Source organism: Haematobia irritans, chromosome 3, assembly GCF_050003625.1.
Source record: "Haematobia irritans isolate KBUSLIRL chromosome 3, ASM5000362v1, whole genome shotgun sequence".
Lineage (NCBI taxonomy): Eukaryota > Metazoa > Arthropoda > Insecta > Diptera > Muscidae > Haematobia > Haematobia irritans.
Genome location: NC_134399.1, coordinates 68,783,862 through 68,900,530, shown reverse-complemented (window position 1 = coordinate 68,900,530; position 116,669 = coordinate 68,783,862). Strand labels below are relative to the sequence as shown.

General features: G+C 34.4%; 1 protein-coding gene across 1 annotated transcript; it reads left to right on the top strand.

Annotated features, from left to right (window-relative positions):
* Nucleotides 1–20,719: 20,719 nt before the first annotated feature.
* LOC142230969 (uncharacterized) lies at nt 20,720–83,992 on the top strand. Its single transcript, XM_075301586.1, has 4 exons — nt 20,720–21,038; nt 63,745–68,078; nt 69,447–70,076; nt 83,772–83,992. Exons 2-4 carry the CDS (start codon nt 63,749–63,751, stop codon nt 83,990–83,992), a joined length of 5,181 nt encoding a protein of 1,726 aa, XP_075157701.1. The 5' UTR covers nt 20,720–21,038; nt 63,745–63,748.
* Nucleotides 83,993–116,669: the final 32,677 nt, after the last annotated feature.

The window sequence follows — 116,669 nt, the reverse complement described above, 5'->3', positions numbered from 1 at the left end:
GTTTTAATAAATAAAAAATAAAATAAAAAAGTTTAACATTATTTTTTGATTTGTACACAACATACCATAGGAACAGAATGAGAATAAAACGTTTCTGCATTACAATTTTTTTTGCGGAAGGCCTTTATCGTTTAAATTAGTACGTTCAATAGGTCTTTGCATATAAATAAAAAAATTAAGATTTTTTTAAATCTGTTTCTTTTGGTTCTAATGAGTTTCGAAATACTGGTGTGGCATCGCAACTAATGCGAAATCGATGTTCGGATGCTTAAAAGAATCATCACTTTTGGACTTAAAAAAAACGAACCATTTTAATGCTTTTTGATGACACTGTTTTATCAGTAGCCTAACTGGTAAAATAAATACAGTAGCCAATATATATACATATCTGCATTTTTGAATATATTAACGATTTGACATTTATTGTTTATATATAAATGAAATCACCATTATTAAACTCATATTTTTATTCATGAATTCAAATTTTATAAGACCAATGATTTATTTAATGGCCAATACCAATATTTAAGTTGTGTTTTGTATACGAAAATATTTAAAAGAATGATAACTTTAGCCAATATATTGTGGTTCACGTAGAAAAACAAGCGAGTAAAGTAGAAAGTAGGTACGGGGCCGACTATATCATAGGTGGCAGCCCGATGTTTTACGCTCACTTAGACTATTCAGTCCATTGTGATCATACTCTAAACAACTTATTAAAATAAGTTTGGGGAATAAAACGCATTTAAGAAACTACATATTCACCGTCCAAAAATAACATTTTGTTCTTGAAACATGTTTGGGGTGATCATATTTTTTCTCTGCGTGTAAGGAGTACTTGTTTATTGGAGCTTTATCTAAATCTGAACAGAAATGCTTGATACTTCTCAAATCCACAAGCTGTTGAAAAGTATTAGCCTACACTAAATTTAAATAAAATCGGTTAACACATGAGGGTATAGGTGGGTATTAAGTTCGAGTCATTTTTTCACGATTACTTTTCTGGATTTCTGGTCTGACACATAGATGGCGCCGCTAGTATTAAATGCATATTATTTTTATATAGTACCAACCTTCAAATGATTCGTGTCAAAATTTGACGTCTGTAAGTCTATTAGTTTATGAGATAGAGCGTCTTTTGTGAAGCAACTTTTGTTATTGTGAAAAATGGAAAAAAAGGATTTTCGTGTTTTGATAAAATACTGTTTTCTGAATATGAAAAATACGGTGGAAGCAAAAACTTGGCTTGATAATGAGTTTCCGGACTCTGCCCCAGGGAAATCAACAATAATTGATTGGTATGCAAAATTCAAACGTGGTGAAATGAGCACGGACGAAAACATCAAAAAAGTCCACAAAATGATTTTGAATGACCGTAAAATGAAGTTGATCGAGATAGCAGAGGCCTTAAAGATATCAAAGGAACGTGTTGGTCATATCATTTATCAATATTTGGATATGCGGAAGCTCTGTGCAAAATGGGTGCCGCGCGAGCACACATTTGACCAAAAACAACAACGTGTTGATGATTCTGAGCGGTGTCTGCAGCAGTAAACTCGTAATACACCCGAGTTTTTCCGTCGATATGTGACAATGGATGAAACATGGCTCCATCACTACACTCCTGAGTCCAATCGACAGACTCAAAAGTCCGCTGGCAAAGTAATGGCCTCTGTTTTTTGGGATGCGCATGGAATAATTTTTATCGATTATCTTGAGAAGGGAAAAACCATCAACAGGGACTATTATATGGCGTTATTGGAGCGTTTGAAGGTCGAAATCGCGGCAAAACGGCCCCATATGAAGAAGAAAAATGTGTTGTTCCACCAAGACAACGCACCGTGCCACAAGTCATTGAGAACGATGGCAAAAATTCATGAATTGGGCTTCGAATTGCTTCCCCACCCACCGTATTCTCCAGATCTAGCCCCCAGCGACTTTTTCTTGTTCTCAGACCTCAAAAGGATGCTCGCAGGGAAAAAAATCGCCGAGACTGAGGCCTATTTTGAGGCAAAACCGAAGGAGTACTACCAAAATGGTATCAAAAATTGGAAGGTCGTTATAATCGTTATATCGCTCTTGAAGGGAACTATGTTGAATAATAAAAACGAATTTTGACAGAAAATGTGTTTTTCTTTGTTAGACCGGGGACTTATCAGCCAACCTGTTAGACAACTTAAAAAAAGAAAATATTAAGAATAATGGGATTCGCAAAGTAAAATGTGACCATATTGTGAAACTTAGAGCAATCGGAAGCGAATATGGAGATGAATTTGAGCCCATAAAATATTGCAAAAAAAGCGAATTTATCTACAAAGCCTCCTTTGAGATTGACTCCCTTATTGTGTGATAGTAATAATGGCATAAAGGATGGGGACAAAGTGAGGGATAATTCTCCTAAAATAACAAAATTAATAAGAGTGAAATGTCACAACATACGACCTTCACAAGTAAATCAATCGACATTACAAAAAAATTAAGAAATATTTAAATATAATTCGAAAATCAGAATATATTAGAAGGAGGCGGTAGTAAGGATGTAGAGAAAAGATTAACAAAAAAGAAAGATGCCAATGAATAGGATTAAACTTGTGGTGGTCTTGACGAGGATGAAGTTTGTGGTTCTTCTGGCGGTAAAACATTTTGTATTATAAAGCGTAATGACAATAAGACGACTTCAACGTTAGATGCAAACAATGTTTCTTCCAAACTTAAAAACTATAAGCTATTAAAATCTAGAGTTAATATGTTAATAGATACCTATAATGAAATGAAGGACACCGTTCGTGATGACTATTGGTCAAACGACAGTGGGAATAGTTCCTCACTACCACCAATTGCAAAGCAGAGACTTGCCGCCGAGATTTTGACGGCAGTAAACGGCTTAAAATAAGCCGCCGAACGAATTTACAAAGTCGCCGAAAATTGTCAAAAACTTGTTTTTTGAGGTTTTAAAAAGTGTAAAAACCAAAAAATGTATGTCCAATTTTACGTATATTTTATTCATTTACTGCCCCTATTTGTAGGGCAAATATATTGTTACGGAGCGCATGCACTTACGCACTACTTTAGGTTCGAAGTAGGTATCGTAAAGTAAAAAGTGAATAATTAGTAACCAATATTTGAGTATGTGTGTGTGCCTGTTGTTAAATTTTACAGTTATTCCAAATCCTACACCATCATTTTGAATATTGTGAAATAAAAATGACAGACAAATGTAAAATAACACAATTTTTCAAACGTGCAAGAATAGAAGATTCTTATGAATCTGAAGTTGATGAAAACAACGAGCAACAAAGGGATATCGCAGATTATCAAATGTTATTAAAAACAAAACGCGATTTTTTGCAGCAAAGCGAAAATTGAACTTACCAATAAACATGCGACTGGTTCGCTTGGTCAATTGATATATTCTAAAGGTAAAATTACATACCATGCGTTCAATGCGTTAAATGCGTCCGATGATTGAAGAGTTGACATTTCTCTTTGAAATCAAAAGCTCGAATAGTCTGCCGCAAACAGAAAAAATCAACCCTTCCATCATCGCACGGATTGACGCTTGGTGTGTAATTCAACCTTAAAAGAAATATTTTGCCCAAGTTGAATATGTGTAAACATTGTTATGAAAATGATCCACCAACACTGAAAGTGTAAGTTTTTAAATTTTATTTAGTTATTCAATTAAACTTATTTTATTTTCTTTAGGTTTGCGACAAAAACATCGCAAATTTGGCAAATCATCCGCGATTCACACATAACATTGAAGTTGCTTCAAAATACGTTCATATTTCCAACAAAAAAAAAACAAAGAAAGTTTTGTGTGGAGATGATAATATTCTCAACAAATCTGAAACCCAAAAATATGCAAACGCAAGATTATTGGTACAAATGCGCTGTCGCGATCTTCGACCATTTAACATAGTTGAACAACCTGGATTCGTCGAATATATTCAACACATCAAACCGGGCATGAACATGCCTCGAGCGTCAACTCTATCGTGTTCAGCTTTAAATGATGTTTATTCCACGTACGAATCTGCGTTGAAACATCACTTAAGTACGAGCCCAACTAACATAGCTATCGTACATGATATGTGGACGGCCTCTTATAAGAGGTTGAGCTATATTAGTATTAGAACCCACTATGTTGAAAATTTTGAGCCCTTCTGCATATCTTTAAAAACAGAACAATTTTCACATCCCCCTAATCAATTTACAATAGCGACGAGTTTAGTGTTTAATTTTTGAAGAAGTTTTTTAGACTTTATTAATCGAACAATTGAAAAATAAATTTAAAAAATAGAAATTGGTAAGAGGTAAAGTGACTAATCTTCAACAATTACAAAAAATGGGAAAAAATCAGTATATATAGTTATAGTCATCACATTCACATCATAGAAAAGAACACTGTACAATTAAAGTAAACATGTTGATTTCTTAAAAATATTTTAAGCCGAAAAATTAAAATTCATTTGTTTTTGCACATCACCTGATTGTTTTCTAGTGATATCGGCCTTTTATTACCGAGTATTGTAATTGGTACAAAAAGTAATCGTCGTCGTCGCCGTCGCCACTTCACAGGAATACCAATTGAATGACGAGACGACTTAAAAGCGACAGACGACAAAAAGCGACGGCGAGAGCGACGGCGACTTCAGGAATAAGGTTGATTATTAATATTGGTGGAAGCTGATAAGGAGGAAATTGTTCTTAATACAATGGAAAAGGAGTTAATAGATGCATTTTTAAATTTTCTGGAGACATTTGAAAACGCCATCAAATTTCTACAAGGACGTAAATCTCCGACATCTATCTTAGTATTAGTATACTATGAAAAAATTATGGATGATTTGAAAAAGAAAACGCAGGCCGTTTCTTTTGACGAAGTCATAAAAATTTATTCATTCACAATTGCTCAATTTCCTGTTTGATTTAAAATCTTCAAGCTACACGTAATAGCATCACTACTCGATCCCACACAGAAAAATTGGACGGTGTTAGAAAAATGGATACAAAGAATTCCTGATTTTAAAGTTGATTTGGACTACGAATTGAATGAAAATTCAAGAATTTACAATACAAACAAACACAATCTTTTATATAAAGAAATTCAAATTCATTTTGCGACAGATTGTGATGTCCCATCTACTTCTAAGGGAAATAAAACTATGGTAATATAATTTTTCATAATATTTGTTCTACACCGAAAAAACATTTACAGCCAATTTCTCATATCCGAAACGAATGCTTTCGTTCGTCTGTGGTGCCCAAAACAGCTGAATTTATAAAGGAAAATCAGCTGGTTTTGGCATTTCAGTCGAATGAAAGCGTTCGTTTCGTATATGAGAAATTGGCTGTTAATTTTTATTTGTTTTAGTGTTCTGAAAATACTGCAAGGGACGAAGTTCTTTCATGTATAGCCTCAACTTCAAAAGCGACAGAATCTAATAGTCTAGATCTAGAAATCATTACATATTTCGATGCGGAAGTCGATGAAACTGATATATTTATTTGGTGGAAGAAAAATCAACAGGTATATTGAAAATTCCGTAGGTATCCGTTTTTCGAAGTTTTATTAATTTTAATTTTCTTTAATTTAGAATTTCCCGAAATTGGCAATGTTAGCTCAAAAGGTTTTGAGCACTCCAGCTACTAGCGCTTCATTCGAAGAAGTTTTTTCTAGTGCAGGGGCACTAATAACAGCTTAAAAATCTCGGTTAAATCCAAACACTGTAAAGAAAGTGTTATTTATACATGACAACCATGATATATTTAAACATATAACAAAATAACCAGAAAAACTGTTTGTTTTATTGAAGCCGCCGATAACGCCTAAATCTATCGGCTGTGAGCCGGCTTCGGGCCGCCGCCGCATTTTTTTCGTCAGCAGCCGCCGACCAAAAGTACTAGGCGCAAAACTCTGTTGCAAAGTTACAAGATTCAAAGGGTACCAGATTACCGGAACCCCCTGACTCATCAAGGACTCATGCGAAGACATTGTCCAAAATGCGGAAACAGGATGTGTAAAAATTAGTTAATGAGCAATAGTTTTACGGGGGGAGAGATTGTTATTTAATATTGTTAATTATTAATTTGTTTAGCAGGATGCCTTTGAAATATTTATTAATTTGAACTGAACAATTTTGATTGAAGTTTATAATTTTTCTCTTTATTAATGTTGAAAATTTGTATAAATCGGATACGAAAATTGTAAGTTATTATTAATAAAGTAGCATTGGACATGCGGTGTTTATATTAAACATAGAGTCGCTGCCACATCTAGCCCAGACCTAAGGACGTGTAAGTTATGGTTTTGGACGTCACGTTGACCTCTAGGGAACTGAATGATAAGATATCTGAGTGGCAAGTTTTGAGGGAACATAGCTTCTCAGATCATCGCTACATCAGTTTCAGATTGGCTGTTCGTACTTCAAAGACCATATTTCCGCCAAATGTTAGGAAAGCTGATTGGAATAGGTATATGGAATCGTTCAATTTGATGATACCGGAAATGCCAGAGGCAAATATGAGCACTGTGCAAGACATCGAACACGCAGTGGAGCGGATTACTAAGGCCTTCAACATGTCACTGAAAGCTGCTTCCCCTAGAGGAAAGCCAAGGGGAAAAAATCGGCCGCCATGGTGGATTACGGAGTTAAGTAATATGAGGAAATCCTGCAGGCAGCTCTTTAACAAAGCAAAGTCCACAAGAGCTCCGGAGGATTGGGGCACTTACAAGATAAATCTGAGAGCATATAAACGAGAACTGAGAAGGTCTCAACAAAACTCTTGGGATGATTACTGTAGCAGTATTGAGAATACGTCAGAGGCTTCCAGACTCCGGAAGGTACTAGCATCCACTAACACCGCTCTAGGTTTCATTAAAACATCGGAGGGAAATTGGACAACGTCCAGTGAGGAGACGTTGGAGGTACTTTTGGACACACACTTCCCTGGAAATTAGACGGTTGAACCATGTTCTGGCGGTGTAACAGAGGCTCAGCGGTCATTTCCTATAGAGGAAATTGTGTCGGAATCTAGAATAAAATGGGCTTTAAATAGCTTTGGACCATTCAAATCCCCCGGACCTGATGGAATTACTCCGGCGGAATTACAAGCAGTGGCTGAAAGAATTATCCCCTGGTTGACGGTGATATATAAACTTTGTGTAAACTTAGCATATATTCCTGAAAAGTGGAGGGAAACAAAAGTCGTCTTCATACCTAAAGCAGGAAAAGACTCTCACTCGAGTGCGAAGGATTTCCGACCAATCAGCTTATCCTCATTCCTACTTAAGACTCTGGAGATGACGATAGACATGTATCTTAGAACTAGTGTGGATTCAAGTTTGCTCTCGAAACGACAGCATGCATACTCGAAGGGCAGGTCTACTGAGACCGCATTGCATGAACTAGTCGGCTTTATTGAAAGCTCACTATCTGTCAAAGAATACACAATCGTGGCGTTTCTAGACATCGAAGGGGCGTTCAATAATGTCCATCCGAGCTCGATATTAAATGGACTGACAACTCTGAATGTTGATCCATGTATACTTAGGCTGTTAGACGAACTTCTAATAAAGAGACGTATTTCAGCCACACTAGGGCAAGCAAACATACAAAGGTATGTGAACAGAGGCACTCCCCAAGGAGGAGTTCTATCACCTCTTCTTTGGAATGTTGCTATAAACAACCTTCTGGTTTCCCTAGAAAAAGAAACGATAGGTGGCATACGCAGATGATGCGGCGCTAGCAGTCAGGGGAAAATTCCCATCTACAATCAGAGATATTATACAGAGAGCTCTCCGGATGACTGAGAAATGGGCGAAAGATAATGGTCTTGGTGTAAATCCAGCAAAGACAGAACTAGTCATGTACTGCAAAGATCGCAAAACTCCCACGGTTAGGCCCATTTCCTTAGGGGGTACTGAAATTCCCTTTGGTGAGTGTGCAAAATACCTTGGCGTTATTTTGGACAGGAAGCTGAATTTTAGGCCTAATATTGAAGAGAGGGCGAGAAAAGCCACGGTAGCTTTGTACTCGTGCAAAAAGGCAATAGGGAAAAAGTGGGGACTAAAACCAACAATTGTGCATTGGCTATAGACGGCAGTAGTTTGACCTCTAATGCTATATGGTGTTGTAGTCTGGTGGCCGGCACTTCAGAAACCGACTTGTTTAGATAAAGTTCAGCGTATGGCGAGCTTATGTATCTCAGGCGCATTTAGTAAGACAGGAACAGACTCCCTTAATGTCATGCTACATCTATTGCCTTTAGACATTTTGGCCAAACAGTCAGCTGCAACAACGGCTGTGCGGTTGCGCGAGCTATCACTGTGGTCGGAAAAAATGTACGGTCATAGTTCGGTCCTCAAAGTAATGCCAGATGTGCCTAACGTACGTAGTGGATTACACCCTGGCAAAACCACTTTTCGACAAAAAGTTTGAAACTCTAATTCCCAACAGTGAGGCGTGGTGTACCCAGACCCCGGGGAATAAAAGATATATAGATTTCTATACTGATGGCTCCAAATTTAATGGACAAGTGGGAGAATATTCTAAAGATCTGGAAATTCGAATAGCGAAAAGATTACCTAATCACTGTAGTGTTTTTCAGGCTGAAATATTGGAAATAAGAGAGGTGGTGAATTGGCTGAGAAGTAATGTTCCAACAAATATTGGCATTAATATATACTCAGACAGTAAACCTGCAATAAAATCCTTGGACTCTGTGTTCCTTAACTCGAACGCAGAGTCCATCGACTGCCGCAAATCTCTCAACGAGATGGCTGAGCAGTACAATATTCACCTAATATGGGTGCCTGGCCATAGGAACATACCGGGGAACTGCGAAGCAGATGTATTAGCAAGCCTAGGAACTACCTTACACAACACCATTTGTTTCACAATCTCTTCTTTTTAAGAGCATCCCGGTGTCCTTCTTCAATTATTTACACTTCCGATAAATGCACAGACAAGTAAAAAAAAAACAAATAAAAAATAAAATTGTTCACCACTGCGATGATTTGATCCTGTCCCTGTTGACTTTTTTACTTCCATGGAAGCTCAAAAGTGCAAATTACTAGAATTTTTTGTTCAGTTTAAATGGAAATATATATTTCTAAAAAATATATGCGGAAAATAACAAAATAACGATGTACAACATAAATTCAATCTTTTGAAAAAATATTTATTAAAAAATATTTACCGCTGTTGAGATTTGAACCTGTTTTCTCTATTTTTCTTTCATACTAATAAAGAACATCTCGAGAAGTATTTAGTATGTTATGCTTTGATGTCATATTGCGATCATATCATAAACATTTGAATAGACATTTCGACGTTTTCAATGGCGTTGATGCTGAGTGCACCCAGAAAAAAGTGCCTTCGAAACTAAAGGAAAAAATTTTCATCAATATAGTTTATCCATTTTATTTCCATCAAGGTAAATTTTTGTGAAAAATAATAAAATTTACTCGTTTCAGTAAAAAAATCCTAAACTGTAAGCAGTTAGGAATAGTTCATTAACTAGAATAAGGCATGGAATTTTACTCATACTATTTTCTTCGCTGGGTATAAGAATTTACTACTGAAAAAGAAAATTTTATTCACCGATAACAAAGCATTCGTAAAAATAAACAAAAACCGAACTAAAACCAAGTTTCCTCAAAATTAGTAAAATTTCTTATAAAATGATAATTGCGACTTCCTTTATAATAGAAAGTTGTTCATACATACGAACAACACTTGGCATAGAAAAATATTTTAGTTCATTCGTACTAAGAAGTATGCAATCCTTTCAAAACTTAAGGAAACACACTTGTTAGAATATAGGAAATTTTCCTAAATTTCTATTGTCTACCTGTAATCGATACCTGTCATCGTAATCGATGTGTTTGCGCGTGGGTGTAATCGATATGTTTGCGCGTCGGTTGTTTTTTCTAGTTGGAATCGCGTTGTTTTGGTATACGGAGAGATTGTTAAAAAATAATATGGTAAAATAATATAATAAATAACAAATAAAATATATAAAATATTTGTTATTTTAAATTAGTGAGGAAAATGTTCGTTTTTTGAAAATAAATCTATCAATGTTCATTTCATTTGTCTTCATTTTGGAATCTTCAATTATCAGGTAATATTCAGTGACGCTAACCTTTTGGAACAAAAATGTTTTATGATTTTTTATATTTGTAGGTATTGAAATTGTAAAAGGAGGACAAAATCGTTAGGCAGCAACTTATTAAAAGTGAAAAGTACAAGAAGAAGAAAAAGTGATTTTTACAGTTGATAATATCACACGGAAATTGGAAATAGTGGAATAATAAACTAATATTTCAAAGAGATTCGATGCTGTTGATTCTTAATAAATATATTCAATATATTAAAAAAAAACATGTCTTTTATTGAAGATAAAGTTGCTTATAGAAATAAATAAAATTGTATTTAAAAACGAAGGTAAGCAGTTCTAATTATGAAGTAAAAGTTTTACCACAAATGTGTAAGATTTGTCCAAATGAATGAAAAAATTTCAATAAAATCATTCCATACATGAATTCAAATTAGTTAAATTTTTTCATTCTGTAGTATAGTGGTACATAAATATAGGAAAATGTTAACTAATATATGGAATACATTATTCCTAATTTCTACGAAAATCACATCGTTCAAACAAATAAAAATGGCTTTGGCGCTATACGAAGTTCAACTTTCTTCACAATGAGTTCATTTTAACTTAAAGAAGGGGTCACTTTTTTCTGGGTGTGTGCTAAGGCGTTCTGTTATGATGCCAACATACCCTGGTTGATATTTGATATTTAGAATATAAAAGTGTAATAAAAAATATTGATAAAAAATAATAAGTGAAACTGGTAAAAACCCTGTTTTTAAGTTTCGTTTTTTAATTTCTTCATTCAAATTAACTTCCAAGGCACAACTTCTAAAACAATGCTCCGAAGAATTGTATAAAAATATCCTACATGTTTTTGTAGTGTAAAATATACGAAATTCTTCTTTCTTATATAAGCTAAAGTGAACTATAAGAAACGTAAATATCATTGAGTCCAAAATAATTACCATATTAAACATGGTGTAGTTCATTCTTGCTGTTTTTAAGTTTCGTTTTTTAATTTCTTCATTCAAATTAACTTCCAAGGCACAACTTCTAAAACAATGCTCCGAAGAATTGTATAAAAATATCCTACATGTTTTTGTAGTGTAAAATATACGAAATTCTTCTTTCTTATATAAGCTAAAGTGAACTATAAGAAACGTAAATATCATTGAGTCCAAAATAATTACCATATTAAACATGGTGTAGTTCATTCTTGCTGTTTTTGAAAAACTTCATCTTTAGTTCACATTGAGCTTATTTCCACGGTCATTTAAAATACCCACGTGCAGTTCATAAAACTACGAGATATGCTAGAAAAGTGAAAATATCTTTGGGGTGGGTAAAATTAAAAACAAACTAAACCAAATTATTTTTTTTGAAATAAACTAAAGTTAATTTAAGCATCATTGTAACGACAGCTTTGATTTTTGTCCACCGAATGTAGAGATCCTATGTAATTTGATACGATCAATGCCCCTAGAAAAACGACCACGAAATTTTTTAAGTCGATTTAACTTAATTTTAGTTCATGAAAATCAGTTGGTTTCAGTTCAATTTTGCCAAATGTGAGAATTTTTTTCTTATTTTAATTATTTTTTGCTTACTTTAATGACGTAGACTAAAAATGAGGAAAAAAGGTTTAGTTTAGGTTAGTTTAGTTCATATTTTCCTAAAATGGTAGAAGTTTGCCGAATATGAGTTCATCAGATTCTGAAATGAGTACATTTTACTTAATCTGTGCCTGTGTACAACTTCATATAGTGCTAAAGAAATTTTAACAATTTTTAATTGCAAATTTTCCTCCAAAATATAAAATTTTATTAAACAAAAAAAAAAAAAAATATATTATTATAAATTTGGCAAAAATTATTAATTTATTTGTATCATGTTGCAATTTTCTAATATAAAGTCGATGGACCTAACTGTAGTTCGATGTAGACTAGAATTGACAAAGCAGCGCTTTAGTTTTGCGGGACCTACAGAGTATAACCTTTTGCCACCTCATTTAACCCTAGGATAGGCGATAAGCTTTCCATCACTAAGCGCTCAAAGTCAAATTTGGTCTGGCTAGACCAAGTAGTCTATCCTAGGGTTAAAAAGTGTTCAATGTTTATCAACTTTTAAGATTAATCTAAAGACATTTTTGTTGAACGACGTGGAAACTTAGATATGAATTTAATTAGTTGCCAAATAGCCTCTATAAAGTAATTTCGGCGCTGAGGCAATTTAATATTTTATGTAGACTTATATGAATTTCTTAATAAAGAAAATATTTATAAAAAACTACATTTTCTTTCATGGCGGGTTCACTTTTTTCTGGGTGTTCGGAAATGCCATTTTACATGAGACAGATCCTTCCATACTTCCATTTAGCAAAATGTTTTGTGGGACAATTAATTTTTCTCATGTGAAAATTGAACTAAATTGTATTCGATTTTTGAGATTGTGACAATGCGTTGTTAGACTAATAAGGAAAATTTAATGATTTGTATGCTAATGAAACGTTCTTGTAGAAGAAAAATGAACTAAAAGTACTGAAAAATACCGTTGGCGCCAAATTATCTTCTTAATGTACAAAGATTTACGCAGATGGAAAGGACTATTTCATTGGGCTTTCGATATTTTTTATAAACTACCACAAAATAATTATATATTTGCAACAAAAATAAGTCAAATTTAGCATCAGTTAACGAAGGCAAATATCTGAATCGCTCGTCTTCACATTTTGCATATTACAAGTTCCGATTGGAATTCTTACTATTGTTGGGAATTCTATGATGATTTTCTTCGGCATAGTTTACGTTGATTTTATTTGTATAGCCGTTGGATTTTATATCCACTTTAATTGATATTTTTGAGTTATATTTGCAATAGAGAAGATTTCATTGAATTGTGTAAAATTTCGAGAAAAAAAAAGTATCTAAGGACCGAAATTGCACGAAACAAACCAACTATAGCCTTTAAGATTCAACTGGGTCAAATTTACATTCGCTATATATTTTTTAATTTCCGCATTACCATAGTTATTTTATTAATACTTTTGTTAATAATTAATTAATAGTTAATGCTGACAGAGTATTTGAAAAATATTCAATAAATCCCCATGTCTAAAGTACCGTCCCCATTCTAAACAAAAAAAAAAAAAAAATACACCAAATACTGACATACGACAACAGAGAATAAAACTAAAAGGGAGAGTGTTGTGCAGAAGAGAACCATAGAATGAACGAATGAGAGCGAGAGAGCCAAATTGCCAAAGACACTCATTGTTACAAAAAACAAAGTAAATAAACACACCAAGAAGAAGAGGAGGCCGATACGACGACACCAACAACAACAGTTCATTATGTTTTTCAGCGAAGTCATTTCAGCTAGCGGCAAACAGTCATCTGCAGCAGCAGCACTAGTACCAGTTTCGACTCCCAATTCATGTAAATTGGAATCCAGTATTGTGCCGAAAATCTTATAGATACCTTGTGTTCCCGGTTGGAATTTCGCATAAAAATTATATTGAGCCAAAGACTAGCAGCACTCACCACACATTCGATTGATGGTGTGTGTAATCGTGTGTGTTTCTCACGGTGTGCGTGTGTGTGGTTTGGTGGACAACAATTCGAAGAACCACCAAACTTAAATGCAAAATAAATATAAATAGAGAAGATAACAAATATGATTAACAACTAATAATGCAAAAGTGGAAAATTGTTAATGAAAAAATCATAATAAAACATGTGCCAGTATAACAAAAGTCAAAAGAAGAAGAAAATATTATAAAGAAAACCTCGAGGCGACGGTAAAAACGCGTTGTATTGCCCCCTTGCGGTTGAAAAAAAAAGAAAATGTAAAAATTGTACGCCATGTAATTATGGATAGGAGAGGGGTGTCAGAAGACAAGGTAGTCTTTGTGAATGTGTGAGAAGAAAAATTTTAACAACAAAAAATGCAAAAAATATTTAAATAAAATTGTGTTAAAAAATAAATACAAATAAAAACTTAAAACTGCTTGTCTGCCAGGGGAGCCCAAAAAAAAACCATAAACGCGCCCAGTTTTTAATGAGGTTTTTTATGATGAAATTTTCTTTGGGTTTTTCTTTTCATTCCATATTCAAGGCAATTTATACGAATTTGTTTAATTCTCGTTATACGCTGTTATAGCCCAATATATATTAATGATTTTTTCGCGTCTTTTATTTATTTTTTGGCATTATTTTTTCCCATTATAAACAATTTTTTCCATTGTCGATATTTTGTGTATGTGTATCTATGAATTTTTTCATGTAGTTTGTTTTTGGCTGTTCGGAATCTGTAAAGTATCTACAAGATATCCCATCAATGAGTAATGTGAGTGAGCATTTCTACATGTGCTCTATGTCTCTCTCGTTCTCAGTGTCTCTCACTCACACAGCATGTGGTAATAATGCAGAATACACTCAATTACTTTGATGGATGCAAAATAACATTGGAAAGCCGGGGTATATGTGTGAGTGCATATGTGAAGGAAGAGCGCGAGAGAGTGTTGCCCCCTTTGTGTGTTATTCAGCTGAGAGCAGTTGTGGCGGCATAGTATTGTGACGACATTGAAATAGATTTTTTTGTTATTTTGTTTATATTAAGAAATACAATTTGCATGAATTACCTTTTGTTTTGATTTTGTGTTTTGCAAAATAAAATGGAAAAACAAGAAATAAATAATAAGCGAATAATGAGAAAATAAACAGACGAGACACATAATCGATTTAAACGGCTGTTTGTCTACATGTGAATTGGAAAAATGAATTACAACAATTATAAATAATAAATTCAACCGGCAAAAAAGGCATAATAAATCCTTTCGTATAGCAATATTTTCAATTATTTCTTCGGTATCAAACAAAGCAACATTACAAGACACAAGCTTACGAAATATGGTAAACTCTTGGAAAGAAAATTAAAAAGAAAATAAATTAAATCCGGGCACCGAGTTTGAAATGGATCGGCTGAAATTGAACAGACAAAAATATAGTTGTGACAATGATAAATTATATTAATGTTAAATATGTTGGTTGCTCACAAGATACAGATGACATTTAGTGAAGGGAGAGTTTTTGTGCACAAGAACAAATCTCATTGAACATTTAGATGCAGCTCCAATAGTTTTAGTTAAAGGCCGGTATTAAGTTGGCATTATTGCTTTAATATAACCATTTTTTGTCGTCAATTTTCTTTAATAATTCATTTGACAGAAAATAAACATTTGCAGCACGAAGACACAACTTTTGTTCTGTTTTTGCAGATTTATTTATGATTTTAGCGGCTAAACTCGAACTTTGTACCCACACGCAGAAAAGCAATATGATCACCCCAAATATGTTTCAAGAGCACTATGTTACTTTTTCACGGGGAACATGTTATCGCAACCATGTTATGTTCTCCAAAATTATGTAACTGATTTCAGCAATCATATTATGTTGGCGAAACATGTTTGGGGAGATCATATTCCTTCTCTGGGTGCACCTTTAAGCCGTTATTTTAAGGATCACTTAACCACTTGTTAAATCACATTAAGGGCCGAATGGAGATTCTTTCGTACGCACAATTCTACGTTGGTTTCAATGAAGATTCAAATTTTGTCGTGAAAATAGAATAATTTATCAAAGAAGGAAAAAGTTTTGGTTAATTTTAGAAAATTTAGATTATCTTTAGAAAATATTAACTACACAAAAAAAAAATTTTCTGATTCAATCACCAAATTAATTGATCCAATTAATTTTTTAATTGAAATGTCTTCAATCACGAAAATGATAGTATCAATCACAGTTTTAATTGGGCATAGAAAAAGTTCTTGATTAAAAACTTAATTGATTTTTTTCAGCAAATTTCAATTAATTTTTTAATTGATTCAATTAAAAATTTAATTGATGTTGATTGCAAAACTCAATTAATTTATTAATTAAACAAGGTAACTATTTTTAATTACTTTCTGAATTGGCTTAGAGTTTTTATTTGGATTAACAAATGATTGTTTGAAACACATTTTTAATTAAAAATTTAAAAAAAAAACAGCACTTTTTATACCCTTCACCACTACTGTGGTACAGGGTATAATAAGTTTGTGCATTTGTATGTAACGCCAAGAAGGAAAAGTCTGAGACCCATCGTTTAGTATACCGATCGTCTTAGAATTAAATTCTGAGTCGATTTAGCGATGTCCGTCTGTCTGTCTGTCTGTCCGTCTGTCTGTCTGTTGATGTATTTTTGTGTGCAAAGTACAGCTCGCAGTTTTTGTCCGATTGTCCTAAAATTTGGTATAGGGTCCTGTTTCGGCTCAAAGACGATCCCTATTGATTTTGGAAAAAATCGGTTCTGATTTAGATATAGCTGCCATATATATTTTTCACCGATCTGGTCATAATTGGCGTGTATATCAACCGAGCTTCCTCAAATTCCGTACATCCGAATATTTTATGAGTCTCGAAAAACTTGCAAAATATCAGCCAAATCGGTTCAGATTTAGATATAGCTCCCATATATAGCTTTCGCCCGATTTACACTCATTTGCCCACAGAGGCCAATTTTTTGCTCCGATTTAGTTGAAATTTTGCACAGGGAGTAGAATTAGCATTGTAGCTATGCGTGTCAAATTTGGTTGAAATCGGTTCAGATTTAGATATAGCTCCCATATATAGCTTTCGCCCGATTTACACTCAAATGACCACAGAGGCCAATTTTTTGCTCCGATTTAGTTGAAATTTTGCACAGGGAGTATAATTAGCATTGTAGCTATGCGTGCCAAATTTGGTTGAAATCGGTTCAGATTTAGATATAGCTCCCATATATAGCTTTCGCCCGATTTACACTTATATGACCACAGAGGCCAATTTTTTGGTCCGATTTAGTTGAAATTTTGCACAGGGAGTAGAATTAGCATTGTAACTATGCGTGCCAAATTTGGTTGAAATCGGTTCAGATTTAGATATATCTCCCATATATAGCTTTCGCCCGATTTACACTCATATGACCGTAGAGGCCAATTTTTAACTCCGATTTAGTTGAAATTTTACACAGGGAGTAGAATTAGCATTACTGCTATGCGTGCCAAATTGTTTTTCTATATGTTTATATGTTTTTCTGATTTCGACAAAAATTGTCAAAATAGCAACATTTTCCTTGTAAAATCGCCACTGCTTAGTCGAATAGTTGAAACAAGTACATACGGCCGCAAGTTCGGCCAGGCCGAATCTTATGTACCCACCACCATGGATTGCGTAGAAACTTCTACGAAAGACTGTGATTTAGTCCATACATGGTATATATTAGACAAAAAAGTTATGTATAGTTAAGTCTACAAATAATTACGAATCGATATGAACTTTTTGTACGTAGAGAGCCAGAATTGAAATATGGGGGTCGCTTATATGGGGGCTATATACAATTATGAACTTGATATGGATCAATTTTTGTGTGATTGGGGATCGATTTATCTGAGGGCCATATATAACTATAGACCGATATGCACCTAGTTAGGCATGGTTGTTAACGACCATATACTAGCACAATGTACCAAATTTCAACTCACTCGGATGAAATTTGCTCCTCCAAGAGGTTCCAAAACCAAATCTCGGGATCGGTTTATATGGGGCTATGTACGATTATGGACTGATATGGACCACTTTTGGCATGGTTGTTAAATATCATATACTACCACCACGTACCAAATTTAAAGCAGATCGGATGAATTTTGCTTCTCCAAAAGGCACCGGAGGTCAAATCTGGGGATCGGTTTATATGGGAGCTATATATAATTATGGACTGATAGGAACCAATTCCTGCATGTTTGTTGGATATCATATACTAACATCACGTACCAAATTTCAACCGAATGGCAAGAATTTTGCTCTTCCAAGCGGCTCTGGAGGTCAAATCTGGGGATCGGTTTATATGGGGCCTATATATAATTATGGACCGATATCGACCAATTTTTGCATAGGAGTTTGAGGCCATATATTAACACCACATACCAAATTTCAACTGAATCAGATGAATTTTGGTCTTCCAAGAGGTTCCGGAGATCAAATCTGGTGATCGGTTTATATGGGGGCTATATATAATTATGAACCGATGTGGACCAATTTTTGCATGGTTGTTATAGACCATATACTAACATCACGTACAAAATTTCAGCCGGATCGGATGAAATTTGCTTCTCTTAGCGGCCTCGCAAGCCAAATCGGGGGATCGGTTTATATGGGGGCTATATATAATTATGGGCCGATGTCGACCAATTTTTGCATGGTTGTTAGAGACCATATACTAACACCATGTAGCAAATTTCAGCCGGATCGGATGAAATTTGCTTCTCTTAGAGGCCTCGCAAGCCAAATCGGGGGATCGGTTTATATGGGGGCTATATATAATTATGGACCGATGTGGACCAATTTTTGCATGGTTGTTAGAGACCATATACTGACACCATGTACCAAATTTCAGCCGGATCGGATGAAATTTGCTTCTCTTAGGGGCCTCGCAAGCCAAATCGGGGGATCGGTTTATATGGGGGCTATATATAATTATGGACCGATGTGAACCAATTTTTGCATGGTTGTTAGAGACCATATACTAACATCATGTACCAAATTTCAGCCGGATCGGATGAAATTTGCTTCTCTTAGAGGCCTCGCAAGCCAAATTTTGGGGTCCGTTTATATGGGGGCTACACGTAAAAGTGGACCGATATGGCCCATTTGCAATACCATCCGACCTACATCAATAACAACTACTTGTGCCAAGTTTCAAGTCGATAGCTTGTTTCGTTCGGAAGTTAGCGTGATTTCAACAGACGGACGGACGGACGGACGGACATGCTCAGATCGACTCAGAGTTTCACCACGACCCAGAATATATATACTTTATGGGGTCTTAGAGCAATATTTCGATGTGTTACAAACGGAATGACAAAGTTAATATACCCCCCATCCTATGGTGGTGGGTATAAAAATGACTCTAATTTTCTTAAACTTCTAATACATATATATCGAGCGATAAATCATAAATAAACTTTTGCGAAGTTTCCTTAAGATTGCTTCAGATTTAAATGTTTCCCATATTTTTTTTACTAACATTGTGTTCCACCCTAGTCCATTAGCCGTCTTAAATTTTGAGTCTATAGATTTTGTAGAAGTCTATCAAATTCTGTCCAAATCGAGTGATATTTAAATGTATGTATTTGGGACAAACCTTTATATATAGCCCCCAACACATTTGACGGATGTGATATGGTATCGAAAATTTAGATCTACAAAGTGGTGCAGGGTATAATATAGTCGGCCCCGCCCGACTTTAGACTTTCCTTACTTGTTTCTAACTGAATTAGTCTTCCGAATTTGATTAAAAAGTTAATTGTATCAATTAATTTTTTAATTAAAAATTTTAAAATGTTCAATCATTGACTTAATTAACTTAATGTTTCTGTCATGATTAAAAAGTTAATTGTATCAATTAATTTATTAATTGAAAAAATTGTCAACTTCAATTAACTTTTTAATTGGAAATATTTTGGTGATATTTTTTCTGTGTAAGCAGTATTGAAAATGTTGACATCGCGCTGATATCTTAAAAATAAGTAAACATTTTTCGACAAATTCCAGAAAATTTATTAGATATAATTATTTTTTTTCACTTGTTTAAGAAAATTTTGTAGTTTGAAGGACCAAAATTTGCAAGAGTCTTTAGTTCTATACGAAGTTCAAGGTGATCGCATTTATAGTAAAATTTACTAATTTAAGGAAATAATGAATATTTGTTGAGAAGCACGAATTTAGTAAATCTTTATGCTTCATTTGAGTATATGTAATTTTTTTCCGTTTTTTAGTTCATTTAACTAACATACTCAAAAAATAATTAGAGTAAAGGACATTTTCTCCAAACATAGGTTAGTTTAGGTTAGGTTAGGTGGCAGCCCGATGTATCAGGCTCACTTAGACTATTCAGTCCATTGTGATACCACATCGATGAACTTCTCTCTTATCACTGAGTGCTGCCCGATTCCATGTTAAGCTCAATGACAAGGGACCCCCTTTTTATAGCCGAGTCCGAACGGCGTTCCACATTGCAGTGAAACCACTTAGAGAAGCTTTGAAAACCCTCAGAAATGTCACCAGCATTACTGAGGTGGGATAATCCACCGCTGAAAATTTTTTTGGTGTTTGGTCGAAGCAGGAATCGAACCCACGACCTTGTGTATGCAAGGCGGGCATGCTAACCATTGCACCACGGTGGCTCCCTTCTCCAAACATAACAATTCCATGAACCAAAATAAAGTTACATTTGCTGTAGTGCAATAGAGGTTTCACTTTTTTTGAGTGTAAGAAGGATTTTAAAATGTTTGAAACTATCAGTTTCGACAGAGAAATGCAATAGGTATTTTTAGTTAACGTTGTCACTAACACCAAAACTTTACAATTACCCAATGTTAAAAAAAAATCCGCTTTTTTAAAATCATAAATTAAATTTGCGTTACTCGTATAATGCCATTTGCCGGGATATGGAATGAAAAATCCAACAAAAAAATTTAACGGAAAATTTATACGGAAAATCGTTTATTAATAAAAAATATTTCTATTATTTAAGCTATAAAAAAGAAAATATGAGCAGCGAAAAAGTGCAAAGAAAAATGTGAAAAATATTTTAATAAAGAATTCAACCATAAAAGTATTAAAAATTATATACATGAGAAAAATGATATGAGAAAGGTTGATTACAATAAAAATAAGTGCAAGAGTAACGAAGCCTTTTCAACAATGAAAGCTTTAAACGTTACCAAGTGAAACCGGGAATACCCACACTGTTGAATGAATAAAAGAAATGATATAGTGAAGTCGTCTATTCAAAATTAATTTATTTGTTCCAGTAATGATAAACGGATTATTTTAGAAAAGGGTTCGCATGTAAAGGTAAGTCATTACTTTTGAGGCTATCTTACATGCCTTCTATACACATATACTAACATTTAATATGCTCTCAGTTTTGTTCGCAGTTTTTTGCACTCTGATCTTGACGTAGTCTTCATTATTGGGGTGATCATTAATTGATTATTATTCGCAGAACTTAAGTGACATAGATTGTCAAAGTATAATCATCTCAAATATGTTTCAAGAGCAAATAGTTTATTTTTGTATGTCAAACATGTAACATGTTTGTCGCAACCATGTTTCTGCAATAATTTTATGTTTCGCGAGACAAAATTTTTGTGGCAAAAATGTTCCATGTTCCCTAGACAAAGATAAGATTTTGCTTTTGAAACATGTTTGACACCTCATCAAATTGTTTTCGTTTGAAATATCTTATATAGTATTTGAGTATGTTGATTCTAGCAAGGTATAATGTAATGCTTCGGCCTTGAGGAATGGGCTCAAATGGATAAATCCTTAGATAAAACAAAACATACTTAAATTCAGACAATTTGGTGAGGCGCCCAAAAAATGCGGTTACTCCATATGCAGCAATCTTTTGAAGAAAACGATTAAGGATTGCAGGACTAGACCCTTCGTCATTAGAGTGGGGGAATAGTGGTAGACTCACAACTGCTAGTATTATCTTTTACAAAGTGGGAGAAAGGCAGATTGTGTTGCAGGCAATGTGATGGCATCTGAAGCCTGAAACCTTGGGAAACATTTAGATGGAAAGAATGAAGTAATACAGATACTAATTGGGAAAGCGAAAATTACTCCTAATTGACGGACGTTTTAAGAAAAAAAAATTAAATATATGTATATTCTTGGGTACGGGAGCCACCGTGGTGCAATGGTTAGCATGCCCGCCTTGCATACACAAGGTCGTGCGTTCGATTCCTGCTACGACCGAACACCAAAAAGTTTTTCAGCGGTGGATTATCCCACCTAAGTAATGCTTGTGACATTTTTGAGGGTTTCAATACTTCTCTAAGTGGTTTCACTGGAATGTGGAACGCCGTTCGGACTCGGCTATAAAAAGGAGGTCCCTTGTCATTGAGTTTAACATGGAATCGGGCAGCACTCAGTGATAAGAGAGAAGTTCACCACTGTGGTATCACAATGGACTGAATAGTCTAAGTGAGCCTGATACATCGGGCTGCCACATAACCTAGCCTAACCTAACCTATCATATTATGTTTGGGACATAAAATGTTTGTAAATATAATATGCTTAGAGGCAAACATATATTAGTTTAGGAATAGCCTATAAACATATATGTGTTTAGAAAGAGAGACCTAGAGAGTATGCTGCAAGTAAAATAACTAAACTAACCAATTGGCGCTTTAAAACTATATCTACACAAAGAAAATGTCATTAAAATTTTTTACTACCAGTGTGTGAGGCTGTATCGAGTGAAAGATTTATACGGGACCTAACAGGTTGGCTGATAAGTCCCCGGTCTAACAAAGAAAAACACATTTTGTTTGTCAAAATTCTTTTTTATTATTCAACATAGTTCCCTTCAAGAGCGATACAACGATTTTAACGACCTTCCAATTTTTTGATACCATTTTGGTAGTACTCCTTCGGTTTTGCCTCAAAATAGGCCTCAGTTTCGATCACTTCTTCTTTTCAGCCAAATTTTTTCTCTGCGAGCGTCCTTTTGAGGTTTGAGAACAAGAAAAAGTCGCTGGGGGCCAGATCTGGAGAATACGGTGGGTGGTGAAGCAATTCGAAGCCAAATTCATGAATTTTTGCCATCGTTCTCAACGACTTGTGGCACGGTGCATTGTCTTGGTGGAACAACACTTTTTTCTTCTTCATATGGGGCCGTTTTGCCGCGATTTCGACCTTCAAACGCTCCAACAACGCCATATAATAGTCACTGTTGATGGTTTTTCCCTTCTCAAGATAATCGATAAAAATTATTCCATGCGTATTCCAAAAAACAGAGGCTATTACTTTGCCAGCGGACTTTTGAGTCTTTTCACGCTTCGGAGACGGTTCACCGGTCGCTGTCCACTCTGCCGACTGTCGATTGGACTCAGGAGTGTAGTGATGGAGCCATGTTTCATCCATTGTCACATATCGACGGAAAAACTCGGGTGTATTACGAGTCAACAGCTGCAAACACCGCTCAGAATCATCAACACGTTGTTGTTTTTGGTCAAATGTGAGCTCGCGCGGCACCCATTTTGCACAGAGCTTCCGCATATCCAAATATTGATGAATGATATGACCAACACGTTCCTTTGATATCTTTAAGGCCTCTGCTATCTCGATCAACTTTATTTTACGGTCATTCAAAATCATTTTTTGGATTTTTTTGATGTTTTCGTCGGTAACCACCTCTTTCGGGCGTCTACTGGGTTCACCGTCCTCCGTGCTCATTTCACCACGCTTGAATTTTGCATACCAATCTATTATTGTTGATTTCCCTGGGGGCAGAGTCCGGAAACTCATTATCAAGCCAAGTTTTTGCTTCCACCGTATTTTTTTCCCTTCAGAAAACAGTATTTTATCAAAACACGAAATTCCTTTTTTTTCCATTTTTTTCACAATAACAAAAGTTGCTTCACAAAAGACGCTCTATCTCACAAACTAATTGACTTACAGACGTCAAATTTGGCACGAATCATTTGAAGGTTGGTACTATATAAAAATAATATGCATTTAATACTAGCGACGCCATCTATGTGTCAGACCGGGGACTTATCAGCCAACCTGTTATATCTAAATCTGAACCGATTTCAATTAAATTTAGCACACTTGACGGCACTATCAATTCCACTTCTTCTGGAAAACTTTAAACAAATCAAAGTAACACTCTGAGTTTTGGGACCATATAAGTGCATATGTGGCTCTGTAGTCATATGACTGTAAATCTTAACCGATTTTAATAAAATTTAGCACACTCAATTGTATTTCTTGTTGACAATTTTAAGCAAATCAGGAGTCTCTCTAGATTCTGGAGTTATATAAGTGTATATCGGGCGAAAGATATATGCGGGCGCCACACTGTTAGAAAAATATGTTTTTCATATGTTCCGATATAAACAAAATGTGTTTCCGGCACAATTTTAAAACACAATATATTTAAGTGCGAACATGTAATGTTCCTAAACTAACACTAAATATTTGGGACATCTATGTTAATATATTAGAATATATTATGTTTGGGGCATGAATGTTTCATAAAAATCATATGTGTGAATATATAAATTTACAAATTTCGACTAAACATACATATGTTGTGATATTTTATTCAAAGCGACAGAGAGAGTATAGAGAAAGAAATAGAGATGGAAACCGAGAGAGTTGACGAAAGATATCAACATAACACAGCGAAAGAATCAAAAGAGCACAATTTCTGTGAAACCGCTTGTATGTTGTTTCGGAAAACTGTTTTATGATAAGGCCAAAAATTTTATATGCTTAAGTCTAAATATTATTTAATTTGAATAAAGAGAATAGATATTTGAAAAACAAACAGCATATGTTTTCGCCTTGAGAGCAGCATTTTATGTATGTGTGGACATATGTTTTGTTTATCATTTTGGCATTATGGGCACAATTTTTTTTTTGGTTCGTTAAAAGAAATCAGGGGTCTTCATAAAAATAACGAAAGGGCACTATACTCTTTTTAGAGTTGGGACAGTAAAATGAAATAAGGAGGAAATAGTGAAAAATTACACAGTAAAATATATAAAAACAAAGTTTAGTTCCTCTTTATTAATAAGTAGTCCACGAGGAGTTGACGGACACCTTCAAATATAAAAGCGGGCATTAAGTTCGAGTTTTACAGCTAAAACAATTTAAAAAGTTTATATTCTTTAAAATGAATTATTAAAGAAAAATAAAAGGCATTTTAGAGCAATGGTGTTAAATGCTAGTAAAAAACTGTTCACGCCTAAATAAATTTATGTTTATATTATAAAATTATTTATGTATGTTTATATTCGACTCCACGCACACAAAGAAAATTTCATTAAAATTGAGCCAACGAAAATTTTTCATTGATACAACGAAACATTTTCATTAAGACAATGAAAATGTTCGTTAATAGTACAAAACGTTTCGTTGACTCACAGAAAATTCGTTATAATAACGAAAAATTTCGTTATATCAATGAATTTTTTTCATTGGCTCAATTTTAATGACATATTTCATTAATATAACGGAACTTTTTCTACTAGTGCGTTCTTCTTTTGTTAGAGTTTTCGAATTCCTTCCAAATTTTAAAGTTTTGTACCAAAAACAGTTTTTTTGTTGTTATTTTTGCAATAAAAAATAATATTTTATCCAAAAATCAGTCAATTTCGTTTATATCAAGCACTGTTACTGAGTATAAATCGAAGTTTCATTATAAACATTTAATATAGTATAAATATACATGTGTAAATAAAAAAAAATTGTTCGGTCGGAGCAGGAATTGAACCCACGACCCTTTGCTTGCAAGGCAGACATGCTAACCACTGCTCCGCGTGGCAATCAAATGTATGTTTCTATTAAATAATGTTATGTTTGCATGGGCTCGTGGGCGCTGCAAACTATGCTATATAAATGTAACTTATAACGATAATTATCTAATGGTCACTATAACAGCTACGTAGCCCAGTGGATAGTGTGTTGGCTTACAAACTGTATGGTCCTCGGTTCGATTCTCCGTGCAGGCGAAAGGTAAAATTTAAAAAATTTATAAAAGTGAATAATTTCTTCAACATTATTTGTATTACAGAAAAAGGTGCCAATAACTAAAAAATTTCGTGGAAGTGAAAATTACGAGTGTGTTAGGGAATGAGCACAATCGTTTTTGGGAAAAATTCTTCCAAGCATATAATATTTTTGGCTCAAAATGCTTCCAAACATATAATATGCTCACATAAAACAAACATATTAATGTTTCGGCAGTATCCAATAATATATGTGCTTCCTGCAAAATATGTTTGGAACATATGTTAAAGAAGCGATTTTTTGTGAGGGTGCATATCTAAATCTATACCGTTTTCTTCCAAAATCAATAGGGATTAATCTGACCCAAATTACATAATTGTGTCTAATTTCGATTGGCCAAAACTGCGACCTGCTCTTTAATTACAAAAGTTTGTTAGCAGACAGAAGGACGGACATCACTAGATCGACATAGTGGCCGGCACTGAGCAAGATTACCAAAGACACCTTTTGTCTATCTCGCCCTATTCTGGGTGTTGCAAACATATGCTCTAACTTATAACACCGTGTCCCACAGAGACGTTCAGAATAGAAATATGGGTTAATTTTAGTAAAATTCAATTTTATTAAAATTTCATAAAAATAAATAAATTTTCTTAATATCCATTTGGCTGAATTTGCTTTTCATTATTAACGGCATAGCTTCTTCATTATTATGAAAAATTATTATCAAAAAATTATATTTTTCTTCGAATACCAAAAACTTTTTACTAAAACGAATGAATTGCACTTAAACTGCTATGAAAATAATATCATCATCATTTCTGATGCCTACGATGCATATGTTTTGTCTTTAGATATTTTTGGAGAGTGAAAATTTAATGGTGAAACTCTTGGAACTAATTTTCTTATTAGATTCTTTACATTTTGTATATTTCACTTAAATTTCAATCTTCGGTGCAACATTGTTTTGTCGGAATGGTTGGCCGAGATGGTGGTAGTTTTGTTTTGTTATTTCATTTCACACATTTCAGATTTCTACCGACAATAACAACAACAATGAACAGACATGTGTTTGCAGATTCAGCACAAATAGCTCTTGTTTTTAAAACTCTCTGCTCTCTCTCTCTCTGTAATTCCCTTTGTGGTGGTTCAATTGAAATTGTACTGTATACTTGATCATTTAGGCAAAGATAGATTGAAAATATTTCGTAAATAAATGTTAACTCCTTGGTCATAGAGAGAAAGAGTGAAATTGTGTTTGAAATGTGAGGCGCGTGCCTGGTGAGAAGCAATTTGTTGTCATCTGTCAAAACCTGCATTGAGAGTAATCACTATAGTTGTCATTCTTCTAGATTCATTCTTTTATAATGCTGTGTGTGTGTATAGGTGTATGACTTAATATTTTTTGACTTTTGATAGTAAAAAATACCAGTGTTTTTGTTATTGCTTCTGTTTTGTTTACTGGCAGATGTAAGGCAAATAACCATAGAGGTAGAAGAAGCAGCATCCCCAAAAGCCCTAACACACATATTCACACATCCTCATGTGCATCCATATGTATTTTCGTATATTTATGGAAATTTGATTATGAAAGCGGAAGTTCTTTAAAATTCATATTCCTCGACTCAATGCACGTTGTCTTGTTTCGTTTTTGTGTTGTTGTTGTTACTGTGAGTTGTTAAATTTCCATTTCCACAAAGAAATATCACTACAAAGTGAATGGCCTCTGAAAAATAGGACATTTCAACTGAACAATTTTGTTTTGATGTTGAGTTTTATGCATTTAACAACAGAATGTTTCATCTGCCGATAATGGGAAGAGCAAGGAACCGTTATCCGCATAAAACAATTACCTGTTTTCCTAACAGGTTAAGGTTTTTTCCACCAAAATACTAAATTAAAAGTACAAATATATTTATGAAGACGATTATATTTTGATCAAGTCTTGCCAAATAATGGATGGAAAAGATGCAAGGAATTAGGTTAGGTTAGGTGGTAGCCCGATGTATCAGGCTCACTTAGACTATTCAGTCTATTGTGATACCACATTGGTGAACTTCTCTCCAAGGAATTGATTGCAAATAATTTTAATTAATTCAAAAAAGTAACCGTGCAATCGAGCTGGTTTTCAGCTTGTAAACTGAACATAGTACTCAGCGTTAATTGAAAAGTCCCCGGTACATTGTACAGATTTCGGAATGTAAAATTATGAATTATTATATTTTAATTAATTGTACCCAGCACCATAGGATGGTGATGGAGGTATAATAACTTTGTCATTCTTTTGTACCACACCGATTTTATAAAGGATATACAGTGGGGAGCAAATCCGAGTGCATGTTTTCATTTTTGCACTCTTTATTAAATAGAAAATGTCTAGTTAGCCTCTCAAAGATTGGGCCGTTGATAACTGGAAATAGGTTATATGGTCAGATGAAACAAAAATAAACCTTTTTCTATCCGATGCAAAAATCCTTACTGGTAACTACCTCAGAATATTACTGGAAATCACCCAGTAAAACACCACGTCAACCAAATCGTTAAACATGGTGGGGAAGACATGGGGGGGGGGATGAAAATCATGGGTATAAGGAATCATGAAAAAAGTAGACAATTTTGATATTTGGCCAATTGTTTTTAAACAAGACGGCAAACCTAAGCATACTTACAAAATAGTAAAGAAGTAGTAGTCGGAACAAAGCTCTCCAATGCTCAAATGGCCACCACAAAGCCCCGATTTCAATCCTGTGGGTCGCAGGTAAGCAAAGATCACGTGCACAAAGTTTCTTTTTTTAAAAAAGATTTATTTAAAAAAAATGATTGCTAACAAAAATGTACAATTGAAGCTTTTTGAACAGGAAAAATATAAGTGAAAAAAAAATTAATGAAAAAGCAAAGGTAAATTGATTTTTTTAAAAACTTCTATATTTTAGAAGTGTGTAGCCAAGGTTGTCACCACACTACCCCCCTTCTAGCGGAAAGCGATTTTTTTATTTCTTATTGGTGTATTTCTCGGCAATATGCTTGAATTTGATGAAAATTCAACTTGATGAACATTTTCATTCTCAATATAAGCTGGTTTGAGGCGATCAATTGATACTGTATCTTCTTTGCCATTTATGAGGATTGTAAAATATTTTTCGTTTCTTTTTATAACTCTAAAAGGCCCATTATATTTGAATGTAAATGGCGTATGAGAAGCATCTTTTCTAATCCAAACAAACTCTGAATGCAGTAAGTCCTTACTTATAAATGGTTTGCATTTACTATGATTAGATCCTTTTTGTGGTTTGAAACTGGAAATAACATTCTTGAGGGACAACAGAAATTCATTATGATCTTTTGGCTTTAAACTATCTTGAAAGAATTCTCCTGGAAGATGTAAATTTTCCCCATATAACAATTCTGCCGATGATGACTTGATATCTTCCTTATAAGAAACTCTAATTCCTAATAAGACAGAAGGCAAAATTCTTGTCCACTGGATATTGTCATGGCATAAAATGGATGATTTCAAAGTTCGATGAAAACGTTCAATCATTCCATTTGCTTGCGGGTGATATGAAGTAGTATGTTGGCATTTGGCACCGATAAATTTACAAAAATCATGAAAATATTTTGATGTAAACTGACGGCCGCGATCACATACAATTTTATTTGGGCAACCATATCTCGCAATCCAGTGATCGTAAACAGCTTTGCATATATTCTCAGCTGAGATATCTTTAAGAGGTATAGCTTCAGGCCATCTAGAAAATCGGTCAATCATTGACAGAATGTATCTGTATCCTTCCGATGGCGGTAGGGGACCAACTATATCAATATGTATTTCCGAGAAACGAACTGAGGTGTAACTAAAATTTGCGGTTGGTGAATGTGTATGGCGCGATATTTTCGACTTTTGGCACGTGAGGCACGTTTTTGACCAAAAATTACAGTTTTTGTTCATGTTTGGCCAAACGAAGCGATCTGCTAAGAGTTTTCTTGTAGCTTTGCATCCAGGATGTGAAAGATTGTGTACTAACTCAAAAGCTGCTTTTCTGTATGCTTTCGGCAGGTATGGCCTTGCTTTACCTTGTGATATATCACAATAAATTTTTGCGTTTGTTCCTGGCAGTAAAATCTTTTGAAGTTGTAGTCCCGTAACAGCAGATAATAGATGGCGGAGTTCTTCATCTGAAGTTTGTGCCTCGGATAATTTGTTATAATCTATGGAATCGATAACGTTTATTCTGGATAGAGCGTCAGCTATACAGTTATTTTGTCCAGAAATGTGAACAATTTTTGTCGTGAATTGTCCGATAAAATCCAAATGGCGATATTGCCTCGGTGATGCTTTTGCAGGGTTTTGGTTGAAGGCATATGTTAAAGGTTTGTGATCAGTGTATATTGTAAATTCTCGTCCTTCGACCATGTGTTTGAAATACTTAACAGCTGCGTAAATTGCAAGTAGTTCTCTATCATAAGCACTATATTTTTGTTCTGCAGGGCTGAGTTTTCTTGAAAAAAATGCAAGAGGTTGCCAACTGTCCGAAACTTTTTGTTCAATGACAGCCCCAATGGCGTAATCTGAAGCGTCCACTTTGAGTGCGAGATATGCATCTTCAACTGGATGGGCTAAAAGAGTAGCATTTGCAATGAGATGTTTACATTTGTCAAAAGCGATTTTGACCTCCTCTGTCCAAATCACTGCTCGTTTGTCCTTCTTTTTTGCGCCTTTCAGGTATGCATTAAGGGGAGCTTGAAAATGGGCTGCTTTCGGAAGGAATCGTCGATAGAAGTTTAGCATGCAAATAAAACGTCGTAGATCCATTACTGTTTTAGGATTTTCGTATTCTAAAATGGCTTGGACTTTGGCATTGGTAGGAGTACTTCCGAATTCGTTTATATGGAATCCTAAGAAGTCTATTTCTGGCGATCCAAATTCACATTTAGCTGGATTTATTACGATTCCGTACTCTTGAAAACGTTTACAAACCATTCTTAAATGCTCTATGTGTTCTTCTTCTGTACGGGAAGCTATTAAGACATCGTCTATGTAAACAAACACAAAGTCTAATCCTCGCAGAATTTCATCCATTAGTCGCTGAAAACTTTGCGCAGCGTTACGAAGTCCGAAAGGCATTCGGAGAAATTCAAAAAGACCGAAAGGGGTGATGATAGCAGTCTTACATACGTCATCTGGATGCACTGAAATTTGATGGTATGCCCGTACTAGGTCAAGTTTTGTATAATATTTACATCCATGTAATGCTGATGCGTAATTTGTAATGAAAGGGACAGGATATCTATCGGGAACTGTGATTTTGTTTAAAAATCTGTAGTCGCCACAAGGTCTAAATTCTCCATTCTTTTTTGTTACCATATGTAATGGATTTGACCACATACTTTTTGATGGTCGTATTATATCGTTTTCCAACATGAACTGAAACTCTGTTTTTGCAATATTCAGTCGTTTCTTATCTAGTGGTCTGGCTTTTGCACAAACTGGAGGTCCTACTGTTTCAATGTGATGAAATACGCCATGTTTTTTTCCAACAACTGCCATGGAAACATTGTGAACCTCTGGAAATTCTTCTAAAATTTTTTGAAATTTGGATTGACTTTTGGAAATAGTTGTAATTCCGAGGGATTTTTCTTTCGTTAATTGCGCCTGGGAACATAGAAGGGTAGTCCCATCGACTAGTCTCTTATTTTTTAAATCTGGTAACAAGTTGAAGTGATTTAAGAAATCTGAACCAATAATGCATTTGGTGACATCTGCTATGATGAACAACCATGAAAATTGTCTTCGTAAACCTAGCGATAATTGGAGTATTACGGTACCATGCGTTTTGATTGGTGTTCCATTGGCAGCAAACAATTCATTGGAGACAGGGAAGTTCGAGTTTGTCATATTGAGATTGCTTGGAATGACAGAAACATCTGCCCCAGTATCAATTAGAAACGTTTTCTTTGTCAGGGGATCATTGATAAAAAGGCGGCCAGATTTGGAAATATTCGAGACATCGGTGGCCGCATACTGCGATGTCGAATCTAGTTTTTTGGATAGGAGCATGGCTCAACACATTTCGTTGCCTTATTCCCAAATCTTTTGTGGTACCAACAGAAATCGCAATTATTTCCTCTAGATTGTGATTTTGAACGATAACGGCGAGGAATTCTGCTTCTGTTGCGGTTCATGTCTCTAAAACTTCTCTCTAAGGCATCTATTCTTGATGTTATTTCTGTCGAGCTACTGGGATCAATATTACCAATAGTAGATGGCAGAGTCATATCAATTATTTTATCGGCTTGTTCTGCCAATTTGTTGACATCTTGTTGCTCACTAATGGCCAGAATAGCACGAACGTTTTCGGGAAGTTGGTCGAGGAAGATGGATCGAATTACCTTTTCTCCGACTTGGCCTTGGCCTAAATTCTGAATAGTGCGTAGAAATTGTGTTGGTTTCTGATCTCCTAGCATTTGACCACTTAAAAGTCGTTTCAATTTTCTTTCGTCCGATTCGGAAAAGATTGATATGATTCTTGATTTTAAAGTCTCATATTTGTTTTCTGTTTGGGAATTTTCTAGCAAATCACTTACCAGGTCGAGCGTTTCCGAATCAATATTTGTTACGAGATACCGAAATTTAGTTTCATCGGATGTGATTCGCTGCAAATTAAAAATAGTTTCCACTTGGAAAAACCAAATTTTTGGATTTTTTTGCCAAAATGGGGGAAATTTAATGTTTGTTGCTGAGGCAGCTTCAATTTGACGTGGGATCATATTATTTGGTGAAATTCCTTGCGCTCCTGCAGTTGAATTATTTTGCTCTGTATTGCCAGAATCTCCATCTCTATGTAAAGGCATCTTTTAACCAACGTTCAGTATCGGGGTCACCAATTTGTGGGTCGCAGGTAAGCAAAGATCACGTGCACAAAGTTTCTTTTTTTAAAAAAGATTTATTTAAAAAAAATGATTGCTAACAAAAATGTACAATTGAAGCTTTTTGAACAGGAAAAATATAAGTGAAAAAAAAATTAATGAAAAAGCAAAGGTAAATTGATTTTTTTAAAAACTTCTATATTTTAGAAGTGTGTAGCCAAGGTTGTCACCACAAATCCCATTGAGAATTTAAGGTCTCTGGCTAAAAGGCGCTAGAGATTAACCCAAAGAGCAACAAAAAATAGCGATGAGCTCTAGAACCAAGTTCAGCACAATTATGTTCCAACAGAAATAATGAAAAACTCAGTAGAAAGTATGTCAAGACGAGTTAAAACCGTAATCAGAGAATGAATGTCAGCCTACGGCTGACACTAAATTTTTGCCTCCGGCGGCGGCGGCGGCGGCGGCTTGACAACTAAGCCGACATAAATTTGTCTATTCGGCGGCGGACAATTATCCATTATAAAACCAATTTTAAGTTATCCGAACGGTAATGAGATTAGTTGTACAACTAATCTTATAATCAATTGATTGATTGTGGTTGGAAGGTTCAAAATGTTTGGCAAAAATACAACGATTATTAATTAATTTTTTATTATTATACCCTAAAAGTGAGTAGTTCTCACTAAAATCCGCTAAAATCAAAATAAATCAGTAAACAAAAAGTATAAAATTATACCTCTCTGAGCAAATTTTAATAAAACTTGATGGGGAATAGCCCAAAGCAACTTTTTATAAAGTTTAAAATCTTTAAAATGGATTATTAAAGAAAAGTAATCGTGAAAAATGGCGATTTTAGCGGCTAAAGGCCAGTATTAAGTTGGCATTATCGCACTAAATTGGCCATTTTTTCACGCTTACTTTTCTTTAATAATTCATTTCACCGATTAATATTTGCATTGGATTATTCCCCATCAAGGTATAATAAAATTTGCAATAAGAAGATATAATTTTTTGGATCTGCCAAAAAATGTGCCTATTAGAAATTTTAGACCCCATGCAATATACACCGAAACACCTCCTGAGTTGATTTAGCCCTTGGTGTCCGTCCGTCCGTCTGTCCATGTATTTGTTGTTCGCAGGATTCCGGTCGCAATTATTAACCGATTTTGATGAAATTTTGTATATGGCGTGTTTTTGGCACCGGAACGAACGCTATTCAATTTGAACAAGTATATACGGCCGTAAGTTCGGCCCAGGCCGAATCTTATGTACCCTCCACCATGTATTGCGTAGAAACTTCTACGAAAGACTGCCATCCACAAATTTCAACACACTCGGATGAAATTTGCTCCTCCAAGAGGCTCCAAAACCAAATCTCGGGATCGGTTTATATGGGGGCTATAAATGATTATGGACTGATATGGACCACTTTTGGCATGGTTGTTAAATATCATATACTACCACCACGTACCAAATTTCAACCAGATCGGATGAATTTATATGGGTTTATATGGGGCCTATATATAATTATGGACCGATATCGACCAATTTTTGCATGGGTGTTTGACGCCATATATTAACATCACGTACCAAATTTCAACTGAATCAGATGAATTTTGATCTTCCAAGAGGCTCTGGAGTCAAATCTGGGGATCGGTTTATATGGGGGCGATATATAATTATGGACCGATATGGACCAATTTTTGCATGGTCATTGGAGACCATATACTAACATCATGTACCAAATTTCAGCCGGATCGGATGAAATTTGTTTCTCTTAGAGGATCTGCAAGCCAAATCGGGGATTCGGTTTATATGGGGGCTATATATAATTATGGACCGATGTGGACCAATTTTTGCATGGTTGTTAGAGACCATATACTTACACCATGTACCAAATTTCAGCCGGATCGGATGAAATTTGCTTCTCTTAGAGGCCTCGCAAGCCAAATTTGGGGGTCCGTTTATATGAGGGCTATACGTAAACGTGGACCGATATGGCCCATTTGCAATACCATCCGACCTACATCAATAACAACTACTTGTGCCAAGTTTCAAGTCGATAGCTTGTTTCGTTCGGAAGTTAGCGTGATTTCAACAGACGGACATGCTCAGATCGACTCAGAATTTCACCACGACCCAGAATATATATACTTTATGGGGTCTTAGAGCAATATTTCGGAATAACAAAGTTAATATACCCCCATCTTATGGTGGAGGGTATAAAAATCGGATCAAATTTAGATATAGCTGTCATATAAAGGGTGATTTGTTAAGAGCTTGATAACTTTTTTTTAAAAAAAAAACGCATAAAATTTGCAAAATCTCATCGGTTCTTTATTTGAAACGTTAGATTGGTCCATGACATTTACTTTTTGAAGATAATTTCATTTAAATGTTGACCGCGGCTGCGTCTTAGGTGGTCCATTCGGAAAGTCCAATTTTGGGCAACTTTTTCGAGCATTTCGGCCGGAATAGCCCGAATTTCTTCGGAAATGTTGTCTTCCAAAGCTGGAATAGTTGCTGGCTTATTTCTGTAGACTTTAGACTTGACGTAGCCCCACAAAAAATAGTCTAAAGGCGTCAAATCGCATGATCTTGGTGGCCAACTTACCGGTCCATTTCTTGAGATGAATTGTTCTCCGAAGTTTTCCCTCAAAATGGCCATAGAATCGCGAGCTGTGTGGCATGTAGCGCCATCTTGTTGAAACCACATGTCAACCAAGTTCAGTTCTTCCATTTTTGGCAACAAAAAGTTTGTTAGCATCGAACGATAGCGATCGCCATTCACCGTAACGTTGCGTCCAACAGCATCTTTGAAAAAATACGGTCCAATGATTCCACCAGCGTACAAACCACACCAAACAGTGCATTTTTCGGGATGCATGGGCAGTTCTTGAACGGCTTCTGGTTGCTCTTCACTCCAAATGCGGCAATTTTGCTTATTTACGTAGCCATTCAACCAGAAATGAGCCTCATCGCTGAACAAAATTTGTCGATAAAAAAGCGGATTTTCTGCCAACTTTTCTAGGGCCCATTCACTGAAAATTCGACGTTGTGGCAGATCGTAAGTCTATTCATGATGAAATGTCAAAGCATACTGAGCATCTTTCTCTTTGACACCATGTCTGAAATCCCACGTGATCTGTCAAATACTAATGCATGAAAATCCTAACCTCAAAAGAATCACCCTTTATATGTATCGCCCGATTTCAGCAAATGGGGTCAGATTGCGCTCATTTACTAACCGATCGGCGTCAAATTTGCCACAAAGTAATCTAATGTACCATCTTTTAAGTGTGCCACATTTCATCGAAATCGGTTCAGATTTAGATATAGCTCCCATATATATGTATCGCCCGATTTTCCAAAATTTGGTGTTAAGTCCCTTATTTATAAACCGATCTTACTCAAAGTTGGCTTACTCTAATCTTCTATAGTACTGATTATATGTGCAAAAAATCATTGAAATCGGTTCAGATTTAAATATAGCTCCCATATATATGTACTGCCCGATTTTCGAAAATTTGGTCTTAATAGCCTTATTTATTAACCGATCTTACTCAAATTTAGCACAAAATAACCTTTTGTGGTATCAACCAAACCTGTAAAATATCATCCAAATCGGTTCAAATTTAGATGAGCTATATATATGTATCGCCCGATTTCGAAGAATTTGCCCCTAGGTTTTTGACCATAGTGGTCTCATTTATTAACCGATCGAATTAAGCGATTTCCTCTTTTTATACCCTAAACCACATAGTGGTCAGTGTATAATTTAATAATGGAATCAGTATTTGTGGCATACTAACTCTATAAGTTCAGAATCAACTATAGCTCCTAATATCAGACATTTCTGTTCAGATTGTGATAAATCTCCCATACACATGTACCTATTTATGTTATTAAATATGGAAATACGGTTTATTTCCAAACCTATACCATGCCCCACAAAAAATTCAGTAGAGGTGGTTTAGGGTATGATATAGTCAGCCTCGTCCGACTTTCTACTTTACTTACTTGTTTAAATTAAAATTTTTGATTAATTGGCGGCTAAATTTGAGTCAAGAAGAGTCAACGCATTCGGCGGCGGCGTCGACTGGCAATAAATAGTCGGCAGCGCGACTCGGCGGCTCCATTCTCTGACCGTAATTCGAAGCAATGGACTATGCCTAAAAACTATAACATTTGATTTTAATGTATTATGCATAATGTGCTTATTTGTATTTTACACAGAAAAAAAAGTGTCTTGTAAATTTAAGGACCATCTTACCTTTCACATAGTTCAACAAATTTACTGTAATATAGTTCATTTTTCGTAACCACGACGAAAATTAACTTAGCTAAAGGAAAACTTATAAAAATTCAGTAAATGTTTTTTAGTTCACTAACTACGAAATGGGAAAGATTTTTCCTTAAATAAATTTCCAACACAGTAGTTAATGCATCGTTGATTCTATTATAAAAATACATGGGCAATATAAAAATCTTACTACGAAATGTGGACAATTTACTAAGAAAAAATTTTGTATGGAAAAAAAATTTTGTAGTAAAAATTAACTTAACGACATTACCGATTCGTACGATGACTACCTACAGATTATATCCCTTTTTATTATATGTTGGAGTGTTTTTACTCACATTGAAAATTTTAGATAAAGTAGAATAAAAAGTAGTTAATATAATCCTTAACGGGTGTATATAATTTTTTATAGATTCCTCATAGATTTGGTATATTTTACCTTAACTTATAGATAGAATTCCAACTAATCAATAAAGTTGCTACTGGAAAATGTGAGTGCATCATGTGAGGGAGTTTTTAGAGACTTTTGTGTATATCTCGTATGATTGTTTGTGTTTGTTATTGCGTCATTTATGCTGTTGTTGGTTGTTTTGATTCTAGAGACAATGGAATGTTCCTTGTGTGTTGTTGGTATCTTTTGTGGAGAGAGTTGTTTTCTTGCAATAGCGAGATCAGAAAGGGATCGTGTGTGTGTGTGTGGAGTTGTTTTTCTTTACGGCAGGTATGTATCCTTTATGACTATTTGTGTCTTTGAGTTTTATTGCTGCATTCAGTTCTGTTGATGAATTTATGAAGTGCACACGTGGTTTTAATTTTGCAAAATTGTACGTGCGGTATTGGTGTTTATTAATGAAAACACATTTATTTCGAAGCATTTTAGAAACTGAGAAGTGAATGATGTGATGTTAGAGAAATCAAAAACGCTTTTTATTGATAAACACAAATAACAGATTAAGGAACTGTATATTTCTGTTAACAGTTTAAAATTAGAGCGGATTTTTAATTGATTTACATAAAAAGTATACAACATGAGTGGTAATAGGATGATCTATATTTATTCTATATCTGGATCATAGGTTGGAGATGCAACCATTTTTTTGAATCTATATTTTTTATGTTACGGCAATTCCTACAGGTGAGTACTAAGTTCGAGTTTAGCCGCTAAAATTAAAAATAAAGCACTAAGAAAAATATAAAATTATACGTCTTCGATACAAATTTAAATATAACTTGATGGAGAATAGCCCAAACCAAGTTTTTTATAAAGATTACTTTTGTATAATGGATTATTAAAGAAAACTTATCATGAAAATTGCGATTTATGCCTCTAAACTCGAACTTAATATCCTCCTTAAATACAAAATGCTATACTGACAAGTGGAAATTATGTCTAATTTTATAATATTTTTTATTTCAAATATATTCTGAGAATAATTTCAAAAACGTCCCATTAGTCCATGGATATGATTCCAATAATGTACATACTGGATGGATTTTTCAATGTGGTAAGTTTTTCTATAAACCGTATTTTGTCCGTTTTTAATAAAACCAAAATTTCAATTTATTAAAAATAATTATTTTCGCTTGCAGGTAGACAGGTCTTGTAATGGTAATTTTTTGAATATTCTTACTGTTTAATGCTAACTAAGCTGATATCCTTATTGGCTCTAGAAAATACTCTTGAAAACCGTAAGTTAAAAATCAATATGAACGATAGAATTTGATAATATTTTTCTTATATTTTATATAACTTTGAATTTCAGATGCTTATAAGACAAATCCGCCCAACAAAAGTTAGCCAAAATCGATGAAATTGGACAACAATTCAATGAATATAGCAACTTTTGCCACATATATCTTTCATATGGATAGAAAACATGGAAATTTAAATTAATTAGTTTAGTCCTAATAACATAGAATATTACTCTTTTGAAGCAGCAATTACTAACTACCGGCAAGTAACTGCATCCAACGTACGAATAAAAATATTTCCTTTATTGTATATCATAAGCCATAGTTTTGTGTAATATAATAATAATTTTTTGAAATAAAATACTGGTGGTTATAGAAAATTTACTTGTTTTATACGAAAAATTTCTTAGTTGTATACAGGCTTGTTGTACCTTTGATTCCTCAATTTCTCTACTTTTTTGAAAATTATACTGACAAACAGTTTATTTCAAACCAATTTCTTAATACAGGTTTCCCAAAAAATTGTTAATTTTTCCGGATAGCAGGAATACATTAAATGAGTTTAAGAATATTCTTCCCACAGCATAGTAATAATGAACTAAAATACGATGCAATACATGAACTAATTTATAAGAAAATCATGAACTTATCTAGATGAAAAAAATCTTTGGCGCCAAATCATGGTCATTCCTACTATGGGTTAGTTCATTTTTCATAAAAAATAGTAAACTTTTTTTTCGGTGTATTAAATGAAGAAGTAGAAGGGAATATAATTTATCAGAATGTTCAGATTTGTTTGTCAGGAAATAACATAAAGTATAAATGAAAGAAGCAAATAAAGTATACTCGTAAGTGGTAAACATGCCATCGGTTTTGATACCCACTCTTGATCAGGGAAAAATTCTAAGACTATATAAGGATGTTCGTCTACCTGGCTGAAATTTTGCATAAACTCTTTTGTCTACAGGCAGGTGAAGTTTGAAAATGGGCTATATCGGCCCATGTTTCATCGATTTGACTTCGTCAGAGCCTATCTATATGACGCCTTTCTTCCGATTATCATGAAATTGGAAACCTAGAAATTTGATTTATATCGGTCCATGATATAGCCTCTCATATATACCTATCTCACGAGATGAATTCTTGAGGACATGGAATCCGCAATTTTCATAAGATTTGCTTGAAATTTTAAATCCGATGGTATTTTGGGGCCATAAACAGCTGTGCCAAATTTGGTATATATCGGTTCATGGTTTGATATTTGATACCGATCTCTCGATTTGACTTTTTGAGCATATAATTGCCGTTACTTTTATCCGATTTTCATAAAATTGGAAACCTAGAAATTTGCTGCATATCAGTCCATGTTTTGATATAATGTTCATATAGACCGAAATTTCGATTTAACTACATTGGGCATGCAATTTTTATCAGATTCGCTTGAAATTTTAAATCCGATGGTATTTTTGGACCAAAAAGAGCTGACCAAATTCGGTATATATCATGTTTTGCTGTAGCCCGCATATAGACCGATCTCCATATTTGTCTTCTCGATCAATGCTTCGGTATAACTCCCTAATAGACCAATCTCCCGACATGACTTCTTGTAGAAATAGAAACAGATTAACACGACCCGTTTCGATCAATAACCTTTCATTGTATAAATCTACAAAATTTGGGTCTCGACTCATATGAAAGGCAATATTTTCATAAGATTTTCTTGAAAGTATAGACAGAAGTTATAGAAATTAAACCAAAATCTCCTTACAAATCTAAAATCTAAAACTGTACCATTAGAACCAATTGTCTTGAAAGAGTGATATGTTTGACTTGAAATTCTAAGTCAAACAGAGTTAGAGTTAAGTGATTCTACTTTAAAATGGGTATAATTACATGAAAGAAAATGTTGTTGTACTAAGGACAACTTGGCATTAATAATTCTGATTTTTTGTTTTCAAAAATTTTAAAATCTTCTTTAAATTCGTTGAATTTTAGCATATTGGTAGAAAGCGAATAGCGTTTGAACTAACGTCATTGCACCACCGTGGTGCAATGGTTAGCATGCCCGCCTTGCATACACAAGGTCGTGGGTTCGATTCTTGCTTCGACCGAACACCAAAAAGTTTTTCAGCAGTGGATTATCCCACCTCAGTAATGCTGGTGACATTTCTGAGGGTTTCAAAGCTTCTCTAAGTGGTTTCACTGCAATGTGGAACGCCGTTCGGACTCGGCTATAAAAAGGAGGTCCTTTGTCATTGAGATTAACATGGAATCGGGCAGCACTCAGTGATAAGAGAGAAGTTCACCAATGGGGTATCACAATGAACTGAATAGTCTAAGTGAGCCTGATACATCGGGCTGCCACCTAACCTAACCTAACCTAAGTAATTCGATTGTGGATGACAGTCTTTCGTAGAAGTTTCTACGCAATCCATGATGGAGGGTACATAAGATTCGGCTTAGCCGAACTTACGGCCGTATATACTTGTTTTTTATTAGTGTAGGGATGACACAGGACTGTGCAGAGCCCAGAGCCCAATATTTCGAACGGAGATTTTTGAGAATGGTCATTCTAGCATGGCGATGTTGAAAAATGTACGAAGCGTAAAAAGAACAAACCATCAAAGCAAAGAGGAAGTTTTCCCTGAGAAGAGCGGCGAATGCAGTGGCAACTTCCGATCATGACCATTGAGTAGCGTTTCTGATGCTAGAAAGTCTTGGGCGAGTAGGTTAGTTTAGGTTCATATGGCAGCCCGATAAATTCGCTTTCGCCTTATATAAAATGCAGAAGGCTCGCACAAGAGGTGTTTAATTGATTCGTTTTCCTCCGCATCATGACAGCTCATGCAGTAGTCATTATACTTCACGCCAACCAGGGCTGTGGAGCCGGAGTCGGAGTCTTGGAGTCGGAGTCTGAAGATTTTGCTAGAGTCGCTGTCGGAGTCGTAAAAATTTTGCTCGACTCCGACTCCGGCTAAACCCAATTTTTAAAACACTTCACATTTTTGTAACTAAGCAAGTTTTTACGCAAATTAGTTTCCATTGCGTTATTCAGTCGATCAATGTACAGCATGATTGTAAATGAAAATTTTCAATTACGGCTATCCAATTTTTAAAACACTTCACATTTTTGTAACTAAGCAAGTTTTTACGCAAATTAGTTTCCATTGCGTTATTCAGTCGATCAATGTACAGCATGATTGTAAATGAAAATTTTCAATTACGGCTATCTTTTTATGTTTCCTAGAATGTTAGACTAGCAGATGGGCTGGATCGACCCATATTAATGTCGATATCAATTTATTTGAAATATTTCGAACAATCGAAATTATTTTTTTTTTATTTTATTTTAAGGCCATATACATATGTGGAATATTGACAGAAAATTTTTTCAAAGTTGTTTTTTATAGAAAGTTTTGTCAAAATGTTATTTCTATAAAAAGTTTTGTCAAAATTTTATTTCTATAGCAAATTTTGTCAAAATGTTATTTCTATAAAAAATTTATTCAAAATTTTATTACTATAGAAATATGTTTTTCTATAGAAAATGTAGTCAAAATTTTATTTCTATAGAAAATTGAGTCAAAATTTTGTTTCTATAGAATATTTTGCAAAATTTTATTTCTAACGTAAAGAAAATGTTGCAAAATTTTGTTTGTTACACAAAAGTTTTTTCAAAATTTTATTTCTATTGATAATTTTATTTCTATAAAAATGTAAGTCAAAATTTTATTTCTAAAGAAAATTTTGCCAAAAATTTTATAGTAATAGATTTTTTTATTAGAAAATTTGGTCAAAATTTTATTTCTATAGAAAATTTTGTCAAATTTTTATTTCTATAGAATTTCTATGTAGTCAAAATTTTGTTTCTGTAGAATATTTTGCAGAATATTATTTACTACACAAAAATTTTTCTAAAATTATTTTTTTATTGATAATTTTTTCAAAATTTTATTTCTCTGAGAAAAAATTTTCAAATTTTATTTCTATAGCAAATTTTCTCAAAATTTTTTTTCTTACTGATGCTCACTGATACTCACTGCTATAAAAAATGTATTCAAAATTTTATTACTATAGAAATATTTTTTTCTATATAAAATTTAGTCAAAATTTTATTTCTATAGAAAATTTAGTTAAAATTTTGTTTCTATAGAATATTTTGCAAAATTTTATTTCTATAGAAAATTTTGTTTGCTACACTATTTTTTTTAATTGTACACAGAAAAAAAAGTGTCTCGTAAATTTAAGAAGATTTTTACAATAATTTATTACAAGAATTTTCCAGAATTTTAGTTCATTTTTCGTATCTTCAACGAAAATTAACTACTCGAAAGGAAATTTTACAAATTCTAAGTAGCAATCGTTTAGTTCATGGCCTACAAAACACGATAGAAATTTCCTTAAAAAATTTCTTAACTGGTAGTTAAAAATTCGTTTGTCATGCAATAAAACTACTTGTGAAATGTAAAGTATTTTCTAAATAATAAGTGCAATTTACTATAAGATTTTTTTGTATGAGAAAATATTTTTTTACGAAAAATGAACTTGAAAGTGGATAGCAATTTCTTACTGACAATTCCTATAGTTAATAATTGTTGGTAAAAAATTACCCAATGAAATATTTTTAGTTCACATGTAATTAAATTTATAGACATTTTCGTCAAAAATGGTAGATAACATTTCATGAAAATTTTGCAAACTTTAAGTTAAACGTTTCATCGTTCATAAACTGGTGTGCCTTTACGAATATTATTCTTAGAGTAAATTGTCAGCAGATGCGATGAACTAATGCATAGTACAGAGATCTTTATCGGAATAGTGGAATGTGATTAATGTAAAGATGATGTTACTTGAGTTTTGTTGTGTATACATGAGCGTGGGGTTGTTTTTATTTTTGTTCATTTAGTGGTTTGTGTGTGTGTGTGTGTTTGTTATTCGTTGATGGTTTTTGGCTGGATGAGGTGTTGTTTTCAATAAAGGCACATGTGTTTTTGTTGTTGTAGGGATGTTTTGGCTTTGCTTGGTTTTGTTTGGCATGCTTCAGTTGTATAGTTGGCGTTGGCGTGGGCTGTTACATCTTTTAAGCAGGTATGCAACAAGGGAGTTTATATTCCCTTGGATTTTTGAGACATATATTGGTGTTTGTTTATTAAACCTTTTAAATGAAAGTTATTAATATTTTATGGGTAGTTTAGAAAAAAGTTATTAAGAATATTTAGTAAAATATGTTGGAATTGAAGGTGTATTGAAATTTTCATTATTCAATGTAAAAAATTAATATTCAATTCCAGATGAATTTGGAAAATTTTTGTTATATCTCAGCGTACAGTTTAGTCATAAATTGGTAAGTATTTTTTAATATGGATTTCTTTTAAAAAGAATATTTTTATGTATATTATTATTTGTTAATTAATTTTTTTGGAAACCAGTTTAATGTTTTTCTTTGTTGTAAAAGCAATATTTAATTTCAGAGCTACTCCAGATGGATTCAAACAAATTTAAAAAATAGAGCATTGGTAAGTTTTCTTTTAAAAATTGGCTTTCTTTCAACTAGAATATTTACGTTTTTATGACCTTTTTATCATCAAAATTACAGGTTTTTAATACCTTATGTTAGTATTTCTTTAATCAAATTTTTTGGAAACCAATGTTATATTTTTAATGTAAAAAACAAATATTTAATTTCAGAATAACCCCTTAAAAATTTGGAAAAATTTTTAGTACTCCTTTGCTTGTAATTTAATATTGAATTGGTAAAGATTCCTTAACTTTCTTTTAACCCTGTACAGTCATCCTTATTTTTTGTACATTAACGTCATCCTTCGTCATTTTGACTACGGCTCATTTCAAGACGCTATAATTTTCATCGTGAGCGAAAAAGTGAACCAAACTTGAATTTATTTTCTTATTCAATTTGGTTTTAAGTAGTATAACACAAAAATTCATAAAACGGTCGAATTAGTATAACTTAAATTTACCATTTTCCAAAAGACTAAAATGCATTTTAAATCGAAAATGAAATTACGTGTCGTCATTTTGACAAATGATGACTGTCTAGGGTTAACTATAATATTTTTATGCATATTATTATTTTTTTCATTAGATTTTTTGGAAACCTATTTAATAATTTTAATTAATGTAAAAAATATATATTTAAATTCAGAGTAACCCAAATAAATTTGGACAACTTTTTATATTTCCCCTCAGCGTACAATTTAATAGAGAATTGGTAAGTTTTATATTAAAACTTTGTCTTTCTTTCAACTAGAATATTTATTTTATTATATCCTTCACATCGATAACAACACAGTTTTATGAGTTTATATAAAATACTTCATTATTTCTCTAATTGTTTCAGGTACAAATTTTATGAGATACGTTTTCCAAAGAAAAGTTGAATTCCTTACACCATTTGATAAAATGCCCCCAAATATGGTAAGTTACAAGCTAATATAAAGAATTAAAAACTTATATTTCATTACATGGTGTTAATTTTTAACAATTTTCATTATTGCTTCCATTTTTTTCCAGCAAGATTTGTGAAAAAATTACCTACGATGAATAAAAAAAGGATAAGTCAAAATGTCCAAACAGCGAGTTCAAATGAACTACTCTCTGTTCCACGTGGTCATAATTTTTATTCACAAAAAACATTGTATTAAGAACTTTCATCATAAGTTTTTATAATAAAGTACTTTTGCTTAAAGAAAGTTTAATTTTAATGTATGAACATTTTCACAATAGTAAAACGATTTGTTGTTCCTTTAATTATTTAATTTCTCTGTACTGTGGAAGGATTGATTTAAAAATAGTTTAGTTGTCGACATTTTAAAGAGACTGTAAACCAATTTTTATTATCGGGTTTCCCACAAAATAAACAAGTAAACCAAAAGAATATTGACTTTTTAACTTGGTAGGGGTATATAAATCTTATGGTGTTGTAAAAATGAACTAAAATACAATGTTATAGATGAACTAAAATTTAAGAGAATTATAAACTAGACAAGTTGAAAAAAATCTTAAGGGCTAAATCATGGTCAATATTACTACAGTTTAGTTCATTTTGCAATGGAAATGGGTTCACTGTTTTTTCAGTGTATTTCTATTGATAATTTTTTCAAACTTTTATTTCTATAGAAAATTTAGTCAAAGTTTTGTATCTGTAGAAAATTTTGCAAAATTTGATTTCTATATAAAAATGAATAGTGAAAAAATGAATGCAAAATGTTATTTACTAGACAAAATTTTTTCCAAAATTGTATGCTCACTGATACTCACTGCTAAGTCGAAAACTTGTAGAAATGACTCAAATTTTCAAATTTTTCAATGAATGAATCATAAATGCATTTTTGCGAATTTGTCTAAACAATTATAAATATTTCCCAAATATTGCCCGTGATTTTGTAGAAGTCTGATTTGAGATATTATGATATGATGATATTATAATCGGCCCGCCCGACTTTAGACTTTCCTTGCATTTCTATTTTTTGTTAAAATTGTGTTACGTCCTATAACATTTAAATTTTAAGTACATAGATTTTGTAGAAGTATATACAATTTTGTCTAAATCGATTCAAATTCATGCATATGGGAATATAAACCTCTATATAGCTCGCAACAAATTTAAAGGATTTGAGATAGTATCAATAATTTTGGTCCACAAATACATATACTGTTGGTATCTTCTCATATTATGATGGGTATTTATATCACTATTTTATTTATTAAACATTGCCCTAAATTTGAAATATAGAGTTCAATTGGCATCTAATGACCTATTTTGCACACATAAATAAATACGATACTTTATATCGATCCACTTACGGTACCCCCACAATAGAACTACAAATTAGTGGTATTAAAACGAGATTTAGTTATATTACCCGGAGTCGACTCCGGAGTCGGAGTCGAGCTGATGAAAAATGCTGGAGTCGGAGTCGAGCAAAATTGGCTCGACTCCACAGCCCTAACGCCAACAGTGTTTGCAAACTCGCCTATCTTAAAGCGATCCGTTACTGCAGCTATCTGGAGAGATATCTGACGTCTTGAGAACATATGAGGCCATATTTGCTAGGTGTCGTTGAACCCTCGCAATTTTCCCATTCGCCATCATAACCAAAGATAATAAAAGAGGAAGATGAGAGATTGGCTACTGAGCACATCAAACCATTTACCACATTAGTTTAATACTCAAACCAAACGCGTATACGACAAGTATTGACATAGCATTAAAATGCAAATAAAAAGAAATTAATAGCATTTTTTGTTGTTGCCTACAATTTTACATTGCTTCATTAAGAAAATAACATTTTTCATTTAAAACATAAAAACGAAAAACAACTAAAAGATTACAAACATGTATTAAACTAATCTGGTAAATGCAACATTTGGTATGAAGCAAGCCAATTTCCTATCTTCCTCAAATCTATAATCTTTGATCATAACAGCCTTCATCCTCTTCGCAGTTCCCTGGTATCTTCCTGTGGCCAGGGAACTACATTAAGTGAAAATTCTACTGCCCAGCCATCTCGTTGAGAGATTTGCGGCAGTCTATGGCCGTTTTCGAGTTATTGCTAATATTTCAGCCTGAAAAATATTACAGCGATTAGACAATCTTTTCGATATTTTAAGTTTCAGGTGTACTTCGAAATTCACTTGTCCATCCAATTTGAAATTTGACTTATAAATCCACAATTTAATCTATATATTTTCAAGCAACTCTACAAGTATACGACGGGGGATTTTCTTAGAAAACTGTTACATTTTATCCATAGTGGTGGGTACTTAAGACTTTCACCCGCAAATTGGGTCATAATACTATTAATTATTAATTTATTTTTAAGAGAAATGGACCTCAATCAAGCAATTAGAGAATGCTTCGCAGTTTCAGTAGTGCTATTATCGCTAATGCGTGTTACTAGGTGGAAAACAAAATTTTAAAACTGAAATAAGTGAATTCACTATATTTAATAACCATCTTAACCACCATAATTTGTCACCACAAAGCATTTTGCGTGACGTTCTTTATTTATTATTCATTATTTTTTATTATTGTAGTTTCTGCATTTGTCAATTGTATTGTGTTTTCTTATTGTTACTACCTTCCTCACACTTCACCCCTAGGCATATTTAGTACACAACATGTTCGAAATTCATCGTTTGTTTATCTTGTCGTAGTTCGTAGAACTCAGCGGAATGCGCATGGCAGCAAGTAAGAACTACTTTGTCATTACATTGGCTGTTAAGGAGAGCTTGACCGAGACAGAGAGAGAGCTATGTAGTTACAAACCTGTGGTAGTATTTTAACATGGTCTGTTAATAGAATCTGTTGTAAAATGTTATAATCAAAAATGAAATGAGAATGTAAACAATATAGGCACATACTATATACTGGTAGAGAAGCTAGTGAGAGACGTGGGAGGGAAAACACGAAATAGTGAGAATCAAAGTGGAACCGAGAGAATTAAGAACTTGGCATGTGACATGCAACAAATTGCAAAATAGCGCCACTTGCCCCAAGGCATTTTGTAGATACATTTCAGATTACATGTAATTACCATGTACCATACATACAAATGTACAAACCTAACATATATATACATGCAAATGTTTATACATACATAGATAAATAGCTGTAGCTATATTGTGTTCTTGGGAAATCTTTGTGTACATGGTCATGTAAAAGTTAATTATTATAATTATGGTTTATTGTTTTGTATTCATAAATAAAGCTGTATCGTTTTGTTTTATTAATATTACGAAAAAAGAAAAGCTATTTTTCATTGGTAGTTAACAAAGAAGGTAGTTTACACCATGTGTTACCAAATTCGCACTGGTACATCTCATCAACAAGAAATGACCGTTATATTATATTTGATTTAATGATAACAACATTTTCTATTGAAATAAAATTTTGGTAAAATTTTCTATAGAAATAAAATTTTCTATACAAATAACATTTTGGCAAAATTTTCCATAGAAATACAATGTAGGCAAAATTTTCTATAAAAATAAAATTTTGGCAAAATTTTCTATAGAAATAAAATGTTGACAAAATCTTCTATAGAAATAAAATTTTGGCAAAATTTTCTATAGAAATAGAATTTTGGCAAAATTTTCCATAGAATTAAAAATTTGGCAAAATTTTCTATAGAAATAAAATTTTGACAAAATTTTCTATGGGCATAACATTTTGGCAAAATTGCCTATGGAAATAAAATTTTAGCATGATTTTCTATAGAAATAAAATTTTGGCAAAATTTTCTATAGAAATAAAATTTTGGCAAACTTTTCTGCAGAAATAAAATTTTGGCAAACTTTTCTGTATAAATAAAATTTTGGCAAATTTTTCCATAGAAATAAAATTTTGACAAAATTTTCTATAGAAATAAAATTTTGGCAAAATTTTCCATAGAAATAAAATGTAGGCAAATTTTTCTATAAAAATAAAATTTTGTCAAAATTTTCTAGAGAAATAAAATGTAGGCAAAATTTTCTATAAAACTAAAATTTTGGCAAAATTTTCTATAGAAATAAAATTTTGGCAAATTTTTCTTTAGAAAAAAAATATTGGCAAATTTTCCTATAGAAATAGAATTTTGGCAAAATTTTCTATAGAAATAAAAATTTGACAAAATTTTCTATAGAAATAAAATTTTGGCAAACTTTTCTGTAGAAATAAAATTTTGGCAAAAAAATATTCGCTTTGTTTTGTTATTGTTGGTTTTGTTCTTTAAGCATTGTTGTTGTTTTTTATTCCAGCTGACTAAACTACAAGTGTAGCGTAACCAACAGAGGAAAAGAATGTTTGTCAAATTTATTTGGGCAAAGCCCTATAGACTGCAAGATGGTTGGTTGATAAACATTATTTTCCTCTGTTGGTTAAGCTATACTTGTAGTTTAGTAAATGTTTGGTTTTAAGCTGAAATAAAAAACAACAACAATGAAAAAAAAAATATTGGAAAAATTTTCTATAAAAATAAAGTTGTGGCAAATTTTTCTATAGAAATAAATATTGGAAAAATTTTCTATGGAAATAGAATTTTGGCAAAATTTTCCATAGAAATAAAAATTTGGCAAGATTTTCTATAGAAATAAAATTTTGACAAAATTTTCTATGGACATAACATTTTGGCAAAATTGTCTATGGAAATAAATTTTAGCATAATTTTCTATAGAAATAAAATTTTGGCAAAATTTTCTATAGAAATAAAATTTTGGCAAACTTTTCCATAGATATAAAATTTTGGCAAAATTTTTCCTAGAAATAAAATTTTGACACAATTTTCTATAGAAAAAAAGGTTTGCAAAATTTTTTATAGAAAATAAATTTTGGCAAAATTTACTATAAAAAAATGGCAAAATTTTCAATAGAAATAACATTTTGACAAAATTTTCCATAGAAATAATATTTTACAAAATTTCTTATAGAAATACAATTTTAGCAAAATTTTCTATAGAAATAAAATGTTGGCAAATGTTCTATAGAAAAAAATGTTGGCAAAATTTTCTATAGAAATAAAATTTTGGCAAATTTTCCTATAAGAATAAAATTTTGAACAAATTTTCTATAGAAATAAAAGTTTGCGAAAATTTTCTATAGAAATAAAAATTTGGCAAAATTTTCTACAGAAATATAATTTTGAAAAAATTTTCTATAGAAATATATTTTGGAAAAATTTTTTATAGAAATAAAATTTTGGCAAATTTTTCTATAGAAATAAAATTTTGGCACATTTTTCTATAGAAAAAAATTATTTGAAAATTTGTCTATACAAATAAAATTTTGACAATATTTTCTATAAAAATAAAATTTTCTATAGAAATAATATTTCGGCCATCAGCAGAAATTTTGATAATATGTTCTGTAGATATCAAATTTTGGCAAAATTATCTATAGACGTAAAATTTTGGAAATATTTTGTATAGTATTTTCCTTAGGCATTAGTGAGACCAGCATACATTCAATATTGGACGAACATTTAATTAACAAAAAACTTTTTCGCGTTGGATCTCACACAATTTTTCAATCGTTCAAAAAAAGTTTGTGTCGATTGGCCTAAAGAAATGCTCCAAAAATACGATCGCCGTGCTTCGAAACACGTCTATCACATCGTGAAACACTGAAAAAAAGCATGCCCAATTCCAAAGATTTTGTCTTTATACTAATGCTTTTGGTATTGATTCCGAACCAGGGAAGGGGAGAATTGAAGTAAGGAAATTCCCTTTAAAATTTGAGCTTTGCGTACTTGATTCTAGGAAACATATTTTAAATTTCTTAGTTTTTCTCGGCGTTTTCCTTCATGTGCTATTAAAGTGCTTTCAAACGTGTTAACAAAAATTTTAATTTCCAAATTTAGACAGAACTTCAAGTAGAAATTATGCTATGCTTCAAGTATGAAACTTCTTTACAATAAAGTGTTAAAACCATATCCTATTTTTGAACGCTATTTTTGCTCGCTACTAAAGATACAAAAAGTCAACAAATTTAAAGACGATTTCCTTAATTTTGAAGAATTTTTCATAAGAGCCAAGTTGACTTTAGTTAAACAGAATTTTCTCTTGTATAAAGATATTCAGATTTAAGTCGAATCTCTTATTATATATAAGAACGAAACGAAAAATTTTATCGTTAATCATATGTTAAGCAAAATTTGCTTTTCTATATTAAGGACATGAAGTCTTTGGCTTCACTACAATATTTTGTTTTTCAATACAGGTTATGAATCGTGGATTTATGTGTATGAGCTGGAATGTAAACAGCAGTCGACGGTTCGATGCTTTCAGAATGGATGTTTCGGCGATACCTCAATCAGATTATTAATATTTGTTTTTGCTCTCTAATCCCAAAATATAAAAGGCAACCCTCGTACCATATTTAGGCATCGCATTGCACTGGATTAATTGAGAGTAGAGTCCACATCCAAGTGAAAAGAGATATCCACTTTGATGGCTTTCGATTTCTAGAATATTATCCCATTTCCATTAAAAAAAATCTTCTATCGCCAACAGTGATTTGACGTCAAACCGTATATCACTCTGCTGATCCACAGACTATAATACCAAAATGCCAAAAAGAATACAGTAACAACCTCAAAAATTCAATTTCATTTTATGTCACAAAGTCCATCATCATAATCAACCACTGGCTGTTGTGATTGTTGTCCTTTGGTGTTGGCAAAGCCGTAAGCAATGCTATGATGATAACGATCATCGTCATTGCCATCGTCATCATGAGTTAAAGCCCTAAAACTGGCGTTCATGAGGGCGTATGAATGACGATTTCCGTGAAAAACACTACCAGCGTGTCGGATTATTTACTTGTTTTTACAGTAAATCTGCGTGTGTTCGTATGTGTGCGTGGGTGAGTATTGTTGGCACACGTTTGTGTGTGTGTGAGTGTGTGTGTATGAGCTTTTGGAGCATCTGGAAAATGGCAAATATGTGTTACCGGAACCTTATTGCACTATGATGAACGAAAAGGGGTGTATACAGCAGGAAGGATATTCATTTTCCTTTTCCATGCCTTCAGCATTGAAATGTTTCCCACGGAATGCCCTTACCTATAGTTCTACGAAAGCTCTGCCGTGACAACTTTACGAAAGTAAACGGTTTCATGACGGAAATGTATTCCAACTAAACCCCGAGCAATTGTTTACAAACGCACGCACCTAGCCAGCCAAACAGCCATAACATCCTTGCATACAGCCAGCGTCATAGATTACGTTCATTTTCTCCTACAGGACATTCGTGAATATGTGCACATGTGTGCAGAGCAATGTCGTGTATGAATTGGTGTGAATATTTACACGAATACTGTTCTTTTTTTTCTAGTGTTTGTATATTTACGCTTTGCCAAAAGGACACAAAGCTCGCATTTGTTCCGACAACACAACTAAATGTAACACTTCTTCCAGTGTTTGCCATTTTTTATTCGCGTTTAATTTGTTTAAATTTGCATTGGTTTTGTGGGCGAGTGTGTGTCTGTGTTGATCAATTGTGTAGAATATTTGAGGAATGCGGAACGTTTTAGGGGTAACCAAAAGTATAGCTAAATAGCATACTTCATGTGATAGAATCAGCCTCAAATATACACGGACGAAAAATACATTTTTTCATGTGTTTGGGTGTAAAAATTATATGTTTGGAACTCAAATTTTTTAACACAAAATTTTTAAGTGCAAGCATATAATGTCCATAAACTAGCATAACATGTTTGGGACATATATGTTAATATGTTAGAACATATTATATTTGGGACATAAAATGTTTATAAATATAATATGCTTTGATGCAAACATATATTAATTTAGAAATAGCCTATAAACATATATGTGCTTAGAAAGAGAGACCTATAGAGTATACTGCAAGTAAAATAATGGAAGTAACCAATTGGCGCCTTAAAAAAATATATCCACACAAAGAAAATTTCATTAAAATTTTTTACTACCAGTGTATGCCCTAAGGTGAAACATAGTATGTTTGAACAATACAAACAATATTTTGTTTGGACCAATCCTGAAAATATATACTCTTGAGGCACAATGTGTTTGGGGTATATGTTACAGAAGCGATTTTTTTGAGGGTGTAATAGGGCGAATTACTACACTGAAAAAAATATTGTTGTGAGGTCAAAGATTTCATGTCTTTAAAATACGAATACAAATTTTGCTTAGCATAGAAGACGCATTTCTCTAAAATACAGTTATTTTCCTTGTCCAAAAGTCGATAAACTTTTCAATGAAGTCGTATTGTCCTTATAAATAAGTGATTTGACTTAAAAATGGGTATCTTAACATGAAAGAAAAAATGTATAGGCTAAGGTCAACTTGACTTTAATAATTCAGAAAAATTCTTTACATTTAATGAAATTGTCTTTAAATTTGTTGTCTTTTTGCATCTTGACTACAAAGCAAAAAATCGTTCAAATATAGGACATGTTTTTCAAAACTTTATTTTAAAGAAGTTTTTTACTTCAAATATAGCATACTTTCTACTGGAAGTCGAGTCTTAATTTGGAAAATAAAGTTGCCGTAAACTCGTTTTTAAAGGACTTTGATAGCATATGAAGAAAAAAAGCTGAGAAAGCGAAAAATTTAAATTTGCTTCCTAGAAGCAAGTACACAAAACCCAAATTTAAAAGAGAATTGTGTCTTAAAAGTATCCTTACTTGTATTCTCCGCTTCTTTGGCTCGGAATCAATACCAAATTTTTTAAAGTTAAGACAAAATCTTTGGAACCGAGTATGCTTTTTTTTCAGTGTACCTGAGATGAAAGGATGCTATTTATATTCCTTTCTTAGTGTTTCTCCAAATTTACTAAATTTTAATCATAGGATTTTCGTTTAGTACTTGATACCCAGAAAAAGAAAGGATAAAAACACCAGAAAAGATGCGAAAATTTAAGACCAGCACTCAGTGATGAGAGAGAAGTTCACCAATGTGGTATCACAATGGACTGTGAGCCTGATACATCGGGCTGCCACCTAACCTAACCTAACCTATTTAAGACCAGATTTGATCGAAATCTACAGTGGTAGAAAATTTGCAAATTGTGGAAAATTATCGGTTCTACTTGCCAAAAAATTTACACCTTCGATTGGTGATCAGAGCTGAAGCTCCGTTGATGGTAATGGTATGGGCCGAGGTAAACGCCGATTATGGCTTCCCGTTCAAAATAAATTCCGAATATTATCGGGAAAATGTACGAAAGACAATATTGAAGCCCTGGACAAAATTTAAGTCGCAGGCAAATGGACATTCCAATAGGGCTAGGCATCATCGCACTCATCACGCACCAACCAAGAATAGCTTAATAAGATTGTTCGTCGCTTCATTTCTATCGTTGGACTTTTGCGCCCGGGGAATTTTGGAGACTAATAACAGGTTGGCTGATAAGTCCCCGGTCTGACACATAGATGGCGTCGCTAATATTAAATGCATATTATTTTTATATAGTACCAATCTTCAAATGATTCGTGTCAAAATTTGACGTCTGTAAGTCAATTAGTTTGTGAGATAGAGCGTCTTTTGTGAAACAACTTTTTTTATTGTGAAAAAATGGAAAAAAAGGAATTTCGTGTTTTGATAAAATACTGTTTTCTGAAGGGAAAAAATACGGTGGAAGAAAAACTTGGCTTGATAATGACTTTCCGGACTCTGCCCCAGGGAAATCAACAATAATTGGTATGCAAAATCCAAGCGTGGTGAAATGAGCACGGAGGACGATGAATGCAGTGGACGCCCAAAAGAGGTGGTTACCGACGAAAACATCAATAAAAAAATCCACAAAATGATTTTGAATGACCGTAAAATGAAGTTGACCGTGATAGCAGAGGCCTTAAAAAGATATCAAAGGAACGTGTTGGTCATATCATTCATCAATATTTGGATATGCGGAAGCTCTGTGCAAAATGGGTGCCGCGCGAGCTCACATTTGACCAAAAACAACAACGTGTTGATGATTCTGAGCGGTGTTTGCAGCTGTTAACTCGTAATACATCCGAGTTTTTCCGTCGATATGTGACAATGGATGAAACATGACTCCATCACTACACTCCTGAGTCCAATCGACAGTCGGCTGATTGCACAGCGACCGGTGAACCATGGTGAAGCGTGGAAAGACTCAAAAGTCCGCTGGCAAAGTAATGGCCTCTGTTTTTTGGGATGCGCATGGAATAATTTTTATCGATTATCTTGAGAAGGGAAAAACCATCAACAGTGACTATTATATTGCGTTATTGGAGCGTTTGAAGGTCGAAATCGCGGCAAAACGGCTAATATGAAGAAGCAAAAACTTTTGTTCCACCAAGACAACGCACCGTGCCATAAGTCATTGAGAATGATGGCAAAAATTCATGAATTGGGCTACGAATTGTTTCCCGACCCACCGTATTCTCCAGATCTGGCACCCAGCGACTTTTTCTTGTTCTCAGTCCTCAAAAGGATGCTCGCAGGGAAAAAATTTGGCTGCAATGAAGAGGTGATCACCGAAACTGAGGCCCATTTTGAGGCAAACCCGAAGGAGTACTACCAAAATGGTATCAAAAAATTGGAAGGTCGTTATAATCGTTGTATCGCTCTTGAAGGGAACTATGTTGACAAAAAAGGTGTTTTTCTTTGTTAGACCGGGGACTTATCAGCCAACCTGTTAGCTTAAGGAGGCGCTTCGATGAGGATTTTCCGCAGAGCCACTTCGGTGCAGCGTGTGATGTCTTCGTCGGCCATTTGAACGCCATAATACGTGCCAATTCGAACAAATCTAAACTGATTCTAAAATTTTATATTATTTCCCATATTTTTGGGTTTTGAACAATAAATTAAAAAAAATGAAAAAATGTAATGCTTTACCTTGTTGCATTACGTAGCACCTCCCTTTAGGCTAAGACTTCATTTGAGGATTTTGCATCTTTGGTTTATTACACTGAAAAAAAAAATATTTACGTGATATTAAAGATTACGCAACCTAAATTTTTGGATGCGAAATTTACAAAATATTAAGGAGAAATTTCTTTAAAATAATGAAATTTTAATTAAAATAAAGTTTATAATCTTTGCTTCAATGTTTTTTTTTCATTAAATTTAGGACTCAAATTTGTAAATTTTGCGTCCCTCCGTTAAAGTCGCATGTCTTTGAGTAAGGCTAATTTTCCTTAAAGTAAAGAAACTCATTTTTGATTTAGAGAAATTGTCCTTAAATTAACTGAAACATTGAAACTTTAGATTTAAGATAAAAACGCTTTAAATATAGGCTAAGACTTACTTTGAGGATTTAGCGTCTTTAGTTTAAAGTTTTTTTAGAATTAAGAAAAAAATTTTTACTTTGAAGTATCCATTATAATATGGATTTTTAAACTGGCATTTGTTTGTACGTGAGTACCTTTATTAATAAACCGCGAAAAGAGAATGAAAATTTTATAAATGAAATTTTAATTTTATGGGTTCTAGATTTAAAGCCAGATGGGTCGCTAAAATATTTCTTTATTTGAAAGAAGCCGCATCTTTGGCTCGGAATCAATACCAAAATCGTTAAGGGAAAGTCAAAATCTTTGGATCCAAGTAAACTTTTTTTTTTGAGTGTAAAAAATGCTTTTTACATTTTCTGTACCTTTTATGATATATGGGAGCCAACGTGGTGCAATGGTTAGCATGCCCGCCTTGCACACAAGGTCGTGGGTTCGATTCCTGCTTCGATCGAACACCAAGAAAGTTTTTCAGCGGTGGATTATCCCACCTCAGTAATACTGGTGACATTTCTGAGGGTTTCAAAACTTCTCTAAGTGGTTTCACTGCAATGTGGAACGCCGTTCGGACTCGGCTATAAAAAGGAGGTCCCTTGTCATTGAGCTTAACATGGAATCGTGCAGCACTTAATGATAAGAGAGAAGTTCACCAATGTGGTATCACAATGGACTGAATAGTCTAAGTCGGGCTGCCACCTAACCTAACCTAACCTTATGATATATGGCAAACATAGAATGAAACTTCGACAAATGGTCACAGAATCAATACCAAAATCGTTTATGGAGGCTCAAATTCATTGGATTCAACTACACTCTTTTGAGTATTTTTGAGTGTAATTTTCGAGTCAAAGACCTCCCAATTCTTCTTTCAATTCATTTTTATACCCTCCACCATAGGATGGGGGTATATTAACTTTGTCATTCCGTTTGTAACACATCGAAATATTGCTCTAAGACCCCATAAAGCATATATATATTCTGGGTCGTGGTGGAATTCTGAGACGATCTGAGCATGTCCGTCCGTCCGTCCGTCTGTTGAAATCACGCTAACTTCCGAACGAAACAAGCTATCGACTTGAAACTTGGCACAGGTAGTTGTTATTGATGTAGGTCGGATGGTATTGTAAATGGGCCCTATCGGTCCACTTTTACGTATAGCCCCCATATAAACGGACCCCCAAATTTGGCTTGCGATTGCTCTAAGAGAAGCAAATTTCATCCGATCCGGCTGAAATTTGGTACATGGTGTTAGTATATGGTCTCTAACAACCATGCAAAAATTGGTCCATATCGGTCCATAATTACATATAGCCCCCATATAAACCGATCCCCCGATTTGGCTTGCGAAGCCTCTAAGAGAACCAAATTTCATCCGATCCGGCTGAAATTTGGTACAGGGTGTTAGCATTTTGTCTCTTACAACCATGCCAAAAGTGGTCCATAATTATATATAGCCCCCATATAAGCCGATCCCCAGATTTGACTTCCGGAGCCTCTTAGAAGAGCAAAATTCATCCGATCCGGTTGAAATTTGGTACGTGGTGTAAGTATATGGTCTCTAACAACCATGTAAGAATTGGTCCATATCGGTCCATAATTATATATAGCCCCCATATAAACCGTTCCCCAGATTTGATCTCTGGAGCCTCTTGGAGGAGCAAAATTCATCCGATCCGGTTGAAATTTGCAACGTGGTGTTAGTATAAGGCCGCTTATAACCATGCCATATTTGGTCCATATCGGTCTATAGTTATATATAGCCGATCCCCAATCACACAAAAATTGGTCCATATCGGTTCATAATCATGGTTGCCACCCGAGCCGAAAAATAATCTAGCAAAATTTTATTTTGTCAAAATTTTATTTTGTCAAAATTTTATTTCTATAGAAACTTTAAACTTAATTATAAACGTATTTAATCGGCCTTTTTTAGTTTAATATATACCACGTATGGACTATGTGTTATATATTACGGTGTTAGGAAGTTTTAAGATACCTTGCCATCGGCAAGTGTTGCCGCAACCCAAGTAATTCGATTGTGGATGACAGTCTTCAGTAGAAGTTTCTGCGCAATCCATGGTGGAGGGTACATAAGCTTCGGCCTGGCCGAACTTACGGCCGTATAAACTTGTTTTTTTTTCAATTTCGTATTGATGGTCGTAGTTTTCGTCATATGTGAAATATCCTGCTTTCTAACTATTAATAATAGCAAGTAGTGATACTCCTGATTCCCATTTTCTTCATCCAAATTGAGTCTTTTAACCCATTACCGCCCTTTGTTCCCATATGAAGATACCTGTTTAAAGTCAAACAACTATGAACTATGAACCCGTTATTTTTGTAATTTTAAATACACGTACGACAACTTTATACTGCATTTGATCTATAAATAAAGACACTTGGTCGCATTTGATAAACAAGTGCGCTAATATTCTTGTTATTATTCGGATAATTTTCGTAAAATACTTTCAATAGTTTTATCTAAAATCTATAAGTTTTCGCATATAATATTTCGAATGTGTGTTTAAATTTTAAGTTTAAAATGGAGATTTTTGTATAATTTCCTACCTAATCTGCCCAATGTCCCCACATGGGGACATCCTTTTTTCTAAAAAGTGACATTTTTTAATTTAAATCTTTTTATTTAGTCGTTACTGAGTTAATAAAGCCCATCAAATCAATTATTGTCCGGCAGTTTCATTTTGGTCGTTAATGGGTTAAAAATTCTCTATCAATTGCTAAAAAAAAACATTACTCTTCCGTCCATTGTGATTTTTGATTCTTTTATTTCTACGAGTATAACAACATGAATTGTGTTAAATTTCCAAAGCAAATATTTCAATATTAGCTTTTCAATAGATTATCCAACACGTCCGAATATTGTTTTCGTTCGTATCGATAAAAATCACATTCACATGTAATCTCTTTTTTTTGCCCCAGGATTATTCGATGCCATTTGATTTATTTGAAAAGTTTTTGGGCAAAGTGATTGCTAATGTTTTCGTTTTTTTAAACAAACTTTAAATTTCAATTTCATTGCGAACTATGAAAGACTCATTCTAACAAACTTTTATTAGCCGGAAGGGGTATTGCGAACAAAAATTGATACGATTAAAAGTTTAAAGCTAACACCAAAAAAAAGGTGATTTTATTGTATGAACTAAATTGGAAATGGAAGAGATGGTATTTAGATATTTAAACGGAATAATCATTGTGAAATTATTGTGGGGTGTGATGCTCATCATAAAGCAATAATCGTAAAATGGAGTCACACAGTTGCCATTCTACCAACCAAAAATGGAAGATTTTTTTACTGTTTGGTAGTCCTTGAAGTTTTGGTAGATTTTACAAAATACTCTTCTCTAACGAAGAGATACTTCGCAAATTTTCTATAGAAATAAAATTTTGGCAAACTTTTCTAGAGAAACAAAATTTTGGCAAACTTTTCTATAGAAATAAAATATTGACAGAATTTGCTATATCAATACAATTTTGACAAACTTTTCTATAGAAATAAAATTTTGACAAAATTTTCTATAGAAATAAAATTTTGACACAATTTTCTACAGAAATAAAATTTTAACAAAATTTGCTATATCAATAAAATTTTGACAAAATTTTCTATAGAAATAACATTTTGACAAAATTTTCTATAAAAATAAAATTTTTTATAGAAATAAAAAACTCAAAAAAATATTTTTATAGGAAAAAAATTTTGACAAAATTTTCTGTAGAAATAAAATTTTGACAAAATTTTTATATAAAAATAAAGTTTTAACAAATTTTGCTATAGAAATAAAATTTTGACAAAATTTTCTGTAGAAATAAAATTTTGACAAAATTTGTATATAAAAAAAAAAGTTTTAACAACATTTTCTATAGAAATAAAATTTTGACACAATTTTATACAGAAATAAAATTTTAACAAAATTTGCTATATCAATAAAATTTTGACAAAATTTTCTATAGAAATAACATTTTGACAAAATTTTCTATAAAAATAAAATTTTTTATAGAAATAAAAAATTTGACAAAATATTTGTATAGGAATAAAATTTTGACAAAATTTTCTGTAGAAATAAAATTTTGACAAAATTTTATATAGAAATAAAATTTTTATAGAAATAAAAATTTATTCTGATAATTGGTTGATAGTTTTGCTGCAAGTAGAGGATGCTGATGAGGAATGTGGTAATTCCGAAACGTGCGTCCATCCAACCATCTTGCAGTCTATAGGGCTTTGCCCAAATAAATTTGACAAACATTCTTTTCCTCTGTTGGATAAGCTACACTTGTAGTTTAGTCAATATATGGTTTTAAGCTGAAATCAAAAAAACAACAACAATAATTAAAGAAATAAAAAATTTTACAAAAATGTTAATAGAAATAAAATTTTGACAAAATTTTTTATAGAAACAAAATTTTGGCAAAATGTTCTATGTTAATAAAATTTTGACAAAATTTTCTGTAGAACTAAATTTTTGACAAACTTTTCTATAGAAATAAAATTTTGACACAATTTTCTATAGAAATAAAATTTTAACAAAATTTGCTATAGAAATAAAATTTTGACAAAATTTTCTTTAAAAATAAAATTGTTTTTAGAAATAAAAAAATTGACAAAATATTTTTATAGAAACAAAATTTTGACAAAATTTTCTATAGAAATAAAATTTTGACAAAATGTTTAAATAAAAATAAAATTTTGACAAAATTTTCTATAGAAATAAAAAAATTTACAAAAATTTTGATAGAAATAAAATTTTGACAAAATTTTGTATAGAAATAAAATTTTGACAAAATATTTATATAAAACTAAATTTTAACAAAATTTGCTATAGAAATAAAATTTTGACAAAATTTTATATAGAAATAAAATTTTTTATAGAAATAAAAAATTTTACAAGAATGTTTATAGAAATAAAATTTTGACAAAATTTTCTATGGAAACAAAATTTTGGCAAAATTTTCTATGTTATTAAAATTTTGACAAAATTTTCTACAGAAATAAAATTTTGACAAAATTGTCTGTAGAACTAAAATTTTGACTAACTTTTCTATAGAAATAAAATTTTGACAACATTTTCTACAGAAATAAAAAATTTTACAAAAATTTTTATAGAAATAAAATTTTGATAAAATTTTCTATAGAAATAAAATTTTGATAAAATTTTCTATAGAAATAAAATTTTGACAAAATATTTATAAAAAATTAAATTTTAACAAAATTTGCTATAGAAATAAAATTTTGACAAAATTTTATATAGAAATAAAATTTTTTATAGAAATAAAAAATTTTACAAAAATGTTTATAAAAATAAAATTTTGACAAAATTTTCTATAGAAACAAAATTTTTCAAAATTTTCTATGTTAATAAAATTTTGACAACATTTTCTATAGAAATAAAATTTTGACAAAATTTTCTGTAGAACTAAAATTTTGACAAACTTTTCTATAGAAATAAAATTTTGACAGAATTTTCTATAGAAATAAAACTTTGACACAATTTTGTATAGAAATAAAATTTTAACAAAATTTGCTATTGAAGTAAACTTTTGACAACATTTTCTATAGAAATAAAAATTTTTATAGAAATAAACAATTTTACAAAAATTTTTATAGAAATAAAATTTTGACAACATTTTCTATAGAAATAAAACTTTGACAATATTTTCTATAGAAATAAAATTTTGATAAAAGTTTCTATAAAATAAAGTGTTGACAAAATTTTCTATAGAAATAAAACATTAACAAAATTTGATATAGAAATAAAATTTTAACAAAATTTGCTATAGAAATAAAATTATGAAACATTTTTCTATAGAGATAAAATGTTGATAACATTTTCTATAAGAATAAAGTGTTGACAAATTTTTCTATAAAACTAAAGTGTTGACAAAATTTTCTACAAAAATGCAATTTTGACAAAATTTCCTGTATAAATAATATTTTCACAAATTTTTCTGTACAAATAAAATTTTTACAAATTTTTCTATATAAATAAAATTTTGACAAATTTTCTGTAGAAATAATATTTTATTGTTGTTTTTGAATTCAGCTTAAAACAATGGATTGAGTAAACTACAAGTGTAGCTAAACAAAAAGAGGAAGCAAGCATACTTGCTTGTCAAATTTATTTGGGCAAAGCCCTATAGACTGCAAGATGGTTGGATGTACAGCTGTTTCGGAATTACCACATTCCTTATAAGCATCCTCTACTTGCAGCAAAACTATCAACCAATTATCAGAATAAATTCGGATAATTCACTCAACCCAAAGAGAACTACACTTGAACCTTTCGAAAAAAGGTTTAATAGTCGGCTACTGCCTAAACAAATTTGCAAGCATATCTCTTTTCCTGTGCCAAACTCAGATCATCGATTTGAATGTAGTTGGCTGGGTTTGTTTTTGAGCGTGCTTCCTCTATCTTCATTCGTTTTGTTTGTTATTGTTGGTTTTCTCTTCAATCATTATTGTTGTTTTTGATTTCAGCTTAAAACCATGCATTGACTAAACTACAAGTGTAGTTTTGGTAAAATTTTCTATAGAAATAAGATTTTGACAAAATTTTCTATAGAAATAAAATTTTAACAAAATTTGCTATAGAAATAAAATTTTCTATAGAAATAAAATTATGACAAAATTTTCTATAGAAATAAAATTTTGGTAAAATTTTCAATAAAAATAAAATTTTGACAAAATTTTCTATAGAAATAAAATTTTGAAAAAATTGTGTATAGAAATAAAATTTTGACAAAATTTTCTATAAACATAAAATTTTAACAAAATTTGTTATAGAAATAAAATTTTCGTTTTGTTTTGTTATTGTTGGTTTTTTTCTTTAATCATTGTTGTTGTTTTTGATTTCAGCTTAAAACCATGCATTGAGTAAACTACAAGTGTAGCCTAACCAACAGTTTGACAAAATTTTCTATAGAAATAAAATTGTGAAAAAATTGTCTATAGAAATAAAATTTTGACAAAATTTTCTACAGAAATAAATTTTTGACAAACTGTTCTATAGAATGAAACATTTTGACAACATTTTCGATAGAAATAAACTTTTAACAAAATTTGTTATAGAAATAATATTTTAACAAAATTTTAATTTTAACCAAATGTTCTATAGAATCAAAATTTTGGCAAAATTTTCTATAGAAATAAAATTTTCTATAGAGATAAAATTTTGATAAAACTTTCTATAGATATATAATTTTTTGTATAGCAGATTGTTGAGTTGTTAGTACGATGTCAATTAAAATTCAATACCTTCAGCAGAAAAAAACATTCTACTCAATTTGAGGTTAACGTATGAGATCTCTTTAAGTATCTTAAGGATATTTCCCAGATTTATTGGAGACGACTGTTTAAATATCTTTTCAAATTTTTAATTTTGTCATATTTTTATTTTCTTTCGTTTTTGCAGGGGGATGGGACCGAAAAGGCGTTTATCTGTTGCTGAGCGACAGCAACGTTCAAACGCTGCAACAACTTCGGCGAAAAAACAGCGTCCCGCCACTGGAAGTACCAGTTTGTCCCCAAGTGGTCGTAAACCACCAATAAAGTCTGTCACAACTCCAGTCTCCGGAACTCCTACAAAGAAGGACACTGCAAAGACAGCAGAACCATCAACTTCACCAGCTAAAAAATCGACTAAGGCAGGAGCAAAAGATAAACCAGAGATTACTCCTCAGTCACCAAGCAAAGATAGTGGTACTACAACGGTTGAGGAGAAAAAATCCAAAGAGAAAACAGAGGAGAAAAAGAGCACAACACGAGCTTCGTCAAGAGAAAATGCCAAACGATCTTCCTCGGAAGCCGCTAACGAGAGCGCCAATGCCAAAATAGTGGCTAAAGACTCCGATCAAAAACGAGAATCAAAAGACGAAAATCCAAGTTCAAGTTCCAGCACAACTAGCGATAGCAATAAACCGCAAGATACTAAAAAGGATGGCAAACATAAGGCAATCAGTAAAATGTTGAAAAATCTCGATATAAAAATCAGTGGCTTCGATAATCTACTGCCGAAAGAGCAAAACATACAAGAACTTGGCATGAAGTCATCCATATCGGAGAATGTGAAAACTAAATCTAGGGCAGCAGCAGTGAAGGTAATTGCCACTTTGACTACCCCCAAGCCAGTGAAAAGACCCAAAGTAACGGATGAAGAGAAGAAGAAGACAGCAGCGAAATCTGGTAACACTCAAACGAAAGAGTTAGCCAAAGAAAAGGAGGAAGAGAAAATGCCAACGGCCCCAGAGACAAGTAAGAAAGTCCAAGTTCAAGAGTCAAAATTGGAAAAACCAAAAGAGAGTTTAGAGTCAAATGTCCCCGAAAATAAAGAAGAAGCTGAAAAAATGTCAGATAGTGTGAGTAAAACGGAGGGAGAAATCATGCCTTTGATTGAAACGAAAAAGAAAATTGCTGCTAAAAAAGCAAGAATGGAAAATAATCAAAAACAAAAGAAATCCACTGTGAATAAAAGCAAAGCACAAGATAAACAAGAGGACAAAACAAATGCAGGGGATAATGATACAAAAGATATTAAAACTAAGGATGAGGAAGAAAAGAAGGATATAGGTGAAGATAAGCAGGTCGTCGATCACAAAAACGAACCAGAGATTGAATGCAAGGAGCAGGAGAAAACATCTCCTGAAAATAAAGAAACTCCTTCCAGGAAAAAGTCATCACCAAAACATACAACTACTTCAAAGGCAGAAGAAGCAGAAAAAGAATTAAAGAAAGATGAAATAAAAGAAAAGGAAGAAAATAAAATGGAAGACGAAGCTAATACGGAAAAATCCCCTGAGAGTCAAGAGCCAAAAGAGATCGCTCAAAATTCCCCCAGGAAATCTCCAATTCCCAAAACGTCTTTAGAAGACGATTTGTCCAATGACACAAAGTGCAATAAACTAGAAACAAATATAGAAAAATTGATCGAAGAGAAAGAGAAGGACGAAATACTCAAAGTTACCATTGACTCGAATACTGAAGTTGTACAAATGGAAATTGAAGAAATTCCTATAGAGAAATCACAAGTGGAAACTCTCCAAAACCAAGAGAGTGATATTCGAAACGACCCAAAGGAATCTAAAGAGAAATTAGATGCGAATCCTCAAGAAGAATCGAAAAACCTTAGTCCCAAACCTATTCCAGCTAAAATAAAACCAAAAGTTTCCAATATAAATCAAAGATTACAACCCAAGTATAAAGTGAATCCCATAAAAACAAAAACACCCAAGCTAGTGACCAAGAAGACACAGTTCTCGAAAATAATTGTGATGACAAATACCAAGACGGAGTCGAAGGAGGGCGACAAGAATGATATCTATGATTTCAAATCGGGATCAGAGGATGAGGATAATATCAAAATGGAATTGCCAATATTGAAAAATTTAAGAGAATTCTCTGTAATAGAAGAAAAATCGAGTCCCAAGAAGACAACTCCCAAAAAGGACACTACGAAATTCACATCGCTCAAAGAGAAATTAAAGAAATCGGATGAAAATCCCGCAACCTCCAACGAAGGTGAGGGCGATTGTGATGAGGTGGGTGGAAAGGAGTCAATGGAAAAGGATACAATAACTCCTAAGACCACACCCATTAAGGAAAAGAATTCCGAAAATCAAAAGGAAATTTCCAAAGAAGAGATTTCCGATGAAGGCAAAGAGAATTCCAAGAATGATATAGTGACTCCTAAGGATGATGTTGCCCTTAAGGAAGAAGAAAAGAAGTCCAATGATGAAGCTAGCGAAGAGGAGGGTGAGAAAAAGAAACAACCTCCAAAAACCAAAAAGGTTACAAAACAAACAAAAAAAGTTCTGGCCTCTAAACTGAAGAATCTCTCTAAGAAAACCATAAAACCCAAGAATCTCAAAGCTACAAAGCCACTCAACCCCAAACTCCCCAAGAAACTTCAACTGAGCAAAGGTTCCAAACCACAAAAAGTGGCAGCAAAATCTTCCTCCTCTGAGAGTAGTGATTCGGAGGATGATAAAAATTTAATAGTCTTCAGTCAGAAGAGACACCGCATGGCTTCTCTCAATGCCTTGGCCAAAGTCCAATGTCTATACGAAAATGAATCACGCACAGCCTATGAATTGGGTCTTTCGAAGGCCACTCTATTACCTCCTAAGATTCGAACTCTGGATAATAGCGATGAGGAGAAAGACAAACGTGATGAATCAAAGCAGAAAGAGAAAGATCTCGACAAAGATAAAGCTAAGGAGACGCCCAGTACTTCGAAGTCGGAAGAGAAACCGGCTAAAGGAAAGAAGGATAAAAAATCCGAAGATCCTTTGAAAATCGAAGATCCTCCAACCAAAGAAGAAACAGAAGAAGAACAACCTGTCGAAGAACCTGTGGGCGAACTCAAAAGAGAGCAACGTAACGATGCTGGAGGTCGAGGTTTCGGCAAATACTGGGAATTTGATAGCGATAGTGAATTAGATGAAATAGAGCAAATGAGAATCAAAAGAAAGAAACTACAAAAGAAATTGCAAGCGAAGAAGGAACGTGAATTGGAAAAGGAACGAGTACAGCAACAAAAGAATAAGGAGAAAGCCGAAGAAAAGACCAAGGAAGATCAACCGATTAAGGTGAAACGGAAATATACCAAAATTAAGAAACCTTTGAAAAAGGTTGTCAAGCTTGCCACTGGCTCCTCTGATGATGAAGCCAATTCGGAATCTTCCGATAAAGAGGACAACGCTGCCGAGAAGGAAAAACCTCAGAAGATTAAAATTCCCGAAGCCAAAAAGCCTCCTAAAAAACGTAAACGTATACTGAAAGAAGAGTTAATAGGTGATTACAAGGGCATATTGGCCCGTAAACGAATGGCTAGTCTGAATGCTAGTGCTATAGTGGCTGCCACTTATGAAGTGGAAAGGCATTTGGATAGAAATTTGGGGCATTTGAGTGGTTATGAAACCTATGAAGATGAGCAAAAATCTCCAAGCAAAAAGATCAAGGAGGCCAAGGCTGCCACCAAGGATTCGAAATCAGCAAAAGTGTCGACTTCAACAACAACAGTTTCTGCTGTGACGACGACCACGTCATCGTCTACAGTTACCGCTCCAGTGTCTAGCGCTACAACGTCTCCAAGCAAGACCAGTACAGTTTCATCAACAACTGCTGCAGCCACCACCAGCTCAACAGACACGAGTAACACCTCGACCTCCATACCAACATCTGCAATAACAGCAACAACATCTTCCTCCTCCTCCAATGAAAAGGAAACGAAAACCACCTCCACTACAACTTCCGCTTCTATCACTACTGTTACTATGTCCACTACACCAAAACCCACAGCAATTGTCGAAAATCCCAAGCCCTCAGCACCTCAGACACCCACTAAATGTGAAAAACCCTCCAACATTTGTGAGGAAAGTAACGATTCCAAATATTCCAAAGATACCAAAGAGACAAACACAGACACCACAACCACTACCACATCGAGTTCATCGGGTAGCAGTACCACCACAAGCAGCACAAAAGAGGCCAAAGATTCTAGTCGCCCCACCTCGTCTAGTGTGGTTATTGTCCAAGATACCGATGTTACCATTACCGGAGTTTATGTCAATTCCAGTGCTGGTGCTGGTCAAGAGGCCTATTGCAAAATGCAATATCGTGTCCAATCGAGTGTCACCGAGGAGCGTTTGTTGAGACCAGGTTCTGCAGAGCCACCACCCAAATCCTATACTCCGTTGAGTGCTTTGTCGAGTATGTTGCCGCCGGGTGCTACGACAGGTGGAAGTGAAGGTAAGGAAAATTGTCTGTGTGTAGTTTTAACTATTTTGGAGTTAAATATATCATGGAGGGAGGATTAATGGAAGTTATCTGGTCAGTTTGTCGGGAGAATACAGATTTTGTATCTGTTGTCAGTACACGGAAAGAAATTGGGATTCCCAAGCATATTTTGCAATATCCGTTTTTTCCATCGGCTAGAGAACTAAAAGATCTATCTATCATTCACATATAAATCCGGATGCCCATTTTTTTCATATGGCCACAGAGGTCACATTTCTCTAGAGGAGAAGTGTGTTCACTTTTTTCTAGGTCATATAATGGGACTATCTATCTTTCACATATACATCTGTATGTCCATCGTTTTTCCATTTGGACACAGTGATAACATTTCTCTAGAGGAGAAGCGCGCCCACTTAATTCGTGGGCACACACATTTTGCAATATCCGTTTTTACCATCGGATATGGACATATCTTTTACATATAAATCGGAATGGCCATCCTTATTCATTTGACCACAGAGTCCACATTTCTCTAGAGGAGAAGTGCGTCAACTTTTGGCTAACTAGGCCATCTATTGGGACTATCTATCATAGAGAAATAAATCTGGACGTCCATCTTTTTCCATATGGTCACCGTGGTCATATTTCTCTACACGTGAAGTGTGCCCCCTTTATTCTATGGCCACCGTGGTCACATTTCTCTACAAGTTAAGTGTGTCCCCTTTATTCTAGGCCACATAGTGAGACTATCTATCTTTCATGTATAAATCTGGCAGCCCATATTTTTCCATTTGGCCACAGATGACAGGTTTCTCTAGAGAAGAAGTGCGTCCACACTTTTCTAGGCCATATATTGGGTCTGCCAAACACATTTTCAAATCCGTTTTTACCATCGGATAGAGGACCTATTCTGGATGCCCATCTTTTTCCATCTGGCCACAATGGAGTACGGGAGAAGTGCGTCCCCTATATTGCGACTATCTATCTTTCACATATAAATTTGGATGTCCATATTTTCCCTTTTGACCACAGAGGTCACATTTCTCTAGCGGAAACGTGTGTCCACTTTTTTCTAGGTCATAATTGGGATAACAAAACACATTTTGCAATATCTATTCTGGATGCCCATCTTTTTCCATCTGGCCTCAGTGGTCACATTTCTCTAGAGGAGAAGTGCGTTAGATTTTGTCAAGGCCATCTATCTTTCACATATAAACCTTGATGTCCATATTTTTCCATCTGGCCACAGTGGTCACGATTCTCTAGAGAAGAAGTGCATCATGATTTTTCATATTAGGTCAATATTTTTTGCAGTGTACAGAGAATCATTCCCATTAATTGAGTACAAATCATTAACCTTCGATGTTCTTTTCCTTCCAGGCACTCCTGTTGTTTCACCACCTCCAACAACGGCAACATCACAAACAACTTCGGCATCTTCTTTGTCCGATACGCTCAATGCTGCCGCGGGTCTTTATAATCCTGCCGATTTGGGGATACATACCGAACAAGGCCCCATAGAGCATCATGGTCCTCCGCCACCATCATATGCTGCAGCGGCAGCAGCAGCAGCGGCTGCCTATCATGCTCATCATATGTCACCACATAGTGGTGGTGTCCATCATCAGCATCAATATGCTCTTCATGCTCATCATCAATATCAGCAGGCGGGTGCTGAACATCATGGCATGCCACCACCCCCACATCACTATGCCAGTGCTGGTCATCCACCACCACCTTCACACTATGGACCACCACCAGGTCATTGTGAGGCTGGATCACCACCTCCTACATATCGCGCCAGCAGTGGTTATCCTACAAATGCACCTGGGGTTTCGACAGCTGGTGGACCACCAGTGGGCGCACAGCCGCCATTGTCGGCCGGATTGGGTGGTAGCGCTTTCTGTTCCACAAATATACATCATCAACAACAACAGCAGCAACAATCGCAGCAACAACAAGCATCACAACAACAGCCAGGATCTCAGAGTGGAAATAATGAAACAAGTGGTAAGTTCGATGTTTATTGGAAAATGGGCAAAGTGAATGATATTCGTTTTCATCCATAATGGTTTACACGAGAATACAAAGTAAAATATAGGAATCCTCTATATATTCGATGGTGAATAAAATTATAAACTATGGAGTTTGACTAATTATAAGAATTTTTCTCCTCCAGGAGACTCAGGAAGTGAAAACTGGGGATCGAATTATATATAAATTATATAAATAATTATGAACCAGGTTTTACGTGGTATTCTGAAATGAAAAATATAATCAGGATACATTTAAGATGCAATTTAAATATAGGCTTGGGATTTGACTTGATAGTGGGAAACAAATTTTAATTTGTAAATTTTTTCCAATTTTGTAATGGTGTAAAAACGAAGTCCTTCATAAACGTGTTAACCGCAACAAAAAATGTTAAATTCAAACTAGCCACCAAGCATAGCATTTTTTAAGTATAAAAAGTCCTCCTAGATGTCTTCTATTTTTCACTGTTTTTATACCCTCCACCATAGGATAGGGGGCATATTAACTTTGTCATTCCGTTTGTAACACAACGAAATATTGATCTAAGACCCCATAAAGTATATATGTTCTGGGTCGTGGTGAAATTCTGAGTCGATCTAAGCATGACCGTCCGTCCGTCTGTTGAAATCACGCTAACTTCCGAACGAAAGAAGCTATCGACTTGAAACTTGGCACAAGTAGTTGTTATTGATGTAGGTCGGATGGTATTGTAAATGGGTCATATCGGACGTATTGTCCTTTATAAATCGACGCTCAGATTAGGCTTGCGAAGCCTCTTGGAAGAGCAAAATTCATCCGATCCGGTTGAAATTTTGTACATGATGTTAGTATATGGTCTCTAACAACCACGCAAAAATTGGTTCATATCGGTCCATAATTATATATAGCCCCCATATAAACCGACCCCCAGATTTGGCTTGCGAAGCCTCTAAGAGAAGCAAATTTTATCTGATCCGGCTGACATTTGGTACATGGTGTTAGTATATGGTCTCTAACAATCATTCAAAAATTCGTCCACATGGGTCCATAATTATATATAGCCCCCATATAAACCGATCACCAGATTTGGCTTGCGGAGCCTCTAAGAGAAGCAAATTTCATCTGATCCGGCTGAAATTTGGTACATGTTGTAAGTATGTGGTCTTTACTAGCTACGCAAAAATTGGTCCCCATCGGTCCATTGGTTAGCATGCCCGCCTTGCATACACAAGGTCGTGGGTTCGATTCCTGCTTCGACAGAACACCAAAAAAGTTTTTCAGCGGTGGATTATCCCCCCTCAGTAATGCTGGTGACATTTCTGAGGGTTTCAAAGCTTCTCTAAGTGGTTTCACTGCAATGTGGAACGCCGTTCGGACTCGGCTATAAAAAGGAGGTCCCTTGTCACTGAGCTTAACATGGAATCGGGCAGCACTCAGTGATAAGAGAGAAGTTCACCAATGTGGTATCACAATGGACTGAATGGTCTAAGTGAGCCTGATACATCGGGCTGCCACCTAACCTAACCTAACCTATCGGTCCATAATTATATATAGCCCCCATATAAACCGATCCCCCGATTTGGCTTGTGGAGCCTCTACGAGAAGAAAATTTCATCCGATCTGGCTGAAATTTGGTACATAGTGTTAGTATATAGTCTTTAACAACCATGCAAAAATTGGTTCACATCGGTCTATAATTATATATAGCCCCCATATAAACCGATCCCCAGATTTGACCTCCGTAGCCTCACGGATGAGCAAAATTCATCCGTTTCGGTTGAAATTTGGTACGTGGTGTTAGTTTATGGTCTCTAACAACCATGCAGGAATTGGTCCATATCGGTCCATAATTATATATAGCCCCCATATAAACCGATCCCCAGATTTGACCTCCGAAGGCCCTTGGAAGAGCAAAATACACCAGATCCGGTTGAAATTTGGTACGTGGTGTTAGTATATGGTCTCTAACAACCATGTAAAAATTGGTCCATACCGGTCTTAATTATATATAACCCCCATTTAAACTAGAGGTGTGCACGTGAGTAATAGTTTACTCACGCACACTCAAGACTGAAAAATCATACTCACGCACGATATTTTTTGGTGGGACTCACGCACACTCACGAAAAGAATTTTGTACTCACGCACACTCACGCACGAAAACGTCGTGACTCACGAAAAATACCGTGACTCACGAAAAATATCGTGACTCACGAATAATTTTATGATTATTTAATTTACCTTATCGAAGTGTCTGAAAACATGAGCTTTATTAAAATCGAGAGTGTTATTAAACTCTTAACATCGCAGGTGTCATTAAAATTGTAATTGGATTTAACTCTTAAGCGTTTTATGTTGGAGCAGGAATATTTTCGTGAGTGTAATTCGTTACTCATGCACACTCACGAAGATATTATTTTCGTGACTCACGCTCACGCACACTCACGCTGTTGTCATGAGCGTGACTCACGACTCACGCACGAATCACGAGAATTTTCGTGAGTTACGACAATTTCGTGTCACTTTCTTCATTTCTTATTTTTTGTCACGGCATTAACCATTGAAATGCTTCTTCTTGGTAAATTAATCAGATATAATGTAGAAATGGAAAGCAAACACAATACACGCGTCATATACTTTCTTTTGTATTTTAAAGTACGCTATTATTTAGGTCGAAGAATAAAAGTGTGTTCAACAATCTACACCATACACTACACGCAAAAAAAAAAACGTGTACCGAAAACGTTTTTCTTTTGTTAGAGTTTTTTGAATTGCTTCGAAAATTTTAAACTTTTATTACCAAAAAATTTCGTTTGTTACAAAATTTTTATTTTTTCAACAAAAAAAGTTATTTTTGAAACAACAACACAGTCCATTTCGTTTATATCAAACACTGTTCTTTTCTTACTTTAGGTCTTTAATAAGACACATTTTACAGTTCAAAATTTAATATACTACAATGTAATGTTGAACATTTTTTCGGAATCTTCCGAACATATCTGGAATATATGTAAAAAAAACTTTGGTCGAAGCAGGTATCGAACCCACGATGCAAGTCGGACGTAGCAACCACTGCTTCACGGTGCCAAACTAAATGTTTGTTTCTGTTAAATAAACTTTGTTTATTCGGTTCGTGGGCGCCGCAAGCTATGCTATATAAATACAACTTATATGGATATTTATCTATTGATGACCATAACAAGTACATAGCTCAGTGGTTAGTGTGTTGGCTTACAAAGTGCATGGTCCGCGGTTCGATTCTCCGTCCAGGCGAAATGTAACAAAATTTTAAAAATTTATAAAATCGTATAATTTCTTCTACATTGTTGGTATTACAGGAAAAGGTGTTAAGAACTAAAAAATCTCGTGGATGTGAGAAAGATGTGAGGGAAAATGCAATTAGCAAGAAAACAATGTTTTTTTTGAGTTTGTCTTTATGAAATTGTTTTTACATCCTGGAAAAGAATAAACGTTTATCACAAAAAGTATATACTTTTCTTCCAAAAACACTTCCTTACAGCGAAAAGCAAATGAGAAACGAACTTTGTTTGTCTAAAATTTCGTTTGGGAGAACAGAATTATTTTTTTGCGTGTAATTACATGGATTACATCACGTCAATCGAACATACACATTTTGGATAGGCTTCACTGCTTCCAATCAAACAAATAATTTCGGTTTATAGGTAAGTACTATGTTCGCTTTTCGAGTTGAAATTTTCGCGGTTACTTTATTAAAACAGTTCAATATAAAGCAGATAAATTAGTTCAATTGATGCACAGTTTCTTGTTCCTCTAAATTTCGGCAAGATATTATGGGAATATGTTTGTTATCATTTACAGTTTCGATTATTTAAGGAAAAGTAATCGCGAAAATAAAGTGGTTTTCAACTCGAAAACAGAACATAGTACACACCTTATGGGGGTAAAGTGTAAAATATGCAACACGAAGTCAATGAAAAATTTTCAATGAAAAATTTTCTTTCGCTCAATTTTAATTAAATTTTCTTTGTGTGTACTAATATGTCTATTGGTAGTCTATAGCTTCCATAAATATCTCCATTAGAATCACATATCTAATCCTTTGTTTGCCAACCTCTTTATGGGCAACAGTTTGTAGAGTTTTCAATTAATTTTAAATATTTGTTCAATTTCCTTGAGACTCTATTATCCTACTAAATACATACTCTAACACTTAAGATTTAACAAACATTTTATGTGCTACGAGTGTCCATTTCATTAGCACCAATCTCCTTGCAATTTACATCTTGTCAACAGTTCACTTAAAATTAATCAACACTAATGTATATTTAAGTAAATTATTTATTCACTAAAATGTCTATGTTGATATGTTCTCTAAATATAGAGGTGGGAATAGTTTTGGGAGACTTGAAATATTCACACACCAGCATAAATCCTTTAATGGCCTATGATGTATTTCATTTGCACCAATGACTTATTCATGATGGGCTTAAATTGCAAGCACTACTTGTATTGTTCATATACACTGGAAAAAAAAAATAATACAAAAATATATTTCACCTAAGGTTATCAAATGAGAAAGGATTTAGGCTTTTGTCTATTATTTTGTTGTAGTTTTTAAATTTCTTGGAAAAGTTCAAACTGCTACCATCAAAAAAATATGTTAAAAATTTCTGATAATTGTTTGTGTACATAATTTTTTGTAATTTCGACCTCCAATTTATTTGTATTACTTGTTTGTGTAAAATTTTCTAAAATTAACCTATATTTTCCTTTGTGGTGGGTTGACTTGTTTTTGAGTACAATAATATATATCTAAACCAGCAAAAAAGCCTCGCTAAAAACGTAGTGAAAATGTTCTTTTTGGATCCTGAAGTGCTTTTGTGCCAATTTTGCACCACCCTTTCAACAGCCGTTGCTCTGAATTTGCATCACTTTTTAAGGTGTGATCCGAATTCAGTGTTTTGGAAATGAATTAAAAATTTTTGATGTTTTGCCAAATAAATATTTTTTATGACTTTTAAGGCATTCTAACGCTTGCCTGAAACGTGTAGTTATAAGAAATTTGAATTAAAAGAACTTCCTCTATAGTTAAAACAAAGAACATCTTTGGGAAGACATTTTGGGAAGTGATTTTAAAGTTGTGCTTTTAGAACAACTTCCAATTTTTTTGCTGGGAGCCAATGCCGCAAATCTTTTCTAAATTTTGCCAAGCAAATTTTGGGAGTGTATGTAAAATTACATTATTCCCGTGATATTTGTAAACAAGTATATACGGCCGTAAGTTCGGCCAGGTCGAATCTTATGTACCCTCCACCATGGATTGCATAGAAACTTGTACTAAAGACTGTCATCCACAATCGAATTACTTGGGTTGCGGTAACACTTGCCGATGGCAAGGCATCTTAAAACTTCTTAACACCGTCTTCTCATATATATTAAATAAAAAAAACCGATTAAATACGTGTATAATTCAGTTTGACAAAATTTTCTATAGAAATAAAATTTTGACAAAATTTTCTATAGAAATAAAATTTTGACAAAATTTTCTATAGAAATAAAATTTTGACAAAATTTTCAAAAGAAAAATAAAATGTTGACAAAATTTTGTATAGTAATAAAATTTTGACAAAATTTTCTATAGAAATAAAATTTGGACAAAATTTTCTATAAAAATAAAATCTTGACAAAATTTTCTATAGAAATAAAATATTGACAAAATTTTGTATAGTAATACAATTTTAACAAAATTTTCTATAGAAATAAAATTTTGTTTAGTTTTGTTAGTTGACCCTTGGAATTTTACAATTTTGGGATTATTTGTTTGGCTTGAGGTAATGGACTAATGAAAAAAGCTAATGTTAATGTTTTTCATTACTTTTTATTGAAATATAGCTTTTCTCGGATATTTCGATACACCATCGGTGATCATCTTCAGCGAGATATTATCTATAAATTGTAATAATTTAAATATTTTATAATATTAACTTTAACAACGTTTTGGTTGTTAAAGTTAATATTGTAGTCCATTAGTCCATGACCTCAAGCCAAACAAATAATCCCAAAATTGAAATAAAATTTGACAAAATTTTCTATAGAAATAAAATTTTGAAAAAATTTTCAAAAAAAAACAAAAAAATACAATGTTGACAAAATTTTGTATAGTAATAAAATTTTGACAAAATTTTCTATAGAAATAAAATTTTGACAAAATTTTCTATAGAAATAAAATTTTGACAACATTTTCTATAGAAATAAAATCTTGGCCAAATTTTGTATAGTAATAAAATTTTGACAAAATATTCTATAGAAATAAAATTTTGACAAAATTTTCTATAGTAATAAAATGTTGACTAAATTTTCTATTGTAACAAAATTTTGACTAAATTTTCTATAGTAATAAAATTTTAACTAAATTTTCTATAGAAATAAAATGTTAGTAGATTATTTTCGGGGATCGGCTAAATATAACTATAGACCGATATGGACCAATTTTGGCATGGTTGTTAGCGGCCATATACCAAACAAATTTCAAACGGATCGGGTAAATTTTGCTCTTCCAAGGGGCCCCGGAGTTCAAATCTGGGGATCGGTTTATATGGGGGCTACATATAATTTTGGACCGATATGGACCAATTTCTTCATGGTTGTTAGAGACCATATACTAACACCACGTACCAAATTGCAACCGAATCGAATGAATTTTGCTCATCCACGAGACTCCGGAGATCAAATCTGGGGATCGGTTTATATGGGGACTACATATAAAAATTATGGACCGATGTGGACCAATTTTTGCATGAATGTTAGATACCATATACTGACACCATGTACCAAATTTCAGCCGGATCGGACGAAATTTGCTTCTATTAGAGGCTCCGCAAGCCAAATCGGGGGATCGGTTTATATTGGGGCTATATATAATTATGGACCGATTTGGACCAATTTTTGCATAGTTGTTAGAAACCATATATTAACACCATGTACTAAATTTCTGCCGAATCGGACGGAATTTGCTTCTATTAGAGGCTCCGCAAGCCAAATCTGCGGATCGGTTTATATAGGGGCTACATATAATTATGGACCGATGTGGACCAATTTTTTCATGGTTGTTAGAGTCCATATACAAACACCATGTACCAAATTTGAACCGGATCGGATGGAGTTTGCTTCTCTTAGAGGATCCGCAAGCCAAATCTGGGGATCGGTTTATATGGGGGCAATATATAATTATAGACCGATGTGGTTGTTAGAGACCATATACTAACACCATGTACCAAATTTCCACTGGATCGAATGAATTTTGCTCCTCCAAGAGCAAGCCAAATCTGAGCGTCGGTTTATATAGGGGCTATACGTAAAATTGGTCCGATATGTCCCATTTGCAATACCACCCGACCTACATCAATAAAAACTACTTGTGCCAAGTTTCAAGTCGATAGCTTGTTTTGTTCGGAAGTTAGCGTGATTTCAACAGACGGACGGACGGACATGCTTAGATCGACTCAGAATTTCACCACGACCCAGATTATATATACTTTATGGGGTCTTAGAGCAATATTTCGATGTGTTACAAACGAAATGACAAAGTTAATATACCTCACATCCTATGGTGGAGGGTATAAAAAGGGAGCATCAGACATTCGCAACGAAAGTGGTTTGTTTTCTTTATTCGAAGTTCCTTTGAATTTGCTTGTGTGTGCCCTTCAACCTATGGTCTATAAATAGAAATGTTGGACTGCATGCGTTGCTTGTGCATTCAGGTCTACAGCGATATTTATGTGTTGATGATGATAAAATCCACTCGGCGGCTTCATTCTCTACTCATGAGCCTTTGTATGCAAGGCGGGACCAGTGTTGTCACTATTTGCTCCACATTGAGGGTATTATTTCGTAGTTGAAGATGATAGTTTTGTGTTGGGGACTTTTGTATTTGGTGAATTTTCATAAATTTGGTAATTTTTTTCGAAACCGGTACAGTATAATAAATTAGGTTAACTATAGTGGTTTACATGAAATTATTTTCATGTCTCCAAAATACGAATTTAAAAATGAAAACTTTGTTCCTCTTTATTCCACGATTTACAAAAGGGGCGAAAATTGAGCATTTGGTCCAGGTGATAATTTATAATTTGAGTTAGCTTAGCTACAATTGTGAAATAATTTCGGGTCTAAGTACTGGCTCCTTATCAGTGTCCATCACAGATTTGGCCAATATATATCTTAAATATAGAACTAATGAAGATGGTAATTAGAAGAAAATTTCAGTTCATACACTGAACAAAATAGGTACGTGTTATTAAAGATTACGCAACTTAAATTTTAGGATGGCCAATTTACCCAATTTCAAGGACAAATTGCTTTAAAATAATGAAATTTTAAGTGAAATATTTATAATCATAGTTTCAAAAAAAAAAAAGACAAATATTAAATTTAGGACACACATCTTAAAGTCGTATTTCTTTGAACTAAGGCCAATTTTCCTTAAAGTAAAGAAACACATTTTTGATTTAAAGAAAATGGTCTTTAAATCAACTGAAACATTGAATCTTTAGTTTTGAGATAAAAACGCCTCAAATATAGGAAAATACTTTATTTGAAGTTTATGCATCTTTGGTTTAAATTTTTTTTTTTTGGAATTAAGAAAACCTTTTTTCACTTTGAAGTATCCGTTCTAATTTGGATTTTTAAACTGGCATTTGTTTGTACATGAATACCTTACTTAATAACAGGTTGGCTGATAAGTCCCCGGTCTAACAAATAAAAACACATTTTTTTTTGTCAAAATTCGTTTTTGTTATTCAACATAGTTCCATTCAAGAGCGATACAACGATTATAACGACCTTCCAATTTTTTGATACCATTTTGGTAGTACTCCTTCGGGTTTGCCTCAAAATGGGCCTCAGTTTCGGCGATTACTTCTTCATTGCAGCCAAATTTTTTCCCCGCGAGCATCGTTTTGAGGTCTGAGAACAAGAAAAAGTCGCTGGGGGCTATATCTGAGAATACGGTGGGTGGGGAAGCAATTCGAAGCCAAATTCATGAATTTTTACTATCGTTCTCAATGACTTGTCGCACGGTGCGTTGTCTTGGTGGAACAACACTTTTTTCTTCTTCATATGGGGCCGTTTTGCCGCGATTTCGACCTTCAAACGCTCCAATAACGCCATATAATAGTCACTGTTGATGGTTTTTCCCTTCTCAAGATAATCGATAAAAATTCTTCCATGCGCATCCCAAAAAACAGAGGTCATTACTTTGCCAGCGGACTTTTGAGTCTTTCCACGCTACGGAGACGGTTCACCGGTTGCTGTCCATTCAGCCGACTGTCGATTGGACTCAGGAGTGTAGTGATGGAGTCATGTTTCATCCATTGTCACATATCGACGGAAAAACTCGGGTGTATTACGAGTTAGCAGCTGCACACACCGCTCAGAATCATCAACACGTTGTTGTTTTTGGTCAAATGTGAGCTCGCGCGGCACCCATTTTGCACAGAGCTTCCGCATATCCAAATATTGATGAATGATATGACCAACACGTTCCTTTGATATCTTTAATGCCTCTGCTATCTCGATCAACTTCATTTTACGGATTTTTTTCGGTTTTCGTCGGTAACCACCTCTTTCGGACGTCCACTGCGTTTACCGTCATGAATTTTTACTACGTGCTCATTTCACCTCGCTTGAATTTTGCATACCAATCAATTATTGTTGATTTCCCTGGGGCAGAGTCCGGAAATTCATTATCAAGCCAAGTCTTTGCTTCCACCGTATTTTTTCCGTTCAGAAAACAGTATTTTATCAAATTTTATTTTTACTGGGAAACAAGAATGAAAATTCGATAAAATAGATCTGTATCCTAACTTCAATTTTATTGATCCTAGATTTAAAGCCATATTTAATTTTAGAAAATTTAAATTAGTTTTATAAAATTTTAACGAAACAGTATTAAAAACGCCGATATCACAAAAATAAGTAAACAATTTTAGACAAATTCAACAAAATTTATTAGGCATAATTAATTTTGTTCACTTGTTAAAGAACATTTTGTAGTTTGAAGGACAAAATTGGAGTTAAAAATTGCAAGAATGTCTTTAGGGACATACGAAGTTCATGATGAACGCATTTCTAGTAAAATTTACAAATTTAAAGAAATAATGAACTACACACAAAAAAATAATACATTTATTTTATGAATAGTGTTCACAAAAATTTTCCAAACACGGGATTCATAAATTATATGCAAACAATTCATAAAATAAAAAATACGGGTTTTCCTTGGCTACGAATGTGTACATAATATGAATGGAGTTTTTAATATTATAAATGAAGTATACATATTTTTCCTCATTGAAAAATATGTACTTTTCCATAATATATATTAAAAACGTCATGCAATACATGTAACTTTTCCTTTAGATTTTCCCCCTGATTCTTAATGCCTGCGTAATTGGTCTAAATGTATGGACCCATTTACTAAAAACCGCATTATAGTCCAACCAATAAAGAACATAATTTTATAATATTTTATATTACATATGAGCACCAACGCTTCCATTTAATATTGTTTTTTGTCAATTTTTTACAGCAATAAAAAATTCTTCGAATCGCGACGGCGACTCAAACTGAACTGAAAAACTCAAACACAAGTGTTGCCTTCAAAACGTTATGTTTCGTTTTTTTTTTGTCTCGTATTATATGCTTGTATTGTTACATATGAGAGTAACTCTATGGTGTGGTTCTCTCCATTGCCGTATCTTGACATTTTTAACCAGGGGTGCTATAGCCCCCCTATCTGTGCTACAGTAACAATATATAATGGAAAATCATATATAGGTTTTCACATTCTAGGGGGGCTAATTTTTTTCTGGAGGGGGCTACGCCCTCCCCCCAGAGGCCTTACTACGCTTATGGTTCTCTCATGCTAAGAGGAAACCAGTATTTATTTATTTATTTATTTACAAAATTAGACTTATAGTATAATATAAGAATAATATTACAATAGTAGCATTGGCTACAGAGGCCATCAGCCAACCAGTATATTTTGATATATTAAGTAAAAAAGTAAAGTTTCGTTGATTTTATGAAAAAGTCCATAAATTTATAAAAATGTACAAATTTATGTACAAATTCATATTATATTTTTTTGTGTGTATATTGTGAGAAATACGAATTTAGTAAATATTTGTGCTTCATTTGTGTACAATTTTTCCCGTTTTTTAGTTCATTTAACTAACGTACACAAAAAATTACTATAGTATTCGCTACTTTAATTTTTTCCAAACATAATAATTCCATAAACTAAAATAAAGTTAAATTGGAGTTTGTTAAATAGAGGGTTCACTTTTTTTTGTGTATTTTAAATGTTTAAATTAATAATTTTTTTTTTACAATTTATATCTTATATATATTTTATATTTTTAATAAAAACTTGTCAAATTTTTTTTTGGTGATTTTTGTAAGGAATTTTTATTGATTTTTAGGCAACTAATTTAAGGACATTTGACAGAAAAATACTAGCAATAGGGGGCAGGACTGGTAACCCCTGAACCATGGTGATTCTCATTTCATTTCTTGTTCAAAATGATAGCAATGGAAAGATTTCCATCTTTTGCTCGGAATCAATATGACCATCTTTAATTTAAAATCGAAGATTTAGCGCCTTAGGCAAGTTTTTTTGAGTGTATTTATGTAAAATTAAAAGGGAAACAAACATACATATATAAACTGTATGGAACTCACAAATATTTGCAGATATTTAAATCTAATTATGGCTCAAAATGTATTGAGGAAATTTCTATATCAAAATGCATATATAAGCACGTAATGCAAATATTTAAGATAATATTTTGAACTCTAAGGAATGTCACATAATTTACACCGAGTTCTGAAATCTCTGTAAATCCGCATAGAGTAGGCGGATAATGAAATTTCTTGTGCAAATATTAAAGATTAATAGGATGAGATTTAATTGACTGATAAATAAGACTTAATTATTCTTAAATATTTATTTTATTGATGACATTTTAATGATAAGCTTTTAGAGTTTTTCTTCACCTCGATAGTAAACAAATTGACATATGTATGTATGCTTATGTTATCGAGAAAAAAAGTGGAATGCTCTGAAATGTCTACAAGAAAATAGAATAAATTTGCACGCAAGGCAGTTTTAGTATTACAAAAATGTCAGTCGCCATATTGAAACTTTGATTGTCAGTCAAATTGAATTAATGTGGGAAATTTGAAATAGATAAAATCTGGAAATGTACCGAAATATGAGGAAATGTGTTACGGTTCGCAAGAATAATTGAAGTAATTCTTACCATCAATTATGAGCATAATTTATTTCGATACTTTCCTGTCATAAATTTAAAGCAAATTGAAAATTTCAAAATTTTTGGTATAAAATAATTTTATTTTGAATTTTTATACCCACCACCATAGAATGGTGACGGGGGTATAATAAGTTTGGCATTCCGTTTGTAACACATCAAAATATCGATTTCCGACTATATAAAGGTAGAAATTCTAAGACGATATAAGCCAAATTTCAGCCGGATCGGATGAAATTTGGTTCTCTTAGAGGCTCCGCAAGTCAAATCGGGGGATCAGTTTATATGGGGGCTCTATATAATTATGGACCGATGTGGACCAATTTTTGCATGGTTGTTAGAGATCATATGCTGAAACCATGTACCAAATTTCAGCTGGATCGGATGAAATTTGCTTTTCTTAGAGCAATCGCAAGCCAAATTTGGAGGTCCGTTTATATGGGGGCTATACGTAAAAGTGGACCGATATGGCCCATTTGCAATACCATCCGACCTACATCAATAACAACTACTTGTGCCAAGTTTCAAGTCGATAGCTTCTTTCGTTCGGAAGTTAGCGTGATTTCAACAGACGGACGGACATGCTCAGATCGACTCAGAATTTCACCACGACCCAGAATATATATACTTTATGGGGTCTTAGAGCAATATTTCGATGTGTTACAAACGGAATGACAAATTTAATATACCCCCATCATATGGTGGAGGGAATAATAAAATGAATTCTATTGTTTTGTTTTCAAAAATGTATGCTACTTCAATTTTATTCAATCTACTCCACTTTTTTCCAAAATCTACTCCACTAATTTTTTCACTAGCGGCAGCACTGACTATTGGTGTTTTTATTCTCGCATTTGTATCAATGTAAAAGAGCGCATGGTAATTGGTGTCTTACTCACTGCCACCGACATTTTGTGGGTAAGATTGCAATACGAAAAAAGCCACCGGTTGCAGTTCTCTGCTACCTACCTTGTTTGCACGCTGAGAAGGAATATGATCACCTCAAACATGTTTTAAAAGAATAATGTGATTTTTGGATGGGGAACATCTGACATATCTTTGGTTTAATTGCTTTAACTGGCCTTTGATGCCACATGATGACAAACAAAAAAATAAAAAACAAATAAAGTCAAATGTGTTTCCTCAAACTTAGTAAGAAATTATGGATGTACTATTAACAGTAAGATGCCTGAACATTGGAGTTCATTGGAGCCTTGACGGTTATTTACTGACGGGGAAATTTTTTCGAAACCTGGAATAAAGTGGAGCCATCCAAATAGAATTTCTCCGTCGGAATTTAAATTAGTGACTGAAAAAATTATGTCATGTTTATCGGCAATGTGCAAAGATAGTCGTATAAACTAAACTTATCTTCCAGGAAAGTGGATGGAGACAAAGGGTTTTTTCATAGGTAAAGCAGAAAAATCCTTTGACACGGGAGCCATGGCTTACTGTCCAATCAGTTTATCCTCATACTTCCTTAAGAGTTTGGAATGGCTGTTAGATATTTACCTTAGAACTAGAATTTATTCAAGCTCTCAAAATTGCAAACTTCTTACTAGAAGGGAAGGTCTACTGCGACCGACTTGCATCAACTAATCAGCTTTATTGAAAGTTAACTATATGTCAACGAATACACCATGGTGGCTTTTCTAGACATCGAACGTAACAAACATCCCAGTTCAATAGTAAATGCATTGTCAACTGACTATCAAGGGACACCGATAGACATATTTCCATCGAAGAGAAGAATTTTAGCCACTTACGGTAAGGAAGCATTCAAAGGACGACTTCTTTCAACCCTACTTTGGAATGTTGCTATATAAAACCTTCTGGCTACCTTAGAAAATGAACGGATAAAAGTGGTTGTATACGCTTACGATGTGTCTTTGTCAGTCAGGGGAAAATCCCCATCTATAATTAGGGATATTATATAGATAAACCTCTGGATGACTGTGAAATGTGCGAAGGAGAATGGTCCAGATGTAAATCCTGCAAAGACAAACCGACTCATGTACTGCAAAGACCAACTAATTCACAGGTTAACCCTATCTCTTTTGGAGGTATTGAAATTTCCTTTGATGTGTGTGCAAAATAGACTTATAAATCAGACTTATACAAGACAGTTGGCTAATTTTTAAAGCTTGAAGAAGAAAAATCAAGAAAAGCCGTACTCCGAAAAAGGTATTAGGGAAAAAGAGGGGAATAAACCCAACAAGTATATACTGTCGCAAGTTCGGCCAGGGCGAATCTGATAATATCACATGACGAATATCAATCGGATCGTATGAAATTTGATCTTCCAAGAGGCTCCGGAAGTCAAATCTGCGAATCGGTATATATGGGAGTTATACCGAAAAGTGGTTCGTTATCACCCACCCAAACTACATCAATAATAACTATTTAGCGTGATTTCTACAGACGGATGGACAGACATCGCTAGATCGACTCAAAATTTCTCCAAGACCCAGAATATATATATATATATATATATATATATATTTCCTTTATGGGGTCTGAGACCAATATTTAGATGTGTTACACATCCCCTGGTGGGGGGAATAACAATTACACACGAAAAATTTTCTGATTCAATCACGAAATTAATTGATCCAATTAGTTTTTTAATTGAAATGTCTTCAATCACAGAATTGATAGTATCAATTAAAAAATTAATTGAAAGTCAATAAAAAAATTAACTCGTACTATTAATTTTTATACCCTCCACCATAGGATGGGGGGTATATTAACTTTGTCATTCCGTTTGTAACACATCGAAATATTGCTCTAAGACCCCATAAATTATATATATTTTGGGTCGTAGCGAAATTCTGAGTCGATCTGTCCGTCCGTCCGTCTGTTGAAATCACGCTAACTTCCGAACGAAACAAGCTATCGACTTGAAATTTGGCACAAGTAGTTGTTATTGATGTAGGTCGGATGGTATTGCAATTGGGCCATATCGGTCCACTTTTACGTATAGCCCACATATAAACGGACCCCAAAATTTGGCTTGCGAGGCCTCTAAGAGAAGCAAATTTCATCCGATCCGGCTGAAATTTGGTACATGGTGTTAGTATATGGTCTCTAACAACTATGCAAAAATTGGTCCACATCGGTCCATAATTATATATAGCCCCCATATAAACCGATCCCCCGATTTGGCTTGCGAGGCCTCTAAGAGAAGCAAATTTCATCCGATCCGGCTCAAATTTGGTACATGGTGTCAGTATACGGTCTCTAACAACCATGCAAAAATTGGTCCAGATCGGTCCATATTTATATATAGGCCCCATATAAACCGATCACCAAATTTGACATCCGGAGCCTCTTGGAAGACCATAATTCATCTGATTCAGTTGAAATTTGGTACGTGGTGTTAATATATGGCCTCAAACTACCATGCAAAAATTGGTGGAAATCGGTCCATAATTATATATAGGCCCCATATAAGCCGATCCCCAGATTTGACCTCAAGAGCCCCTTGGAAGGGCAAAATTCTTCCCATTCGGTTGAAATTTGGTACGTGATGTTAGTATATGGTATCCAACAACCATGCAGGAATTGGTTCCTATCAGCCCATAATTATATATAGCTCCCATATAAACCGATCCCCAGATTTGACATCCGGTGCCTTTAGGAGAAGCAAAATTCATCCGATCTGCTTGAAATTTGGTACGTGGTGATCGTATATGATATTTCAATTCTGGCTCTCTACGTACCGTGCAAAAAGTCCATATCGATTCGTAATGTCTAATATATACCACGTGTGGACTAACTCACAATTTAGAAAACGATGTTAAGAAGTTTTAAGATACCACAACCCAAGTATTTCGATTGTGGATGACAGTCTTTCGTAGAAGTTTCTACGCAATCCATGGTGGAGGGTACATAAGATTCGGCCTGGCCGAACTTACGGCCGTATATACTTGTTATGATTGCTTTTTGTTTAATTTAAAAAACTTGTTGAATCAATTAAATTTTTAATTGAATATTTTTTAAAACTCAATTAAGTCTTTAATTGGAAAAATTTTTGTGTTTTTTTTGTGTATGCATACACAGAAAAAAAATCCGTAGCTAAACTAACGCTAAATTAAACTTATTTTTATTGTAAAAAAATTAGTTGTTAGTAGTTAAATTTTATTACTTTTTGCGAAATTTTCCACATCCCAATGAAATTTTCGTTTTTTTAAGTATGTCTCAAATATTTTATGAACTAAACGTGAGTATAAAGTTCGATGATCGTACACATAAGTTCAATATGAACTAAAGCAAATGAAAATTTTCGTACGATTCCCAAAAATAGTAAGAATGAACTACTGTATGGTTAAAATGGTCATGATTTGGCGCCAATGATTTTCTTCTTTACTTTTAGTTCATTTTTTCTTCTATGAGATGATGTAATTTCGTGAACTGCAGTTAAAAAGTACAACAGGGCATTAAAATTTTCTGGTTTTAACAACGCTTTGTGGAAATCTCAAGATGTGGAGTAAAACTTAGTTAAATTTTCGTGCGTGGTAGTTCATTCTTCCTATAAAAAAGTTCACTTTTTTTTCGGTGTAGACTGCAAACAGCAGTCGGTAAGATACGATAAAGTTTAGCGAATGAAGTATTTGTGTATCTCAAGGGCATTCAGTAAAACAGGAACAAATTCCCTTAATGTCATGTTGCATTTATTGCCTTTAGATATATTGGCCACATAGTCAGATGGAACAACGTGCGAACTATATGGTTGGAAGAAATCATATACATACAAAAAATTTTTCTGATTCAATCACAAAATCAATTGATCCAATTAATTTTTTTTTCAATCACAGAATGATAGTATCAATCAAAAAATTAATTGAAAGTCAATTGATACTATTATTTTTTTTTTGATTGCTTTTCGTTTCAATTAAAAAATTTCTTGAATCAATAAAATTTTTCAATTAAAAATTAATAGGATCAATTAATTTCGTGATTGAAGACAAAAAATATTTTTTGTGTGTAGGGTAACCAAAACCGACACCGGTTAACTGAATTCCGTTACCAAACCCAAACCGGATGGTGAAAAAATTGGGGTTTTCTTTTACTCCGAAAATCGATTCTTGAATATCGTTAACCCGGTTTTATGTGTTTCCAAGAAATTTCTATTTACTTTATATTATGCTTCTTCAGGAAATGGGACCAGTTTTAACTGTTTTGAGCAAATTAAAAACCAAAATCGGCTTTTCGAACAATTTACATTTTCTGATAAACCAAAAACCGTTTTTTAAATGTTTTTTTATTTCTATACCGATGGCTCCAAGTGGGGTTTGGAGTATACTCAAAAGATCTGAAACTTAAAATCGCCAACAGGTTACCTAAGCACTGTAGCGTGTAGTTTCAATTCCGCGAAATTATGTCCTTAAGAAAGATTTTACCCCGTTTATTTGAAATATCCTAAAATGAAATTTCTTTTCCTAACCAATCACCTTTTAGCCAATAGATTTCTTCTCAAGTTTCTTATTCTTTTACTTGATAAATGCTACAGGATCAACTTAGTTATGAAAATAATTCAACTAAAGTTTTCAGCTGTTCCTTACTCTTCTTCGTCTTCTTTGCCATATTCTTCCATTCATTGTTGATGCTGACCAAGAATGCTTGGCTCCTATCATTTAAGTTCAATTGAATTATTTCATATCCCTAAGCTAGAGAATGCTTATAATTGACTATGACTTCTAGAACCTTCATTTAATGAAAGCAATTTTCTCTAGAGTTTTTCTAAAAATACCCATAAGGAAGAAATGTTAGGAATGGAGAGAAAGATTCACGAGTGTGAGATTAAAGAAAATTTTACATTGGGCTTGGATATCAACAGCAGTCAGAAAGTAGAATTATTTCTATTGAATCTAAACAAAGAAAACAAAAAAAATATATATAAAGAAACTTTTATTATTCCTTAGTTGTTTTGAACTTTTGTTGAAGATCTCCATTTCTCAAATGAAAAGTTTCTCTATTGTATTAATGGTCTGTGCATTATGAAGGTTTATGTGCCCAGAGTGTGTGAATGATGCACTTACCGTCTTTACACCAAAGAAATAAACTGTTTTATGGGAAGAATGAACTAACTCGTACGAAAATTGAATTAAATTGTACTGTACCATTTGAGATTTCCACAAAGCGTTGTTAAAACCAGGAAAATTTTATGTCCTGTTGTACTTTTTGACTGCACTTCCTGAAATTACACCCTCACATTAGAGGTGTGCACGAGAGTAATATTTTACTCACGCTCATGCACAATCTTATCTTAAATCTTATTCACGCACACTCACACACGATATTTTTTGGTAGGACTCACGCTCACGAAAAAAAAATTTGTACTCACGCAAGAAAATCTTTTAAATGTCGTGACTGACGAATAATTTTATGAGTAATTTACCTATAGAACCTGACTGAAAATACACACAGATAAGAGATTTGTTGACAATCGGTTATAATAATGAAAATTCTAATTATTTATGGAACGAAATATCAAGTGCATCAACAAATATTCTGTGTTTACAACATTGGTTCTATTATTAAGACCATTTGGGAGCAGTATCAAGAGAATGTTAGTCAGGGGGCTAATCACGGCATTCGATATCGAATTCATAATCGTATCGAAAAAATTGTCGATACGATTAAAAGTTTGGATCACGGCATTCGATCGAAATTTGATGCAATTTCTCAAGCGTTGCCAACAGCAAAAAACGAAGCAGAGCAAAATGAAATGACAAAACTAAGTTAGCGTCACAAAATAGAATGTAGAAAAAAAACATGTTTTTGGAGGTTTCAAAGTAAAAAGTAAATTGTATTGCATTATATCTTATGGACCCATATCTCTTTTTACATTCCTCCAAATTCCTTCCTAATTGGAGGATGAGATGAATATAAAATAATTCGGCGACAAATAAGGAATAAAAGTGCACATTGTTATTCGTGTAAGTACATGGGTTTGAAATGGTGTGCACTGTTAGAAAGTCACTTTTTGTAGGCTCAATGGACGATTTCGGCTGACTAAGGAGACGTTCAAATGGAAAATAATTTTTGGTGGCATGTCAACGTCAATTTTATCACATTACAATTGTCTGCCGTCTTAAAACTTTTTGCGAGTGGGAGCCTTCATAATTCACTATTCTTACAAGGTGGTCCAGAAGCGTTATGTTGTCACGGAATGGTACGGTATTTGGTCGATCACAATCTCTTGAATATAGATCTTGCATGTGCGCTTTATATATGGTTCTTTGCCAAGCTAGAATGCTCGCTGCGAACACTACTATGACCAATTTTTGTTTAACTTTTATTGGAATTGCATTGGTCCTAAATATTAAAAATATGTTCATTATATGTAAATTTACTACAAACTAGCAACAATTCGAACTAAAACTAATATATTTTCTATTCCTATATGGCGAAAACAAAAAACATGTGAAAAATGTTTTACGATTGCAATTTACCAATCGAAAAAATTGTCGATCAAAAAAACTCGATATCGACTCCCGTGATCCGAAAAATTTAGATTTCGATCAAAAGTTCTCGATATCGAATGCCGTGATTAGCCCCCAGGTGATACAACTGCCAACAGATAGTTGCTACAACTGCCAAAATGAGGTTGGCAATACATTCGGTTATCACAACCAATCTGTATTCTCTGTGTATGAGTATGATTAAAATCGAGAGCGTTATAAACATTTTAACACTTAGGATGTCACAAAAATTATATATGAATTGAATTCGTAAGCATTTTATGTTCGTAAGCGGGATTATTTTCGTGAGCGTGTTTTTCCGAAATTCGTTACTCACGCACACTCACGAAGATACTATTTTCCTGACTCACGCACGCCATTTGTTTGGTTAATCACGCTCACGCACACTCACGCCGTTACCATTAGCGTGACTCACGTGAGTCACACACCACTACCTCACATAGAAGCAAACATGAACTAAACTTCATCCGATCATGTTGAAATTTGGTGCGTGGCGTAAGTATATGACCTTCACTACTCATGCCAAAATTGGTACATGTCGGCCTATAATTATTTGTAGGCCCCATATAAACCGCTACCCAGATTTGACCTCCGAAGCCTCTTAGAGGAGAAAATTTCATTCGACTCAGGTGAAATTGTGTACGTTGTGTAAGTATATGGTCTCTAACAACCATCAAAAAATTGGCCCACTTCGGTCCATAATTATATATAGTCCCGCGATAAACCGATCCCCAGATTTTATTTCTTGAGCGTCCTGGATAATAAAACTTTATCAATGTGGTACTTGTCACGCAAAAATTGGTCCATATCGGTTCATAATTATATATAGCCCCCATATAAACCGACCCTCATTTCTGGCTATCTAATTATCGCGTAAAAATTGGTTCATATCAAAATTATTGATAGTCACATATATATATCTTTCTATATATATAAAATTCAAATTATGTTTGTTTATTTGTTTGTTTGTTTGTTTGTTTATTTGTATGTTCCGGGTTGGCGCGAAAACGGCTGAACCGATTTACTTGAAACTTTCAGAGATCGTGGGGGGCACTCATGTGCTGAAAATAGGGTACCTTATTTTTTGACATATGGTCGCGGAGAGGAACCTCCCCTTTGTCCGACTTTTTGAAAATTAAACCAAACTTGACCGATTTGCACGAAGTTTTCAGGGATAGTAGGGGGTGATCCCTAGACAAAGATTCGCAATTTTTTTTTTTCGAAATTTGATCGGGAGAGGGTACCTCCCCTTAAGCGACTTTTTGTTTGTTTGTATGGTCCGAGTTGGCTACGAAACGGCTGAACCGATTTACTTGAAACTTTCAGAGATCGTAGGGGGCGTTCATGTGGTGAAAATAGGGTACCTCATTTTTTGACACCTGGTCGCGGAGGGGACCTCCCCTTTGTCGAACTTTTTGAAATTTGGACCAAAGTTGACCGATTTGCTTGAAATTTTCATTGAAGGTTGGGGTTGGCATCTAGACAAAGATCCGCTACTTTATATTTCGATATTTGGTGGCGGAGGGGGACCTCCCTTTGTTCGACATTTTTTAAAGTACAGTGAAAAAACTAAAATTCTCTAAATTATCTGAGATTTACAGAGAACATGCGGTGAGGTTATTTAATTAATATCCGATACGATTTCATATGTCGACGGGGAGAGGGACCTCCCCCTTGCCCTACTTTTTGAAACTTGGAACAAAATTATGCGATTTGCTTGAAATTTTCATTGAATGTTGGGGTTGGCATCTAGACAAAAATCCTCTACATTACTTTTCGATATTTGGGTGGGGGGGGGGGGGTGGGTTGGGAACAGCCCCTTTGCCCGACTTTTTTTTTAAAGTACAGTGAAAACAAAACTAAATTCCCGCGACTGAAATTTTACGGAAAAAATGGGCGAGGTTATGAAATTTATATCAGGTTCCAGATTTTTTAATAAAAACGAAGGGGCATAGGGAGACATCGGCTTCTCTTAAGTACATACAGAGAAACAATTAAACTTTACCGAGTTACTTGAAATTTACAGAGGACTGGGGAGAGGTTACGATATTAATAGTTGATACCTGACTTTGTGATATTTGGACGGAAGAGAGGCCGCCCCTTTAGGCTTATAATTCCGATATCAGGTCGGTGTGGAGTGAAGGTGGGGAGAGGGTTCCCTTTTGTCCTTTTTTTTTACTTAAATTGAAAGTAGAGGGTTGTCCATAAATGGGAACTCGGTACATAATTTTATGATTTTTGCACAGGCTTCTGCCAGACTTCTTTTTAGTAACGAACTTAAATTTACATGAAATTGGCAGCCAACATAGAGGGTTAATGTGGTAAACTTTTTTACTACTTTTGCTTTTTCCGATTTATTGGATGGGAACAATATTGTATTGTATGTTATTATAATATAGTGGTTAATTTTGAGGAGAAGGATACCTTTCCTTGACAAACCACACTTAAAATTCTCAAGAAATATAGAAGATTGTCCAACTACTTGAATACAGAACATTATTTAAAAAATTTGGAGGAAAGGGTACACCCTCTCCCAGACATTTATTAAGACGAACCGTTTTACATATGAATATCCTCCGTATTTTCGAATTTGTTTTCAGCACGAAGGATATGGTTGACTAAGTTAACGCAAATTGTTCCTACAAATATGCTTCGGAATGCGCAGCGAAGCGGGCCGGGTTACGCTAGTATATATATATATATATATATATATATATGTATATATATACACCGAAAAAAAAGTTTACTATTTTTTATGAAAAATGAACTAACCCATAGTAAGAATGACCATGATTTGGCGCCAAAGATTTTTTTCATCTAGATAAGTTCATGATTTTCTTATAAATTAGTTCATGTATTACATCGTATTTTAGTTCATTATTACTATGCTGTGGGAAGAATATAGCTAAACTCATTCAAAATATTCCTGCTATCCGGAAAAATTAACAATTTTTTGGGAAACCTGTATTAAGAAATTGATTTGAAATAAACTGTTTGTCGGTATAATTTTCAAAAAAGTAGAGAAATTGAGGAATCAAAAGTACAAAAAGCCTGTATACAACTAAGAAATTTTTCGTACAAAACAAGTCAATTTTCTATAACCACCAGTATTTTATTTCAAAGAATTATTATATTAGACAAAACTATGGCTTATGATATACAATAAAGGAAATATTTTTATTAGTACGTTGGACGCATTTACTTGTCGGTAGTTAGTAATTGCTTCTTCAAAAGAGTAATATTCTATGTTACTAGGACTAAACTAATTAATTTAAATTTCCATGTTTTCTATCTATATGAAAGATATATGTGGCATAAGTTGCTATATTCAATTGAATTGTCCAATTTCACCGATTTTGGCTAACTTTTGTTGGGCGGATTTGGCTTATAAGCATCTGAAATTGCAAAGTTATACAAAATATAAGAAAAATATTATTAATTAATTAATTCTATCGTTCATATTGATCCCTAACTTACGGTTTTCAAGAGTATTTCCTAGAGTCAATAAGGATATCAGCTTAATTAGTATTAAACAGTAAGAATATTAAAAAAATTACCATTATGAGACCTGTCTACCTGCAAGTGAAAAAAATAATTTTTAATAAATTGAAATTTTGGTTTTATTAAAAACGGACAAAATACCGTTTATAGAAAAACTTACCACATTGAAAAATCCATCCAAAATACATTGAAAAATGGAATCATATCCATGGACAAATGGGACGTTATTGAAATTATTCTCAGAATATATTTGAAATAAAAAATATTATAAAATTAGACATAATTTCCACTTGTCAGTATAGCATTTAGTATTTAAGGTGGATATTAAGTTCGAGTTTAGCGGCTAAAATTGCAATTTCCATGATAAGTTTTCTTTAATAATCCATTATAAAAAATAATCTTTATAAAAAACTTGATTTGGGCCATTCTCCATCAAGTTATATTTAAATTTGTATCGAAGTCGTATAATTTTATACTTTGCTTAGTGATTTATTTTTAATTTTAGCGGCTAAACTCGAACTTAGTACTCACCTGTAGGAATTGCTGTAACATAAAAAATATAGATTCAAAAAAATGGTTGCTTCTCAACCTATGATCCAGATGTAGAATAAATATAAATCATCCTATTACCACTCATGTTGTATATTTTTTATGTAAATCAATTTAAAATCCGCACTAATTTTAAACTAACATATTAACAGAAATATACAGTTCCTTAATCTGTTATTTGTTTTTTATCAATAAAAAGCGTTTTTGATTCCTCTAACATCACATCATTCACTTCTCAGTATCTAAAATGTTTCGAAATAAATGTATTTTCATTAATAAACACCAATACCGCACGTACAATTTTGCAAAATTAAATCCACGTGTGCACTTCATAAATGCATCAACATAACTGAATGCAACAATAAAACTCAAAGACACAAATAGTCATAAGGGATACATACCTGCCGTAAAGAAAAACAACTCCACACACACACACGATCCCTTTCTGATCTTGCTATTGCAAAAAAACAACTCTCACCACAAAAGATACCAACAACACACAAGGAACATTCCATTGTCTCTAGAATAAAAACAACCAACAACAGCATAAATGACGCAATAACAAACACAAACAAACATACGAGATATACACAAAATGTCTCTAAAAACTTCCTCGCATGATGCACTCACATTTTCCAGTAGCACGTTTATTGATTAGTAGGAATTCTATCTATAAGTTAAGGTAAAATATATACCAAATCTATGAGGAATCTATAAAAATTATATACACCTGTCAAGGATTATATTAAATAATTTTTATTCTATTTTAACTAAAATTTTCAATGTGAGTAAAAACACTCCAACATATAATAAAAAGGGAAATAATCTGTAGGTAGTCATCGTACGAATCGGTAATGTCGTTAAGTTAATTTTTACTAAAAAAATTTTTTTCCATACAAAATTTTGTCTTAGTAAATTGTCCACATTTCGTAGTAAGTTTTTTATATTGCCCATGTATTTTTATAATAGAATCAACGATGCATTAACTACTGTGTTGGAAATTTATTTAAGGAAAAATCCTTCCCATTTCGTAGTTAGTGAACTAAAAAACATTTACTGAATTTTTATAAGTTTTACTTTAGCTAAGTTAATTTTCGTTGTGGTTACGAAAAATGAACTATATTACAGTAAATTTGTTGAACTATGTGGAAGTCAAAATGGTCCTTAAATTTACAAGACACTTTTTTTTCTGTGTATATATATATATATATATATATATATATATATATATATATATATATATATATATATATATATATATATATATATATATATATATATATATATATATATATATATATATATATATATATATATATATATATATATATATATATATATATATATATATATATATATATATATATATATATATATATATATATATATATATATATATATATATATATATATATATATATATATATATATATATATATATATATATATATATATATAAAATTCAAATTATGTTTGTTTATTTGTTTGTTTGTTTGTTTGTTTATTTGTATGTTCCGGGTTGGCGCGAAAACGGCTGAACCGATTTACTTGAAACTTTCAGAGATCGTGGGGGGCACTCATGTGCTGAAAATAGGGTACCTCATTTTTTGACATATGGTCGCGGAGAGGAACCTCCCCTTTGTCCGACTTTTTGAAAATTAAACCAAACTTGACCGATTTGCACGAAGTTTTCAGGGATAGTAGGGGGTGATCCCTAGACAAAGATTCGCAATTTTTTTTCGAAATTTGATCGGGAGGGGGTACCTCCCCTTAAGCGACTTTTTGTTTGTTTGTGTGGTCCGAGTTGGCTACGAAACGGCTGAACCGATTTACTTGAAACTTTCAGAGATCGTAGGGGGCGTTAATGTGGTGAAAATAGGGTACCTCATTTTTTGACACCTGGTCGCGGAGGGGGAGCTCCTCTTTGTCGGACTTTTTGAAATTTGGACCAAAGTTGACCGATTTGCTTGAAATTTTCATTGAAGGTTGGGGTTGGCATCTAGACAAAGATCCGCTACTTTATATTTCGATATTTGGTGGCGGAGGGGGGCCTCCCCTTTGTTCGACTTTTTTTTAAAGTACAGTGAAAAAACTAAAATTCTCTAAATTATCTGAGATTTACAGAGAACATGTGATGAGGTTATGGAATTAATATGGGGTACCCGATGATTTCATATGTGGATGGGGAGGGGGACCTCCCCCTTGCCCTACTTTTTGAAACTTGGAACAAAATTATGCGATTTGCTTGAAATTTTCATTGAATGTTGGGGTTGGCATCTAGACAAAAATCCGCTACATTATTTTTCGATATTTGGTCGGGGAGGGGGACCATCCCTTTGCCCGACTTTTTTTAAAGTACAGTGAAAACAAAACTAAACTCCCCCGACTGAAATTTTACGGAAAAAATGGGTGAGGTTATGAAATTTATATCAGGTTCCTGATTTTTTAATAAAAATAAAAGGGCATAGGGAGACATCCGCTTCTCTTAAGTACATGCAGAGAAACAATTAAACTTTACCGAGTTACTTGAAATTTACAGAGCACTTTGGAGAGATCGTAACCTCCGTGAACCGTAATAGTTGATACCTGATTTTGTGATATTTGGACGGAAGAGAGGCCGCCCCTTTAGGCTTATAATTTGCTTGACATTTTCTGGGACGTTTACAAAAGATACGCTTTTCGACATTTGGTCGGGGAGGAGGCCCTCCTCTAAAACTGAAAAAAAAAATTTAAGTTTTCTTGAAATTTACAAAAGCAGTGGGGGAAGGTTATGAACGAAGAGGCAACCTTCCTTGCCCCACACTTGAAGGAAAGTTTCAAGAATTTTCAGAGAAGGTTAGGGGTGCTATTCACTACGGTGTTTGTCGATATTGTATCGGGGAAAGTGACGTCCCTTTAAAACAATAGAGCAAAATTTAAACATCGCCGATTTACTTGAAATTTACAGGGAACGTGGGAGGAGGTGATTAAATTTATACATGATTTTTAAATTAGTAAATGATTTTTCGATATCTGGTTAGGGAAGGGGAAAATTGAAATAAACTTTGTCGATTTACTTCGATAGAATTTATAGGAACCATTGAGTAGTTGCGAAATTAATATAGGGTACGTGATAGTCCGATATCAGGTCGGAGTGGAGCGAAGGTGGGGGGAGGGTTCCCTTTTGTCCGTTTTTTTTTTTCTTAAGTTGAAAGTAGAGGGTTGTCCGTAAATGGGAACTCGGTACATAATTTTATGATTTTTGCACATGCTTCTGCCAGACTTCTTTTTAGTAAAGAACTTAAATTTAAATGAAATTGGCAGCCAACGTATAGGGTGCATCATTTTCCAACATTTTAGCAAATGTTAATGTGGTAAAATTTTTTACTACTTTTGCTTTTTCCGATTTATTGGATGGGACACAGTAATTCTTTGTATGTTATAATAGAGTGCTTAATTTTCAGATATCTTGAGGAGAAGGATACCTTTCCTTGACAAACCACACTTAAAATTCACAAGAAATATACAAGATTGTCCAACTACTTGAATACAGAACATTATTAAAAAAATTTGGAGGAAAGGGCACACCCTCTCCCGCCGTATTTGTACCTATAAACGAAAAATCAAGTAGTCCGTTTTGTTTAAAAGAATTGAAATCTTTTCGAATTTGTTTTCAGCACGAAGGATATAGTTGACTAAGTTAACGCAAAATGTTCCTCCAAATACGCTTCGGAAGGCGCAGCGAAGCGGGCCGGGTTACGCTAGTATATATATATATATATATATATATATATATATATATATATATATATATATATATATATATATACCCCAGTCTCCATACATTAATAGAAAAAGTTTCGTTATATTAACGAAATATGTCATTAAAAGTGAGCCAATGAAACAAATTCGTTAATACAACGAACGTTATTATGACAAATTTTCTGTTAATCTACGTGACGTTTCGTACTATAAACGAATATTTTCATTTTATTAGGGGCCACCGTGGTGCAACGGTTAGCATGCCCGCCTTGCATACACAAGGTCGTGGGTTCGATTCCTGCTTCGACCGAAAACCAAAAAGTTTTCCAGCGGTGGATTATCCCACCTCTGTAATGCTGGCGACATTTCTGAAGGTTTCAAAGCTTCTCTAAGTGCACACAAAAAAACTTTTTTTCTGATTCAATCACGAAATTAATTGATCCAATTAATTTTTTAATTGATATGTCTTCAATCACAGAAATGATAGTATCAATTAAAAAATTAATTGACAGTCAATTAAAAAATTAATTGATCCAATTAAATATTTAATTGATACTATTAATTTGTGTGATTGATTTTTATTTCAATTAAAAAATTTGTTGAATCAATTACATTTTTAATTGAATATTTTTTAAAACTCAATTAAGATTTTAATTGGAAAAATTTTCGTGAAATTTTTTTCTGTGTGGTTTCACTGCAATGTGGAACGCCGTTCGGACTCGGCTATAAAAAGGAGGTCCCTTGTCATTGAGCTTAACATGGAATCGGGCAGCACTCAGTGATAGTAGAGAAATTCACCAATGTGGTATCACAACCCAGCAAAAAAATTTGGAAGTTCTTCCAAAGGCACAACTTTAAAAGCACTTCCAGAAGATGCACTCCCAATGATGTTCTTTATTTTAACTACCCAGGAAGTTCTCTTAATTCAATTTATTACAACTTGGTTTTTTCATACTTTTAATGGGTAATTTTAACTTTTTTTGTTTCAAATAGGTTAAAAACAGAGTAAGAATTCATAAAATGGTACAAATCATTTAAATTTTGTCCAAAAAAATGCTAAATCCATTCTGGAAAAATTGTGCATTTTTGTAAATATTTGAGGTCAAACGTTTCCGACAAGCGTTAGAATCCATTAAAAATTATAAAAAATTATAAAAATTATTTATTTGACAAATTTTCGCAGATTTTTTAAATTTACATCCAAAACATTGTATTCGGATCACACCTAAAGAAGTGATGCAAATTCAGTGCAACGGCTGTTGAAATGGAGGACTTCCGTCCTATGACAAGCCCATGTTGAATTCATCGCTTCTGCGTCAATTTTGAACCACTTCCGTATCCAAAAAGAACATTTTCATTACTTTTTTGGCGACGCTTTTTTTGCTGGGAATGGACTGAATAGTCTAAGTGCCATCTAACCTAACCTAACCTAACCTTCATTGTATTAATGAAAATGTTTCGTTATATCAATGAAAAAATTTTCTTTGTCTCAATTTTAATGAAATATTCTTTGTGTGTTAAGATGATACCTTGCCATCGGCAAGTGTTACCACAACTCAAGTAATTCAATTGTGGATTACTGCCTTTAGTAGAAGTTTCTACGCAATTCATGGTGGAGGATACATAAGATTCGGCCTGGCCGAACTTACGGCCTTATACTTATTTTTATTTATTTTCATAAATAATTATTAACAATTTCATAATTTGTGGAAAATTATTTATATCCTGTTATATCCGATTGATGTGATACAAAAAGTATACCGCATGCCAGTTATTTACAGTTTTGAAGAATCAAAAAAAAAATGTTCCCATATTTCCCACTTTTTTTGTTTTGAGTGAAATTACGATACTGAAAATTAAAATAAAAATGTTTTCCCAACATCGATTAAATCGATTATATGAATAAAACTGCCTACGTAACCCAATCAATATCCATAACTTATGTAATCTTCAAAAACGAAAACTCACAAAAAAAGTTGTTTCAATAAAACAAAGCAAGGTGAAATGAAAAACTTTGTCAACACCACAAAAATCTGAGAAATCCAATATGGATTTTTTCCTCCATTCAAGGAGAAAAGTAAACAATTTTCTTGGTCCTTTTTTGTTGTTTTGCATCGGCAAAAAGTCAAAGGTTGGTCCATTCAATGTAGGGGGATATACACATGACTGCATTCAGCCATTCGCTGGAAATTTCTAAAACAAAAACATATGGAGACCCCAGCTTCAAACCTCAAACCCATTTTGCTATCTTCATCCCCGAATACACAGTGAAATATCCATAAGCAAACATTAGGGCACGTGTTGAGAGAATAGCAAAAAATACTATAACCGGAAAAGGAAGTTCTAGCAAGCAACCATGGTAAGAAGGAAGGACGGAAAGTGTGGTTGTACGAGGGATTCATTCCAAACAACGATAAGAGATGGGCTCATGGAGTTATGCTGGTGGTGGTGGATAAGTCGAGCAAAAAAAAAAAAACAAAACTTTTTAGTTTAAACTTTGACTTGATGGAGGTGTTCGCTTGGTTTATGGTGCAAAAGCGTAAAGTTTATGACTGGTTTAGCATCTCAGTATCAGATCACATGAAGCGCATGAAACTTCTGTTGATACTGATGCACAACTGGATTATTTCAAGCACAGTGCTCGAGAACTTCTCCAAACAGTTGGAAACTAAACAAAAATAATATGATGTGGGGTAAACTGGGATGAAATTGAAATAATGAAAATAAACATTTTTATTTACGTACCTCAACGTTGTCAAGCTAGATATGTGCATGTGAGTAATATTTTTCTCACGCACACTCACGATGGAAAATGGTAAGCGAATTTGACTCGTTAGGGTGCTTATATTGTATAGCGAGAGTATTTGCTTGAGATTATTTTCATGATTCACGTCCAAACACGTTGCTGTCCACAGCGTACCTCATGACTCAGGGGTGAGTCACGAAACTTTTCATTAGTCCGGATAATTTCGTGCCATGTTGACACCTCTAGTACAGGGTGTCTAAGATGTCCAACTTCAGGTTGCTATCACTTCTACAGCGCTCGTCTGACAGCTGCCACATTTTTTCCAGTGACAGTTCATTTTATTGTTTACAAGCTTACAAAAGCATTTTCCATCTACTGCATTCAGAAATAAAGTTATTCGTGATGGAATTCAAACGCGATAGTGTTATTGTTTTATATTTGGCTGAAAAAGCAATAAGTGGGGAGGCACCGTGGTGCAGTGGTTAGCATGCCTGCCTTGCATACACAAGGTCGTGGGTTCGATTCCTGCTTCGACCGAACACCAAACGGTTTTTCAGCAGTGGATTATCCCACCTCAGTAATGCTGGTGACATTTCTGAGGGTTTCAAAGCTTCACTGCAATGTGGAACGCCGTTCGGACTCGGCTATAAAAAGGAGGTCCCATGTCATTGAGCTTAACATGGAATCGGGCATCACTCAGTGATAAGAGAGAAGTTCACCACTGTGGTATCACAATGGACTGAATAGTCTAAGTGAGCTTGAAATATCGGACTGCCATTAAACCGAACCTAATCTAGAGTGGAAAGAGCGACGGAGTTGCTTCGCTTGTACGAAAGTGGACGGAGTCTAAGTGAGCCTGATACATCGGGCTGCCACCTAATCTAACCTAACCTAAGTGGTTTACGTTAGAGCTCTTCAGCATTTAAATGTGAATACTTTTGTTTGTTTCTCATACCATTGGTCGTTACCATGATATTGGCATTATTGCATTGCGTCCGAAAGTAAAGTAAACGAAATGTGAAAGCCAGACTTAATCGAAATCCACGCCGCGATGGTAGAAAACTTATTCGTGATATGTTCAGCTCAAGAACGGACGCAACACATATTGAAAATTGTGTTGTGTACTCATTGAAGTTCACTGGAAAGGAGCCACCATTGTGCAATGTGTTCAATCCCAGTTTCGACCAAACACCAACAAATTTTTTCATCGTTGAATTATCCCCACTCAGTAATAATGGTGACATTTCAGAATGTTTCAAAGCATTTCTATGAGGTTTCACCGGAATGTAGAACGCTGTTCGGACTCGGCTATAAAACGAAAGTCCTCTGTCATTGAGCTATACCGAGAATCGGGCAGCACTTAATGATTGGGGGGAAGCTAACCACTGTGGTATCACAATGGACTGAGTGAGCTTGAAATATCGGACTGCCATTAAAACGAACCTAATCTAGACTGGAAAGAGCGACGGAGTTGCTTCGCTTGGACGAAAGTGGACGGACACAACATTCGATTGGCCACCAGAATTAAAGTGCCATCGATGATTACGGTGTCCGTCCACCGTAATAGCTGGTGGTCGCTCCGCACATTTATTCATCGCCCGTTGGGACAAAATAAGTGCTGAATATTATCGAAAAAATGTTCTAATGACAGTATTGAAGCCCTACGCGGACAAACATTTCAGCTGCGGACCATAGACATTCCAATAGGACTCAGCACCATCGCACTCAGCACGCGTCAACCAAGAAGGGCTTAAAAGGGAGGTTCTTCGCTTCATTTCTACCGTAAAATGGCCACCAAAATCTGCACCAATTCGATGGACTTTTGCGTCTGGGGCATTTTGGAGAGTACGATCGTTTACTCTCTGTACAAAATGTAAAAAAAGTAAATCGAAGAGAAACTTTGGCCTCCGGTGGTCATATGAGTTTAAATTGGGCGAAAGAAGTATATGGGAGCTATATCTGAACCGATTTCAACCAAATTTTGCATACATAGCTTTAATGAGATTTAAGATGTTGGGGGAATGGACGGAAACACGAAACATGACGAACCATCCAAGGATAATAGGAGAGACGGTGGGTGAAAAGGCGGATGGCGCAACAATGACAGTGTACCTGAGGTGGTCCTGGGTGCCGAGTATGATATTCTGACGCCAGTAAGATGGTCCTGGAATTATGTGACTCCAGAAAACATCATAGAGGGAAATAACAGCTACGAAGATGGGTTAGAGGACAAGTCTGGGCATATATGTGGAGGACCCAGATACCGAGATCTTATTCCGATTACAGGACTACAGCACAATTCTGCAGGCAGAAGCGCGTAACAGTAAGATGGTCCTGGGAGAATGGGACTCCAGAACAGATCCCAGAGGGAAATAGCTTCTAGTCCAATAGATCGGAAATGGGTGAGAAGACGGGACTGGGCGTATATGTGGAGGACCCAGACTCCGAGATCCTGTTACCGTTTACCGACTGCCACAGATTGCCAAAGAGCAATGAAGGCAGTAGCAGACATTACGATTCGATGGCGAACCGTATTGGAAAGCAAATACATAATGGTTAGGTTAGGTTAGGTGGCAGCCCTATGTATCAGGCTCACTTAGACTATTCAGTCAATTGTGATACCACATTGGTGAACTTCTCTCTTATCACTGAGTGCTACCCGATTCCATGTTAAGCTCAATGACAGGGGACCTCCTTTTATAGCCGAGGCCGAACGGCGTTCCAAATTGCACTGAAACCACTTAGAGAAGCTTTAAAACCCTCAGAAATGTCACCAGCATTACTGAGGTGGGATAATCCACCGTTGAAAAACATTTTGGTGTTCGTTCGAAGCAGAAATCGAACCCACGATCTTGTGTATGCAAGGCGGGCATGCTAACCATTGCACCACGTGCATGATAAACGAATACTCGGAATACGAGAAGATCTACGTCAATAAAAAGAAACGTAAAGGCATATGAATAGAGCTAGGACACATAGGGAAGGGAATTTAGAGAACGCAAAGCCAATAGGGACAGAGCGGGCGAGTTGGATAAATGGGCGCGGCACACACATAAAGCGATGCGGACCAATGCAACGGTCGGAGGAGCCACGAAAATACTAAGGGGTGACCAAATAAAAACCGGCAGAAGAACTACTCAAGGAGAATAGGACGACAGTCAGGAGGACTGTGGGAATAATGACCGAGCATCTAGATTTGAGAGCACATCTGTGCCGATAGAAGAGGATGGTGCATATGTTTTGAGTATGATGAGACCTTGAAACACAACCCTCGCACAACTGATTTAACAATATCGGTGTAGCGGTGATTCTGGATCTGGCCCAGTTCCTGACATAAAAGAAGAGACGATGGAAAGATGTTAGAGCGCACAACAAGCCGAATACTGGTTTAATGTCAATTTTACTACGAAATTTAAATTTTTAGGACGAAAGGTATATGTGGGAGCTATATCTAAATCTGAATCGATTTCTTTCAAAATCAAAAGGGTTCGATTCAATTTCAAAATGTTGACTTTGCGATTTTATTCAAATTTGGAATTTCCAAATTGTGGAAACACTGTGCACTTGGTACTTTATCTTTCAAAATGTTGACTTTGCGATTTTATTCAAATTTGGAATTTCCAAATTGTGGAAACACTGTGCACTTGGTACTTTATCTTTCTAAAGATGTGAAGACTTTTAAATGCCTTGTCTTGTTTGTTAGTTGGTTATTTTTATTAATTTTGTCTTTCCGTCGAGTTTACTTTTCTCCTTCAACCATGAAATGGGATAAAAATGAAGACTTCATAAAATAACTTAGGAAAATGAATTAAGAGCACTTTACAAATTCTTTAGCTATTGGTATTTCATCAAAGCTTGCAGTGGTGCCGGAGATTGAAGGAGAGGCTTGCCAAAAAATAGGCACATCGAGTCTCAGATAGGAAATGTTTGGACATAAAGTCGTTAGCCTTTTCATGAAGTTAACGGTGCTGATAAAATTGGTTTTGAACACAATTCTCCAATGTATTGATATCCTTTCTAATATTTGATAACCTTTCTAATATTCTCCAATGTATTGATATCCTTTCTAAAATTTGAGATTTTTTTAGAGTAAATGTTTTTGGAAATTGTAATAAAATGTTTTTTATACGCGTCCGCTCAGAGAGGATCTTGGTCTTCACATAAAGGTGATCCAGAGGAGTTGTTTTGCAACAGTTCAAAGAGTAGGTTTTGGTAGAGATGTGTATTAGCATATTTCCTTTTCTTAATCAATCTTAATCAGCAACCAACAGGATTTACTTGCATGCACTCCATGTTCTTGTGGTAACCTCAAAACACGTCAGTCCAGTTTGCAGATTATTTGAAACGCCTGCCTAATGCGACCCTCTTGTATTCCCAGCGAAAAGAGAGCTTCCGAAACAAGTGGTTTGGATCCCCAATATGTGATCCGGAAGTAGTGCAAACTTGGATCATCTCCAACAAATTTTACATGGGCTTGTCATAGGATGGAAGTTCTCCGTTTTTGAATCCCTTTCCTTGGAAGTTCATTTGAATGAAGCAATTAAAAAAAAAAAAAACTAAAAAAAAACAAGTATATACGGCCGTAAGTTCGGCCAGGCCGAATCTAATGTACCCTCCACCATGGATTGCGTAGAAACTTCTACGAAAGACTGTCATCCACAAATTTCAACTCACATGGTTGTTAAATATCATATGCTACCACCACGTACCAAATTTCAACCAGATCGGATGAATTTTGCTTCTCCAAAAGGCACCGGAGGTCAAATCTGGGGATCGGTTTATATGGGGCCTATATATAATTATGGACCGATATCGACCAATTTTTGCATGGGTGTTTGAGGCCATATATTAACATCACGTACCAAATTTCAACTGAATCAGATGAATTTTGGTCTTCTAAGAGGCTCCGGAGGTCAAATCTGGTGATCGGTTTATATGGGGGCTATATATAATTATGAACCGATATGGACCAATTTTTGCACGGTTGTTAGAGACCATATACTAACACCATGTACCAAATTTCAGCCGGATCGGATGAAATTTGCTTCTATTAGAGGCTCCGCAAGCCAAATCGAGGGATCGGTTTATATGGGGGCTATATATAATTATGGATCGATGTGAACCAATTTTTGCATGGTTGTTAGAGACCATATACTAACACCACGTGCCAAATTGCAGCCGGATCGGATGAAATTTGCTTCTCTTAGAGGCTCCGCAAGCCAATCGGGGGATCGGTTTATATGGGGGCTATATATAATTATGGACCGATATGGACCAATTTTTGCATGGTTGTTAGAGACCATATACTAACACCATGTACCAAATTTCAGCCGGATAGGATGAAAATTGTTTCTCTTAGAGGCTCTGCAAGCCAAATCGGGGGTTCGGTTTATATGCACACAAAATTTTTTTTTTCTGATTCAATCACGAAATTAATTGATCCAATTAATTTTTAATTGAAATGTCTTCAATCACAGAAATGATAGTATAAATTAAAAAATTAATTGAAGGTCAATTAAAAAGTTAATTGATCCCATTAAAAAATTAATTGATACTATTATTTTTGTGATTGATTTTTGTTTCAATTAAAAAATTTGTTGAATCAATTAAATTTTTAATTGAATATTATTATTATTTTTTTTTAAACACAATTAAAATTTTAATTGGAAAAATTTTCGTGACATTTTTTTGTGTGTGGGGGCTATATATAATTATGGATCGATGTGGACCAATTTTTGCATGGTTGTTAGATACCATACACTAACACCATGTACCAAATTTCAGCTGGATCGGATGAAATTTGCTTCTCTTAGAGGCCTCCGTTTATATGGGGGCTATACGTAAAAGTGGACCGATATGACCCATTTGCAATACCATCCGACTTACATCAATATCAACTACTTGTGCCAAGTTTCAAGTCGATAGCTTGTTTCGTTCGGAAGTTAGCGTGATTTCAACAGACGGACGGAAATGCTCAGATCGACTCAGAATTTCACCACGACCCAGAATATATATACTTTATGGGGTCTTAGAGCAATATTTCGATGTGTTACAAACGGAATGACAAAGTTAATATACCCCCCATCCTATGGTGGAGGGTATAAAAATACTTTTTGTTTTCCACCCCCCTCACCATACAAATGTCTGTTGTAATCACGCTACAGCTTTCAATAATGGCGCTATCGTCCTGAAATTTGGCACAGATGCGTGTTTTGTTTGCAGGCAGGTCAAGTTCGAAGATGGGCTATATCGGTACAAGTTTTGATATAGTCCCCATATAAACCGATTTCCCGATTTGGGGTCTTGGGCTTATAAAAACCGTAGTTTTTATCCAATTCTCTATTCAACCGTCGAACGGAACGGACGTGTTTTTCAATAGCGGATAAACTCATCGTAATAGGTACCTACTACGAATTTCAAGTGTGGTGGGATATTAAGCCACCATGCAGCGAAATTCCAAGTCATCCACTGGGTTGCTAACTTCAGGGCCCAGTGGACGGGTATCGACTGGAGTTATAAATCTGGGCAATGACCAAGAGTTAGGCCCAATTAGTCGACCTGTAGACGGGTCGACAGGTGGCGACACTCTGACAAGTCGAACTTTTTCTAAGGTAACGACATCAAAAGGAGGTAATCCCTCACGAAAGAGATTCAAGGAACGCAGAAATGCTTTGTTTATCCTAAAGAAGTTAGGATCAGTCGACCCAAGCACGCTGTCGGCTAAACAAAGCGATTCCTTAAAATGGGCTCAAGGAATTCTTGAGACTGGAAAAAGGGAACGATCGCCGGATGAGCTGCCATCCTCCAAAAGGGATCAAAGATCGTTTGCCTCAGTTGCTAAAGATAGCCTTGTGATGGCTATCATTAATAAAGGAGCATTGGACGGTATGGTTCCAAAGCAAAAATGGGGGGAAATTGAGAATGCTCTGTCTGTCGTCTACTCACAGGTGCTGGAAAAGTTTCCCGGCCCAGATCCTCGACACCAAGAGGCTGGTTGGTATCAAGGACGATTTAAGCTAGTCGCATTTGAGGACCAGAGGTCTATAGAATGTTTTAAAGCTGCTCTGATACTAATTGGTGAAGTTTGGGAAGGAGCTGCTCTAGAGTTAGTCGAGAAGAAAGACATACCGGCTAGACCTAGAGCATATGCCTGGATACCTGCAAACCCTTCTGACCCTGAATCTATTTTAAATAGACTGAAACGATGCAATCCAGATCTTCCAACAGCTGATTGGAAGGTTGGCCGTTTGGATGAAGTGGATGGACCAAGACGGCATGCAGTGTTTATATTGAACACTCAGTCTTTGCCACATCTGGCAAAGTCCCAGGGCCGTGTATATTATGGCTTTCATTATATCCAAATGAAGGTGTATAAAAACGATCAGCTAAAGGATTCAGAAATGGACAAGCCTCTGTCTGAATCAGAAGTAAGCGGATCCTCTTGCGAAGTCGAGGGAGATACCAAAGTTGAAGACATGGATAGATACCGTATGCGTGAGGAGGCTTCTATTGCCTCAGAACTCACCAAAGTCGAACCTATGGTTATTGCGAGAGTCACCGATATCTCTGAAGAGGACATTCTTGATGACTCGATTGAAGCGGCTGATGTGACGGTTGTTGAAAATCTCGATGGTCCTACGGATCCTCCAGATAAATCTTCATCATTGTAAGGCTGCATGTGCTGCCTTAAAAGTTCTCCTGATGAAAGGGGACATAGACATAGTTCTTATTCAAGAACCATATGTTTATAGCAACAAAATATGTGAATTAAGTACTCCGGGGTTCAAACTATTGCAGTATACTGGTAATGATGTAATTCGAGCCTGTATAATTGCTAAAAACGAGCTTAACTTGTTTCTGCTTCCTTCAATGTGCAATGCAGACACTGTCGTTGCCAATTTAGAAATAGCCAAATGCAAATATTGGGTATCTTCGGTCTATATGGGACATGACAGGGAGATGCCTCCATGTGCCGTTAAGACCTTAGTTGAGGAGTCACTGAAAACAAAGACGAAACTCATTATGGGATGCGATGCGAATGCGCATCATAGTATATGGGGAAGTAGTGATACTAATGCAAGGGGAGAGTCGCTAATAGAGTTTATTTTGCGTACTAATCTGGTAGTTTGCAACAAGGGAGATGCCCCAACCTTTGTCACTAAAAACAGGCAAGAGGTTTTGGACATCACCTTGGCCTCGCAAGAACTGAATGAAATGATATCTGTGTGGCATGTTTTAAGTGAACACAGCTTCTCAGATCATCGCTACATCAGTTTCAAATTTGATGTTCATATCACCAAGACCATATTTTCGCCAAATGTTAGGAAAGCTGACTGGAATAGGTATAGGGAATCGTTCAATATGATGATACCGGAAATAACAGAGACAAATATGAGAAATGTGCAAGATATGGAACACGCAGTGGAGCGGATTACTAAGGCTTTCAACATCTCACTGAAAGCTGCATGCCCTAGAGGAAAGCCAAGGGGGAAACATCGACCACCATGGTGGTCTACGGAATTAAGTAATATGAGGAAATCCTGCAGGAAGCTCTTTAACAAGGCAAAGTCCACCAGAGCCCCTGAGGACTGGGACGCTTACAAGAGGAATCTGAGAGGATACAAGCGAGAACTGAGAAAGGCTCAGCATAACTCTTGGAATGACTACTGCAGCAGTATTGAGAATACGTCCGAGGCTTCCAGACTACGGAAGGTTCTAGCATCCACCAACTCCGCTCCAGGTTTCATTAAAACATCGGAGCGAAATTGGACAACGTCCAGAGAGGAGACGCTGGAGGTACTATTGGACACACATTTTCCTGGAAATCAGACGGTTGAACCATGTACTGGCGGTGCCACAGTTGCTCAGCGGTCGTTTCCTGTCGAGGAAATTGTATCGGAAACTAGAATAAGATGGGCGCTAAATAGCTTTGGACCATTCAAATCCCCCGGACCTGATGGAATTACTCCGGCGGAGTTACAAGCTGTAACTGACAAAATTATCCCCTGGTTGTCGGTGATATATAAAGGATGTATCAACTTATCATATATCCCAGGAAAGTGGAGGGAAACAAAAGTCGTTTTCATACCTAAAGCAGGAAAAGCCTCTCACTCGAGGGCGAAGGATTTCCGACCAATCAGCTTATCCTCATTCCTACTTAAGACTCTGGAGAGGATGATAGATATTTATCTTAGAACTAGCATCGATTCAAGGTTGTTCTCGAAAGGACAGCATGCATACTCGAAGGGCAGGTCTACTGAGACCGCACTACATGAACTAGTCAGCTTTATTGAAAGCTCACTATCTGTCAAAGAATACACAATCGTAGTGTTTCTAGACATCGAAGGGGCGTTCAATAATGTCCATCCGAGCTCGATATTAAATGGACTGACAACTCTGAATGTTGATCCATGTATACTCAGGCTGTTAGACGAACTGCTAATGAAGAGACGTATTTCAGCCACACTATGACAAGCAAACATACAAAGGTATGTGAACAGAGGCACTCCCCAAGGAGGAGTTCTATCACCTCTTCTTTGGAATGTTGCTATAAATAGCCTTCTGGTTACTCTAGAAAAAGAACGGATAAAAGTGGTGGCATACGCAGATGATGTGGCTCTGGCAGTCAGGGGAAAATTCCCATCCACAATCAGAGATATTATTCAGAGGGCCCTCCGGATGACTGAGAAATGGGCGAAAGACAATGGTCTTGGGGTAAATCCTGCAAAGACAGAATTAGTCATGTACTGCAACGATCGCAAAACTCCCACGGTTAGGCCTATTTCCTTAGGGGGTATTGAAATTCCCTTTGGTGAATGTGCAAAATACCTTGGCGTTATTTTGGACAGGAAGCTGAACTTTAAGCTTAATATTGAAGAAAGGGCGAGAAAGGCAACTGTAGCTTTGTACTCGTGCAAAAAGGCAATAGGAAAAAAGTGGGGGCTGAAACCAAAAATTGTGCATTGGCTATACACGGCAGTGGTTAGACCTATAATGCTATATGGTGTTGTAGTCTGGTGGCCGGCACTTCAGAAACCGACTTGTTTAGATAAAGTTCAGCGTATGGCGAGCTTATGTATCTCAGGCGCATTCAGCAAGACAGGAACAAATTCCCTTAATGTCGTGCTGCATCTATTGCCTTTAGACATTTTGGCCAAACAGTCAGCTGCAACAACGGCTGTGCGGTTGCGCGAACTATCGCTGTGGTCGGAAAAAGGTTACGGTCACAGTTCTGTCCTCCAAATAATGCCAGATGTGCCTAACGTAGTGGATTACACTTTGGCGAGTCCACTTTTCGACAAAAAGTTTGAGACTCTAATCCCCAACAGTGAGGCGTGGTGCACACAGACCCCGGGGAATAAAGAATATATAGATTTCTACACTGATGGCTCCAAATTGGATGGACAAGTGGGGTTCGGAGTATATTCTAATGATCTGGAACTTCGAATAGCGAAAAGATTACCTAATCACTGTAGTGTTTTTCAGGCTGAAATATTAGCAATAAGAGAGGTGGCGAATTGGCTGAGAAGTAATGTTCCACAAAATGTGGGCATTAATATATACTCAGACAGTCAACCTGCAATAAAATCCTTGGACTCTGTGTTCCTCAACTCGAAAACGGCCATCGACTGCCGCAAATCTCTCAATGAGATGGCTGAGCAGTACAATATTCACCTAATATGGGTGCCTGGCCATAGGAACATACCGGGGAACTGCGAAGCGGATGAGTTGGCAAGGCTAGGGACTACCTTACATATTCCAGGGGAACTAGAATTTGTTGGTATGCCCCTAGCTACCTGCAAGCTCATGCTGCGTGAGAAGGCTGTTATGATGGCAAATGTTGATGGGAGAATTGCAAGGGTTGTAACGACACCAAGCAAATATGGCCCCATTTCAACTTAAACCGCACACTAGATATGCTAATGTTCTCGAGACGTCAGATATCACTCCTGATATCTGCTATAACGGGTCGCTGCCTGATAGGCGATTTTGCAAAAACTATTGGCGCGAAGTATAATGACTATTGTATGAGCTGTCATGATGCGGAGGAAAAAGAATCAATTAAACACCTCTTGTGTGAGTGTCCTGCATTTTGTGTAAAGCGCAAGCAACTTTTAGGAGCATATAGCTTCAGATTACTGGCGGATCTGGAAAACGTTAACTTAAGCAGTCTGCTACTGTTTTTGGAACAATCTGGTTGGTTCAACAAAGAAAAATAATCAAGAAGGTTCAGCGGTTAAAACTAGAAGTGCCCATATGTAATAGGTACTTTTAGTTAATGTGGTATCACAATGGACTGAATAGTCTAAGTGAGCCTGAATCTTAATCGGGCTGCCACTTTAACCTAACCTAACCTAACCAATTTGCCTGAAATTGAAAATCTAAAGGTACTTGAGGGCCATAAAAAGTGTGCCGAAAATGGTGTCCATCGGCCCATGTTTTGGTATAGCCCCCATATAGACCGATCTCCCGATTTTGCTTCTTGGGTGTCTAGAAACTGTATTTTTTATCCGATTTGCCTGGAATTGAAAATCTAGAGGTATTCTAGGACCATAAAGAGGTGTGTCGAAAATGAGCCGTATCGGTCCATGTTTTGGTATAGCCCCCATATAGACGGATCTCCCGATTTTGCTTCTTGGGCTTCTAGAAACTGTATTTACTACCCGATTAGCCTGAAATTGGAAATCTAGAGGTATTTTGGAACCCCAAATATGTGTGCGAAATTGAGGTGTATCGGTCCATTTTTTTAGTATAACACCCATATAGACCGATCTCTCGATTTTACTTCTTGGGCGTCTAGAGACTATATTTTCTAGCCGATTTGCTTGAAATTGAAAATCTAGAGGTATTTTAAGATCACAAATAGGTGTGTCGCAAATGATGCCTATTGGTCCATATTTTGGTTAAGCCCCCTGTGAGGGTTCACAAATATTATTTACAAACACCTTAGGTTTCAGGTACTTTGACTTGGAGAACTGAAAAAGAAATCGAAGAGGTTTGAGATAGTTTGTCCTTTCGAAAAAAAAAGATATGAAATTTAAAAATTAAAAAAGTCAGAAATTTTCTAGGCTGGGAAAAAGAGAAAAGGTTGCTCGAGAAAGTTGCGGAGAACAACAAGGACATCATTAAAAAAACTGAATTATAAAGAAAGCCGAAATTTGCTAACACATGGACAAGCCAACCTATTTCTGTGGGGACCGTGATCCCGACCAAAGAAATAATTAAGAAAATAACCAATTTTTTTTTTTAACAAAATAAAAAAAATAAAAAGTTTAATCATAACGAAAGCTGAAGCTTGCGGACATACGGGCAAGCCAGCCAATTTTTTTGTTTGAACATTTATCCTAACCGAATGATTCTGGTGATTTTGTTTCTCCGAAATCCTAACAATAATAAGTCAAGATTGTATGGAGCGATGTCCTTGCTCAACCTAGCTCAAAAGGAAATTAGCAAGAACTTTTACAATTCACGGTTTATATTGAAAGCCACTATTGAGTCAAAATTCCAGGAAGATATTCTATAAAAGGGATTGACATGGAAATTAATGGTGTTTATGGAATCATCTTCGAGTAATCTAGATTCCATTAATTTATTTCTAAACGAAGAAGGAGGCTAACTATCGTTCCTACAATTAGTTACTCTAATATTACCACTTATTAATTTATTATTTATACCACTGTAGTTCAACCCGTCTTTCAACACATGATTTAAAAAAAATTTCATACTGAACCAATTTTGTTATATCAACAAACATTTTGTTATATCAACAAAAAATTTGTTGAACTTAAAAATTTTCTGTAACAACAATTTATTGTTAGCTCAAAAATTATAATATTATTTTCTGTGAAAGATTATAACGACCTTCCAATTTTTTGATACCATTTTGGTAGTACTGCTTCGGTTTTGCCTCAAAATAGGCCTAAGTTTCGACGATCACCTCTTCATTGCAGCCAAATTTTTTCCCCGCGAGCATCCTTTTGAGGTCTGAGAACAAGAAAAAGTCGCTGGGGGCCGGATCTGGAGAATACGGTGGGTGGGGAGAATATGGGGAGAGCTTCTAAAAACCGTAGTTTTTATCCGATTTGCACAAAAATGTAAATATACTGGAATTTTAGAACCCCAAAAATCTGTATCGCATTTATTTTTAACGGTCCATTTGGCAAGGCATCGATATAGACCGATTTAGCTTTTTCCCAAAGGAAAAATATTTTCCTCCTGAATGAAATTTTAGAAAAACGAAATTCCCCTTTCGTATAAAGTATTTTCGTTTAGAGCAAACTAATCCAAATTTTTGATAAGCTATTTAACGTTTGTCTCTAAAATTTGTGTCAAAAGAAAACTTTGACGGGGGTATAAGTTTGTCATTCCGTATGTAACACATCGAAATATCGATTTGCGACTATATTCTTGATCAGGGAGAAATTCTAAGACGATATAACGATGTCCGTCTGTCTGTCTGTCTGTTGTAATCACGCTACAGTCTTCAATAATGAAGCAATCGTGCTGAAATTTTGCACAAACTCGTCTTTTGTCTGCAGGCAGGTCAAGTTCGAAGATGGGCTATATCGGACCAGGTTTTGATATAGTCCCCATATAAACCGAACTCCCGATTTGGGGTCTTGGGCTTATAGAAATCGTAGTTTTTACCCAATTTGCATGAAATTCTAAATCTAGACGTATTTTATGACCATAAAGAGGTGTGCCAAAAATGGTGAGTATCGCTCCATGATTTGGTATAGCCCCTATATAGATATATCTCTCGATTTTACATCTTGGGCTTATAGAAACCGCAGTTTTTATCCAATTTACCTGAAATTGGATATCGAGAGGTACTTTAGAACCGTAAAGAGGTGTGCCAAAAATGGTGAGCATCGGTCCATGTTTTGGTATGGTCCCCATATAAACCGACCTCCCGATTTGGGGTCTTGGGCTTATAGAAACCGTAGTTTTTATCCAATTTGCCTGAAATTGAACATCTCGAGGTACTTGAGAACTATCAAAAGGTGTGCCGAAAATGGTCCGTATCGTTCCATGTTTTGGTATAGCCCCCATATAGACCGATCTCCCGATTTTACATCTTGGGTTTATAGAATCCGTAGTTTATATACAAATTGCCTGAAATTGGAAATTTATAGGTATTTTAGGACCATAAAGAGGTTTTCCACAAATGGTGAGTATCGTTCCATGTTTTGGTATAGCCCCCATATAGACCGATCTCCCGATTTTACATCTTGGGTTTATAGAATCCGAAGTTTATATACAAATTGCCTGAAATTGGAAATTTATAGGTATTTTAGGACCATAAAGAGGTTTTCCACAAATGGTGAGTATCGGTCCATGTTTTGATATAGCCCCCATATGGACCGATATCCCGATTTTACTTCTTGGGCTTCTAGAATCCGAAGTTTTTATCCAATTTGTTCATATTTTAGTATAGCCCCCATAAGAACGATCTCCCTATTTAACCCCTTGCGTTTCTAGAAACCGTAGTTTTTATCCGATTTGCTTGAAATTGTAAATATTCTGGTATTTTAGGCTCACAAAAACGTGTATCGGATTAAGTTTTTATCGGTCCTTTTGGTAATGCCTCCATATAGAACGACTTCACTTCTTTAGGGTATAGAAGGCGCACTGATCATGAAAATTGCTTGAAACTCAATGTAAAATTTCCGGATTTTACTTCTCGGGTGAAAATCTACAGATTTAAGATTTCAAATCAAAACGTTATTTTATAATTTTCTTGCACACTTACAAGAGATGTTAATGATTCCTCTAAAACTCAAACAAAAATGGTTCTTATAAATCCAGAATCTTATATAGTCCTCATAGGTGAAATTTTTAAATTTATCTTCGGGAAGTGTCGTCAAGCCCTCAAGCCCTCCTGCAATTTCAAAGGAAACCCTAATATTTGGTTCATGGTGGTGGGTATTTAGGATTCGGCCCGGCCGATCTTACTGCTTTATATACTTGTTTTTATTTGCATTTGTTTTAATGGAAAACATAATTTTTTGAATTGAATAATGCTAAATTTTGAGGAATAAATAACAAATTAAATTTTTGCGATTGTTCCAAGTTTATTCTAATTCTAAATTACCTTTTTGTATTTTAATGTATCGAACCAAATTTGTAAACGACAAAGAGGGACATAGCGCGGTCAATAGTTTACTGTACTCGGCAGTCAATTTACCATCTTCTTCTCTTCTATTGTCTTTGGTCAAAACTAAGTACGCGTAACCTAAAAAATGTCAAGCTTTACCATGGAGGTGTTAGTTGGCAGATTGCAACACTAAGGTTGCCCAATCCCAAAATATAAAAGGGTTGCCTTTTATATTTTTATTATTATACACAAAAAAAGTAAATCTTTCCTTTGAAACGAAATTTTAGACCAACGAAATTTTCTTTTATTGGTATAAATGTCTCTCTAACGACAAAGACTGCGAAAAAACAACTTGAACTACAAAATAACATTTGTTGGTCTCAAATTCCGTTTCCCAGAAAATCAAATAATTTTTTACGTGTAGTAACTTCCTGTATCAGGCAACATCATTCCAGATGTAGATATATTATATCAATAACGTTATCATAAAAAATAAAATTTTTTAAATTTCGAACAAATTATTTATTTTATAAAATCCCTCAGCAAATAAAATCATGTGTGATTTTCCAAGAAGTGCAAACGTATAAAAATATATCTTATATTCACAGGCTGGCCGCAAACGCCTAAAAGTATATCATTTATTACAACCAAACACACATGTGGAAAAAATATATTCTCATCCTCACATAAACGAACGACATCTAAGTACATGTCTGAAAGTTTTAACGGATGTAGTTAGTTACACAAACACACATAGATTCTCTGTTAAGATCTCTTATAAGTGTTCACTGATGAAAACAAAACAACTGAACTTTTAATGAATTTTTCTTTCATTTCCTTATGAAACCGTTTGCCTTTGCTATGATGGTCTTTCCGTTTTCTTCCAATATTAAGAAAAAAAGAAAAATCTATATACGTTTCTTTTCAAACTTTTTCTCTTTCGGAGGAATGGAAGTGTTAAAGTGTTACTTATACAACATTCGACATTGTTTTTTATGGCAAATAGAAAAGAAGTTGTAAAAATCAACATTAAAAGTTGTTAACGGATTGCAACACATGCTCAAATCTGCACGCATATAGACAAACCCCATACAGACATCAATCCTTCCGTTTTCGTTTCCCTTTTCGTCTTCATTTCCTTCCTGTTGGTCTTTG

Bases quoted from the DNA above. Each gene is read 5' to 3' on its own strand.
- LOC142230969 (XM_075301586.1), top strand. From the start codon at position 63,749: ATGGGACCGAAAAGGCGTTTATCTGTTGCTGAGCGACAGCAACGTTCA. The intron at 68,079-69,446 runs GTAAGGAAAATT...TTTTCCTTCCAG, and splicing joins TACGACAGGTGGAAGTGAAG to GCACTCCTGTTGTTTCACCA. The intron at 70,077-83,771 runs GTAAGTTCGATG...CTTATCTTCCAG, and splicing joins TGGAAATAATGAAACAAGTG to GAAAGTGGATGGAGACAAAG.